The 144,179-nt window shown below is 46.0% G+C and overlaps 1 protein-coding gene across 1 annotated transcript; it reads left to right on the top strand.

Moving 5' to 3' along the window:
* Positions 1 to 26,069: 26,069 nt before the first annotated feature.
* Positions 26,070 to 122,852, top strand: LOC147724050 (histamine H3 receptor-like). The gene is made up of 4 exons (XM_086917980.1): positions 26,070 to 26,352; positions 104,135 to 104,301; positions 111,257 to 111,833; positions 122,794 to 122,852. Exons 1-4 carry the CDS (start codon positions 26,070 to 26,072, stop codon positions 122,850 to 122,852), a joined length of 1,086 nt encoding a protein of 361 aa, XP_086774106.1.
* Positions 122,853 to 144,179: the final 21,327 nt, after the last annotated feature.

The following is a 144,179-nucleotide window of genomic DNA, read 5'->3' as shown; positions in this document are numbered from 1 at the left end:
AAACTCAACTTGAAGGCCATCCTGACCAGGGGTTTCACACATAGCTGACTCTCTTATGGGTGCTCTAAGCTACTGTTCTGTAAGGGGCAGTTGCACATCCTCTTGGGCAAATTGATCCACACTTGGCTACACCAGGTCCTCTAAGAAGGCCCTTATGCTACCAGTTCGGTCAGTGGCAGGCAGGTTACATAATGCCTTATAGTATGATGTGAAAGTAGATTAAATGTCTGACTGACTTGTGAAGATGCAGGTTGGGGATTGGTGTATCAAAGTGACTGGTGCCACTGGGCTTGTACTACGGAGCAGTCAGGCCAATAGTCGGTCAGACTTGTCTCCCTCATCATGCATCTTAGCCTAATAAGCCCAGAATTCAAAGCATCCGGTTGGGCCACTAGTTAGGTAATGTCATTCCCTGGTATCCGCAAGTGTATGGCAACCTGCAGGGGTTTCACAAGATTCCACCACCCATGCACCGAGTGACTGCTCTAGGGTTGCTATTTCTCTGTGCAAATCATCCCGCACTCCTTCCACGGAAATATTACAGTGCCCCTGAAGCACTAATTTGAGCGCCTCTCATTAGATGGGCCTGGACATTGCTGTGCTCCAATTCAATGCCATGTACTGCATCAGCACTTCTCGGGTTGTTTCACAAAGCACATTCAGTGGTGGCTGGTGACATTTGAAAGTGGTGAGGCGTAAAAGTCCGGGTTGAGTGCCCAGTGGTGAGACAAGGGGATTTGGGGACTTCTCCTCCTCAAAATGTTTTGAAAAAAAGTGTGGGTTAAGGGTGTGAATTCAAGGGCATATTTGAGAAAGCAAGAAGGTTAGAAAAACCATTATTGAAGTGTAGTTATGACATCAATAAAGACATTTCATATGATAATAAAGTTTGAGGGTTTTGGGTTCTATTGGACATCTGAGTCTCCGTATAGAGGCCAGAGAAATGTTGTGCATAGTTAAGTACCATCTGTCTCTTACTGGAATCTGTTTTGTGTGCAGACACACTACACTAAGCCCTGTACTGAGATCGTCTCTAGAAGCAACCTACATTGAAACTTTACATGCCTGGGAATTCAACACACACTGATACCCGGATGCTCATTTTATAACAATTCAGTTGTCAGCTCCTTTTTAATGTTGACTCTTTCAGATCAGAGCCTTTGATCCTGGAAAGTGGATTTCTCTGGAGGACATGACATGTAAAACACAGCTCTGTGGTGCACACATCATGACACACTGAGCCCTGCTTATTGCAGCTCACAGTACGATAAAATGCTGGTCAGTGATTTTGGGCAGTTACAGAGAAAGCATTTGACTCTAAGAGTCTGTCTCTATGCCATACACAAGTTTTTCACTGGAAACAGACATTATTAAGCAGTTTCACTAATCACTTGAGTAAATTACTAAAACACTTGTATTCCAGCAACCGAACGTTAATGTGAGAACCGGATGCACAACATCAGTGTCAGACTGGTGAACACACAATAAATAAGCACCAGGGGCCTCATTTATGAGCCCTTGCGTCAGTTTTGCGCTGCGGATGCGTCACTTTTTGTGACGCATCGGCAGCGTAAAACATGCGCCTTGTTGCGCCATATTTAAAAAGTGGCGCATCTAGGTAGATGCGTCACTTTTTAAACCCCTGCGCCACATTATACCTGCGTCAGGTATAATGTATGCAGAGGGGGCGTTCCCCCGCAAAAAGCCTCGTAAAAGTGACGCAGTGAAATCTATGAGATTTCACTGCGTCACTTTTAGGATGCGGTTGCGTCAAAATCTTGCGCCTGCCTCACATCAGGCGTAAGACTGACGCAAGCCCTTTCACATGGGGCTTTCCCCATGTGAAAGGACGCATTGCTGGAGTTGCGTCACTTTTGTGACACACTCCAGCAATGCGTCACTTTTGCGCTTACAGATGCGTCAGAAATACTGACGTATCTGTAAGTCCTTGCGACATGATGCGTCATACAATAAATATGACGCATCATTGGTGTCGCAAGGAGTGCGCAGTGAAAAGTGACGCATCGCTGTTTTCACGCAGCGATGCGTCACTTTTCATAAATGAGGCCCCAGGGGCCCCCAGGGGCCTCATTTATGAAAAGTGACGCATCGCTGCGTGAAAACAGCGATGCGTCACTTTTCACTGCGCACTCCTTGCGACACCAATGATGCGTCATATTTATTGTATGACGCATCATGTCGCAAGGACTTACAGATACGTCAGTATTTCTGACGCATCTGTAAGCGCAAAAGTGACGCATTGCTGGAGTGTGTCACAAAAGTGACGCAACTCCAGCAATGCGTCCTTTCACATGGGGAAAGCCCCATGTGAAAGGGCTTGCGTCAGTCTTACGCCTGATGTGAGGCAGGCGCAAGATTTTGACGCAACCGCATCCTAAAAGTGACGCAGTGAAATCTCATAGATTTCACTGCGTCACTTTTACGAGGCTTTTTGCGGGGGAACGCCCCCTCTGCATACATTATACCTGACGCAGGTATAATGTGGCGCAGGGGTTTAAAAAGTGACGCATCTACCTAGATGCGCCACTTTTTAAATATGGCGCAACAAGGCGCATGTTTTACGCTGCCGATGCGTCACAAAAAGTGACGCATCCGCAGCGCAAAACTGACGCAAGGGCTCATAAATGAGGCCCCAGGACTGCAGCAGATGAGCAACAAAAAAGCGGCTTGGACACAGAGATAGCTGATAAACCAGCCCACATGATTGGGTGCAAGTTTGAACTTGTTAGGAGGACAGAGTAGACACCGTGAAGCTATCATGTTGCAAGGCTAGGGCTGATATTGTGAGGCAGTTTTACTTTCACGCATTCCGGCAACAAAACGTTAGCTGGGCAAACCAGCTAAACGTGCAACATCCTGGTTACCTGGTCGGAATGATGAACAGAAAAATTGAATAGCTATAAAACCAGCCCACATGAGTGATGACAATGACGTGCAAATTGGGGCAAATTTGAACTTGTAAACAGTAGAGACACGCAGTGTTGATGTAGCTAAGGATTTACAATGGTATACTGTATGCATTTGTCTTTTGTAGTTGGTGTTTACAGTAATATCAGGGAACAAGTGCACAACAGAACAGTATACACCAACCAGCAGCAGCAGCACACAAAACAGGCCTGGCCAACATAAGGTAGTGTAGCGCGGCAGCTTCGGTAATCGTGTACTTGTAGAAAATGTTATCACCATTATTAGGCAGTTTCACTACTATTACACATTCCGGAAACCAAATGAATGTTAATGTGAGAAAAACAGATGCACGCAGCCTGCCCCCTGGCTCTTCCTCAGCAACAGGCAAACATTGACTTCATTTTAATCCCTTCAAAGCTGCCGGTGATAATAAAGCTGCAAGTCACCGCTTTACCCCACTTGATTTACGTGGCATTACATAATTAAATGTTGTTTTCCTTACCAGGCTGTATTAGACATTACAAACTAAATCGTTTTTGTAAAGTAAATGAAACATTTTTTGGCTCATTTTGTTTATGTAGAGAGAGACCGCACAAAGTAAACAGCGAATCTTCACCCTGCCATCTGACACCTTACACGTTTACTCCTTCGCAAAAGTAATGAAGCCCGCATTTGCAATAATGGAAGATGCATGCCTGACCTTGTTCGAATCAAATTTCTTTAGCGCCTTGGAGAAAAACAAAATGGGAAGTCTGAGAGGATGTGGCGGCCTAATGGCCAAAGCTGCCGACTTTGGAGCTGGGTTCCGGTCTCGGCGTCAGCTTAGCATATTCCTGTAATTAATTATTTAATCTCCTCGTACCCGACAATTGAATGAATGTGTCCTGGTGTAGGTAACTGGTGCTCATGTAAAGCACTTTTCATCAATGGGAGTTTGAAAGGATCCTATCTCTTTCTCCCCCCCCCAATTGATTACCTGCTCATGTAAAGCACGTCAATACCTTCGGTCGGTCATCCATAAAGCTTTTATGGATGACCGACCGAAGGTATTGACGTGCTTTACATGAGCACTGCTCATGTAAAGCACTTCAATACTTTTGATCATTCATCATCCATAAAAGGTTGGAGTCACACGCATGCACGCAATCACGACTTACATCGCAATACTGGGGGGGGGGATTCGCGCATAGGCCGGGGATTGAATAAAAATAAAGAAAGAAAACTTACCTGACCGCCGGTCAACGACGCATCTTCTGGGCACTTGGCACCTTCCCTGGAGTGGCAACCCCGCCCTCCTCAGCCAATCCTGCCGCTGGAGCAGCGTCAGGATTAACTCAGGGCACAGTTACTCGCCGCCCACATGCCCTTTAGGAGACTGCTCTGGCTCTCCTAATGGGCATGCGCAAGGCAGAGAAGGCACCAGTGCGCATGAGTGGGCACGGCTGAAAAATTTGCAAACCTTCCCCACTCATGCGCACTTGTGCTGCTACCTGCCCCTGACAATGCATGTCAGTCAGCATGATGCAGGACCGCCCACCCCATTCAGACTCTGAAGGGGTGGGCGGTCCAACGTTATGCTGACTGACATGCATTGTCAGTTCTCCCTCAGCGTCTTTGAACTTAAGTAAACTGAGAATTTACTTAAGTTGTGAGACGCCAAGGGAAATGGGGGCACGGGAGGGGGGGGCAACGCCCCAACGCCCCTAATAGACGCACCGCCACTGAGCACATTGTTCTCTAACAGGGCTGGTTGAAACTGCCATGTGGGGATGGGCAGACAAGGGGCTCCCAAGTCCAAGTGTAATTGCATGGGGTCATGGTTGGAAAAGGTCTAACCAGAATATTTTCCGTTCACTACCCTCACATGAATGGCTGGGTGGCAGAGAATATGGTCTAGTCTCACATGTAAGTCATGGGGCGGGGAGTAGCAGGAGTAGTCCTTTATATCCGGGTATAATGCACACCAGCTGTCTAGAAGCGACCAATGTGGAAGCAACTGCATGAGTCCCGCCACAGTCGCTACTACAGGGGAGGTAGGTAGTGGGGTAATGTGAGCGATCGAGGATGTGGTCAAGTATGCTGTTAAAGTCTTCAATAATGAACCACTGGATATGTTCCCACTTTTTGAGGATAACCTTAAGGTGGGCACGGAAAGCTTGATGGGCTACATAAATGCTGCCAAACAGGAAAATACGGCAATCAAGCTGGCCCTCCACAAATACGTACCTTCCATCAGGGTCTATTTCTGTTGCAAGGCTATTGAAAGGAACAGCAGGATATAGCCAGGCTAATGCTCCACCAGCAAACCCAGAATATGTAGTGCAGTAATATTTCACCCCCATAGGTTTTGTAACAGGAAATCATCACCACCTGCCACATATATTTCCTGGAGAAATGCACTATGAGTTTTGCGCCACTGTAATTATTTTTTGAACTATATGTTGCTGACGCGCTGTCCCCCTTCCCCTTAAGTTCCAAGCAAGTACTTGTAATGAAGTCATGGTGCATTAGAGGTGTGGGTATATGCACAACCCAGTGCCTATACAGTATGCGGGGTATGACCGTAAAAAAAAAAAAGCACGATTAACATAATTCCTAACTCCACTCCCAGGGTGACACGCAAAAATGGTGATTACCCAAACAGTGAACAAACAGACCCATAGTAAGGGAACTCTATTAGCGGGCCTCATAAAGGTCTTCAGCTAAAAAAAGAAATTGTCCATTGAGGGGGGAGGGGGCAACCGGAAACATGAGCTTATACCCAGTCCCCCATTATGGAAGAGTAGGGGGTAGAGAACACTAGGCAGACTTACTCCTCTAGGCCTGCCCAACCCATTTTTTGCAACATAAAAAGAAGCTTGGACTGTTTGCCATTGCCAGTGTAAAGCTGAGTGACCCGCAGGGAGGAGTTAGTAGTGGAGGGAAAGAAGGCTTCATCCACTCATACATGTATGATTCATTACCATAAAAAGAGCTACTTCAGTAAATATGCAGTTTGTGGGATGATATTCGGTAGAACCGCTGAAGAGTTATTTCTCAACGAGACGATGGAGCAAAAGTCTGACTGCGAATCATCAGTAAACTGCAGTGGAGGGGGGCAGTGGAGGGGGGAGCGATGCTCTGAGGCTAAATGCAACACAGACGTCAATGTATGTTGCTGATGGTCTGGCACCTGTGCCAGGGACGTGTGCGGCACCTCACCAGCTTGGCCTTGTGGCCTTTCCCACTCATAGTCTCCTCTATGTGCTAGGTTGCTGTATCTGAGTGACCGGAGTGGATGATTCGTAGCAGCGTTGTTCCACCCAGTCCCAGGCATCTGCAGGTTCCGTGAAAAAGTAACAGGTCTGATTGGCTAGTATTTTAACCTTTGCTGGGTACAACAGAGAGTAGGTGAGGCCTGCCTGTCTCAGGTGCTTCTTGACACCCAAGAATGATGCCCTCTGACGCTGCACCATCAATGTGAAATCTGGGAAGAGAATACATGCATTATCATGTTGTAGGAGATCTGTGGTGCGGGCAGCCCTCAGGGTGGTTTCCTAGTCCCTAAACTTCAAGAGGCAGATCACCACAGGTCAGGGCGACGATCCCGAAGGTGGCCTTCATGCCAGAACCATGTGCACTCGCCCCACTTGGTAATGGGTAGAAAGGGTCACTGGGGCTATTACCCGGACAAGCAATTGTTTTATGAAGGAGCCTGGATCATTACCATCTGCCCCCTCAAAGAATCCAGCAACCCAGAGGTTGTTGCATCCGAGCATCCCTCTGAATCTTCTGCTCTGTTTTTCATCTTCCTCACCCTGGTCACCAAACAACAGACTTGGCTTTAAAGCTCCTTGACCACAGGTCACAGCTCGTTAACTGTGCACTCTGTCTGGGTGACTCGTCCTGACAACTCCGTATGGTCCTCACAAAGCAGGTTTACCTCAATTGCCACAGCGTCAACTCTGGTGCGCATGTCTTGTCACGTTTCAACTATGGCTGCCAGTATTTTATCCAATTTATCAATTGGAGGGCCATCACCTCCGTGTACACTCTGATCTGGGGATCGTGTCCCATGACGACCCAGTCATTTGACCAGCCCTCTGACCCCCACACCTTCTCATATTCTGCTCTCACAAATTAGGCATACCACTAGGTGTATGCAGACCAGACAAGAGTGGGTGATAAAGAGAGGGCAAGCAAAACCACTTCTCATGGAAGGGCCAATAGAGACCACTAAGACATCTCCTGAGGCAGTTGAAAGATAAAGGTTAATGGTGGAATCGCCGCTCCAATGTAAAATGCACCTGCAATGTGAAGACCAGGGGTTAACTTGTGCAAGTCAGGATGTGGATCACCTCTGGACCTGATATTGAGTCAAGGTAATGCAGGTATTTTGAGATGTCATATGCTAGTGTTCTCCAAGAGAAGGGACCCGCCTCACCTCTCAAAGATAGGAGGGTTGGTGGAGAGAAGTGTCATCACTCAATGAGCCACTCCATAGGCTCCATACAGGCAAGAGCTGATGCTGCCGACAGTGTTGGGACCTAGCATTGATGTTGAGCATCCATGGGGGGGAGCACCACTGCCCGACCTGCCTCACATCCCCGTGCAGGCCAAGGTTTCCTGTCTAGGAGAGGGGCACAAGCGGTACGGCCCCCCAGCAGTCCACAAAGGAAGACTACGAGCTTCAGAAAACACCCCGCCCACCAGGGTAGCATAGGCCACTGCCATTCAAAGCCTCATGTCTGTCATCTTTTCACTGTAGAAAACACTGTTGCTGATCAGGCCCAGGACTAGGAGGCGAGGCCAACACCCAGAAAGTAATCAAACCCCGCTCAAGAGGGACGGGGTTGCCCCTTGCACCCGCCGGGGTGTGGGGAAAAGAAAGCACGATCCCAGGCTTCAACCACACTTCAATTAATGCCCAAAGTGCATGCCTGTCAGCACTAACTGCCGCCAATGAGGTTATAGGCCTCCAAACCAACTTGGGGATCAAGCGCCAGTAGCCTGCTTCTCCGTGCAAGATCCAGGGAGGCAAAGCACGTTGAGCACGCAAAGTGGGGACAGGGTGCCGGCCTCACCAGTGGCTCAGTCGTCAGGCACCCTGGGTCTCTGCAGTCCCCCCTCAGCAAGGAGGGTAGTCCAAGCGTTGTTACTGGAGCGGGGGGCCAACCAGCCCCACATAGAGAACTCTCCACAGCACCCGCGATGCAGACAAGCTCTGTCTGGGTCCATAAGCCCACCAGGCGAGGCCCCATGCCTTGCTCTCCACATGAACACCTTTGTCTTAGAAGAATTCAGCAGGTCGATCCCGAAGTTCTCAGGCTCCACGCACCCCACTGGCTGTACAATGGGTTGGCCTGATGTCAGGATGCGGATGGATGTCAGGCACAGAACAACAGCAGTTTGTGTCCGCCAACTTGCTGTGGTCAGCCGCATCCCATTTGATTGTTATCAGCATTGGATACATCATGTCAATAAATATTTTCTAAAATATTCATACCTAATGTACATATATAGAGGGGCAGCTGGCTGCATCCTTTTGTCTATTAAATTGCCATCCACATTTTGCTTCTGCCCATCACAGCATACAGCAAAGGGCAGTGGATCAATCCACTTTACCCATTGGCACTCTTCAATTTGAGTGTCTGCTCAAATCTTTTGCACATTGCTCACATCCCTCTAAAAATAGTTCCTTTCCCTTAAATTGCAAAGCTGGTCCAAAATATGTTTTTGTTGTTGCTTTTTTGGATATAATAACTTTTAATTCAGGATACTTTGTTGACTGCACCTCAGGTGCTAATTAAATGGTGAATTATTTTCCAACTCTTTTTTATAGTTGCTGATATAGAGCGCTTACGTGAAACAATAATACAGCTAATAATAATAATAAAGCATAGCACAACTGAAAAGCTTTAAGATAAAACACATAAGTAGTAAAACAGCCACATCCGTAAATGGTTTTTTTCATTTAAAACTTTTATTGAATGCATATGGGTGCCTCTTTTAGGTTGTGGCACATTGTTTTTCTCTTAGTGTTTGTGACATAGGCTTGCAATATTTTTTTTCAAAATAGCCAACTTGTCAAGGCCAGATCAACTAGCTTTGCTGATGCTTGTTAATCTAAGTTACCCTTCTGCTGCAGCCAAACGTCCCCCCACCCCAGCCCCATAACACACTTCAATGCAAGAACCAAAGAGTCAATCCAAGGCTAGAGATATGCAAATACCACATACATAGACACATAACAACATTCGAACCCAAAGACTGGTCTCGCCTCACAAGGGAACCGCCATGTTGACCCTGGTGTCGGCCAATGGCCGTACCCCGTACCAAGGAGGTAGAGCGTGTGCCGGCCATTGGGGCTAAAAGTGACTTCCATTTAAAGCATGAATTTAAACAGCTGACGCTGAGGACCTGTGTTAGACCTGGCATCATTGGCTTGAGTCTCCCTTCCATTTTGACGGATTGCCTCCTCTGTTTTTTTTTTGCTTTTTTAATAAAGTTTTTTATTTTATGCAAGGAAAAAAACAGCAAATACAAATCAAATATTTCGAATCCATTCCTTAATGGGTGCCCATATCTTTACTCCCATAGCCCTCCTCTTTGTCCCTTTAGTTTTATAAATAGCCATTTCAAGATTGTATATTGACAATAGTCTTTCACGCCAACTGAAAAAAGAAGGGGGCTCGGAATTAATCCAATCTCTTGTGATACAGGCTCGTACCACAGCCATACAAATAAAAAGAAAACATGTTGTAGCTTTTGGTATTGGTTGATCAGCCGTTACTGAGCTACAACTAATCAATGCCATCTTAGCGGTTAAAGTAATTTCACGTCCTAAAATTACGGCCAGAAAATGTTCAATATGCAAAAATAACTCAAAAAGTTTAGGGCATTGAAAAAACATATGCGCCGCATCAGCGGCGAATTGGCCACACCTATTAAATTTTGTCCCTATTGTCATACTCCATTTGGATACCTTCCTAGGGGTATAATATAGATCATGTATGGACATAAAATATTGTGACTTCATCATCACCGTTATAAGCACTCGGTTGGCTAACATGATAGATTCAAGAATATTGATTTCAGGTATTCCGAGCTTATTCCCCCACTTTGATTGACATTTTCCCAAATCATCTGGGAATTCCTGAATCAAACAAGAGTAGAATAGGCCAATAGGTGTCTTTTTTGCCATAAGTTCAATAAGGGGGATTTTGTTCATTTGATGTTCTATTGATGGTCGAACACTCTGTAGAAAACTGCGAATTTGCAGGTATTTATAAAAATCATTTTTTGATAAAGCAAAATTAATATGTAAATCATTAAACAAAACTACGTCACCCTCTTTAAACAAATCCCCTAAACAACAAATTCCTTTGGCCCCCCACCTAATAGCAACTTGATCCAGAAAAATATAGGGTAGTAAATCAGGCGCAGTAAAAGGCGTATATACATTTAATTTTGATATGCCCATGTGTCGCCTTACTACTTTCCAGACTACAAAAGCAGCTTTTAAAATCTTAAATTTAGCCTTTTTGAAGTAGCTAGGTTCAATTACCTTCACAAGACATTCTTTCATCTCTTCTCTCAAAACTAGCTCATAGATTGAGGGAGTATTACAAAAAGGGATTCGGGCTTTATCACCAATTATAAGTGGGCTAATGGGTTGTAAGGACGCGGCAATATAACAGAATAGAAAATACGGAATGTTCCACTCACCATACTCTTTAGGGAGAATCATCTTTTTATAGGCTCTACGTTGCCGTTTGTAGCCCCACAATCTGGAGGTTACCCTCTCTAATTTTTTTAAACAAGCAAGAGGGAATTCAACGGGTATTGTACAAAACATATATGAAAATTTGGGTAAGATCAGCATCTTTAATACGTTTGCTCTGCCATATAACGACAAATGAAGATGATCTAATTTTTCTAATGTCGCATTGACTTTTGCCACTGCCGGATTTATATTTAGCTCTGGAATATTAGCGACTGGGAGCGAGATCTTGATTCCCAAATATGTAACTTCTGGCACAGTTGATATATTAATGGGCGGAGTACCTCCAACATACAAAATCTGCGTTTTGGATAAATTCAACTTGTATCCTGAAAAGGACCTCAACTGTGCTGCTAAATCGTTAATAGCTGGAAGAGCTGTTTCGATATCTGTTGTGACTACCACAATATCATCTGCGTAAGCTAAGGCTCGATAATCTATATGGGCTAAGTGAATTGGTTTTACGTTCTCAGCAAAATTTAAATGATTTACAAAAGGATCGATGTAGATAGAGAAGAGTAAAGGTGAGCCCGGGCATCTTTGCCGCGTGTCACGAGTAATTGAAAACGAAGTGGATATTTGACCAATCAGGCGAATAGAGTCATACGGGGAGCGGTACATAGTTTTTAAAGCTGTTAAAATACCAGGACCAAATCCCTTCTTAGTTACGATATCCCACATATATGCCCAGGCAACCCTGTTGAATGCTTTCTCAGCATCCAACAGGGTAAGACCGATAGAAGAGCCTGTTGCCTGAGCCCAGTCCAAGAATGTAATCACGCAACGAATGTGATCGGCTGTGTCGCGTGCGGGAATAAACCCATGTTGAAATTTCGAGACAAGTGGTGTAATAATTCAAGAAATGCGTGAGGCTAGGATCTTGGAGTAAACTTTGCTATCCACTTTGACCAATGAGATGGGGTGAAATGAAGACGGTAGTAATGGGGATTTGTCTCTTTTGAGAAAAACAGTGATTACTGAACCTTGCCAGAAAGATGGAGCCTTACCTCTTTGGGCCTCCTTAAAAAGTGTGGTAATTTCTTTTTTAAGAATATTTCTGAAAATCCAAAAGAACTCGAGGGGTATAGTATCGGGGCCAACAGCCTTGCCAGAAGCTAATGGCATTAAGGATAATTCTATTTCTTACCAAGTAATAGTGGTCTCCAATTGTTCAGACTCTTCTGATGATAGAGTAATATTGGGTAAGGAATCCATAAAATCTGCTACCCTTCCTTCAATATCTCTAGTATTCTGTTCCGTGTATAGATGGGAATAAAATTCATGAAAAAACCCCAATATGTTCGATGGATTATCATATAACTGCCCTGAGTTATCCATGATTTTATCGATATTTGCGGATACCACCTTCTGTCGAAGTCTTTTTGCTAAGAGCCTACCTGAGTTTTCCCCCACCTCATACATCTCTGATCTGAAAGTGGCAATTTGTTGAGCCAATTTCGTGCCAAAGCTCTGATAGATCCTGGCTTTCTGTACAGCTAAATTTTTTTAAATTAGCCCAATGCTTGTCCCTATATTGCATGCCATCATCAACTGAATTTCAATATCTCGCAATTTGGCCATTTCCATATAATCTACTTCCTAATTTTGTGCTGTTTATTTAATGAATAACTTAACGTTTCTCCCTGAACACCTGTTTAAAAGCATCCCATACAATCTCATTTGACGCTGAGCCTTGATTAAATTAAAAAAACTCGGGAATCCACTTCCCCATATATTCAATATAGAGAGGATCGAAAAGTAACTTCCGTTCAAAAGACCAAGGCTTTGGGGGTTGTCTAAGGTTAATATCTAAATCGAGAATAATAGGGTTGTGGTCAGAGATTAGTTTAAGCACGATTTCAAACCTGAGATTTTTGGCAGTATTGATGAATCCAGCCGTAACAAAAAAGTAATCTATACGAAAATGTTTCTGGTGCGGAGCAGAATAAAAAGTACTCCCAGGAGCACCTCCTCCCATTAGAAATCCTACTTCTACCAACCCGAATTCATCTATGATCCCTTTAGTGGCCTTAAACACATTTTTCTTCCTACCACCATAAATGTAATTACTTGATATATCATCTTTCCCATCCAAGTATAGGTTAAAATCACCACATAAAAGTAAAGGTGATGGCCACAGTGCTAGTTCGATACTCAGTTGATTCAACATATCCGGATCATCGGAATTGGGGCCATAGATGGAGCATATGGTCAAAAGTGTGGCCTCTAACCGTAATTCGATAATTACCCATCGCCTTAGCGGATCTTCTTTACCCCGTTTACTTGACCCTACCCCATACCTTTTTAATGTAGCAACTCCTCTTATAGTAGTCCCCTGCCGAGTGCAGCCTTCTAATTCAAATCCCAAATCTTTAAGCCAATTTCTATTTTTCTAGGGTATGTGCGTTTCTTGAATACACAAGACATCAATTTTCAAAGTTTTCAATACATGAGCCATTATACCCCTTTTCCTTTTGTCATTGAGCCCGCAAATATTCCATGAACATATTATAAATCTACCCATCTTCAAATCTGAAAGTAGAATAAAAAACATAACAGGGACTGCTAGCCGCAACAATTACTACAATAGAAAAATATTTCAAGTTGGTACAATCTCGATTTTGATTTGCCCACAAGATTCTTTTACTGTTTTTCCTTGCCCCGCACACCAACCCCCTCCCCCCTCCCCCTCTCTCTTCCCCTTCACCTCCCTACCCACCCCCCACCCTTTGTGACCCCACCCAAAAGAGGCTAAGGACCAAGTCCTCAGTGATGGTAAGTGATCGAGTAGTGAGTGAGTCCCGCCATGTCCCATGTCCTGTCTCTCATATTCAATCTACAACCCCTCACCCCACGTTGCAACTACCTCTCTTCATATACATCCCTTTCCGTTACCGTGCCGATATGCACTTACGAGGAAAACTAATAACAGTTTCTACTAAACACGAGAGAACTAAGCCTAATTAATGACTAAATTTGCATTACATCATCTCCTCAAACTCCTGTACCTTAATTTCTGGAAAAAAATATTTCGTTTTCCCTTTATAAATCACTTTCAATTTGACAGGGTTTAATAAAAACCCCTGTCCCCTTTGGTTTGAATAGGTGATATCATTTGCCTTAAGCGCCATCTTTGTTGTACCGTCAGCTGACAGAAGTCCGGGCAAACAAAAAAGTCAAAGCCATTGCCTTTCCTCGGGCGCACCGGCCTGGCCAAGTCGTAGACAATTTCACGGAGTAAATAGTTATGAAGGCATATAAGGATTGCTCTGGGTTTCTCCACCCCACCCCCTGAATTTCATTTCTGCACAAAAGGGAATCTATGAGCCCTTATAATTTCAGTATCGCAATTCCAATCCTTTAAGTCTGAAAAGGCTGTTGAAAATAATTCCACCACATACCGCCGCGTATCCTTCCCCTCACCACCTTCCGGCACGCCTAAAACCCGTAGGTTATTTCTACGCGCAAGATTCTCCAAGTCAGTGAGTTTCCAATCCACATCCTGCCCGTTTTTCTGTAGAGTTGCAATTGAAGATTTTTGCGAAGAAAGTTGATCCTCAACTGACGAGATCCGCTCCTCTGCTTCATGTACTCTAGTGGTTACCTGGGGGGCGGAGCTTGCCGGCAAACAAGATGGCCGGGTAAGCCTAGAGCTCCGCTCGGTGGTATTTCAATATCCTTAATTATCCTGCACCAAACAACGCTTTCATTGCTACACGGTGGCTCCCCGTGCTTGTGAGGGAAGGAGGACACCGGAACTGCGCTTCCGAAGCTGGGGTGCAACGGCGATCGAGCAGGAGACGAGAGCGGCTCGGAGCAGACACGATAGGCCCCAAGCCACGGCCTGCAGTCGCGACCAGAGCCAACAGACGTAGCAGAGCGTGCGGCAGGGAAGCCCTGCCCACCTTGTGGCTGCACCGGATCGGACCTGCAAATGCGACACGACTGTGGAGGCTTCACCGGAGGAAAGCACGGCTGCAGAAGGTATCGGTTTATGGCCCGTACGCACGGCCGTGACCATCCCAACCTGATCCATACGGGCTGATAGAGCGAGAGGCGCAGGCAGCCAGTACGGGACAACGCGTGAGGATCGGGCCATCAGAGGAGCATGCTGGCAGTGAGTGGGGGCCTCTAAACGAACTTTGCGCAGTCCGACGCTGGAGAGTGATCACTGTATACAGGTGGATGAGGCCCATTGCGATGTGTGTTTTTCCTGCGGGGGCAGCGAGGGCCTAGCACACAGTGCAACTTGGCAGCAGGGACATTGCAGCGCTACAGAGGAGTTCACCAGTGCCCACCCCATGACCTGTGAGCACACTCAACAGAAAACAGGAGTTGCTTGGGGGCACTCTTGGACGAGACCACCTGCGACCAGTGGCGGCCCGCTAGCACACGAAAGCATTTTTGGTGAGGGCGCGAGAAGGACAGCACTGCTGCCAGGTGGCTGCACCCTTGCAATGCACTTAAAACAGCACATTGTCCACAGAGTACTACAGAGGCTGCTGCTCCCTGGGAAGTGACGATGAGTGGCAGCACATACGGGAGAACGCGACTTAAGTGGGGTGCGGAGCTCGAACCGTGCGACGCTGGCCAAGGGGACACCTGCGCTTCACACTCAGCTGAGCGCACAATAGAGCATCAGGCAGAATGGGGCGCGAAGATAAAACCCAAACGAAGCTTACCTTTGGGCAGCGACGGGCGAAGCCTCCGGAAGCTGAGAACGCAGTCACAGATGACATGCTGGCGGATGAAGGAGGGGCGGAATCCTCTGACATCAAGAAGATGCTTGTAGCCATGGAAAAGGATTTGCAATCCACCATGTCCTCACTGGGCTCCAAAATAGATGCCCTAACGTATAGGATGGATAGGATGGCGGAGAGAATAGACAAACACGCAGAAAAGTTGGACATGGCTGAAAGAAGGATAACGGAAGTGGAGGAGGCGCAAATGGAGCTGGGCAATGACCACAAGAAGCTGGACAGGCTGATGCAAATCCTAGAGGATAAAACCGAGGACTTAGACGTGTGTTCACGTCACTGCAACCTCAGGATAACTGGCCTTCCCGAGACGACTCAGACTGGGAATATGGAACGATTAGTGGAAAACCTGCTTACCACTCTCCTGGGGAAGGACTCGTTCTCACAGGTCTTCGTGGTGGAAAGGGCTCACCGCACTTTGGGTCAGCGTCTGCGCCCTGGAGCCCCACCGCACCCCATCAAAGCTAAACACCTCAATTACAGGGACAGAGATGCTGCCCTGCACTTGGCCAGGGAAAAAAAGGTACTACAGTACGAGGGCTCCGAAATTTCACTGTATCTGGACTTCACTGCCAGGGTGCAGGAGGCCCGGAAACTCTGGGTCTAGACTATGCCATGCTGTACCCGGCCAAATTAAGAGTAAACAGACAGGGTCATTCCCACTTGTTTACGGACCCTCGCAACTTGCAGAAAGCACTGAGAGGGTGGGCGAAGGAGTGACGCAGAGACGTGGAGGAGCAACACAAGGACCGGGGAGAGAAGCAGTCGGCTTGATGAGCAGGAATGATGAGTCTCTGGAGATTAGACACTTACACTGTACGGGGAGATGTCTCCCCTCCCCTCCCCCCCGGGTTTACTTTGACGAGTCTCTACACAAGAGTTGTCCTCTTCTGGGTATAAGACTACGCTGGGAAGGAGAGTGCATGCTTAGAGGGGATGCTGTTATTATGGAAGATATTTGCCGGGAGTGAGGGGGCTTCTGCTGTATGAGGGGGGGAGCTGGACTCAGAGACGTTGCTCACTGTTCCAATTCTCTTTACACAAGATTGATACAGAACTGCCTGCAGCTCACGTTATGTTGATTGCTGCAACAATTAAACCACGGAGGGAAGCAACCGGGGTGACCCAAATGCAGCGCTGGCTAGCGCTGATTGTTGGCAACCTCGGCCCCCCGCGCGCAATTCTTCCGACGTTCTCTACTGAGTTACCACAGTTCAGAGGGAAAATAAGGGAGGGAGGGGGTGTGCGGGATTCGGCAAGGCCAGGTTGGGGGGCGGTCTGCCGTGGGAGGGGGGAGGGACGATGTTTGAGTTGTATCACACTACAGATGGAGGGAGGGAAGAGTAGAGATTGCTGTCAGGTCAGTCGACAGTTGTGGGGGAGGACAGGCTGCGATTGCACTTTGCACACACAAGTTAGACATACCTCGAGAGTATTCACAGTAACTACAATATACCACCCCGAACACAGTGGCCAGTGCACCTAGAGTAGAGAATCATAGCCAGAGGGGCATAGCTCGCATCCTTACATGGAACGTACGTGGCCTCAACGACTTCCGTAAGCTCAGAAAGGTCCTGACCTACTTGAACAGGCAGAAAGTGGATGTAGCTCTTCTACAGGAGACGCACTTGCCAATCAACAGTAGAATGCTGCGCAGTAAAGGGCTGGAGGGCAATATCGCAGCTGCTGGCTTCAAGACGCATGCCAGAGGGGTGATAACTTGGGTCAATGCAGGGTCAAAAATCACACTGACACTCATGAGTGCTGACCCAGAGGGGCGGTATGTCATTGCACACTGTAAGGGCCCGGGAATGGACTTAGTGTAGGTAAACGTCTATGGACCGAACTACGACTCTCCGGACTTTTATCAAAATTTGGCTCAAATGCTTGGCGCTCTAGATGCTGCACAGGTGCTGTGGGGTGGGGATTTCAACTTGACACTCAACCCAGACTTAGACAGATCAGCCGGTCCCCCGCGAAGGCCTTGGGCTGCAGCTCAGATGCTAAATGATTGGATCACCAGATTAGATCTGGAGGATATATGGAGGCACAGACACCCTACAACGGGGGGATATACACATTACTCTGCTTATTATGACATACACACTAGAATAGATTATTGGCTGGTGACCTCCACTGTAGTTCGTCGTATCAAAGACTGTAAAATACTACCGCGCACCCTATCGGACCACTCACCACTCTTGCTGCTGGTGGAGGCCCCTACGAGAGTGATTCCTCCTTTTACATGGCACTTTTCCCCATACTCGCCCCGGGATCCCCTTTTTAGGGGAGAACTGGCGGAAGCGATAGATATATTCTTCTAAAGTAATGTGGGCTCGGTAGAGGACTTCCAAACGGTATGGGAAACCTTCAAGGTCTGTATACGGGGCATAGCATTGTCCAAACACTCCAGTGTGCTAAAATCCATTAGGCAAAGGCTTGCTGCGCTGTAACGCCAGCTGTTGACCCCTGAGAACCGTCAGTTGAGGGAGCCAGATGTTGCCATCTCGGAAGAGATTAAGGCCACTCTGGCAGAATACCATGACGAGGCGGATAGGGAAGTAAAACATATGTGTAAATACGCCATAACCCAGACTTACGGGGAGAGTGAAAGACCTGGCTCGGTCCTTGCGAAGATAATGAAGGGCAAGAGAGGGAGACCGCAGGTCACAGAACTGAAGTCCTCTAGCGGCCAAACCACCTCGGACGAAACGGAAATCGCAAACCTACTCAGATGTTTCTACGCAGACCTGTACGCCTCAAAAAGCAGAGACCTCTCTGCTGAAACAAAAGAGTATTTGGAGCACATAGAGATCCCCGTGCTCACCAACACGCATAGGGAATTTCTCATGCTCCCAATCACGAAGGATGAAATATTAGAAGCACTCGCCTTTATGTGGTTGGGCAGCGCCCCCGGTATTGATGGCCTTACTGTGGAATTTTACAAAGCCTTCCAAGAGCAACTGATCCCCCATCTCTCCGCATTGTTTGACGAAATTTGCGTGAACGGGTGCAGGCACAGTCCATGAGGGAAGCATTAATAGTCACCATACTGAAACCTTGGGAGGCACACGATGAGTGCAGCTCCTACAGACCACTCTCTCTGTTGAACGTAGATACTAAATTATTTGCTAAGGTCTTAGCTACACGATTGGCGCTCCTTGCCCCCGAACTTGTGGCGCCAGAGCAAGCGGGCTTTATACCCAGCAGAAACTTGACATACAACATTTGCACGATCCTGGGCACAATGCAGAATGTTAAACAGGATGTGAAGGCTATTGCCATGTTCCTGGACATGGAGAAGGCCTTTGATTCGGTAGTAGACTGGCAGTTCCTGACCCAGGTGCTGCAGAGAATGGGATTGGGCGCCCCTTTTCTTCAAATGATTGGTGCCCTATATAACGATCCCACAGCCAGGATACGAGTGGGCGACATAGTATCGGAACCCTTCTCTATAGGCCGCGGCACACGGCAGGGATGCCCACTCTCCCCACTATTATACGCTCGGGTGGTGGAACCCTTGGCCTACGCTTTGAGGGAATACCATGGCAATGAGGGTATACGCTTCCCGACCTACAAGATAGTTGTATCCATGTACGCCAATGACACCCTGGTGTATGTACATGACCCTGAAACAAACCTATCACCAATGCTTAGGGAGATCGTGCACTTTGGAGCACTCTCGGTCTGAGAGTCAGCTTTTCCTCTTACTCCAGTGACTAAGAAATTTGTGATGGAATACCCGCTCCAATGGTCGGAGGACCCAATTAGATACTTGGGGATAGGCCTCCACACTGATCCAGAACTTCTCCTCAGAGAAAACTACAGAGTTGCGATAAACAGATTGGAGGATAATGTGGCCGCATCGAGTAGGCTCCCTCTCTCTCTTATAGGCCACATTGCCATAATGAAGATGGTAGTGCTGCCATGCTTCCTCTTCTTATTTAATGCCATCCCGATTGTATTATCTAAGGCTTTTTTTCCAACGACTAACTCAGCTCATGATCCAACCTGCCTGGGCGGGCAAGCAGCCCAGAGTCAGATGGTCACTGCTCACCCTGCCATACAGTGTGGGAGGTCTGCACAGGCATCTCACTTACATATCTGGATACACGGGGACAAACAGATACCGCACGTTCGCATGGAACATCTGTTTGCACACCCTCTTGCGCTACCAGCCACGGTGTGCCTACCCACAGATCGTAGGACTGGGATACTTGACTCGATTAAGGCTACCAACCATGCTTGGTATCCGTTATTACAGAGGAGGTGTGGGGAGCTGCTCTATTCGCCGGCCATGCCGATAGAATGGATGATGTGGCTCCCTCCGGTGAAGGAGAGAGGTGTGGTCCGGGCGTTGCTGCAACTAGGTCTCCTACAGACAGGAGATATCTTCGTGGACGGAGTAGTTAAAACCTGGGAACAGGTGATGGGCAGCAGGAGCGACGCCTCTACGCTTGCCCGCTTTCAGTTTCATAGAGTCCGTAGCGCTCTCCTGGAGCTGCTGGGACCGGACTTGGCGGAACCGCCTGAGGTGTCGGAATTTACTTATGTAATTAAGACTAACTCGCCCCGCAAACTAATGACTAACATGTACAAACTGGCAGTGTCGCAAGGAGAGCAACAGCTCATGCCGGCTAGAGTGGCATGGCAAAGAGACCTACAGACTACCATTGATGACGAGATGTGGCGCTACTGCTGTACTAGTACAAAACGCATTTCACTACACGGGAGACACAGACTGATACACTTTAAATTTCACCAAAGAGTGTATTACACCCCGGAGAGGCTACACAGATACGGCCTACGACAGTCGGCGGCATGTGAGAGATGCCGGGCGCCTGTTGCTGACTTTCTGCACATGGCATGGAACTGCCCAGGGATACAAAAATGCTGGCATAACATTTTTGCAGAGATGAGAAAGATATTGGACGTGGTGCTGACTCCAGACCCGGCCATGGCGCTCATCGGACTCTCTAGAACACTCCTGGTCTCCGAAGGTTAGCCAATATGGGCATGCTGGTCGCTAGGCGGGTAGTGGCGCACTGCTGGATGAGAGGGCCACTCCCTACTACTACCACCAGATGGGCAAGAGATATACTCTATTGCAGCACACAAACTGAACACTATAGCGAACTACTGCCACCCAAGAGCCGACCTAAAAATGTATGGGGTTTATATTGAGCATACTTAAGTACAGGTGCGCACGACGAGGCCACTGATATTGCGGCTGGACCCACTGACACACAAGACGACCCTGCAGATGGGCCGGGTCCACTGGCAGAGGTAGAGAAGCGATAGGCATGTGTGGGACACACCTCAATGTTAGGCCATGGGACAGAGGGCACATTTGAGGAGAGCAAGTTATGGCGAGCGCACTGTCCTGCTTCCAGGGCATAGCTATTTTCCTGCGTGTGGATTCTAATTGAGGCCAAGGTATTACATGGTCAATCTTCTGATATGTGTGTGTGCATGGGGGAGGGGGGGAAGTTTATGTCGAAATAATTGTTGGGATTCGGGGACCTTGAAGAGTACATTGCTGTTGTATTATAGCTGCTCTGATATTATGCGAGTGAGAAGGAGGGGGACTGAGTATAGATCCATAGTATATCTGACACAGGATAAGCAGGAGACATTCCGCTAGGTTGTTTGATGCGTATTTGTCCTCTTTCAACACGCCGCCGGGCCCTAGGGTTGTCGGCTGAAGGGCTGTGTTACTCTGCAAGTGACGAATGTACAGTGTGCCATACACGGCCGGCCTCTTGGGTTGTGGGCTTGATGCTGTGTCTTAACGGATGTGTACAATAAAGGTCTTTGAAACTCAAAAAAAAAAATCTAGTGGTTACCTCTATGCATGACTTGGCAATACGCCGGACAGTATTTTGTAACTTGCGTACTGCCCCTTGAGTCGGCAACCCTTCAAATTTGGTCTCTTCTCGATGCACCATAATGATTTTATAAATGGTTCTAAAAGTGATCTCAGTTTCTGGTTCAGCTTCTTCACTTGCCTTGTCTTGGTCACTCTGTATACAGGGCGGAGTATCCCATTGAAGTGGATTGACCATACTGGGACCAGCGGTTTCCAACACTTTCGCTGACTCAAATATTCTACGAACTGTCTGTTGACCATTTTGGTTTGTTGCAGAGTCTGAACTTAGGATGTCATCTTCTAGTGAAAGGCTCACATCGTCAGCTTAATCGCCCGAAAAACTCTGCCTATCATTCTCATTCTCGTTCTCTGAAGTAATAGAGACGTCAGACAAAGAATAAAATTGACCTCCAGAACCAGCTGACTCTCCATCCTTCACAGCTACCATTCCTGTATCATTAGGGCTTTCGATACTTTCAGTAAAAGTCTTAGGATAAACTCTGACTTTGCCCACAGCCTGACACAGTTCGGCCATCGCATCTTCCCCCACGCCTCCAGGCGTGGACATAGGTATAGATTTAGATTTAGGTATTGCCCCCATGTCTGTTTTACTGGCTCCAGATGAAGTTGTAGGAGCTGTTTGTTTGTTGGACGATATAGTCTTCTTTTTAAATATGTCAGCTATTGTGCGTTCTTTCGTCACATTATCTAATAGAGAGGTCCTGTGCCCATTTTTCCCAATCTGGCCATTATGCTCAGCATCACCACTTTTGTTGCTAGGTGGCTGGGAGCGCGTTGAACCATTCACAGCATTCGCAGCAGATGGGCTACCGGGTCGACCAGCACCTTCTACCCTTATCCCAGTTAATGCTAATCCACTTAAAGTATCAGGCACGGTGGTAGATGCCATTGATGCTGTTGCTGGAACACCGTTTACAGTAGCTTTTGTCTTTGCCCCTCTTCCCTTAGGAGCCATTGCTGCCCAAAAACAACCAGGGAGCAGGAGGTGTACAGGAGTCTTTATACAGTCCCAGATCAACGTAATCAATGCATTGAAAGAGAAGAGAAGAAAAAAAACAGTCTCGTAAGTAAGCAATTAACCTTGGACTCACTGTGCCTTTCTTGGGCTCCAACCAGCTCCTGCTCCACTCGGTTCACATAGACCCCAGCTGCACCGAAATCCATAAGTTTCTGCTCCACAAGCAGCGCTGAGCCCCAGCTGCCTCTTCCCCCTACTCCGCACAAATTTTGCTCCCCTCCACAGGCTGTCAACTGCAATTCACATACAGCGCTGGGCTCGTGCTGGACTCGCGCTGCCAGTTCTCCCCAGCTTAGAATCACCGCACCTCTCCACCAACGGCTCCTCTCCGAGGACAATGCCAAATTCAACCTGCCACGACCAGCTCCCCTGCTTGGCAAAGCCGCTGAGCTCTACTGACTCCGTGAGCTCATACTCCTTTCAGGTGTGAAGCTGCAAACGCTCCAGCTCGAACAGCCTCTGGATGCGCTGTCTATCCCTGCTGCTCCACACCGCTCCAAGACGCTTAGAAATCAACATTTGACACACCTGCAGCCCCCCGAACGAAGCTCCAAGCACTTCTCTCGTCAGCGCTTCATTTTAGTCAGCAACGGACTACAGGCATTTTGCAGGTACAAACGGCACAAACGAACTTCAGACGGGACCTCACTCACCCGACCTCTTACTCAGCCACATACGCCCTACAGGTTATGGACTTTACGGTGGAACACTGCCCTGGTACAGAACACGCCAACGCTGATGGTCTGTCCAGATTTTTCTGCCTTAGTGAAGGGAACTCCCAAGGGGAAGGGTAGTTCTCCCCACATTTCAGCTGGAGGGACACGTGTTAGAACTGGCATCATTGGCGTGAGTCTCCCTTCCATATTGACGGATTGCCTCCTCTGTTTTGATATGTTTTTGCTGGATTTATGCTTTGGGCACTGGGCCACTGCTAATCAGTGCAACAGTGCAAGTGCTCCCTATGTTAAATTGATGTACTAATTGGTTATTCCATGATTGGGTTATTTGATTTATCTGTCAGCCCCTAGTACAGTGCACCATGTGTGCCCAGGGCTTGTAAATCAAATGCTGCTGGTGGGCTGCAGCACTAGTTGTGCCACCCACAGAAGCAGCTTGTAAAGCATGTCTCAGGCCTGCCATTGCAAGGCCTGTGGGCAGTAGCACTGCCATGTCGACTTGGCCAAGTGCACCCACTTACTAGTCCCTAAACCTCCCCTTTGCTTCATATTAGACACCCCTATGGTAGGCCCAAGAGCAGGGTCCATTGTAAGTATAAGGTAGGACATGGTCTGATGTCTGTAGCATGTGCTAATAGTGAATTACAGCCATTTTTTCGTTTTTCACTATTGAAGGCTACCTGTTCTCATAGTCCAGAATGGGCAGTTAAATTATTACATTCTTATAATCCTAACTGACTCAGGGAACATGGTAGAAATTCGAATTTTAGTATGCCTGAACTCAGAATAATAAGATACATCTTTTAGTAACATTTATTTTAATATTCCGTGTTTGCATTACCACTTTTAGAAAGTAGGTATTTGCCTGCCTAACCATTTGAGCCTACCTCTGCTGGTTTGTGTATTCCTTGTCTGGGCTTGTGAGTGACATGGCTGGGGGATTCCAGGAGACAGGCTGTGGCAGCCCGGTGGTGAATAGAGAGATCTGCATCTAGATGGGAGGGAGGAGTTGCACCTGGGAACTGAATAGTGCTGGGCCTTCCCTCAACAATGCTGGGTCCACCCCCTGTGGCGTGTCTGATGTCTCTGCCCTGCACTGTGAAAGGAGAGGAGGAATCATGTCAACAGAGTCCCCCAGAGCTGTATCTTCCCTCCCCTGTGCTGGCTCCACCTCCTGTTGTGCGGCTGATGTTTCTGCCCTGCACAGTGAAAGGGAGAAGAGAGTCATGTAAACAAAGTGCTCAGGAGCTGGTTTGGACTAGGCAGAGGCCTCTCTGCCTTCAGAGAACAAAGGATTTGGGTGTATAAATATTGGGGCCCTGATCCCAAGAAATTAGATCACTTCTGGACAAGAAACCTTTCTCCCAAGGTGAAGAACGAAGGAAGCTGCAGGAGTTGTACTGCCCCTCTGCCAGTGTGCTGTTTGCTGGGTTGGCCTGCAGTGGTTGCTTCCTTGCCAAGGGAAAGGAGAAGGAACTTTGTAAGGGCTTTCATCTACAGAATATTCTCCAAGGGCTTGAACTGTGCTTGCCTCCTGCTGAATTCTTAGGGACAAAAGACTTCACCTCCAGCTCCCTCCTGAATTTGCTTGCTGGGAATTCTGACTCCAGTCACTTGTGAGCCGCTGGGAGCTGGAAGCGGGACGCATCGAGAAGAAGCGTGTCGCCGCCGCAGCTGAAATCATCGCAACGCCTGAGACGCGAGTATTCGTCGCATCTTCCTGGAAGCGTGTGTTTATTGAAGCTGCCTGCTGTCGCATAACCGGAGAAGAGTGACGCCATCATGAGAGTCGCCATCGCATCACCGGAGAAGAGTGTCGCAGGGCCTGTCGCAGCTCCAGAGTACAGAGTCGTCGCAAGGCTGCAAGGGCGTCATCGTCATCGCATCGTCATCGCATCACCGCATCAAGGGCTCCATCTTCTCGCACCGCAACCGGATCAACGCATCCCATCAAGGCGCTATCTTGCGCACCACAACGGGCCCGCAAGCCAGGAATCTACGCATCACCTCCGCACCGGTAAGGCTCAAGACGAGTCCCCTACTCTTACTTCATCGAGGCAGGATGCAACAGTTCCCCCGGGTCACGTAACTGACGCATCTCCCCATTTGCGAGCCTTTTGTTCACTTTGCGTTACGCATCCAGGTACTTTGTTGAGAACTTTGTCATATTTACCAACAACTTGGACTAAGAGACTTTAATCATCTTTTAAGTTATCTTAAATGTAGTATTGTGGATTTTTGTCGTTTGTGGTCTAGTGTTTAAGTCTATATAAAGAATACTTATTTTTTATAAAACCTGTGTTGTGTCCATCTGTAGTGTTTTCACTGTATTACTGTGTATATTCACAAATGCTTAACACACTGCCTCTGAGATAAGCCTGTCTGTTCGTGCCAAGCTACCAAGGGGGTGAGCAGGGGTTATTAAGGAGTGTAATCCCCTTATCCTGAGTTAGAAGTAAGGGTCCCTATTTGGACAAAGGAGAATACCATTGCCAACTAGAGACCCCCAGATCTAACTACCTGGTATTAAAAAGATTATAAAGCCAGAGGCGTCTGCGAAACAGCCGACATTTGATAGTGCATTCCCCAGATACATCTCCTGAAACCATGCTCGTTAGACACAAATTGCTTGTTAGGCTCCACCTACCTGAAACTCCATAATAAATGCTCCCTGCTGAGGCGTAGCATACCCACTGATCCACATTCACAGATCATGATGTTGCTTCAACCTGCAACCCACTGAGGCGAGCTCTTTACCGGATTTTGATTGATCTCGCACGCTGTACACTACATAAATGGTATTATGCCCGAACAGTCATCTTTAATTTGCCTCTGATTATCATTTTCACTGGAAACGTAGAGACGTGCTGCTAACTACCACTTACTAGGATTTTAATTAAAAACATTTTTCAGAACCTACCTGTTCCGAGATGATAACTCCTTAGTTATCCAATTAGTCTCTGTCTTGAAAGTGCCATTCAAAATTGACATTTTGCTCGAACGTGCAAAAATAATTTCCTCTCAAATGATACTCAGAATGGCTTTGTATTTTAGTCTCATGGCATCATCTGGTATCCCTGAGAATGCGTCTCTGATAGGTCACGATGGCGCGTTTCTCTTCTCTGCTACTGGTGTTGAGCAGCAGATGGCGCCATTTTCCGGGGACATGCAGGTCTTCCTTGCTCTTCTCATGTCTCTGCTTGCGCTGGTCACAGTCATGGGCAACACTCTGGTGATATTGGCTTTCTCAGTGGACAAACGGCTAAGAACCCAGAATAACTTCTTCCTTCTTAATCTGGCTGTCTGTGATTTTCTAGTGGGTGAGTTTTTCAATACAAACTTATTTGTCAAATACTTTTTAAACAGAAATGCTAAAAAAAGAGGGAAGATATTTTTTGACAAGAAGCACACATTTGAATCTGCGATTAAATGTCTAGCGATCTCGAAATGAGCGACAGGTGCAATACTTGGACGGAGCAAGGAAATTCTTTTGAAGTATAGTGGGTTTTTTCCTTTTGAAGAACACCCGAAGTAAAATAGAGGGCAAAAGTACTATGAAAAATAGTGGGTGGGTGGGGTCTAATTAGCATATGCAATTCGCAGTGAGGTCACAGGAAGTGTCCATAATCTTGACTAAAAACTGAAAGGGCCTATATTACAAAGGCAAGACGTTAACATCACAGTGCAAAAATGTGAAAAGATATACATATATATGTTTTTCTTTGTTTTACTTTTTTTATAAGTGACGTAGGTTTTCCACATATTCAATAGAGCTCAGAAATGCCTGAAAAGGCCACTTTTTAAAAAATGCATATGGACCCTCGTATAACATTCTTAAACTGGATTTAGCTTTTAAACAAAAATGTGTTTGGTAAGTTTTGTTAATGCTAAAACTTTCCGGAAATGCATGTTTGTTTTCAGTTGATGTTCCTTATCCAGCTTTAAAGCACAAATGCGCTGCACGTTTGAAGTTCATTAGGTGATAGAAGGGTTAATGATGTGAAGTTCTCTGTTTACAGCTAATCCCTCAATGGACCTCTCGTGACGTAGCGAGTCGGTTTAAAAACACCCTAAAGGTTACACACATACTGTGTTTGTAAAGATTCCTAACTGCGAAGCCTTGCTTTTTTCTATTCCTTTGTCTCCTAAATTCATCTTTTCAGGTGCTCTAATATATCGCTACCCTGGGCCATCTAAAAACTGGGGCTCTACCCAAGCGGAATCACTAGCCCTCCATGTTCTTCGGGTGGCAAATGTTTCAGTGCTTGTGACTTACATTTTCATCTTGATTATCCAGTTAACAAATTAGCATTAGCCTTCATGGATGATCCTAAGACCCTGAACCTTTCGCTTATTAACACCATGCACGCTACGTGTTTTCCCACTGTGCGCTGACTTTTGCAAAAACCCGCGGTTCATGACGAGCTCAGCTCGTCATGAGCGTACGACAGGCGTAACTCATGATGAGCTGAGCTCGTCATGAGCGTCGAAGGGGTTAATTCCCTACCTACTCACTCAGCAGGGCATCTCCTGGACCCTATTTTTTCTAATCTACTAACCTTGTCCACTGCACCTCCTATTCAACTTGGTTGGTCTGATCGCTTGGCTGTTCCCTTTATCATCAAATCTTTCCTGGCCTTTCCTGGACACGGTATAGACGTATTACTGTTTTGTTGATTGTGTCTACATGTTTGCATAGTTATGAAAGTATGTGCATAATCGTTACGCCGAAGTTGAGGAACTGGTCTAAACTTGATATACGGGCGATCAATATGCAGCTTTCTAATACAACCCCCACTATTACATCTCAGCCTGACCCAGATCAGATTTCGGTGCATCACTGGCTCTCGAAGGCTATTGATTCCACTCTTCCTCTCTCTTCCAAACCCCAACTTAGAGTGCACCTCCCTGCCCCGTGGTTTACCGCCTCCCTCAAACTCGATAAAAACACTGTAAAGTCTTGGAGAGACAGTGGAGAAAGCACTACACACCAGAGGCTAAGGTTGACCATCTGACTGCATTGCAAAAATACCATGTTCTATGCAGATCAGCATGTGGTTCTTTCTATGGACAAGATTATGAATTGCCAAAACTGCCAAAAAACTCTATGCAAAGCTGTGAAAGAACTTTCCGCATCGAGCACTTTTCTGCTGTCTCCTTCACTCTTGCTACATCAATGCAACAAACTTGCATTGTTCTTCCACAATAAAGTAGTCTATTAACCTTCAGCTTAACTCTGACCCTTCTCTTCTTCTCTTCAAGACAACTTTACCTTCTCTAACACCCCCTCTTCTGCTCAGGTCAGCACTTTCTCCCAGGCCTCCTCATCTGACGAGTCTCGTCAAATTAAGACCTGGCTCCCACTGGACGTGACCTCTCTTTAATGTTTGTTGTGAGCCATCAAGTACAGCTCTCCACTTGATTCTCTCCCCCCATCCAAGCTCAGACTTTTGGACGAGTCAGCCCTTGGCATGATTCTTACTCTCCTCAATTCCTACCTAAGCTTAGGTCAGGTGCCTCGGAATTGGAAGCACACTCTTGTGCTCCCTTTGTTAAAAAAGACCAACCTTGCCCCACTCTGTTGGTCAAATTACTGTCCTATATCCCTTCTTTCAACCTTTTTCCAAAGTATGGGAAAGACACATCAATTCCCAACTTTCCTTACAAGTGGCATTCCACAAGTTATTTCATCCGTCACAGTCTGGTTTTCGTCCTGGACATAGTACAGAATCAGCTCTGCTTCGTGTTACGGAATATCTTAGGCTTGACTGCGGTGGTACGGCAGCGCTTATCTTACTGGACTTGAGTGCTGCCTTTGACACGGTTTCACACTCCATCCTGGTGGATCGCCTTGAAGCCTCAGGCATTGTAGGAGTGGCCTTGTAGTCGCTGATCTCTTTTCTGAAAGATCCTGCATTCCAAGTCTTCTCACATACTACTAAATTGAACTCAGTAGCTCTAACATCAGGAATACTGCAGGGTTACATTTTAAGCCCTTTGCTTTTTAATCTTTACGTGCGCCCTCTGGCGGACATTGCTGAAAAATCTGGTTTGACCATTTTCTCTTACGCAAATGATACTCAGATCATATTCTGAGGTCCTCATTCTGGGAAACAATCCTGAACTCTGGGTAGCTAGCTATTGGCCTGACTCTTAGGGACCTCTACCTGCTCCGGTCCCAAAGGTTAAGAGCATGTCTTTTACCATTGATAATAATCTCTCTCTTAGAGCCCAAGTGTCTGGAGTCACGGCAACTTGCTTTGCGGTTCACAAGTGGCTAAAAAAAAAATCCTTTGGTTAATTCCATCTGCAGCCCAAAGAACCGTATTGCAGGCATTGGCGATCTCCAGACTTGACTATGGCAATGTATTGTACTTGGGCACAGATAAGGCCTCTGTCCACCGTTTACAGCTTTTTTGGTTCTCTCGACGTGCAACTGTCTTCCCTCTGTTCCATCAACTTCACTGTCTTAAGGTAAACAAACGCATTGAGTTCAAGGCTCTATGTTACATGTTTTCAGCTAAGTATGGCTTGGCTCTCTCATACATACAAAGACTGGTCAAACCTTACCTACCCACCCACCAGCTGAGATCAGTCAGCCTCTTTCTTTTCTCTGTTCCCAGAGTGCGGCTGACCCGTATGAGAGGCGCTCGTTCTCCTATCTTGGACCTAAACTGTGGAATTCCCTTCCGCTGGAACTTAGGATCTGTCAGTCTCTTTTAGCCTTCCATAAACAGCTAAAGACTTCTCTGTATAACCAAGTATAATTCCTCTGGATCGATTATCTGCAACCTCACATGCCCTGCTTAGCACCGGAAAAACCCTGTTGGGTAGCTGTGCGCTTTATAAATCTTTAAATAATCATAATTAAATCATAGAAGCTGCAGTGCTGGAGCACGAGGTGACTCCTTTCAGCCTCCGTTGGCCTTAAGTAAGAGGAACGGAGTCCCCTTTCTAAAAAAAAGTGGAAGGACTTCATCTAACCACGTCCACCCCGAATTGTGTCCAGGTAGTGTGGCGAGGTTTAAGCATAATGCATGCCTCAGGCAGGTAACAGCACTTATATAGATAGCCTTCTATAAATATAGAAAATAAAAATATCCATGCATGCTACTGTTGTTGGGAGAAGTGTTAGATGTGCCCATTGTCTTCAAGATTAATCTGGAGCCAAAGAGGTGCCGATAAAAAAAAACAAGGCACAAGGCCTTCACCATTTTGGCGCCCGGGTTATAGGATGACATCCTTGCATCCATCAGGATCATCCCAGCCCTGCTCCACTTTACGGAAAAACTGAATGCACATTACTTTAAATACTACTGCATCACCATGCACTTACAATCCACTTCGCTCTCGAGCTGAGTGGTCGCTCCCCTGCTTCCCTGGCGACCTGTGGTATCGTTGCTCCGCATTTTCTTGAATATCTGCCTCCTAATTGTTGCCTGCAGTCTGCCCTGCTCGCCGCTTTACTGTTGTAGCATTTTTAAAGCGCTATTGTATCCTGGCGACCTGTGGTATCGTTGCTCCGCATTTTCCTGAATATCTGCCTCCTAATTGTTGCCTGCAGTCTGCCCTGCTCGCCGCTTTACTGTTGTAGCATTTTTAAAGCGCTATTGTATTTGTTTCTGTTATTGCGCGTTTCTCCCCAAGCGCTCCGCTCTGCTGACCCCTCCGCTGCCATTTTGTTTGTTGTGGTTGCCCTCTGGAGCCCGCCCCGCCTCCCAGCTGAGCCGCCCTCCCACTGACTACAAACAGCGCTCCGTGACCTGAACGCGCTGTGACTCGCTTCGCTCTCGAGCTGAGTGGTCGCTCCCCTGCTTCCCTGGCGACCTGTGGTATTGTTGCTCCGCATTTTCTTGAATATCTGCCTCCTAATTGTTGCCTGCAGTCTGCCCTGCTCGCCGCTTTACTGTTGTAGCATTTTTAAAGCGCTATTGTATCCTGGCGACCTGTGGTATCGTTGCTCCGCATTTTCTTGAATATCTGCCTCCTAATTGTTGCCTGCAGTCTGCCCTGCTCGCCGCTTTACTGTTGTAGCATTTTTAAAGCGCTATTGTATTTGTTTCTGTTATTGCGCATTTCTCCCCAAGCGCTCCGCTCTGCTGACCCCTCCGCTGCCATTTTGTTTGTTGTGGTCGCCCTCTGGAGCCCGCGCGCCTCCCAGCTGAGCCGCCCTCCCACTGACTACAAACAGCGCTCCGTGACCTGAACACGCTGTGACTCGCTTCGCTCTCGAGCTGAGTGGTCGCTCCCCTGCTTCCCTGGCGACCTGTGGTATTGTTGCTCCGCATTTTCTTGAATATCTGCCTCCTAATTGTTGCCTGCAGTCTGCCCTGCTCGCCGCTTTACTGTTGTAGCATTTTTAAAGCGCTATTGTATCCTGGCGACCTGTGGTATCGTTGCTCTGCATTTTCTTGAATATCTGCCTCCTAATTGTTGCCTGCAGTCTGCCCTGCTCGCCGCTTTACTGTTGTAGCATTTTTAAAGCGCTATTGTATTTGTTTCTGTTATTGCGCGTTTCTCCCCAAGCGCTCCGCTCTGCTGACCCCTCCGCTGCCATTTTGTTTGTTGTGGTCGCCCTCTGGAGCCCGCCCCGCCTCCCAGCTGAGCCGCCCTCCCACTGACTACAAACAGCGCTCCGTGACCTGAACGCGCTGTGACTCGCTTCGCTCTCGAGCTGAGTGGTCGCTCTCCTGCTTCCCTGGCGACCTGTGGTATCGTTGCTCCGCATTTTCTTGAATATCTGCCTCCTAATTGTTGCCTGTGAGGTTCTGTGACGATTGTAAGTGGTGTTTTCGACTCGCACGAATATGGTCGAGTCTGGTATCTATGAACCGCAAATGACGAGTTTAGTGGGTGTGCGCAGTTTCGCTGTGCTAACCTAAACCGTTCGTCTGTTTCGTGGGTTTATACATCTGTACCCACGGGTTCCATCTTAGATATGGCATCCATTTTGTCTCTTGCCCTCAAGTAGCCAGCGAACGGACGCTGTCCGTTTCGCGACCCTGGGATTCCCAAGACTCTTGCGGAAGACACGTTTCCTTTGAAAGTGTCTTTATGATGAGGGGGATGATGTTGTAAGGCAGATGGCCCCGCTCGAGGCTCATCTTGCCGTGCCGGTCTGTTGTCTCAGCCGTGCATCTCATTAGGCACGTCTCTTTGATGCCTGTAGCTCGTGTTTCCCGATACCACCCCTTTTACACCCTTTCCGATCTCCCCACTGTTTCTGCCTTCCTCTGCACCAGTCCTTGTTCCTTCTTCGATCTGTTTACTGCCGATTGGAATGTACTAATGGTGGGAAGATGGGTTTTTACAGTTGGGAACCACGAATGTTTCTGTACTTATGTTCCGGACCTTGAATGCATCAAAGCGACCCCTCTCGGGGATAATTATGGGAACCAAGTTGTAAACCTTTGTGTACCATGTTAGCCTCTGAGAGAAATGTGTATAAAAAGGAGCGATCCACAGTAGCAAATTGAAGCAGATCCCGAAAACATACCTGTTGTGTACTTCTCGTGAATTCTGTGTTCCCTGCAGTAAATAAACCTCGAATCTTTGACGCCGAAGGAAGTGTCCCGTGTCTCTGTCATTTGTACGCCGGAACAGGTTACCCACGAAGGTTTCAGGTGTTGTCCCCTGGCACCGCTGGGTCTTAAATAACCCAGTCCTTCAGTTGGCGCCCAACGTGGGGCTGCATCAGTGGTACCGGTCCAAGCCCGACGATCGTGAGGAACTTCGTGTGAAATCTCCGAGGGAAGGTGCACCCCGCTTCATCGATCCTGTTGTCGAAACAAGTGGCCCAACGACTTTTCCCGCGAAGATTCCCGCCTCCTGACGGCTGCGACGGACTGCTGCCCTGACTGTAGACCTGTTTTGGCGCCTGGCGTAGACCTTGGTACAGCGAGACGATTGATGGGCCTTCCTGGTGACGCCATTGATCTTTGAGTTAAGTATTTGTGGGTCGCTCCCAGAGTCCTTGGTTGTGGTTGCTTAGTTGTTGCATGGTTCCATTGCATTTGTGGTTCTTAGTACTTGGTTCTTTGTTGTGTTATTTGACGTCTGCAGTCGCCAAAAACCGAGGGTTTTTGCTCTTTGCTGGGACTTGGTAAATCCCGTAACCCTTGAAGTTTGTGAAACTCGGCTAGTGTGCAAGATGCCTGGTCTTAGTACTTTGTTCAGTTGTTTCAGACGTTGTGGTACGGATTCCCGACTGGAGGACTCGTGTCCGATACCTCCGGTTGGAACTCCAACTTATGAGCTCTACAGTAAACATGGGTTAGGTCCTATTACCTTTAATGAATATTGGATTCGTTACACCAAAAAGGATGGTGTCCTTAGTTGGCCACCTCATGGTAGTTTCGAGACCCCGATTTTAGATAACCTCGAGGCAAAATTGTTTAAGAAAAAGTCAAGGCCGGCCATGTTTGATGCCTTTCGGTTGTGGCGTAAAGAAGCCCGACAGAAAGAGATCAGACAGACTAAACGTAATCAGAGAGATGGTGTTGCTACTATTGTAAAGAAAGCAGAGCAGTTTCAGCGTGATAAGGAGGAAAAGGAAAAGGAAGTTTTTGACAGGCTTCAGCGTATGACTATAGATAAATGTTATCCCGCTTTGCCAACGGAGTCGGATAAGAAGGAGGAATTAGTTGAGGATCCCTTAATGTCCTATCTTATGAAGTCACCACCTCCATACGCACAGGGTACCGCAGCTCCTGTGGTTCCCCCTGCCCCTGCTCCTGTACCTGCTCCTCAACCTGTTCTTCCGACTGTTCCTGCTCCCTTGCCTATTGCTGTTCCTACTGCTCCTCCGCTTGTACTTCCACATACTCCTTCTCCCGCTACTGCTCCGGTTCTACTCACTCCTACTGCTTCTTCTGTTTCTACTCCTTCTCTCGTTTCTACTCTATCGTATACTTCTCCAACTACTCGACGTCGTACCCCTTCAATGGCCGCTAACTTTTTCAATTCTCTTGGACCTATTCTTGAGTCCGCTGATTCGGACGGTCCACAAAGACGTAGTCAGCTTCCTGGTAATAGGGAACGTGCCGCGTTGTACAATATGGCGATGTCATGGATGTTGCATCCCTATAGAAATCCTCCACGTTCGGTGTTGGATACGTTCAGTCAATTCAATATACCGACACAGAGGTATGTTTTTGAAGAAATGTGCAAAATTTTGCGCGATCAAATATCGGCAGATGCATCGGAAGATGTACTAACTGCTTTGACTAACTTACAGCTTCAGTTTTCGAGCGGAATGGTGGTGGGTACCAATGTTCGACGTGCCATCGAGCAATTATTAGCTTTTCGTCCCTCTCCGATCCCTCAATCATTGTTCGTTGAGGATGTTGAGAGACAGTTAGATCCGTCTGGTCAGTTTCCTATGCGTGAAGTTCCACCAGTGTGGATGCCAGGTGATGCTGCTCAAGTTCCACCGATCCTGCCACATTTCCAGAGAGTATGGATACATCTCCCATGGAAACGATCAGAAGTTTTACAGGTGAAGCAATCTTTGCCTGACCCTCGCAAAAATCCTGCAGGGTATTACAAGGAGTTGTCGCAGCTCGTAGATGCGACGATAATGAATCTTGCCGATATCGATATGTTGTTTGGCAATGTTGTACCGCAACCGGTATGGGCTAAGATTCGGCACGAAGATCATGCAAACGAACTAGGTGGCGATTGGGCTGCTCTTACTGCGGCCGATACACGACAAGTTGGCGGGGCTAAGCCTGAACAGCTCATTACTGCTCTCCCTCAGAGAATCATTACTTTAATGAAAACGCTTATGCCAGCTATGAGGGTGAACTGGGACAAGTTGTCGGCTTGCAGGCAGAAGAAAGACGAGAGTGTTTCCGATTTCTTTACGAGATTTGAGGAGGCATTCATTGACCATAGTGGTCAGGATATGAGTACTGAGGGTGGTCAGCGGTTGTTTGTGGATAAATTTGTTTCAAACTTATTGCCCGACTTGAGCAATAAATTAAAAAATTCTGAGAGTGCGTGGGCTGTTTCTACGTCTGCTCAAATATTGGCTACGGCACAATATTATGAGAATAGGGAGAAAGAAGAGAATGATCATGCGGATAAAAAGACGAAGGAACTTAAAACTAAGGTGTTGTTGCAGCAAGTGTATCCTCCGCGCTCGAATCAGAATGATTCGCAACAACGTAATCGATCGCAGTCACAATCTAATAGGTCGCAATCGCGAAATGACTACTCTTCGCAAAGATCTTCATTAGGGTACAATCAGTGTGCCTATTGTAGACAGGAGGGTCACTTAAAATTCAATTGTCCTGTTCTAAATGAGCGTAATAGTGGTAACACATCTAGAGGAGGTCGTGGTGGTGCTCAGCAGACATCACGCGGTAGGGGTCGAGGTGCTCCCAACGATCGTTCAGACAATTCATCAAATTCTAACAATTGTTTTGATCAACGTGGATCATCGCAAGGACGATCTGCGCAATACAACGTAGATGATTATTACGTCGATCAGGATGCTGACGACGGTAATTATTAGGACAGCCGTAGACAAGGAGAGGGAGTGGTATCAGTTCTGGTTGATCAGAGAGGGCCTTACGTCGCAGTTGCCACCTCGGGCGTCGTTGAGCCTTTTCTGTTGGACACTGGTGCAGCGAAAAGTTCCATCATGCATTCGAAACTCCCTGGCGCACCTTTGTCTGGCTTAACAAATGTTTCCGTTGGATTCTCTGGCGCCCCTGTTAGCAATCCGGTTTCGTGCCTATTGCCACTCACAATTGGGCCACGTGAGCTTGAAGCTCCGTTGATTTTGACCACTGGTTGTGGTGAAAATCTCTTGGGCCTGGATTTTCTAAAACGTCTGTATGCGACTTTGTATTGTTCTCCTGCGGGAGTGAAGCTTACTTTGGGTGAGAGAGTTGTCTCTCCAATGTATTTGTCTCTCGATAAGCTTCCACCGGAATTGAGTTCTCTTCCTGCATCTTTGTGGGCAACAGGTCCCAATGACGTGGGCCTGCTCGACATTTCCCCTTATGTTGCTCACGTGAAATCTAATGTGGGATTGCCTCGCATTCCCCAGTATCGTATCTCCCTTTATGGTGAACGAGCATTGTTGGCGATCATCTATGATTTGATCGAGAAAGATGTCATTGAGGAGACTCGGGGAAACGTGTGCAACAGCCCTGTACTGCCTATTCTGAAACGTACCGATCCTTCTAAGCCACCTGTTTATCGTTTTGTTATCGATTTGCGGGAGGTAAATAAAATTGTGATTCCTCAGTTCCCTGTTGTGCCTGACATCACGGCGCTACTGACTCTGATTCCAGCTTCTGCATCTTGGTTTTCAGTAATCGATCTGAAGAATGCGTTCTTCAGTATTCCGATTGCTGAAGAAAGCAGAGACCTTTTCGGCTTCTCTCTTGGTGGCCGTAGCTTCCGCTTTAAACGTGCTCCTCAGGGCTACTGTGAGAGTCCATCGATTTACAGTCAAGCCTTGAAGGGTCAACTAGATGCGTTTGTGTTGCCGGCTGGTGCGGCTTTGATCCAATATGTCGACGACTTATTGGTGGCTGCAGATACTCAGGACATTTGCAAAATTGCCACTATATCATTGTTGCAGCATCTCTGTGACTTACATCACAAGGTGTCTCCTTCTAAACTTCAATATTGTTGTCAAGAAGTAACCTATCTAGGTCACTTATTGTCAAAGGAGGGAAGAAGGTTGACCCCAGAGAGAATTGCAGCCATTGCGCGCATATCTGTGCCAACAACCCAAAGAGATGTGCGTGCCTTTCTAGGCATCACGTCATACTGCAGACAGTGGATTCCGAATTTTTCATTGTTAGCGAAACCATTGGTGGCTCTTACATGCAAGGATGTTTCGACTCCTTTACCATGGACGGAAGAATGTCAGAAAAGTTTTTCTGAACTGCGTGACGCATTGTGTTCGGCTCCTGTGTTACGTACTCCTGACTATAGCAAGCCGTTTACACTATACGTTCACGAGAGGGAAGGTTGTGCGTTGAGTGTCTTAACGCAACCTTTCGGTGATAAGCAACGTCCATGTGCATATTTTTCCTCGACCTTGGACCCGGTAGCTAGAGCATTGCCGAGTTGTTTGAGAGCAACAGCGGCTGCCGCGGTCTCCATCCGACAATCAGCAGGATTGGTCATGGATAATATGCTTACGGTGATGGTTCCGCATGCAGTTGACACTCTTTTGAATCGTACGAAAACTCAGCACTTGACGAGTGCGAGGTTGTCAGGGTACGAGCTGACGTTGTTGGCAAGCCATATTCAGATAAAACGATGTAATGTCCTGAACCCGGCGACTTTGTTGCCAATTAGTACAGAGTCAGATGAAGTAGCAGCCCATGACTGTTATTTAAGGACTGAGGAGGAAACACAAGGTCGAGTGGACCTTAAAAACACTCCTTTGGAAGATCCCGATGGAACTTTGTATGTGGATGGTTCGTGTTTTAAATTGCCGAATGGTGATGTGACGACTGCGTATGCTGTTGTAACTTTGAATACTGTCGTGGAAACTGCAAGATTGAATCAGAACTCTGCCCAGGCTGCAGAGCTGATCGCTCTAACTAGAGCGTGTGTGTTGGCGAAAGGGAAACGAGTGAATGTGTTTACCGACAGCCAATATGCTTTTGGCGTCGCTCATAGCTTTGGACGATTGTGGAGAGAGAGAGGTTTTATGACGTCGCATGGTACGAAAATTCAGCATGGACAGCTTGTGAATGATCTTTTGGATGCACTTACTTTACCTAAGCAAGTGGCGATTGTTAAATGTAGTGCGCACCGTAAGGTGACGGATGATGTTGGCCGTGGTAATGCGTTCGCGGATGAGATTGCTAAGGAGACTGCCCGGAACCTTAGCACTAGAATCTATGTGACGAGTTCGGTTAGGTGGCCTACAGAGACTAGCATGTGTGAGGACACTATCGAGAGTGTGAAAGCAATTCAGAATGAGGCCACTGAGACTGAAAAGACGAAGTGGAAAGAGAGTACGGGAAAGTTAGATGCGAATGGTTGCTGGGTCGATTTGTCGGAGCACAAGAGGTGGATGTTGCCAGAGGCGTATGTGCTGGCTGTTGTGACAATGGCACACGGGTTAGCACATAGTAGTGCGAAAGGAATTTGTAAGTTGTTGTCTCCTGTGTGGAAGAATGATGGTATTACGAAGTGTGCTGAGAGATTGGTGAAGAATTGCATGATATGTATGTTATACAATCCTGGAAAGGGGACCCCCACACCTCCTGGCCATTTTGCTCCCCCTTCATATCCCTTTGAAGTAATCCAGCTAGACTTCATCCATATGGAGAGATGCAATAATCTGAAATACGTTTTAGTTGTGGTTTGCGCATTCTCCCGATGGATTGAAGCCTACCCTCTTAAAGACAATACTGCCCTGTCTACTGCGAAAATCCTGCTGAAGGAATACTTTCCTCGGTATGGAATGCCTCGAATTGTATGGTCTGATAACGGAAGTGAGTTTGTAGGGAGTGTGATGAAGAGTGTGTGTAAGGGCCTTGGAATTAATCAAAAATTCCATAGCGCCAATCATCCCCAGTCAGCAGGTTTGGTTGAAGGGTATAATGGCACCCTTAAACTCAAACTGGCTAAGATTCAGGCTACGACTGGTCTTTCGTGGCCTGACGCTTTGCCCCTTGCCTTGTTGTCAACAAGGACGACAGTACACTCCCGAGTAGGGCTCAGTCCCTATGAAATAGTGTTCGGCCGTCCTGCGAATGTTTGGGGGGTTCCTAGACTGGGTGTATTTTCTAATCTTGAGTACCCAATGCTGATTGATTATCTTCATGATCTGACTGCTAAACTGAGGTTAATTCACCAACAGGTTTACGAAGCACTGCCGACGCAGACGGAGGGTCCAGGCCACCAGCTCCAACCCGGGGACTGGGTGGTTACCCGCAACTTTGCCCGAAAAAAGAATTTGGAACCTCGCTTCACTGGACCCTATCAGGTCCTCCTTGCCACGAGGACTGCCGTCCGTTTGGAAGGGCGAAAAAATTGGGTGCATGCCACCCATACCAAGAAGGTTCCTATACCTTTACCGGCAGACTCGTGGGTGAGGAAGGGCATTGCTTCATCTGAAACCGAAGGACCACAGACTTTTGTACCCTTTAGCGACGCACAGCCTGTCGGAGAATCCTCAGTGCAGCAGAAAGACATTGTTGAACATTTGCCATCACAAGACTCAAGATTAGAACAATCAACTGATCGGCAGAACTCTGTTCCTTCATCGGATTCTTTGTTTGACGAACAGACACGTCCTGGGAAAACTCGATACTTTTTGCGATCCAACACCAGAGACAAATAAAAATTTCCGTTCTGTCCCTTGACAACTGCATTATCGCATTTGCCACGATCAGTTCAAAACACCCGTATTATTGTGATTATTTTTGTAAAAATTGAGCTTCGTTCCATCTATGTGCTTTTACTTCCACAGCTAAGAGACTTTCTGTATATACATTGTGAATAAGATACCTTGCATCCAGGTGTACCGTAGGGCCGCGCGTGTACTTCCTTCTGGTTAGTAGGTCTTGGCGCTAGGCCAAAGACCGTCGGTTCCTGGGAACTCCCAGGGATTGACTACTGCTACACAGAACGAAGTGCGTCAAGAAACGTTGCGGACGGTTGTAGGGGATGGCGTTTTCGAAGCTGATGGACTTGGAAGAAGCTCAGGCGCAGAGATTCAAACTGCAACAAATTATTCGTACCAAATGTTTTATGTTTCAAGTGTTCCTACTGTTTCTGACTGTTTCTTTGCTATTGGCGGGTGGGGTGTATTACATGATGTCGTACTTCTTACCTTCTGCCATACCTACTCCTACTTCTGAACCTAAATCTACCTCCACTGCATCCCCTCATTCTTTCCACATCTTACCCGAACACGAGCAGGCTAGACGTGTGGAGTTCAGAAATAATTCCTTTATTCAGCTCCTTCATCAGCATCAGTTAGTGGTTAATACTACAAATTGTTGGGTGTGTGGGTTAATGCCACATACCACGGATAAGGGAATTCCATATCTGGTCCTACCTTATAGTTCCCAGGGTTCAGCTCGAGCATTCCAAACAATGTTTCGGAGTGCACTAGATTTTTACCCCAGTCGAGAGCCACGTTCTCCCTACTCTGGTCCTGGCTCGTATCATAAGCCTTTGTCTATAGCGATAGAAGATTTGGATAAAGATATCTATGAGCCGTCGCTCATCCCAGAGGAAGAGGTACAAGCCTATAGGGTCCTGAGTAAGGTCGAGTATAGTGCGCTCACGAGTGAAAAACAGCTTAGAAGCTCACCTCCGATATGGGTCGTACCCCACATTGGTAATTTCTGTCTAATGGGTCGTGGTCGAAGATCGAAAGCTCGTCTTGGAGAGAGTGCTTGCTCCGAGAATTATATCCTGCCGATGGTCTCGTCCCCTGTGTTTCTGGCTGCCAAGGGTACATACTTTGTCTGCTATGATCGTGCGTATACATGGTTGCCCTCCGACTTTGTGGGCTCATGTTTTATTGCAAATCTGTTGCCTCCGACGTTCACTGTAGATGCAGACTATCACAAGACTAGAGTTGTGAGAGGCTTGATTAGCGAAGAGGACACCGCGGGTCAAGAGGCAGGAGACTTTTTCAAGGGTTTCCTCCCGTTTTGGGGACCTATGGTTAATAGTAGGAACCTGAGACAGTTGACTCGTGTGGTGGAATCGACAGCTAATATCACTGCCAGTGCCCTTGGTAATATCACCACAGAACTTCAGGCGGAAAGGCTTATGACGTTACAAAACCGTATGGTTTTAGACGTGGTCTTAGCAGATCGAGGTGGGGTATGTAAGGTGATCCATTCGAGCTGCTGCATTTTCATTCCAGATAACGCTCCGACTGTCTATCAAGCCATCTCAAGGTTGCATAAGATCTCTGAGTCCATACACGTGGACGTAGGGGATTGGACGCTGCTTGGGTGGTTTTGGGGCCTAATATCGACTTGGGGTTGGAAGATTCTGATGATCATCGGAGTTGTTGTAGTGTTCCTGTTCACGTGTTGCCTTTGTGTGCAGTGTGGTCCTGCCTTATGTGGCCTCTGTGCTACGACGTGTATAAGACAGCCGCCTGTTACCAAAGGAGCTCAGATGGATAGAATTATGTTGCAGCAACATCTAGATGGTCTGATGAATATTGAATATGATTCTGACTAATGCTTGCCTACATGAGGGCAAAAGGAGCGTCTGAGGTTCCGTGACGATTGTAAGTGGTGTTTTCGACTCGCACGAATATGGTCGAGTCTGGTATCTATGAACCGCAAATGACGAGTTTAGTGGGTGTGCACAGTTTCGCTGTGCTAACCTAAACCGTTCGTCTGTTTCGTGGGTTTATACATCTGTACCCACGGGTTCCATCTTAGATATGGCATCCATTTTGTCTCTTGCCCTCAAGTAGCCAGCGAACGGACGCTGTCCGCTTCGCGACCCTGGGATTCCCAAGACTCTTGCGGAAGACACGTTTCCTTTGAAAGTGTCTTTATGATGAGGGGGATGATGTTGTAAGGCAGATGGCCCCGCTCGAGGCTCATCTTGCCGTGCCGGTCTGTTGTCTCAGCCGTGCATCTCATTAGGCACGTCTCTTTGATGCCTGTAGCTCGTGTTTCCCGATACCACCCCTTTTACACCCTTTCCGATCTCCCCACTGTTTCTGCCTTCCTCTGCACCTGTCCTTGTTCCTTCTTCGATCTGTTTACTGCCGATTGGAATGTACTAATGGTGGGAAGATGGGTTTTTACAGTTGGGAACCACGAATGTTTCTGTACTTATGTTCCGGACCTTGAATGCATCAAAGCGACCCCTCTCGGGGATAATTATGGGAACCAAGTTGTAAACCTTTGTGTACCATGTTAGTCTATGAGAGAAATGTGTATAAAAAGGAGCGATCCACAGTAGCAAATTGAAGCAGATCCCGAAAACATACCTGTTGTGTACTTCTCGTGAATTCTGTGTTCCCTGCAGTAAATAAACCTCGAATCTTTGACGCCGAAGGAAGTGTCCCGTGTCTCTGTCATTTGTACGCTGGAACAGGTTACCCACGAAGGTTTCAGGTGTTGTCCCCTGGCACCGCTGGGTCTTAAATAACCCGGTCCTTCACCTGCAGTCTGCCCTGCTCGCCGCTTTACTGTTGTAGCATTTTTAAAGAGCTATTGTATTTGTTTCTGTTATTGCGCGTTTCTCCCCAAGCGCTCCGCTCTGCTGACCCCTCCGCTGCCATTTTGTTTGTTGTGGTCGCCCTCTGGAGCCCGCCCCGCCTCCCAGCTGAGCCGCCCTCCCACTGACTACAAACAGCGCTCCGTGACCTGAACGCGCTGTGACTCGCTTCGCTCTCGAGCTGAGTGGTCGCTCCCCTGCTTCCCTGGCGACCTGTGGTATCGTTGCTCCGCATTTTCTTGAATATCTGCCTCCTAATTGTTGCCTGCAGTCTGCCCTGCTCGCCGCTTTACTGTTGTAGCATTTTTAAAGCGCTATTGTATCCTGGCGACTTGTGGTATCGTTGCTCCGCATTTTCTTGAATATCTGCCTCCTAATTGTTGCCTGCAGTCTGCCCTGCTCGCCGCTTTACTGTTGTAGCATTTTTAAAGCGCTATTGTATTTGTTTCTGTTATTGCGCGTTTCTCCCCAAGCGCTCCGCTCTGCTGACCCCTCCGCTGCCATTTTGTTTGTTGTGGTCGCCCTCTGGAGCCCGCCCCGCCTCCCAGCTGAGCCGCCCTCCCACTGACTACAAACAGCGCTCCGTGACCTGAACGCGCTGTGACTCGCTTCGCTCTCGAGCTGAGTGGTCGCTCCCCTGCTTCCCTGGCGACCTGTGGTATCGTTGCTCCGCATTTTCTTGAATATCTGCCTCCTAATTGTTGCCTGCAGTCTGCCCTGCTCGCCGCTTTACTGTTGTAGCATTTTTAAAGCGCTATTGTATCCTGGCGACCTGTGGTATCGTTGCTCCGCATTTTCTTGAATATCTGCCTCCTAATTGTTGCCTGCAGTCTGCCCTGCTCGCCGCTTTACTGTTGTAGCATTTTTAAAGCGCTATTGTATTTGTTTCTGTTATTGCGCGTTTCTCCCCAAGCGCTCCGCTCTGCTGACCCCTCCGCTGCCATTTTGTTTGTTGTGGTCGCCCTCTGGAGCCCGCCCCGCCTCCCAGCTGAGCCGCCCTCGCCCCTCCCCCTCCACCATCCATATATGACAGTTGTTCCCGCGCGCAGCGTTCACGCGCAGCGATCACGCCCCAGTCGCGCCGAAGGTGCGCCAAAGGTAAGCCCGTCTACGCCCGTCCGCGCCTGGACCGCGCCCAGCGCCATACCCCCTGGCCCTCGCATTGCCCAACCATCCCGCATTACCTACGATGCCACCACCCTCCTAGCCCTTAACCCCGGCCACTCCCCCAACTGCGTCCAAGCCGCTCCTGGACACACCCATGGACCTTTCTCATGCTACTCCTGCAAATTCATCGGCACCGTCAACAACCGCGCTACGATCACACCTCAGATTCCCGACCCCAAACACCTACAATGCATCTTGCTCAACACCCGATCGGTCCACAGGCACGCCATTGACCTATGGAATCTACTAGACACCATCTCTCCGGACGTCGCCTTCCTTACAGAAACTTGGATGAACGCCTCCTCCGCCCCTGACATCACCATTGCCATCCCAGAAGATTATAAGATCATACGCAAAGACCGTACCGGCCACACAGGAGGAGGAATCGCCATCGTCCATAAGAAATCTATCCACATCTCAACCAGCTCAGACGTCAATCTCGCCAACTCTGAACACCTTCACTTCCAGATCCACATCGACCCCAAGACCACACTCAGAGGCACCCTCCTTTACAGACCACCAGGACCCCGTGCACAATTTAGTGAGGACATCACGGACTTCATCACTCCACACGCACTCCCCTCCAAAGATTACATCCTCCTGGGAGACCTCAACTTTCACCTTGAAAAGAACAACGACCGCAACTCCTCCACCCTTCTGGACAACCTCGCCAACCTCGGACTTAGACAACTGGTCACTTCCCCCACCCACATCGCAGGTCACACTCTCGACCCTATCTTCACCTCCAGCAATCATGTCTCCTTCAGCCACACTACGGCTCTCCTCTGGACTGACCACAGCTGCGTTCACTTTACCTACAACAAGCCCAAACCCAACAACCACCCCCAACCAACTCTGCAAAGAAACTGGAACAAAATCACCATCGACCAGATCTCCTCATCGCTTCTTCTAAACCCCCCAGCCCACTCCTCAAACCCCGACCAAGCCGCCTCCAACCTCTCCCTTTGGCTATCCAACAGCGCCGACATCCTAGCACCACTGAAAAAGCGACAAAGCAAACTTGGCAGCAAGAAGGCCTCATGGTTCAACGATGATCTTAAGAAATCCAAGAAACTCTGCCGCTCCCTTGAGAAGGCCTGGAAAAAAGACCCAACCACCAGCACCAAGGACGCCTTCAAAAACGCCACCCGCATACACCACCAACTGATCCGAAAGGCCAAGAAAACCGCCTTCAAGGAACGACTAGATAACAACGCCCACAACAGCAAGGAACTTTTCAATATCGTCAAGGAATTTACCAATCCCTCGGCCAACTCTAACGACATCACCCCCTCTCAAGCACTCTGCGACTCACTAGCCTCATTCTTCCACAACAAAATTGCAGACATCCACAACAGCTTCGACAACCAACCCGGAGACCAACCCTCCCAACCATCTACCGGACCTGCACCCCCCTCGAACACCCTTAATGACTGGAACCCTATCTCCACTGAGGACACCATCCGCCTGATGAATTCCATCCACTCAGGATCCCCCACAGACCCTTGTCCTCACCACATCTTCAACAAAGCAGACTCCATCATAGCACCGCACCTCCGAGACGTCATCAACTGCTCCTTCAAATCCGCCACCTTCCCAGAAAGCTGGAAACACGCAGAACTCAGCGCCCTTCTGAAAAGACCCACAGCGGACCCCACCGAACTCAAAAATTACCGCCCCATCTCGCTCCTTCCATTCCCGGCCAAAGTAATCGAGAAAGCAGTCAACAACCAGCTCGCCGCCTTCCTCGAAGCCAACAAATCCCTCGACTCCTCACAGTCCGGCTTCCGAGCAAAACACAGCACTGAGACCGCCCTCATCGCAGCAACAGACGACATTCGAACTCTACTGGACAATGGAGACACAGTCGCCCTCATCCTCCTCGACCTCTCCGCAGCCTTCGACACAGTCTGCCATAGCACCCTTCTACAACGCCTCAGAAACATCGGAATCCAAGGAAAAGCACTGGAATGGATCACCTCGTTCCTCACCGGAAGAACCCAGAGAGTCCGCCTTCCACCATTCAAGTCAGAGGCCACTGAAGTCATCTGCGGCGTACCACAAGGATCCTCACTCAGCCCCACCCTCTTCAACGTATACATGAGCCCCCTCGCGGCCATCGCACGCCAACACAACCTCAACATCATGTCCTACGCGGATGACACTCAACTGATCCTATCACTCACCAATGACCCTAGCACCGCCAAAACTAACCTACACGAAGGAATGAAAGAAGTAGCCGAATGGATGAAACACAGCCGTCTAATACTGAACTCAGATAAAACAGAAGTCCTTATCTTAGGTACCTCCCCCTCTGCATGGGACGACTCTTGGTGGCCACAAGCCCTTGGAAAAGCACCCATCCCGACAGACCACGCACGGAACCTGGGCGTCATCCTGGATTCCTCACTTTCGATGAACAGACAAGTCAACGCCGTCTCTTCATCTTGCTTCAACATTCTTCGCATGCTCAAAAAAACATTTCGTTGGATCCCCACCGAAACTAGGAAAACGGTCACCCACGCTCTGGTCACGAGCCGACTGGACTATGGAAACACCCTCTACGCCGGTACTACAGCTAAACTCCAGAAAAAACTCCAACAAATCCAAAACGCCTCTGCCAGGCTCATATTAGACATCCCGCGTAAAGAACATATCTCTGATCACCTGAAAAACCTTCACTGGCTTCCCGTCAATAAGAGGATCACTTTCCGGCTCCTAACCCACGCACACAAAGCACTCTACGAAATCGGACCAGAATGCCTCAACACACGACTGTCCTTCTACACCCCCTCCCGCCAGCTACGATCAGCCAACCAGGCCCTTGCCACTGTACCCCGCATCAACAAAACCACCATGGGAGGTAGATCCTTCTCCTACCTGGCAACTAAAACCTGGAATTCACTTCCCACTTACCTTCGCCTTACCCAGAACCACCTAGCATTCAAAAAGCAACTTAAAACGTGGATATTTGACAAGTAATTCCCCACCCCTCCTCAAGCGCCTTGAGACCCTCTAGGTATGTAGCGCGCTATATAAATTCTTTGACTTGACTTGACTTGACTGCTTCGAGAATCCATTTACCTCCTCTATCCCTCTGGAACGTATTGTTGCCTTTGCATAGGTAAAGCAAAGGCAAAAATACGGCTAAGCTTTGGATAAGCTAGCGCTGGTCAAATATCATGTCCATACACAGTTACATGCATGCATATATGTATATTAGTACTGCAAAAAGTGTGTTAATTCCCAATATATATCCTTAAAGAGAATGCTAAATTCAACTGCCATCCAACTCCTTTTTGGCAGGATCCAAGTGTTGGTCTACTCTAAATCCATCCACAGCTAAAACTTTATTAGGGTTAAATTGAAAATATTACATTACAAAGAGAAATGTAGTTTTCTTTAGGTTCATCGTAAAATAAGCTACTGACATCCATACCTCATAAATGAAGAGATCTGGACTGCGGGCTCGGAATTGGGAAGGATTTTCCACCGGGAACTTTTCTCTACACCATTCGAAGTGCCTTTCATAGGGTGACCATGCCCTGTATATAATGATGCTTGGATTTTAAGATTTCTTAAATACATAACCCATAATTGGGTGGATCATAATTTCATGGCTACTAAAATCAGTTATTTTGTGTTCAGATAAATTAACATGAAACTTTCCCTGTTTTATACAAACGGTTGATTGATGGACAGTCATACAAATAGAATTGGAAGAATCTTGTGCTCATTTTACCAAACAATTGACCTGAAGAAGTCCAATCTCCTTGGACAAAATGCGTTGGCTGACTTTACACTGCTAAAAAGAAGAATGAATAAAGGATAAATGCTTTGTGGATTTATGAAAATCGTCATGGCTAATTGCTATTTTTTTGAATAATCATGATTTTGTTGGATATGGTGCACCCTTGGTAGTGATGGTTTGAACTAGTTCCCTTGATTAGGGTTAGAATCCTTTGGGCAGAGGGTGCATACAGGGTAGTGCACACCACGTGATATATATTGCCTAATAGACTTCTCTTTGGAGATATAAGGGTGTGACACTCTGTAGAGATCCACTGTCTGCTTGCTTTTTATGTTCCTCAAAGAAGAGATAGCTCTTCATATCACCTTAACTTAAGGTGTTGGAGCTGTCTCAGGGACATTTCAGCGAGTTGCTCCTCTTATAGGCTGCTTCCACTCCTATAACCAGTTACTCTCTCCTGTTACAATATTAAATTACACTTGGTGTAAAATAAATATTTAGGGGACGATTCACAAAGGGCCTCCACACTCGCGGAGGAAGACCTGCAGTCGATGCGAAGGGGCCCTCACTCGTGGCAGGTGCCCTGCTCTCGTGGCAGGACCTCTGCAATGAGTAACTGCAGTGTGAAGATCCCGACTAGAGTGCAGGGCCCCCAGCTTAGTGCTGGCCCCAACGGCCATGACTGTAGGGCCACGAGTCCAGAGGCTATCTGTAAATCGGGCCCCTATATGCCAGTGATTCTAATATGCCTTATCCACAACTATGGGCACGTCCTGAACAGAGAACACACACATTTCCAGGGTATCCAAACTGGATTATTGTGTTAATTCTCTCTAAAGGAGGCACATTTTCCCCACTTTAAAAGATCCCTTTCGTAAGTGTGAGTGAAATTGTGATCGTGGTCAAGAGTTTACCCTTTAAGAGTAAATAATTATATAGAAACATAATTGTTTTCTCACATTTTCCCATCTAACATTATTTCAATGCATCCTATTAAAATAGACGCATTTTAAAATGTGCCGAGGAGCATATCTTGCCTTCTCTATTGTGATGCAAGCATTAAGTCATATTTATAAAGCAACACACTTGCAAAATATGTTGTTTTTTAAGTGTCAAATGGGGCAAAAGCTGCGCCGAAAGCAGCTGCGTCAAAAAACATTTCATATATGCAATGTAGGTGTTCCGTTTATGGCTGTAGCACACGCTCGTGGGAAAGCACAGAGCAAACTACGTAATTTGCCAGAATTGCTGCGCATCCTCAAACCAGGTGTAAGAAACGATGCAGTGGTTGTGGTATAAAAACCGGAACAACACAAAACAATCTGATAAGCTTAACTACGCCATGGAGGTCGTCATACCGTAACTCGGAGTAGCTAGGAGACCACCACCACTATCAAGAAGGCAGTGAAGGAAGAGGGAGTCTGTTTTCTGGCAGCACATAGCCTTCATTGATTTCAGTGAGCAGTTTTACTGACTCAAGATGGAGTCCATCATGGAATTTCTAGACAAGATTAGGCCAAGTCTCAGGCCACCATCTGCAGTGCCCTATAACATACCACCTCATGCAAAACGTATGGATTTGCTCCACATACTGGCATTGGTTCCTTCCAAACCACAACAGACGGATTAACAGGAATCTCACAGGGAACATTTTCTGCTTTACTCCCCTCTGTTTTGGATGCCATAATTCATAACACACCCTACTACGTTCTCTTCCCTAAAACTCCATAACAACAACTGGCTACAAAGCAAGGATTCTACGCCATAGCTGGATTTCCTCATGTCCTTGGTGCAATTGATTGAACACATGTGCAGCTACTGCCTCCTGTGCAGCTACTGCCTCCTGTCCAACATTCCTCAATCATTGGCATCCAAAATACTGTCAGTGTGCCAACACAACAGAACGTCGCAACAGATGCATTTCGAATTGACACAGCAGCATGTTGTTGTGAATGTAGGGGCAATGTGAGCAGGCCCATAGGATACATACATTTTCCATTTGTGGTGATCTTTACATATCTATAGTCTTGATGCATTTGGTACATGAACCATCATGTAGTACATAGTCTGCAGATGCTAAACACCATCAAATTTGGCTGACCCCAAAATGGCATGAACGCAATAAACTATGTTTCAACAGATGTAGCAGCAGAGTGGAATGACCGCCATTAAGCGTGTCTCTGATTGTTTAATTTGCCCATGTCCATATCTGTGTATGAAACAGGTGCTAAAGACATGCAAAAAGATTCCCCACAAAGATTCCCCACATACTGTTACCAAGTATGTGGGGAATCTTTTTGCAATAAAGTTTGTCACTGGTTTTGTAAAAATGCTCAATTTAATGCAAAGGAGCATAGGGATATCCTTTTTGCCAGTAGGGTGGACTGAGTGGGACCCAGCAAAACACATCAAGTGGGGGACTGTATTGTGGTTAATTGTAGATACCCTCTGTTGGCAAAGAGATTGACAAAACTTCCAATCATGGTGACCGATAGCCGAGAAAATTTATATTGAATCTCTGAGTTTTTTCTATAAACATTTGTGGCCCATAAGTAGTCATAGCCAAAATTTCACGCCCAGTATCCAGAATAACTCTCCCATTCCCACTGCCAATATGTTCCTTTCATTAGCAAGTCTTGATAGAAATGATTGACTACTTGAAATGTCTGCCCCTCTTAACCAAGGTAATAAGGGGGAGCAACCAATGTCACCAAATGTATTAGAAAATAATGATGACTTGGATCAGTTGGTAATTGGATATCCAGCTTTTAAATTTGTTAGTCGGAATGTTGTTGGAGTTGTTTCAAAGATAATGGATCCAGAATAACTACATTTGATTAAATCATTTAAAGTAATATGACTTCAAGAAACTTGGGCTTGAGAACCTATTGTGGATGGGTATGAGTGTTTTTATGTACCTACAAAAGCTATCACCGGGGGGAGAGCGTAAGGATTGGCCATTTTGAATCGTGAATCAAACTCATTTAAAATTACAGTTGATGTTAAGCATATGAGGATTCAGGTGTTATGAGTGGTGGTATCACAAAATGTTTAATTTTTCTTGGTTAACTTTTATAATTCAATGATCAATATGGGATGCCAAATTTGGGCATTATTTAAGATATTGACTAGTGTAGAGACCAGGGCTCGCCATTGGTTGCAGAATTGTAATAGTGTACTCAGTGATGATTTCTATGCCAAGATAGGTCAGCCCTGCCTGAGAATCCATTTGAGTGGGAAGCATACCCTATCCACTCCTTAGAGGTCGATGAAAGAGGTTGGCGGCTGATAAGAGCCCGAGGCCAGTCAGATTTAATAGACAGGATCTTTAGCAGGGCAAGATCTTAGCTATGAATCTTCCTCTATAGCAGGGGACTTCAAACTGTGGGGCGCAACCCCCAGGGGGTCCGTGGAGCGATGCAAAGGGCGGTCGTGCATTCCCAGTCACACTTCTGCCCAGGCCCAAGGGCTTCAGCCCCCCTCTTTCCCCGCCCTGTCTCTCAGCCCGGGCTGCGACAGTGCAACTCAAGCTGCTGGGGGCTGAGCTAGGTAGTGTCTAGAGTCTTATCCCCTGGCACGCACGCCCGTCCGAGTTTTTCACAGGTCTTTAAAGACCATTTGCATATTTACATGCCTTTGTAAACTGGTTAGTTACAGGGGCTTAGTGTTGTTTCCTGGTTCCATTACCCCCTGGGTCCCTACTCTGCATATTCCTTACATTTGTATTTTAGATTTACTGCTGTAGTGTGAGAATGCATTTCATGGAAAGGAATATAAAGTAGAGTTGCCAAAAGAAAAATGCCTGATAATTGATGTTTAAAGAGCCTGCAAAGGCCTCCCTTGATACTTAATAGACTTATAAATAAAAAAGTATGTATTCACTCATTATGTGACTTACTGTCTTTGTTCTCTTTAATTATCAGTCATGGATTATTGAGGCAGCCCTAGAACACAATTAATAGTGCTTTCTATTTATATTTGCTGTTCGAAGTATGCACAGATAAGTGCTTAAAATACAGCTTTAGGTGACTGCTTATTTTTGTACTGACTGGGGCATCAAAATATTCTGCTGGCAACACTAACAATAGGATTGGAAGTTTGTTGCAGGATAAGCACATTATTTATTTCCTCCACCCTCGATCCTCGATTAATGCCATAATAGCACTTTCACGCTCACCCTGCACTCACAGCGATCGTAATGCACTCACACTGATCAACATGCAATCACACCATTCACCCGCTCACCCTGCACTCACAGTGATCGCAATGCACTCACACTGATCACTCTACACTCATAATGCACTTGCGCTGTTCACCCTATACCTCACCCTGCAGTCACACAAGCACACTACTCATCTTGCCCTCATGTGACACTTCACTCACCTGTCCCCACACTGCTCAATATGCAACTCACTCAAACAAGCCCATCAGTAATCATACATTCATTCGTCCAATTCTGAACAAGCATCTGCACCCAAATTCGTACGGCCACATCACTCACCCTGCAATCACTCCTCTCACCCTACTCTCAGACTGTTGTATAGCTCACCGTGCAGTCACATGGGCACTTTTGTCACCCATGCAGTGCAGAGGGTTAATGTGCCTGCTACAAAGAATATGTACCATGCCGATCACAGAAATGAGTGTGAGTAAACTATGAGTAGCGCTATAAAAAAGTGAAATGTTTGTCAGAAAGGTGCTATAGAGAGAGCAGGTGCATTGTTGGTGAGTGGTAGTGAGGGAATTCATGGAGAAGAAGGAATCCGGGTGGGGCATAAAAAAAGACTGTTGCACCCTGTACAACCAGCGTTAGGGCCAGCCCTGGCTGAGAGTGTTAGCCCCTCCCCCAAGTTCTGGTCTCGTGGTTCCCCTGCTTCTGCCTAGTATTAATATTTACATTTGTAGTGCGCTACTGTTACCAAAAGATGTCCTGGGGCTAATAGCCATCTGCTGCCTGAGGCAAATGAGAAACACACAGAAGGAGAAGGAGAACCAGACAAATGGGGTAACCTACAGAGCATAGAGAAACGTTTTTATATCTTCCTAAAGGATAATAGATTCTTGGTGTAAAAATAAAATCTGTATATGTAAAGCGCAAACTACTCACCCTTACGGGTCTTAAGGCACTGGGGCCGTTGTGGAAATTAAGTGAGCTATTGCCCAGAGTCACATGGTGCTGAGCTGAGCTGCTGCCGCAGCCAGGGATCGAACTGTGAACCCTGTGCTCCGAAGTCAGCTGCCCTGGCCGCCGCACCACACCTCTCCCGTGGTGGAGCAAAGCAAAGGATGGTGCAAGTTCGATAACTGTTTGGCCTGCACCAAAACAGTTCCCGCTACACTGCCTAGCCCCCCTGTCCTTTTGTACCCTCTAACTAAGCACTCCTTCACCCTATACTCTGTAGTCTCAGCAAACCCACTGAGAGAGTCCTCTGCGCCAAGGGAGCCACTCACACCTGAGGTATGGTTTGGCACCCCTGACCAAAGCACTCCCACTCCCCTTTTTGGGGAAGGATCCAGTATGTAGGCCTTGGAGTCTCAGAGACCCCTCTGAGAAAGTCCACTGCGTTTAGGGAGCCTCTTACAACAGAGATGGGGAAATGATACCACTTCCCCTGGGATCACAGTTTACTGGACTTTGGACGCAGCTCTGACTCGTCTACCGGTTTGTGTCCCCGTCACCCTCCCCACCCCTCTTTCCATGCTGTGTTTTATCACCCTCTCCTCCTCTTCCCCTTCTCCATCCTCTCTACTTTCCCTGCTCCTACCCCCCTCTCCTGAGTATCTCCCCTTGCCTGCTTTTTCCCTTACGTATATGTCCATTTGTTTGTCTCGACCTTACTTGTCACTATGTTGCCAGGCTCTAATAACTGTGTAAACTTTTGTAACGATGTAACTTGCAATTTATGGTCTGATACTCATGTAAATCGCTCTGATACCTCCAGTTCTAGCCAGCGCTATATAAAACTTTTAAAATAAATAAATAAATAAAAATAAATGAGAGAGCACAGCAAGGAAGTGAGAGAATTTGATTGAAGAGGTCAGGGATGAGGAGAAACGTGAATTGCCAAAAAGAAGTGTGAACACGCAAGAAGTGAGTGTGAGCCAAAGGTTAGGGCTTCTGTTAGAACAAAGGGGAGATGTGAAAGATGAATGGGGGGACTGGAGAGGTGTAAGAAACAAATAGACACAAATTTGAAAGGAGAGACGAGGTGAATAAGAAGTGCTGAGGGGCACGGGAGGTGACGGGGCCAGAGAGGCCATGAGATAAATGCGAGAGACTGTTAGAGATGAGGGCAGTGAAAAGACAGAATGGCAAAATGTGATCAAAGGTGAAGTGAGAGGTTGAATGGGGAGAGTTCAGAAGTTGTAAAAACGGGTGAAAGAAAACGGCCTGCAAAGTGAGAGAGGGATCCGTGGTTGGGGGAGGAGAGAGGGATGGAAGGGAGGGGGTGAGAGGAAAGCTGCATGGGTAAACTGCCTAACTCAAAATCACCAGGATTTCAAGGGACCCCTGCTTCTCCCGGCAAGGGCCAGGTGAGCTTCTAATGTGGCAGCACGTATTCCTGCGAAGTGGAAGGCCCTTCACAAAGGTTGACTAGAAATTGTTCTGATGTTAATTGCTGTATTTTGGTTATAAACAGGTACTGATGGGGTGAAATCTTTCCTCAGTGTTACTAATTTCATAATAATGAAGCAATGCTATCCCAAAAAATTTGCGGCATTACATAACATCATTTACATTTTTTTCCACACAATTTAGTCAAGCCTGTCTCGTAATTTGGTTCTCACCTGCCTCATAGTTCCAGTAGCCCTGCCTACAGGTTTAGAACTTTTTGTCAGGAGGGGATCCTTACACCTCAATATGTTGACAGGGGGGTCTCAGCATCCAAATGTTTGAAGACCTCTGCTCTATAGGGTGGGGGAAGGCAACAATAACGGATTTTGTATACCTCTCAAGGACAATGTCCTAGCAGGAAATGTTTTGTATACCTTTTACAGTGATCACAACCCTATAGAGTCTGAATTATTAATACTCCTAGGAGAAGTAAGAGCAAGAAACCCGAGCTTGACTGGTTTGAGCACTAAAGATAAAGGGCGAAGAATTAGATGGCACAATATGTGGATCCCTGTGTTATTCAAGTCCTTAGTCAGCGCTAACATTGGCCAGCTTATGGATCCACTGTTTATGAACAACCCTCCTCCCCAGGAGGTCTTGGTGGCCTTTGGGTCTCCTAATAATTAATCTAACCAGATCATGAAGAGTCTTTCTGCCCAGGGAAGCAGAAAAAAACGGGTTGGTTTGTTAATGACAAGCAACCTAGAGAGGTTCTTAATGCCAGGCCAAAAATACAAGCAGATGTTAATTGGGCTAAGGCAAACTATAAGCTGGCCATACATCTTAGGAAGCAAATCTTAAAGGAAGAGGCATGGGACAGACTAATGAATGTCTGCACCAAGGGTGACTCTTGGGGATTTTGAGAGATAGTTAAGGGTAAGAACTTGCTGCTAGATGTCTCAGAGGACATAGGTATTAACATTTCCCCAGAACAGTGGTTAAATAATTTTTCTGCTATCTAGCAAGTAGGCCCATCAAAAATGGTGTGGACACAATTGAGTTCCCCCTTGTCATTGGATTTGGGATGGAGGAGGTATGGGAGGCTATTAAGATCAGTCTCGCTAATAAGGCTTCCGGCACCGATGGTTACTTATGGACGTATACCAGGGGTGGTTTCTTTGTATGGATGCAGGTGCTCCACCCCTGTAGTTGTGTCTCCTTAATATATTTTAATTAAATAAATGAATCCTATCTTTTGCCATAAATATTGATTATTCAGCAATTAACATAGCATCCTTATGACTCTCGCTCTGCGCGAGGGTCAGGCAGTCACATCACGGACAGGCACATGCACTTACTGCGCATGTGCCGTGTTGCAGGGTTTTCAGGGCTTATGTGATTTCAGCCCTTGTTTCTGTGACCTGCCGGAGTATAGGGCCGCTTCTCCTCTGGGACGTGCAGCACCTTCGCTGACTGTCTCCATTTGGGCGCTTCAGGCTGCATCTTGTGCTTTCCAAAATAGTGTGTCAAGTCAGCGAGGGTTTACCTTTCCCAACTTATCACAGAGAGTGGTGGAACAACCAGCATCCCTGATCCCACCCCCCTCTGTTATGAGTTGGGAACAGGATGCCAGGAGTAGAGGCAGAATGGTTGCAACATATAGGCATCGTTGGTGAGCACTTTGAAGGCAGAGAGAATGATGTGTGTGAATTTAGACACACACAGAGCCCAGGAATTCTCTAATTCAAGCTCTGCCCTCTTTCCAGTTCTGTCCGACACGTTTGTCTACATATGTTTGGATAACATGAGCACTCTTGGAGAAATGGTTTTAGGCATGTTCGAGATGGATTGGTTCCATTGTGGGCAGGTATTTGGCAGCAACGAGGAAAGGTGAAGTGTTACTGCATTTCTGCTTTGATAGATTTATGTCTACAAAGCAGCACAGCATCAGTACCAAATTCCACAGATACATGTTCTCTGGCATATTGCATTTTTCAAGTGCACCCCGCAGCCTTGCACGTGTGTGCCTTGGAAAGTGTATCGCTTTTTAGTAGTTCCCTTTGGCTTCTCCATGGTTAAGAGTAGTGACATTTGTGTTCTCTCTTTACAGTGTGCCCCCAACCATTAACATTCTAATCCAACACTTGCTTTCATCAGCCAGAAAACGGAAAACTGTAAATACCGGGCAGACATGAAGGACCTTTTCAAATTTGCTGTAGCAGTTGCCTAGCAAACACCTTTAGGCCTGCTGAGTTTGTGTTTTTATATTCAGCTTAATGTCACACATTTTCCATCCCCACAAAAGTTGATTTCAAATAGTTGCAGTTTGGCGTCTTAAGTATTTAATTTATGAGACGTTATTCCTCACATTTGTTGTTTGAATGCAGTAAATACTTAGTTCAAGGTATATATCATGGCCTGCTTTAATGATTGGAAACATTATACAAACTGTGTAAAGTGTGCAATATGGTCTGGTACTGTAGAAATATAACTATAAGATAACCCAATGTATCCAAGTGTGCTGTGCTTGCCAACTAATGCTTTCGGCCGGTTGTCATTGTGCACTTGTATGGATCCAACTGAAATGTGTGCCTGTCTCTTACACTTCTTCATCCATCACACTGCTAAGTGCTGTGTCCCATAACAAGATAGCAGCACCACAACAGCCTCCCCACCTTCACACCTTACAAGATGTAGCGTGCTACGCATATATGCAGGTGCTTCAATGTCCAGATAGCTAGTAAGTGCTACATACATATTTTAATAAAATACAGTCAGTGTGTGGAGGAAATTGAAGTAAGAGTCAGCAACAGCATGAGAGGGAGAGCAATGGAGATAAAGCAGGACAATAAGGTGGAATCAAGGCAAAATTGATACATACAGGAAAGGGAGACAGAAAAACAGAAGGGAAGAGGTAGAGGAAATGTTCTGATGAATACAAGAGTTATAGAAATTGAAATGGAATGGAATTAGGTAGCTTAGTGTCAATACTTTTTCCTTGTGGAACGGGACTGAACGGAGAAACACTTGGTGGAAACGCCAAGGACTAGGTGCATATCACAGCCCTTGTGCACTTGACTTTTACACAGTGCAAAGGATTAAAGATATTTTCCAAATAAATTTGCTGTCTCAAACCTGACACTGCTTTTCCGCTTAAGGCGTGACAACTACCTTCAGAGGCTGATTTATATAGACTTTGAATCTGGTGATCTGGACATACTTTTCCAGGAACCACTCAGGGAACAACTGGATTCTCACAAGGATCTGCCACATGACTTCTTGAAATCCCGATGCTTTCTACATAAAGATTCTTTGAACTTTTACATTTTAAATTTGGTATGCTGTTCCTCACGTAGAATTGCAGGAGAACCTAGGAATTAAAGCTTTGAAGAAGTTACAGTAAGAAACGAAGCACGTGTCGTCTGCCATCATCTCTGAACACTGAGGAAAGATCAGGAACACGATTTCCATCTGTTCAAATATTACTTCTGTTACAATGCTGGACTGATATATTTAATCACTGAAATATGATTTCTGATGACTAAGTGAAGCACTGATATCGGATAATGAAAACTTTTTTTAATGATCGAAGAAATTACTTGTAATGATTTACTAAGATTGATATATGTTTGTGAGAAGTTTTAGGACTATTTTGAGGATTTTTGCTTACTGGCTAAGACTTAAATAAGGACATTAGGAGTACCGAGTCATAGTGTTTTCCTATATTAAGAACACGGAAGCTCTGACGAACTACTGTGTAGTGACATCCTTTGGTAGTGGGATGCTTTGTGACCTTGAGAGGCACCAACACTGGGAATCTGTTACTTGTAAAAATACAGACTTTGGTTTTCTATAGGATTGATGTGCTGCTGTATATTGAAGACTTCATAAAACTAGTCCCACTTCGCTTATGGATTTCCATTTGGTGTGGGGACCATACAGCTTTCAAGAGGGAAGTAATCCAGGATTGATTTAGCTGTGGTTTGGAGCATAAAATACAATGGTTAGCTTATATTAGAGATCGGGGCATTAAACTGGAGCATCCTGAATTGTATTATACCCCCCAGTCCATTGTGTTAAAGCTGATTTGAGAAGGATGAAAGAGAATTTCTCTAACTTAGACATGGAAGCGACGGAAACCAGGACCCTAGAGAAAACTATCATGAGAGCTTGTAAAATAATAAAATCTAATCCTGGTTTTGAGCCTTATCTTACCGTGCGAGAGATCTTTATTTACAAGGTTTTGGTTGGGCTCAATACGGTGCAGATAATGTTTTACCCCTGGTCAATATGATTGTAACTCTATCTTAACTTGCCCATGTGATGACATTGTGTTGCAGACTTTGGATCATTTGGTGTTATTCTGTTGATGTACCACTACCCCATAAGAGCTATTTGCTCTCTATTCTAAAATTTAGGGAGGCTTATCAGTTCAGTCCTGCCTTTCTCCATTTATAGATGCTTGCTGGCCCAGCCATTGCAGCTGCAGTAGTGCCCTTTTTAAAAAGTGCTTCATATTTAACCCCTTCCATGCTGGGCCGATTTTCCTCGTGTGCTAGGCTTTTAAAGAATCAATGCCTTTATGACGGCCCCCAGCCGTCATCAGCACACAAGCACTGTAATGCATGACGGATGGGGGCCGTCATCAGCATGGAAGGGGTTAAATGCACAATTCACATGTAAATATTCAACTAAATGGACTAAGAGTAGAACGTTCCTTTATTCTGGATTTTAGATTCTGTTTTAAGACACTTTTTTATCTAATGTATATTTATTTATGGTCCTTTTTAGGTCTCGCCTACGCAGTGCGCATGCGCTGCATAGGAGAGGACCTCGTGTAATTGATCTGCTTTTCTCCCCAAAAACGTGCATGCATTGCATTGCTTTCTATTGCAACGCGTGCACGTTTGGCGATTTCCTTGCGGGAGCCAGCGGCACCATATGCTCCCGCTAGGGAAACGCTGGCGAGTCAGCAGGGCGCACTGGGCCATCTCTCTGGTGCTGCTTTAATTAATTTCCTGAAGGGCTCATGCATTCCAATGTCGCTTTTCTGTGCCCTACCGCGCTGGTTTTCTTTCATTTGTTCTCGTTCCGATTCCGGGCGACGCAAGCGCAAAATTGGACCTCATTTGGAAGTGCATGCCTTTATCTTGTTTGTTTTGACTTCCTTCTCTGTGAAGGGGGTGTGGCTCTTTGGGACTAGCAATGCCCTCATTCTGAAGCATTTGTGCACTTTTTCTCCTTTCCGTGAGATACTGTTACGATCATAGGGCCCTCAGAATGTCCACCCAGCAATTTGCTTTTTCACTATACAACCCTTGGTGATTATTGATTTGCGAGCAAGGGAAGGTGATTTGCATTGAAGTTAAACACATAGGCAGGCCAAAGCAAACCCCTCTTGGTACAGAGAGACCAACTATCTGACATCACAGCCTCATTAGCATGAAGAGAATGCAAGCACTGCAGCACAAAGGCTATTGCCCCCAGAGCAATATGGCAATTGCCTTCAATCATAGCATCATAATATAATTTAGTTAGTCATACATATAATCCCACCGCAGTGTTACAGGCCAGAGTGTCCTCAGTGAGTGTCCCGACAGACAGTGTGCCCCACAAAAATTGGTCTCTCCCTGCTCTTCCCTAATAGCAGCGCATTTATAAACCTTTCTCTTCATAGCTTTTCTCTAGAGCAGGTAGCATCATACTCACTCGTAATCACTTGTTTGCAACAACAAGATAAAATAATCCTTCAATGTGAATGAAGTACGGATGTTTTCAAAAATGTTAGCTGCTCCTAACTGTTTAACCCTGTTAGCAAGCAGTGGAAAATTCCCCTTCTACTGAAGCAAGACAAAACAGAATTATATTTTTTTACACACAGAATATTATTGTCATCTTTCCTATGTGAGGAAACTTAATTAGCCATGTTTATGTGCATTAAGACCAGCAATGCATATTACTAATATCAAACAAATATCAAAAAGTACTGCTCCTGAAAACCTCCTGTAAATTACTAAAAAATAATCCTTTGAAGACCTCATTTTGTAAGTCTGTGTAGTGTCGCGCTCTAGTATTTCTGTGGCTTCGACAGAAGACATTAGGATCGCGGGTGCAGCACTTCCTTTTACGAGGTTGGGACAATACACAGCGTCGGAGCTTGATTCTTCCTGGCGCTCTCCCTAATGAATAAAGATTCCTAAAAACCAACCCAACGTGTCTACCCTCGTCTTTACCCCCAAACGCCTCACCACAAATTGGCGACGAGGCTGGGGGGGGCAGACGTGCGTTGCAACGTGGACACATTGTGGCAGCCTTCCAATGAGGCGGCGAGGCATGTGGGAGAGCACGGCAGGGGAGCCGCGGGAGGCCGCGTGGCTGAGCAGAGGAGGTGCACCCCACCGGCAGCCGGCACAGCGGTAGCCCAGCCTCACTCCAGTCCAGTGGGAGTGGCAAAACCGTAAGTAAGCGATGCCCCTCCCCCGCAACAGAGACACTCAGGAGCCACGTAAGGAAGATGCATACAGCTGCGCCCACGCCAAGGGCATATTGAAGAGATCAGGTGCAGGGCACAGTTACCCTCCCCCAGCAGCAGTCAGAGAACCACAACAGGGCCAAACTAAAGAGTCTCACGCCAGCCACACAGCAGACCCTGATCCCGGGCAGCAGCAGCTACTCGAGTGTGCTACCACTCATAGGGAGGCACTCCCGGTCTCAAACTTCAGGAGAGTGGAGTGCACCCGAGGCCACCACCCAGTCAGTTTCGTGCACCGGACCCCCCCCCCCTCAGAGGGCGAGGACATTGGCTGCAAGGGGAAAGTGAGAGCAACTCAGAACCAGTGGACTTCACAGAGCAGGACAAGGTCGGAGCTGACCAGCCTGCCGTGCAGGAGCAAGCAGTCTGGAGGCATCATACCCCACCCCACGCAATGGCTGGGAAGGAGGCAGGCCCACATTTAAGGTGGTGGAGTCCAGAAGCACCCACGCCGAGCACCCAAAAGGCAGTGAGGGAAGGCACGCTGAGGTGTTCCCAAGCAAGAGATAAAAAGAAGATCCTGTTACACAACTTGGGTCCAGAAGGCATCAGGGTATACATGAACCTGGTAAAGAAGACCAGGGCTCAGGTTGACGATGATGTGTTTCAAGACGCCATTGAAGACTTGGACAGCCATTATCAGCCAGTGGTGTGCATTGCAATAGACCGCTTCAATTTCTTTCAGCAGAAACAGAACGTTGGGCAATCAGTGGATGACTACGTAGCAGCATTGAAGAGACTAGCGATCACCTGCAAATTTGGAGTCCTTCACAATGACTTTATCAGACATCAAATCATCATGCACACGGTAAATACATCCATACAGGAGAAGCTGTGGGTCAGTGGAGAAGCCCCCCTCAAGGAGATAGTGGCCATGGTTAAAAAATCAGAACTATCAAAACGGTGTACGGAAGCCGCCAAAAAAGAAAGTACCAGCAAAGCCATAGTGAGCAAGGTATCGGACGCCACCCCTCAAGAGCGCAAGCAGCCATTCGCGAGAAGCTCAAGGCAGACTAAAAGGTACGCTCCTAAGACACCGACTAATCGGAGGCCCCAAGGGGAGATCAAGAACTCTTGCTACAGGTGCGGCAGCCAAGCACACGCAGCCAACGACAAACGTTGTCCCGCCTTCAGAACCAAATGCCTGTACTGCTGTATCATGGGACACTTCGAGAAGGTCTGCAGGCGCAAACCCAAGACACCGACAGTCAAATATGTGGCCCAGGACTCGGAGACAGAAGAAGGTGGGGCGAAGACGACGATGAAAGTGTCCCGTGCATAGACGACCAGGTCCTAGGCATAGACTGTTCACGCACAAGGAAGCCATTGTGCGAAATTTCAATAGGGGAAGTCCAAGTAGCGATGGTGGCTGACTCTGGTTCACCATACACCATCATACAATGCAGCATCTGGGACAGAGACTTTGCGCAAATCATCGGCACACACCTCCTGGCCCGGGACATCCGCCCAGTCACTTTCACAGGGGAGACCTTTCCCATGTTAGGGTCATGTCCCCTCCAATTTGAATTCAAAGGCCGCACGGCAGAAGGAGAACTCTATGTAGCAGAAAAAGGACCCTCTGTCTTAGGATGGGTGGACCAGGGAGAACTCGGTATCCAAGTGAACCCGGGAGGCACAAAACAAGTCCTAATGACGTCCCAAGCGCAAACATATGAGGCGGGCAAATGGAGGGCGGAGTTTCCGACGGTATTTGGAGGCACCATCGTCATGTTAATGAAATTCACTCATAAGATCTGCCTCAAGGAAGGAGTAAAACCAGTGAGCCACGAAGTGCGGAATATTCCATTCCATAGCAGGGAAGCGGTACAGAAAGAGCTGCAACGCTTAGAAGATAACGGAATTATTGAACCGATCGAGAGCGCAGAATAGCTGGCGCCCCTGGTTGTAGCCAGGAAACCTAATGGCAAGGTACGCCTCTGCATTGACTTGCGGGAGCTCAACAAAAACATCTTAGTGGATAAATTCCCATTGCCCCGGATCAATGAGATGTTAGTCCTGACGAAGGGCATCAAATGGTTCTCCACTATAGACCTGACCTCCGCCTACCATCAGATCGCAATGCACCCCACTTGCAAGAAACTAACCTGGTTCATTACGCCCTTCAGGTGCTACCAGTTCCAGCGGATGCCATTTGGTCTAGCGTCTGCTACTGTGGTCTTCCAAAAACGAATGCATCAACTGTTCTGTGACACGGACTGGGTGCAGCACTTCTAAGACGACATCTTAGTAATGCTTAAGACCAAAGCAGACCATGACCCCAAGCTCTCCACAGTACTGCGCATTCTAAAGCAGAAGGGCCTCACCCCAGAATGGGACAAGTGCAGGTTTGAAGTGTCATCAGTCACGTATTTAGGACACAAAATAAGTGACAAAGGCATTGCGCCAAAACAGGCTAATGCGAAAGCCATAAAGGACGCACCTAACCCCAGGAATAAGGATGATGTGCAGTCATTCCTCGGAATGGCAGAATTCTACATCAAGTTCGTGCCCCATTTTGCCACCAAAACCCACAACCTGCATCAGCTATTGAAGGAGAAGACTGCCTTCACTTGGTTGGAAGCAACGCAGGCAGAATTCCAGCAAATCAAACAAGACATATGCAAGGCCGTACTAATACACGGATTTGACCAACAGGCACTGTCCATTCTCACCACAGACGTGAGTGACAGAGGGTTGGGAGCGGTCCTTATGCAGCAATCAGCAGAAGTTGAAATGTCAACTGTCAGCTTTGCGTCCCGGTCCTTAGGCCTGAATGAAGAAAAATTCAGTCTGGTGGAGAAGGAGATGTTTGTGGTAAATAAAATTACCAGAACTATTTTTCTATACATTAAATGACAATAAGGATAGCTCAATAAATGAGAGGCAGAGTCTGTGGTATCTGGGTCATACGGGCTTTAATTAAGTGGCTCGAGTCACTGGGCATCGGGTTCCATCACCACTAAGGTTCAGGAAGGGATATTCAACATTTTATTAACATCACACATTATATATAGTAAAACTGTATAATTGAAATGAATACAGTAGGCGTAAAAAGTGAAAAGAGAGAGATAAGAACATATGGGCGTAAAAGAAGGTGTGTACAGGGGCGTACACAGAGGTGTGTGCTGGAAGCGTCACAGAAGTGTCATAGGTGGGTGGATGCATAGAGAAATTCTGCAGGGTCAGCAGAAACCATGGATGCGTGCGCAACTGAGCATGACGTGGTATTGACGTGCAACTGGGGAGAGCTGGGGGCTTGACTTTAGCACTAGTAGAGGAGTCTGGTGTCTAGGATGTCAGAACGACCTGTACCTATAGCATATCTGATATCTTGTGTTTGGAGGATGTGTTGTCTGAAGCAAAAGGTCTCTCGGGCAGAGGCCGTCCAATACTGAATGCTAGTGCGTGCATATGGTTCTTCATGCATGTACGGGGGCCATGGGCCTACTATGGCAACGGGTGCAGTAAATTACTTGCAAGGAGACAGGAAGGCAGGGCCCTTTGCTCTGCAGCCGGGAATATGTTTACCTATTTCACTAGACTGGAATGTGTTTTTGCGGAGGCTGAGCAGATAACTGTAGGCAAAACACCGTCTTGGCAGGCAGGCCAGGCCGAGCCGGGCACCGCTTCGCTGGGCAGGAAGTAAGGTAGAGGTCAGGGATGCATTCCTAAACTGTAGCTTTCAGAGACAGAAGAGGCTTGGAGCCTCAATTCAGGGCCTGGCTCAGCTGAGCCAGAAAAACGTGTGCATCTCGATGTTAAAAACGTATACCATGTAAAGGCATTGGCAACGTAGGCTTTAAAGCTGAATTATCGTTTCATTCATGGAGGGCCTGGTAGATGACATGTTAACGTTGGACGCAAATGCATATGCGTCTTCATTTCGGCCATAGAGGGAAAATGCATGGATGTCATGCACATATATACACGTTGGGGTACACGTAGGGGACATACTTGACCATATAAAATTCGATTTTCCTCATTCCCTCCTTGTCCCCTACGTTCCCTTCAGGATATATCTATTTTCATGAGACCATCTATTTGTTCGTATAACATCATTTGCTCATCTTTCTTCATTCGGGAACGGGAACGTGAACGTGGACGGGGAATACAGGCAGTGGCGCACAAGCCGCAAATCGCTGGCCCACATTGCAGACAGAGACAGCAACTGAATACTTTAAGCAGTATTATTCCTAGAAATGACAATACTCTCCATCCCCAGGCTGATATCACACTCCAGAGCCAACCGGACCAAGTCCAGGTGCCAGGATTCTGGTGTATCTGGTGAGCTATTTTATGAAGCCTTGTTATTGCTTTATACACTGATGGTGCGTTATTAGGAATGAAAATACAACAACTGGATCCGATCACTCTACAAGCCCCGCCCCTATCGGCCAGGATGACGTCAAGGACAAGGCGGTTCTGAAGAACAACAAGTCTCATAGCAGATTGCTCTTCGGTTAAGTTACCTAAAGCAGAAGTAGTTTCGTTCACTACTGCTTCAAGGGTTCTGGTTAACCTGCGTATTATTTTACTGTTCTGGACGGGACCTATGAACCAGAAGTATCCTTTAATGTAATCCTTATACTGGTCCCATGCTGACTCGGAATAATCGATAACAGGAGGAAGGTCTCTCTTCTGTCTTATATGCACAAGATGGGTATCTCGATGATAATTGGATGGGGCTAGAAAAACTGGTAGCAGTAGGAATGCAATATAACATGTTCCATCCCAATCTAAGGACAGACGTACATAAGCTGTCTGACCACAAATAAAATATGAATGGCGGGAAGCTTTGAAAGTAGACTTTCCTTTATCGTTGAATTCGACCACAGTATTACAATCACTGTGTCCTAAATGTACTGAACCATTCTTTCTAACGCATAATTCACCTTTCACTGGTAAAACTGTTATAAACGGCAAGTCCGAATTAGTCTCGGACTGAACGTTCAGAATCATGAGGTTAAGGGAAAAATTTCCTAATCCATACACTTCATTTTCTAGATCGGTCCCTGTCCTTTGGGGAAGACCGTCTTTGTCTGGGAAACAGGCTTTATTCATAACTGTATTCAGGTCTCCCCATATCCAATTGCCCTGGGAAACTTTGGACTTACTGTCTAGCGAGGACATTAAAGTAAACCATGCTCCGCACGAACCATTGTGTGTAAACGGATAGGGAAAGAGGGGCAGAGCTCCCTTCATTTTCTGGTAAGGTGGGAGTCGGCCACACACCCACCAATTTGTGACATTGCTGGTCTGATGAGAATGGTGTAACATACGGATAAAAGTGTTGTTGCGCAGTGCTAGTCGATAGGATAGTTCGTGAGGGGGCAGGTCACTGAATGTGTGCTCTGTGGTGTCATTGAAAGAAGAATGTACATGTGAACCAAGAGGAGGAAAGAAAACACGTAACGTCCAGCTTATACATATGATCGTAATACTCAGAAAAAACATAAAAAGCAATGTAACGATGCATCTGCTATGTAGATTTTTACAGTATTTAATTTTCTTGACTTTCTGTCTATCTCTTTCACTATTTGGGTCTATCTCATACATGTCAGAAACCTGTCTAACCGCTTCACCCGAGGGGGACTTAAACAATTAAACGCTGTCTGACTTACTAGACCTTAACTTAGTTTTATACTCCTGCTGCGGAGTTCTCTCTAACAGAGGGAGTTTAGTGTCAGTATCAGAAGCAGGGCAGTCCTTGGGAAATGTCTCTGGACTCAGTCCATGAAATCGTTTAACGTGGCTGGAATGTAGCCAGCCTTTTCTTCCCTCCACCTTCACTGCAGTCCTTGTGGGCATCAACACCAGCTTCGGCTCCCGCCACCTGGGCTCCGGAGGACTTGAGCGGTCAAAGTTCCTTATAAAAACTAAATCACCCGGAACGATTTCATGCGGTTTCACTTGGGTGTTGTCCGGGAAAGCAGCCGCGACCTGTGAACGACAAGAGAGTAGTGCAGACATCAAGGAAGCCAGGTAATCTGTCAGCATATAACTATCAACATGGGTGATCTTGCGCGGCATAGGCGTACCCCACATATTCGGAGGTCTGCCGAAGACTATCTCATAAGGAGAGAGTCCGGTTCTGGAATGAGCTACCATACGCATGTAAAAGAGGGCAACCGGTAGGGCTACCATCCAATCTACACCTTTTTCTGCACAGACCTTCGCTAACCGTGTTTTCAGAGTCTGATTATGTCTCTCAACGAGACCAGCTGCTTCGGGGTGTCGTACACAGTGAAATTTCCACTGGTACCCTAACAGGAGTGATACCTGTTTCATGAGTTCGGACGAGAATGGCTGTCCATTATCTGAGTACACGACACGGGGCAAGCCGTATCGCGGGAAAAATTCACGAACCAACTGTTTGGCAGTGGTTACAGCAGTGTAATCTGGGACTGGATACGCTTCTGTCCATCTGGATAGGGCGCATACAACTACGAGGACATACTTAAATCCTCGACATCTGTCCATCTGGATATAATCCATCTGGAGGACTTCAAAAGGGTGGTCAGGAGGATGAAATCCACCTTGTTCCACGGGAATGCCTTTACCTGGATTGAACTGACAACAGATCATACAGGTACGTACTTTCTGTTTTGCTGCTGCACGTAAATGTTTGTTGAACCAAAGGTTCTGAATACTGTCTAACATGGCTTTTTCTCCTAAGTGTGCTGGACTATGTGCTGTATTAATGATAACTTGAACCATAGAGTCGGGGAGAAACCATGTGGCTCTTCCCTTTGTCATCCATCCCTGATCTGTCTGGACCCCTCCTTGTTCAGTCCATTTCTTTATTTCGTCTGGAGTAGCATGTGTCTGTATATCGAGTACATCTTGTGTGGGATCCCTGACTGTCATGCAATTCGTCAGTGATGGTACTTCGGTCTTTGTCGTGCTAGCTGGAATGTCTGTATGAGTCTGAGCTGTAATTTTGGCTGTTCGATCTGCCAGGTCGTTACCCTGGGAAATAATGTCAGTGACTTTCGTATGTGCTTTGCACTTCATGATGGCTATGGCTGTAGGCAAGTGTATTGCGTCTAACAGAGCTTGAATGAGGGGACCATGCTGTATCTTGGCTCCATGAGAAGTCAAAAAACCTCTCTCTTGCCAGAGGACACCGAAGTCGTGGACGACTCCGAATGCATACTGTGAATCTGTGTATATATTTACTTTCAGGTTCTTGGCTCGTATGCAGGCTTGGGTCAGAGCGATGAGCTCTGCTGCTTGGGCAGACAGGGTGTCAATACGATGTGTTTCTATGACTTCAGTTTCAGTGGTCACTGCATATGCGGCCACTAACTCTCCTGTACTTGTTCTCATACATGAACCATCCACATAAAGTGTCAGGTCTGGGTCGGGTAATGCAATGTCTGTCAAGTCTTGTCTTGGCTTCGTCATGGTGTTAATGACTTCCACACAGTCATGTGGTGTAGGGTCTGCTGTAATCGAGGGTAACAGAGTAGCAGGGTTTAATATGTTGCAACGTCTGATCTCTATGTGTGGCTGAAACAGTGTCAGTTCATATCCTGTCAGTCGTGCTATGGTCAAGTGCTGAGTCTGTGTCCTGTTTAGGAGAACTTCCACGGAGTGTGGAACCTGTACTGTCAGGGGATGTCCTAACACTATGGAGTCGCTTTGTCTGATAGCTAGAGCTGTTGCTGCAACTGATTTTAGGCACGCAGGCAGAGCCTGAGCTACTGGATCCAATGTACTAGAAAAATAAGCACAAGGCTTGTGTTTTCCTGCTTGAACTTGTGTGAGAACAGATAATGCTGTACCATCGCGTTCAGTGACAAAAAGTGTAAAAGGTTTGCTGTAACATGGTGTCGCTAAAACAGGTGCTTGACATAGGGCTTTCTTCAATTCATCAAAAGCAAGTGTATGTTCCTGAGTCCAAGGGAGGACAGTCGAAGTCGCTGCCTCCTGTGTTGTCAACTGTATGAGTGGCTTTGCTAGGTATGCGTACTGGGGAATCCATTGTCTGCAGTAAGAAGTGAGGCCAATGAAGGCCCGTACCTCCTTCTGTGACTTGGGCTGTGGAAGATGTGCAATCAACTGGATACGGTCAGGTGTCAACTGTCTACCCCTCTTGGACAGCAAGTGTCCAAGGTAAACCACTTGCTGGGCACAGAATTGTAACTTCGAAGGGGACACTTTATGCCCCTTTTCTGCCAGAAAATACAAGACTGTCAGTGATGCACGTTCGCAATCACGTTCTGTTCGTGCTGTGATCAATAGATCATCAACCTATTGGAGCAGGGCAGTGTCAGTAGGCATGTGAATACTGTCTAGTTGTCGTTTCAGTGCTTGACTGTAAATACTAGGGCTTTCTGTGAACCCTTGAGGAGCACGTGCAAATTTGAAGCTTCGGCCATTTAAACAGAATCCGAAGAGATACTGGCTTTCCGGATGAATGGGGACACTAAAGAAAGCGTTCTTGAGATCAATTACAGTGAAGAACGCAGCTTCGGAATCAATGGCAGTCAATAAGGAAGAAATGTCTGGGACCACTGGGTATTGGGGTATGATGCATTTGTTTAATTCTCGAAGGTCGATCACCAGTCTGTAGATCGGTGGTGCATTCGGGTCAGTTCGTTTAAGAATCGGGATGATTGGAGAATTACACACATTGGAGTCAGTTTCGACAACCACTCCTTGAGCAATGAGCTCGTCAATGATTTTCAGTAAGGCCGCTACAGCCTCAGGTGGTAACTTGTATTGTCGAATTCGGGGCAGTACAACTCCTTGTTTGAGAGTGACACGGTATGGTGTAATGTGCATACAACCTACATCAGTTGGACCTTGCGCCCATAAATGCTGTGGTACATTCTGTAATCTTGGATCAAAATCTCTTAACACATAATGTCCTTTAAAATCACGTAAAAACAATCTCATTCCTTCCGGAGAACAACAAATCACTGCTCCTAGCGCTTTCAATGTTTTTATACCAAGCAAGTTTTCTGGACATGATTTTGTAAGTAACAAGTCAGTAGTGCGGGACAATGGACCAACTTCTAGGGAAACTGGCTTTGACACTTCGTTAACAATAGGCTTTCCTGAAAATCCCAGGGAAACATTCTGTGAGCCTGAGAGGGGTGCCCCTGGAACCTCGTCATGACTGATGGTAGTTCTGCTCGCCCCTGTGTCAATCAAAAATTTTCTGTCTTTCCCTAATACCTGACTATGTACATAGGGACCCTCTTGATCTACAGGAACTTCGATAAGGGGCAAGCCAACCTCCCTCTCTAGGCTGTTTCATGAATACTGTTGATAATCTGGGTAATCTGACTGAGCATACTGGTACATTTGCTGTGTAACTTGTTGGGTGGCAGCTATAGGCTGGGGTACGGCTACTGTCTGTTGCGTGTTCTGAGGAGGTTTCGTGTTCTGCGGAACATGTTCCTGTCTTGGAGGACGCGGTCTTTCTTTCGTCTTGCCTGTAGCTATATTGTATTTCAGGACGGCACATTCGTTTATATAGTGACCTGGCTGTTTACAGTAGTTGCAGTTCCCTTTAACAGGAGCTGCAGAATGACCGGTCGGTGCCGTACCCCTCTTCTGACCATCAGCCGGAACAGACTGAGCAACTAGTACTTTCATTTTCGTGTCTTTTATGCGTCTCTGTTCATGTTCATGTTCTTCTCTAATTCGGTTCTGGTGGTACTGTAACATTTGTAACATTTGGGAACGGGTATTAGCTTGCCAGGTACTCTCAACCTTCAGTACTCTATTTTTAACTTGTGTTAAGGAATTCTCGACTAATTTGGTCACAAAAAGATGTGGGTATGATTCACTACTTGTTTTTAGCCCGCTATTAATAATGAAACATTTCTCGAATCTGGAATAAAAATCACTAGTGTCTTCGTCTTGTTTCTGTTTACAGGCTGAGATAGCATCCCAGTCTTCCTTTTTAGTTGTCAATAACCTCGGCAAGACCTGTACTAATAATTCTGGTAATGCTTTAGCTTTTTCCCCAAGACCAGTACCAGGGACTCGTGTATTTTCTTCGTGTTCTAATTCTGTCCAATTAATCTTTTTCTCTCCCACTTCCCATTCTTTTTCTTTGAGTTTTTCGTAAATGCCTGCAGGCAACAGAACTTTTAACATTTTAAGTATATCAGCATACGTATACTCCCCCATGCGGAGCATGTCTTTTAATTCTCGGTGGAACCCTGCTGGATCTTTATCATGACACAGCACTAATTTTTTCATTTCCAATAATTCCATTTTCGTCAAGGGGGTGTAAACGAATACTCGTTCTAGCTCACCACCTGTTGTCCGGACGGGATGAACTTCTCGTAAGGGATTCTGTCTGTCTATGTAAAAGGTTTTCCTTACTGGGGGTGGAACAGGAACGAAATGTGGAGTCAGGAAAGTCCTGTATTTGTGTCGCTGTTCTAGAATGACATTAATTAAATCGGTACCTAGGCCTCTCCATCTATTTAGGAGTAACTCTTCCAATATATTATATAGGGGACCTGGATCAGAATGCTGACTCTCGTACAGTGTAATGAGATGTTGAATCATGTACATACCAACTAGTCGCTGTTCGTCTGGGGAAAGATTCAAAAATGTTTGCGCTACTACGTCATCTTTATATACGGTAGAATTTCCAGCACATTGTACTGCTGACCGGGCTAGTTCCTGTTCATGCATGGTACTAAGCTCACTGTAACCTATTCGTTGTTTCAGTGCTTTATCAGTGGCTTGGAATAGATGCTCAAGAGAACATTGTTCTAGTATGGGGGAAAGAAAACTTTTCTTACATTCTGGGCGTATGGGTCTGTCAAAGGGTCTCGCCCTACCTACGTACGCTATTCCATTTGGGTTCTCAGTTTCTATATCATCGTCTTCCGAGACGTCATCCTCTTTCTCGGTTTCGTTCTCGTTGGCTCGTTCTTTCTCACGTATGTCTAGAATTTCCTTACGGATTTTCCTGTACATTGCCTCCACACAACTTTGTTTATCATGCTTTCCGACTGCTATGTTATCACTCCAGTCTCTCATACGTTTAGTTATTTCTCTGTGTGGTTGATCTTGTTCCCTGATCAAGCAATTTATCAAGAACTGTAAAACCATGCGTTGAGTTTCCACCTTTCTGTGTGCCATGGCCTCGTGAATACTTTCTGGTCCCTCCCCCGTTCTAATGAAGTGATATATCTTGTCTAATTTCTCTTTCGTGCCTGGTAAAGTGATCAAATAATCTGCAACGCGTCTTAATCGTAGTGAATGTAAGACCAATGAGTCCTCACCCGGTACCGGATCATATATACAATCAGTAAGGTTCTTTCTAAGGGTTGCATATGTTGCCTTTGGCGTTTGTTCCAGTGCTAAATCTCGTAATGATATTCGTTTTACTTGAGGAGGGGTGGAGAAACCCCCTCCCGCGGCTCCTATATGTGAGCCGCCGGGGCTTGCAGGGTGCACTGGTGCTGGTAAAGTAGGTGTAGGTAGAGTAGGTTGGTCCTGGGCTACTGGTGGATTAAAAGGACTGCCAGGACCAGTGGCAGGAGAAACAGTGGGGGGAATCGTGTCATTAACAGGGTTGTGAGGATGGACATTTGGAGGAGGATTTGTATTTGCATACTCTAGGAACGTGTCATCTAAGTAAGAAGAAAGGAAAATTTCCGCTGCGGTCTGTTTATGACGAAGTTTAGTCGGGACCAATGGTGGCGGTAGATTACGGGGTACTTCCGGGGTAGCCTTAGGTAGGCCCTCGGCGAGAACGGGATACATGCCTTTAATAAGGGCATTTCTTTGTCTGTCTAACTGTTCTGCTTTAACTCGTTCGCCTTCTTCTAATAACTCTTTTTCTTGGGCTTTTTCTGATGCTTCTCTACTTTTCTCTGCTTTCCTAATTTCTTTCTCTATTCTTCTATGCGCTTCTTTACGCCATAATTCTATGGCATCTTTCTGGGATTGTCTGGCTTTCTTTTTCCAAAGTGCTTCCTCTACTCTCATGATGCAATCAGCATCCCATGTTCCTGAGACAGGCCATCTATATTTCTCTTCCAGATCTTTGGTGTAGTCAACCCATAAGTTTAAGTACAGTATGGCATCTAAGCCATGTTTATGGTACATAAAATGTCCGGGAGTGTCCCTAGGCGGGACGGGAACTGCTTCTTCGAGTATCCCTTTCCTGGTTCCTATCTGACGTAATTTCGAAAACAGCGGCATATTTGAACTTACTTGAACGTGAACACAATGAACACAGTAATGAATTGCAAACAATCATTCATACCACGACATCAAATACATTAAAAACATTTCGGACAGATACTATCTGGTAAATAGGAAAACATAATTCTGAAAATCTCGAGAGACAATACTAGAATACTGAATTACTGGATGTACTGCTAGAACAGTACAGACATACCGGTCCCATAAAGAGACACATCATACCGTATCCACCTAAGTGAACACGTCTGGACCGGGTCTGCGTACCCAGACCCGTCTGGACCGGGCACAAATTAATGAACCCGTCTAGATGCGTTCCCAACAACGGTACTCACCGGGAAGCAAAACTGAAGGCCTCGGAAACTCAAAACTGGACTGGACTGGACTGCTACGGCGTCTGGCTGCTACTACGCATGCGCTTCGGAACAGGTGGGCCTCCGGATACCTCGGACCTTGCTCTCTCGGCTTGGGCTCTGGTCGGGACTCTCCGCATTCCTCACCGCCTCGTCTGGATGCCGGGTCGCAGTCTCCGTCTCCTCCGTGGGCCTGAGGGAGTTAGCAGGAAAACCCGAAGGTGTGCACAGAAAGGGGTCCGTTACGGCTGTAGAAGGGGTCAGGGGCCTGCGTTACATCGCCGGCGCATGGGGAAGGGGAGGGGTCCCTGTTCGGGCGCCAGATTATGTGGTAAATAAAATTACCGGAACTATTTTTCTATACATTAAATGACAATAAGGATAGCTCAATAAATGAGAGGCAGAGTCCGTGGTATCTGGGTCATACGGGCTTTAATTAAGTGGCTCGAGTCACTGGACATCGGGTTCCATCACCACTATGGTTCAGGAAGGGATATTCAACATTTTATTAACATCACACATTATATATAGTAAAACTGTATAATTGAAATGAATACAGTAGGCGTAACAAGTGAAAAGAGAGAGATAAGAACATATGGGCGTAAAAGAAGGTGTGTACAGGGGCGTACACAGAGGTGTGTGCTGGAAGCGTCACAGAAGTGTCATAGGTGGGTGGATGCATAGAGAAATTCTGCAGGGTCAGCAGAAACCATGGATGCGTGCGCAACTGAGCATGACGTGGTATTGATGTGCAACTGGGGAGAGCTGGGGGCTTGACTTTAGCACTAGTAGAGGAGTCTGGTGTCTGGGATGTCAGAACGACCTGTACCTATAGCATATCTGATATCTTGTGTTTGGAGGATGTGTTGTCTGAAGCAAAAGGTCTCTTATGCAGAGGCCGTTCAATACTGAATGCTAGTGCGTGCATATGGTTCTTCATGCATGTACGGGGGCCATGGGCCTACTATGGCAACGGGTGCAGTAAATTACTTGCAAGGAGACAGGAAGGCAGGGCCCTTTGCTCTGCAGCCGGGAATATGTTTACCTATTTCACTAGACTGGAATGTGTTTTTGCGGAGGCTGAGCAGATAACTGTAGGCAAAACACCGTCTTGGCAGGCAGGCCAGGCCGAGCCGGGCACCGCTTCGCTGGGCAGGAAGTAAGGTAGAGGTCAGGGATGCATTCCTAAACTGTAGCTTTCAGAGACAGAAGAGGCTTGGAGCCTCAATTTAGGGCCTGGCTCGGCTGAGCCAGAAAAACGTGTGCATCTCGATGTTAAAAACGTATACCATGTAAACGCATTGGCAACGTAGGCTTTAAAGCTGAATTATCGTTTCATTCATGGAGGGCCTGGTAGATAACATGTTAACGTTGGACGCAAATGCATATGCGTCTTCATTTCGGCCATAGAGGGAAAATGCATGGATGTCATGCACATATATACACGTTGGGGTACACGTAGGGGACATACTTGACCATATAAAATTCGATTTTCCTCATGTTAGCAGCAATTTGGGCAATGGAAAGATTCCACCAATTCCTGTGGGGCTCCAGATTCCTGCTCCGGACGGATCACAAGCCGTTAGTGAAGGTACGCTCGTCGAGTGGACACACTACGGCTACATAGCGAAAATGACCTTGCGGCTGTTGGATTATGTGCAAGACGTCCAATACATTCCAGGCTCCAAGAACAAAGTGGCCGACTTCCACAGCAGGGCAGCAGCGATGGAGAGCGCACCGGCGCCAAAGGAAGCGGACAATTACACTATAGCATTCATGGAGGACCAGGAAGTGGTCATAAGTGCACAAGAATGGAAGGTGGTATATGAGGAAGACACAAGCCTCACCGCTATCAAACAGTTCATAATTAGAGGGTGGCCGGAAAAGAAACACTTGAACGCGGAACAGCGGAAATTCTATGAAGTACGAGAAGAACTATCAGTAGGAGACAACGATTTGTTTGTGCTTAGAGGAGACAAAGTGGTGCACCAGAACGGCTAGTAATTCGGTTGCTTACCATTTTGCATGAAGGACACTTGGGAATAGTGAAAACAATACAAAGAGCCAAAGAGGCATACTGGTGGCCGGCGCTGGGTAGCCAGGTGGAGAGGCACGTCCGAGAATGTAAACAGTGCAGCAATGCAGACAAAACACAGTCAGCGATGCGACCCCCGTTAGGCAAGTTCTAAAACCCTGCCAATCCATGGGAAAAGGTGCCCGTGGACATTTTAGGCCCCATCTTGGACGCAAACAGTGTGCCCAAGTACGCCATTGTGCTGGTGGACTCAAAGTGGCTGGAAGTTGAGATATGCAAGACCGTGGACACTGATGCAGTACTGGCCTTCCTCACATCCACATTCCTAAGAGAAGGGATTCCACGAGCCATAACTTGCGACAATGGACCCCAATTCTCGTCGGAGAAGTGGAACACATTCATGGAAAGGAACGGAATACAGATCAAACACACCCCGATATACCATCCAGCAGGGAACGGCCTGGCCGAAAGATTTAACAGGGTCATCATGGGATCCATCCAAGCGGCCATCAACATAGGGAAGAACTGGGAGAAGAAACTCAAGTGCACCGTTTGGGCCTACAGGATCATTCCCACTAAAACCCATTCACCAAAGACAAGTAGCATGGAAACAATGCACAGTACAAAGCAAGTGGTCTCTGGCGGTAGTGCGCAGTAATCTGGCAAAGGCGCAAAAGATTTCCACGGACCACTAGAACAAGAAGCACAATGTCAACGACGTAATGCTGGAAAAGGGGGAGTGGGTCAGAGTGAAGCTAGCACAATTGAGGAGGAATGGCGACAGCAAGTTCAGCACGCCACTGCAGGTCAAAGAACTGTACACCAGATCAGCCTTATTGAGTGATGGGAAGATATGTCAAGATGCAACAAGGTTATGAAGTGGGCCAAGACAGAAGAGACTCCTCCAGAAGAAAGTAACTACGGAGGCTTGGAGGAAGAGGAGAACAACGGAGACATGTTAACAAACAGCGGGGAACAGAAGGCACCAATACGCAAGAGGCGAACACCACCAGGACACAGGCGAATTCAGGAGACGCTGAGTGGCAGGCAAGACAAGTAGAGCAAAGTGCGAGTGGGGCGGACACTATGGACCCATCACAGGAAGCTATCAACAATGCCTCACACGGTGGCAGGAGAGCTATGTGGGAAGGCACACCGCCGAGACAAACCCGCACAGGTAGTAACCGTGGTACTGCCCAAAAAGTATCGCAAGTTCGACATTAAGAACTAATCAAATCTGGGACTGGACTATCCTAGTCGTACTCAGTAGTTTTGTATTCTTTTGTAGGGTTGTTAAAGGAGGGAGATATGTAGTGTCGCGCTCTAGTGTTTCCGTGGCTTTGACGGAAGACACTAGGAGCACAGGGGGCAGCACTTTCGTTTCCGAGGTTGAGACAATACACAGCGTCGGAGCTTAATTCTTCCCGGCTCTCTCCCTAATGAATAAAGATTCCTAAAACCAACCCAACGTGTCTGCCCTCGTCTTTACCCCAAACGTCTCACCACAGCCTGTCAACATGATAATTGTGCTATATTTGTCTTTCACTGACTGGATGCATTCTATTCAGTGTTCAGAAGTGTTTACTGTGGCATTTACTTTAGCTTTGAACGGACATCAAATTGTTTTATTTTCATGCACACTAGTTTTAATCAATAAAGAGACACGGTGTGAATAATTTCAGCTTCTGTGCTAAACAACAACTCCATCACAACAATACCAAGTGCTAAAGTCTGGTTTTCGATTCCAGTCCTTTGACCATATAATGTTGAAAAATATCTTGGGTGTAATATGATGGTTTGTTCTACACTTTTGACATTTTAAAACGTGTTATATAATAGGTTTGGTGTTCAATCTAGTGGCTTCAGAAGGATGGAGGACTGAATTGGCCTTCCATTGATTTATAATCGTGACCTCCAGATCACAAGAAATGCCTCTGCCAGGAGCAAAAGTAAGACTCACAGAGCCATGTTGCTATGTGAAATGGTAGTTCATGGAACCACGTATGTGAAATGATTACAATGGGCAGGCTATGTCCCTTTAAAGCCATGTGCCCTGTAAACACATTGGGCTTAAATTCCCAGCCTATGGGGGGTCATGTACAAAAGTCAAGCCAGGATTTCATAGCTGGTAAAGACCGTGTGAGGGGAGGGCAGGAGGTGTGAGGAGAGGATATGAGGTGTGTCACTCTGGCTGCTGCTTTCATGGCAGCTCACCTATCCAGTCTCACTCCTGTTGGATGTGTCCGGGTCTAAAAAATTGGGCTTTTGACAAGCTTACAGCCCTCTTCAAATGGACAGCCAAGGGTGTATGACATGGCAGAACGTGCACAATGCCCAGGTGCTCCGCAGCTGCCATTCGAACCTTCAACACTTGCAATCCTCACCAGAGTTAAGCGACCTGCGGTGGTTGTGGCGTCACAACTGTGTTGTGAAATGTATATAGCGCTTACTTTGCCTATGTGAAGTGCTGAATCTCTTGCATGGGTAGCATCCTGTGCTATATAGGGTGCATAATTAGAAAGGTGTTGGCCTTATCCTATGTGGGAAAAATTTCCATTTCACTGATCACAAATGCAGTTTCTGTGTTATGGGATACAGCGCTTAGCGGTGTGGTTGATGATGAGGTATGAGAGAGTAGAATTTAACATTCAAATACAGCAATAAACTACTGAAAGGTGACCAGTCAACCTTTGGGAAGGGCCTTCCACTGTGCAGCAGCCCATGTTGCAGGATTTTTTTGTAAATATTGATCTGTTTGCACAAGAATATTTTTTGATAACATCTGCAATTATGCAGCAGCTAATGCTATGTGGCAAATGCAACACATTCATAATTATGCAAAAAAACTCTGCAGATTTGCATATTCCCACCTCTCCTTTTGTCGCCTAACACCTACTCTCCTTCCTCAATACCCTGTTGTTCTTTATTTCTCCCGTCCTTCTGCCTGTAACCCCTGACATTCAGACTCTATTCCTTGCCCATCTCTCTTCTATCTGTCTTCCAGCTCCCTCCCTTTAGCTCTACAATCTCTCATCCCCTTGCATTTTCTCTCCCTTCTCACGCTCACTTCTATATTTCTTCTCTGCTCTTCTCATCTACATATAGTTCACTTTTTCATCCTCTCTTTTTCCTCACTTACCTCTCTCTACCTTCCTCCTCCACTTTCTAAATCTCTTTACTATGCCCTTTCTTGATCTTTGCACTCTATATGTTGTCTACATTGTCACCTTATACCCATGCCTTTTTCCAGGCAACAGCTGTTAGGCTTTCATTCTCTGCCCTATTTTTAAGCAGAGCTATGCACTTTCAGATATTTGCTCAGTACCAAAACCTTGCAGCATGCATATGACATCACTCCCTCCACTTACGTGTGTGGCAAACCCAGCTGCGAGCCTAGCCCCATGATCATCACAACTCCTTCGGACCAGAGCAGACTTTCCAGGAAACCCGTACGTCGGCGTTGAAAAAACATGCAGCACCTCATTTTTTAAGTCTTTTCTAGACAATGTCTTATTGGTTACTTATAAAGTAAGAAAAATGATTGTAACACTTTTTTATTATAACTTTTCGACAGGCTGCCCAGCATTCACGCTGCTCTGCAACATAGCTTAAAGAAATTGGCAAAACCATTAATTCTAGTCTAGTTAAACACTTATAAGATCCGAAAAGCCTCTTCACTCGGCATAAATCAATGTCCTCGCACCTTTTCAAGCTTTTAAGTTTAATTTAAGAGTTTAATCTTATCTGCAGACCACAAAAATGCTTAGAAAGAATGGCTGTCCGATGTATATATTGACAGTGTCTTCATCGTCAGCTCAATGAAGTCAAATTGCCTGGCATATGGCTTTAACCACATTTTTCCATGTCTTCACAAATTAAACATACAGCAAAAAAGCTGCACAAAACAACCATTTATCCAACAAATCGACATCTGCGTTGTAGTACAGGCCCTGGTTGTAGCCAGGATTGATTGTGGGACTGCCATCTCGGTAAGCAATCATATGTGCTCTTTAATCTCAATTACATCACAATTTACTTGATAGCCTAGTTCATCTCAGGCCCAAGAAGGTCTAACCACATATCTCTAGTTGTAAGGGATCTCAATCTGTTGTTAAGTTCTAGCTGGCTTGCATTACTTTCAAAGCACTAAAGGTGCAACAGCTGGAGCAGTTTTCATACCTCTCAAAATCTCTTGTGCCAGCATACAGTTGAGAAGCTTACACAACCTATATAGTGCTATATTGACTGTTGGCCTGATTCACAGAACTAATCTGAGACAAACTCCTGAACTTACTAAAATGCACTTACTACTTTTGGTTAAACATACTACTTTTGTTATTCACAGACGGCATTTAGTAGTAGTACACTAACTTTACTACTACTAAATGCCTTCTGTGAATACCAAAAGTAGTAAGTTTAACCAAAAGTAGTAAGTGCCTTCTGTGAATACCAAAAGTAGTAAGTTTAGGATTTTGTCTCAGATTAGTTCTGTTCATCGGGCCCTGTGTTTTTAATTGTACTTTTATGATTTTTAAATAATAATCAAATAAAGAATTATTGATTGATTGATTGATTAACTTGAAATTGGTTACAAGACTAGTTATAAAATAGCAGCAGAACCACTGCATGCACCTGAGGCTGCGCACTGGAAGCAGAAGTGAGGTCTCACTAACAGTGGCTAATGAGATGCAGAGCCTTTGCAATCTTTTTTTTAAAAAGGTGTAAAAAAAAGCCCACAATAGCCCACAAGTTCATGGTACTAAAGGAGACTGCTTTCAATGTCAATGAAGGTGAAGGTATTGTGATTTGGCAGAACGTCACCACAGAAAGTGAAAGGAGCCAATGGTATGCTTTCATGGGGTAAACAAAATACGAATGATACTACAGCAGTACAAGTGATGAAATACCCTATTTGTAAATCTGTTATCTATATGCATATTTTTTTTATAAAAATCAAAAGGTCTTGGCTAATGCCACAACTAAAAACGTGTAGCCATGTCCACTGCCATGCAACTAAAACTCATGCATCAACAGCATAACAGACACATTCCATCTCAAACCCTATCTTGCCAGGCAACGTGCAACCTTGGCCCTAAAGCATACATTGCTATGTCAGCCAGCAGAGCACATGGAAGGGGCTTCTGGTTAAAAAGAAATAGTTTTAGTGCAAAGGCAGTTAAATCCAGTGGCTGTTGGTGATACACGAAAATGGTGAGGCACTATACAATCACTTCTTTATACATACATACATATATGTATGTGCAAACTAAACCAGAAGGTATTGCAGACTCTTAATATGAGCATTAGTTACATTGCATTATTTGCATAAAAAACAATGTATTAATTTTTTTTTAACTTACCTCAGTAGCCTGCAGCACGTCCCAAACGTCCTCGATGGTTCCCCAGTTGATGGCTCTGAGCACAAGGTCCCACAGCCAACTCCCTTAACCAATCCAGACACTGCTCTTATGCTGTTAATAGGGTTAAATGCAAAAACCACAGTTGATGGACAGAATGCAGAACAATGTCATACATTCACCCCAGTACAGAGATCTGGGCCTAAATCCATTGTTTTTTTGCACTCCACACCACCCCAGTTCAGACATGGCCATATGCAAATCAGCCTTGATCCTGTGCCTCATGGGAACAGTCCAGCCCGAACTGCCAAGCCATGTCTTTCCTGGACCGGAATCAAGCATCCTAGGACCGGTTTCTGGCTATCAGCCGTCTTCAGCCAGGATAGCTTGACTCCAGTGGTGTGGAGAGCATGGGACTCACGTCTGAGCATACCCATCCCACTCGGGTGCCAAAGGCAAAAACCACAGTTGATGGACAGAATGCAGAACAATGTCATACATTCACCCCAGTACAGAGATCTGGGCCTAAATCCATCGTTTTTTTGCCCTCCACCCCACCCCAGTTCAGACATGGCCATATGCAAATCAGCCTTGACCCTGTGCCTCATGGGAACAGTCCAGCCCGAACTGCCAAGCCATGTCTTTCCTGGACCGGAATCAAGCATCCTAGGACTGGTTTCTGGCTATCAGCCGTCTTCAGCCAGGATAGCTTGACTCCAGTGGTGTGGAGAGCATGGGACTCACGTCTGAGCATACCCATCCCACTCGGGTGCCAAAGGCAAAAACCACAGTTGATGGACAGAATGCAGAACAATGTCATACATTCACCCCAGTACAGAGATCTGGGCCTAAATCCATCGTTTTTTTGCACTCCACACCACCCCAGTTCAGACATGGCCATATGCAAATCAGCCTTGACCCTGTGCCTCATGGGAACAGTCCAGCCCGAACTGCCAAGCCATGTCTTTCCTGGACCGGAATCAAGCATCCTAGGACTGGTTTCTGGCTATCAGCCACCTTCAGCCAGGATAGCTTGACTCCAGTGGTGTTGAGAGCATGGGACTCACGTCTGAGCATACCCATCCCACTCGGGGTGACAAATGCAAAAACCATAGTTGATGAACAGAATGCAGAACAATGTCATACATTCACCCCAGTACAGAGATCTGGGCCTAAATCCATCGTTTTTTTCCACTCCAAACCACTCCAGTTCAGACATGGCCATATGCAAATCAGCCTTGACCCTGTTCCTCATGGGAACAGTCCAGCCCGAACTGCCAAGCCATGTCTTTCCTGGACCGGAATCAAGCATCCTAGGACCGGTTTCTGGCTATCAGCCGTCTTCAGCCAGGATAGATTGACTCCAGTGGTGTGGGGAGCATGGGACTCACGTCTGAGCATACCCATCCCACTCGGGGTGACAAATGCAAAAACCACAGTTGATGAACAGAATGCAGAACAATGTCATACATTCACCCCAGTACAGAGATCTGGGCCTAAATCCATTGTTTTTTTGCGCTCCACACCACCCCAGTTCAGACATGGCCATATGCAAATCAGCCTTGACCCTGTGCCTCATGGGAGCAGTCCAGCCCGAACGGCCAAGGCATGTCTTTCCTGGCCCGGAAACAAGCATCCTAGGACCGGTTTTTGGCTATCAGCCGTCTTAAGCCAGGATAGTTTGACTCCAGTAGTGTGGAGAGCATGGGACTCACGTCTGAGCATACCCATCCCACTCGGGGTGACAAATGCAAAAACCACAGTTGATGGACTGAATGCAGAACAATGTCATACATTCACCCAAGTACAGAGATCTGGGCCTAAATCCATCGTTTTTTTGCACTCCACACCACCCCAGTTCAGACATGGCCATATGCAAATCAGCCTTGACCCTGTGCCTCATGGGAACAGTCCAGCCCAAACTGCCAAGCCAAGTCTTTCCTGGACCGGAATCAAGCATCCTAGGACCGGTTTCTGGCTATCAGCTGTCTTCAGCCAGGATAGCTTGACTTCAGTGGTGTGGAGAGCATGGGACTCACGTCTGAGCATACCCATCCCACAGTTGATGGACAGGTATGGCTGGAGCGGACTGTCCCAGCGCTCCCACAGGCATCTTGGGATGGAGAGATTTGAATTGCACATGTTGGGCTGGCCATTGCAAGATAGCCAGCCAAACCGACAAGCGCATTTCAAACTGTAATGGCAATCCTCACTGCTTCTAATCAGCATCAATGGCCCACTTGCCTCCCTACATGTGTTATAATTTATTATCTATAATGAACCTCTCTTTAATATTATCATTATATTACAGTGTCACTTGTTTTATCCTTTACCATTAATGTGGTATCTCCCATAACCCTTGGACTCTTCTTAGCCTCGCAACATGGAATGTTTCAGGTATCACTGATAGTTCAAATGTTTGGTCAGTTGAGCCTGGGAGATGACAGTGGAGGCTGTATTCTGTTTGCTTATTAAAGGCAACTCTACTTTATAATATATTCATCCTTCTTTTTGACCCTGGCGACGAGGATGGGATAAGCAGCTGTGCAGGGGACAGCAAAAGACACCTTCACCACTGAATACGAATTAAGGTCACTCACAGAGCAGTGAGGGTCCAGTCAGCTGTTGAGTTCTGCCGATACATGGTGCTCACACAAGCGCTCCAAAAGAGGGAGCTGTGGAAGTAAAGGGTGATATACCCTTTATGAAGCGCAGTTGTAGATGAGGTAGTGAGCCTATACGCTCCTCAAATCACTTCCGGACAGAGGTAGGATCAAGTGTATCCTCTGGTATGCAGACAAGTGCTTTAATTGACTTCCTAAACTAATGCATGGAACGCAGCAACAGTGAGCAACTTTTAAACTTCACTTCGCCAAGTTGTCTCTAGCTCAGTGGATGTGAGGCACTCCAGTCTATAGAGATTATTATTCAGGTGCACCACTCATCAAAGCTAATATCAACTCTTTTATGATGTGTGGCTGCTACAGGAAGCGCTCCGTTTAGTTGGGGAAGGCACCAATTTGTCAAATGTCAGTAAAGTGTCGGTTCGGCTCAAAATCTTTATTCAATTCATACAATGAATCATAAAAGTACAAAGTTAAAAAGCATGATACAAAATTTAAAATGAACCACTATAGTTATTCATTTAAAAAAAGTAATTGAAAGTTATTTTTTAAATGACCATTTGTCACTTATCAGGATATAAGAACAATTGATAGTGGGACCCACATTTCGTCCCCTACGATTAGCAAGTAATTTTACACACAATGTTAATTACAAATCATACAGCATATATACACATTCCCATGGCAGAATACAGGTTTATGGCTAAATTATCCGTAGCGTTTCCTGATCTGAAGTGATACTCTTATGAAGTTTAACATGGCACAACAAACTTCAACAGATGATAGCGATAACAGATAGTCGTAACCTTCTTTATAAGTACATGGCTGCCGCCCCTTCAGGATGGGTTTAATAAATCTAATCCTTGGCTCCTGATAAAGAGAACAGAAGAGGACAAGGTGTATGGTACTTTGGTTAACTCTGTTATTGCAAGGACAAGGGGGCAGCCTCTCACACCATCCCCCTTGTTTGGGAAAAGCAAACAAAAAATGAAGGATATCTAGCCTAAACCTTGTAAGATAAAACCGCCATTGCGTATTGGTTGTAAAAGTTAAAAAGAACTGATGCTGAGACTTGACATGAGCAGTTACATCACCCAAGCATGGTGTGTTTAAAAATTTCCAATAACTTGCTTTTATTTGGGCTTTTATGTTTCCCTGAATTTTTTTCGGGTCATTATAAAGATGACCCAGACCTATCTTGTGCAACATATTGCTGACATATGACAACCAAGGGATCTGCTTTGCATTGTCTAGGGTCATACAGTCATGAAGAATTTCTTTGGTGAGCTGGAGCTCGTTGGATAACCATATTTTTCCCCACAATAATAGGGGCGACAGATGAACAATATCAGTCACATTGGTCATACCCATTTCACTGTGGCAAAAACTGTTTGACGAGCCAGATGGGATTGATAAAACCCGCTTTAGGAATTTATTTTCCATCACCTGTATTACAGCGGGGTTTTCAGTCCCCCATACCCCAGCCCCGTAAGTGGCCACAGATAAACATTTTGATATATAGAGGGTTTTGAGGTGCGCAACAGGTTTTTGGCCCAACTTACTGCAAAAACGGAAAAGACCCTCTATGGACCGGCTGGCACTCTGAGCTCGGGCCTTCATTAATGGGGCCCAACTTAGTTTATTATTAAACAGATTTTCAAGGTAATTAAAATTGTCCACCTTTTCAATGGTAAGGTTATTTACTACAAATTTCCTGATTTTCGACCCTTTTGGACCACAGGCCATTATAAAGGATTTTGTAAAATTAACCTTCAGGTCAAGGTCCAGCATGAAGGTATAAAAAGCGTCTAGACACACCTGCATACTATTTCCTGTGAGAGTCATTAAAACAGTATCATCAGTAAAGTGTCGATCACTTTGTTGTGTCTCTGCATTTAGTAGTGACTTTCCAAATTGTGAACAGCTCTCACTCACATTGACAGAGTCAGTCAAGTGTAGAATGTTTGTTTTGGCATGAGGAGCCTCACCAATCTAGTGCACAATTAGTAGCAGTGTGGGAAAATGAACTGCACTCATTGTGCTCCTGCTAGTGCGTATCAAGTTTTCGGCATTTGCCATGCTGCATATAAAGAAAATACCAGATAACTGTTGGGGGCTGCCAACATGAGGGAAACTGCCGGTTTCAGACACAGTGGTTGCCGATATAATAGAAATCACCTGCGAGCATGCATGTGTTTAACGGTTACTTGCTTGTACACAGCCTAACAGGGTTTTGGAAACAAGTATCTTTAAAAATGATAGAATCTTACCTCGGATACTTTCGAACAAGGAAGGCAGCATGTTTAGTGCGGTAGTTGAGGAGAAGTAACCACCTCCTCAATAGGGACCCGCCTCTTCATATTATTTACTATTCCTCTTTGGGTGTTGCCTATTTTTCATTGCTGCAAGAGGTGAACAGAAACAGAAAAGGGATTGAAAAAACAGGAAAAGAGGACTGCCATACCTCAGTAGGCAATTGTTATTGGAGCATATACCTGCACAAAATAATTATTCCTTGTAACATATAGTACATGATATGTTTAGGCATTAAAAGACTGCAGTTTTTTCTAATACATGTGAATGTTAACCATTTTTATTTGCAGTTTTGCAGATTCCTCTAATGCACTTGAATATTAGCTATTTATGTTGCAGGTTTTACCTATTTTATTTGTAGGTATGACTGCTTTCTCAAAAGTACTGTGTAAAGTTTGTTTGTAAATCTAAACTAAATCTGATTGCACACTTTATAAGATGGCAGCAGTAAGTATGAGCCAGCCTCTGTCCTTTTTGAATGACACAGGAGATCCCATTTTTCCTTGGAAAGAAAGGGTGAAATTGTTGAATGTTATCTTTAGCCATTGGAGGAGAAAAATTGTCACCTGAAGAAAACAACATATTCTTCTATATAACTTTGGGGGTGCAAGGCAGGAAATATTTTAACATTTTAAGTGATCCTATCACAGACAATGATGAAAGAAAAAAAGAAAAAATGTGTACCTGTTTACATTCAAGAAGTTGGAAGATACTTTTTGGCAGAAAATTAATGTTGTTCTGGCACAGTATACATTTTCAGTAGAGTGCAGGATCCGTTCTTCACTACCCTAGAGGATATAATTATGTATCCATCCATCCCGCTGACATGGACTGATCATATGCTGGTGAAGGCAGCTATTCCTGTGGCAGACCCTATATTTGTGGCACAGAACAAAACCTCTTTTTCTCGCAAGTGGAGCAAATTAAAACTAGAAGATTTTTACTCTCTACTTGGAAAGACTCCCTTACCTACCTTCTCGGATGTCGACGGAGGGTACGACTCTTTCTGCGCTTGGATTGAAACGGCCCTAGACTCCCTTATCCCCTTGGTTCGCTCTAAGTGCCGCACTAAGGCTCATAGTCCGTGGTATGATGAGACCCTGGCGTGTCTTAAGAGAGAGTGCAGGCAAGCGGAAAGGCAATGGAGGAAAGCCTATGATCCCGTGCGCAAATCCTGCTATCTCACTTTGTCCAAGGCATACCATAGAGCGGTCTGCCGAACGCGTGCTGCATATTATGCGCAGGAGTTCCGGGACAGCCCTAACCCCTCTAAACTTATCTTTAAGGTTCTAAAAGTGCTGACGACTAAGAGGGTTTCTGCTGCAGAAATCTGTACAGACTCTCATTGCGAGAGTCTGGCCTCTTTCTTTGTCCAAAAGGTGCATACAATCTATCGCACCTTCCCAACTGCCGTGCATCAATTGGACCTGGATGTCGGTTTAAAGGACAATACTCCGACCTTGGATTTGCTGGCCCCCCTTGCTGAGGAGGGTTTCGATCTATTGAGCCAAAAAATTAAATCTGGCTCCCCAGCAGATCCTCTCATACCGACTCAGTTCAAAAACATGCAGGCGATATGTCGTCCTCCCTTGCTGGCCCTTATTAACACGTCTTTGACTTCGGGGGTGGTGCCCACCAAGTGGAAGCAAGCGGTAGTTACTCCCATCCTAAAAAAGCCTACCCTAGATCCTGTAAAACCTGAAAACTATCGCCCCATTTCACTGCTACCGTGGCCTGCTAAAATCACCGAAGCCCACGTGAATAGGATCCTGGCCGACCATCTTGCCAAAGCTAACATCTTGGATCCCACGCAAAATGGATTTCGTGCAGGCCACAGCACGGAGACTGCCTTGTTATACATGGTTGAACATCTGCGCTCCATGCTGGACACCGGACGAACAGCGGCACTCCTGTTGTTAGACCTGAGTGCCGCCTTCGATACGGTGTCCCACGAGATCCTATTGCGGAGGCTAGTGGAAGCTGGGGTTAGGGGCACGGCGCTAGGGTGGTTCCGCTCCTTCCTTACCAACAGATCCTTTCAGGTTACGATACCACCTGGCAAATCCACCTCCCACCCGCTCACCTTGGGAGTCCCACAGGGCTCATCTTTGAGCCCCACTCTTTTTAACCTATATGTGAGTCCGCTGGCTGCGGTAGTCAAACGCCTGACAATGGTGTCCTATGCGGATGACACGCAGCTGGCGGTCACACTAAGTGGGGACTCAGCTGTGGACGCCCGCAATTTCTGTGAGGGGCTACGTGCGGTGGCCAATTGGATGAACCTAAACTGTCTCCAATTGAACACAAAGAAGACTGAGGTGATGGTGGTGGGAAAGCAACCTGGATGGTGGAACGACAACTGGTGGCCCCCTGAGTTAGGAACGATACCTTCTCCTGCCATAGAGATAAAAAACCTCGGGGTATGGCTGGACCCTACTTTGAGCTTCATCTGCCAAACTAAGAGGGTGGCTGCCTCCTGTTTTGGCATACTCAGGGGTATCAGGCCGGTGCTCAAATTTTTTGATGCCCCCACTAGACAGCTTGTAGTCCAGGCTTCGATCCTATCCAGGATAGACTATGCCAGTGTCTTACTTGCAGGTGCGAACAAGGCAGAACTCATGCGGCTGCAACGTGTGCAGAACGCGGCCGCAAGAGCGGTTCTGGGATTGCCCCGCCGTTGCTCGACGTCTAGAGCATTGCAATCGCTCCACTGGCTGCCTGTCGCTCGTCGGATCGAGTTTAAGGTGCTTTGCCTAGCTTTTAAAATTTTGAAAGGTATGGCTCCACCGATTTTGACGAATTTACTGACCCCATATGTCCCTTCTCGATCCTTGAGATCGATGGGTCAGAATTTGTCTGTTGTTCCACGCTTTCTGCTGAGCAGGATGGGTGGCCGCTCCTTCCGGGTAGTGGCGGCCAAACTGTGGAACTCTCTTCCCAGTGAAATCCGAGCTATGGAGGATTTACTGCAATTCAGACGTGCCATCAAAACTTTTCTTTTTAACTAATTTTCCTGACTTTGCTGAATGCGCTGTGTGATGTTGTGTTTACCTTTCCTGGCGCCAGGACGCCCCTTTGCTGGGGCAGCTGTGCGCGGTATAAAAGCCAATAACATAACATAACATAACCAGCTACATTGCAGTGCTTAGAGGTCTTTCTAACACTTGTGATTTTGGTTATTGTGTGATTCTCTAATAAGAGAACAGTTAGTAAGGTACACCAACAATATAAAGATACAAGAAAAACTACTTGCTCACAATCCTGAAGAAAGCTTCAGGACTCGCTAAGTGTATTGAGCATACAGCTGAATACAGAAAGGTAATGAAACAGGCCACACAAAGTGAAGAAGTACAAGTAATCTGAGAAAAGTAAGTGAGAATAATGGAGATAAACAAGAAAGAATCTGACATAAAGACCAGAAACAAGCCCAATACACACCCTGAAAATTCGAAGTTAGAATGTGACAGCTGTGGGAATAGTAACCACATGGATAACAGCCCTGATTTTCTGGGCCAGTTATGTGTATTCCAGACATGTAATAAAAAGGGACATTATGTAAGGATATGTAAGAATTTGGACAAATAACAAGTATGTTGTAGCAAATAGTGAAGACTACAGGGGAAAATACATTTTTCAAATTAATCCACAAGTAATAAATGTACACAATATATATCCCACATGCAATGTTACTAAGGATAGTGAAGATGTAAAAGTCTTTGCAGATTCCTGTTCTAATTACACTTCAATAGAGAAGAATGTGCTTGTCAATAAATGTGCAGGTAAAGGAAATAATTTACTGGAAGCTGACGTTAAACCAAGTGGGTATAACAGAGACTCTATTCCAATAATTGACATGACAACTATGTGTACTACATTTAAGGATCATTCCACTATTGGAAATGTTTATGTTTCAGAAAAGGGTTCTAATATAGTAGGGTGGAGACACCAAAAGGAATTGGGGATGAAGTTGGACCCGAATAATCACAAACAAGTATGAAAGATCTTACATATGCCAAGACGTCCAGAGTTTTTGTTTACATCAAGCTGGGACTTTGATGCGACTTCCAGATAGATAAAATTAAAGAACAAGGCTAAGCCAGTAGTATACAAAGTTAGAGCCATTCCACTTCTGATTGAAGAATCGTTGAAGGAGTATCTTAAGAAAAATACTAGCGCAATTGGTCATTGACCAATAGAGAGTTCAGAGTTGCTTGCCCCCATAATGGTAACTAACAAGGCTGAAGGAAGGAGGATACTTCTTTGTGTAGTTTTTAGGGACATCAATACTAACAAATTGGTGGATTGATTTCCACTTCCAGAATAAATAAAATGTTAAGCCTAATTTGAGATGCAAACTGCTTCAGTGTAATTGATCCATAGTCAACAAACCATCAGGTGGAACTTCAGTCCAAATCTAAGTCGTACATGTCTTTTATCATCCCATTTGGAGCATTTAGACACTGCAGGATGCTTTTTGGGCTGGCATCTGCTGCCGCACTGTTTCAGAGAAGCTGGCAGCAGGTTTTGAAGAAATTAAGTAGAGTCTTGTGTTTTCAAGATGATACTACAGTATATGGCGGAACAGAGAAGGAACATAATAAAACATTAAGATAATTTTTTTCAGTGTTAAAGAAGGCTTGATTAACTCTGAAAATGAACAAATGCCAAATTGAGTCAGGATCAGTAGATTACCTTGGGAATACTATTGCAAGAGATAGCATAAAACCCAAGAATGATCTGGTAGAAGCAGTTTGTGAAGCACCACCACCATCGCCCAAAGAGGAACTTGGATCGTTCCTAGGTCTGGGGGAGTATATGTCTAAATTCGTAAAGAATTGCACAGTTAAAGCATCATCTTGAACAGATTTATTGAAGAAAGAATGGCATTTTGAGTGGAATGAACGTACTCAAGCAGCATTCAATGAGATTAAGCAAGTTATCATCACAGCACCCACTTTGGCGAACTTTGATGGGAGACGTTACTTATTTTCTGACGCGATGTTTATAAATCAGCTCAAAGAGCATATAAAAGAATTCATTGATATTAACAGACAATCTAGCTTACCATGGATAGTCTGGGATTCGTGTAAGGCTAGCGTACGGGGATTTACCCAACAATACATTTGGCGACAAAACAAAGAACTTCGAACTATAAATCAGCAAAGGTTAAACGAAATCAGATATATCGAACTCCAGATATCTGATGCTATTTGTAACAATGCTTTAAACTTAGAAGAATTAAACTTCAAATTAATTGAGCTTAAAGCAGCAATTAAAAACCTTCTGAGGGACAAAAGCATTAATAAACTTAAAAAATATCATCTAGAACAGTATGAAAATGGAGATAAAAGTGGAAAATTATTGGCTTACAAAGCTGCGGAAGATCGCTCCATTAATATAGTTAAAGAAATTAAAGGGGACAACAATCAATTATTCTGCGATCCAAACTCAATTCTACAACAGTTTGCTTCTTTCTATCAAACCCTTTATACACCGGAAGTTGCTATCTTAGATGACTGTATTAATAATTATATTAATGTTAACAAAGTTAATAACTTAGATCCAGAACAATCGGCTCAATTAGAGGCCAAGATCATGCCTTTAGAAATTAGGGGCGCAATTAAATCTCTTGCAATGGGTAAAGCTGTAGGGGAAGACCTTATTCCTTTGGAACTGTATAAATACTGCACTGAAGAATTATTACCACTATTTGTTGATGTGATTAGTGCTATTGGTAAAGGGCAACAAGCACCCAGATCGTGGAATTTAACTCAAATTATTTTCTTTTTAAAAAAAGGTAAAGCACCACAAGAGAGGGGATCTTACAGGCCTATCTCACTTATTAACAGCGATGCAAAAATCTTTGCCAAAATACTGGCTACTAGATTAGCTCCGTTTATGTCCCAACTTGTCTCTTCCCAACAACATGGATTCATCCCTAAGCGTGACACCACAGCACATATTAACATGGCTATATCAGCTTTCGATGCAGCACGGATTAAACACACCCCACTCGGTATGATTTTATTAGACGCTGAAAAAGCATTTGACCGGGTGGGGTGGGATTTTCTGTGGGCTGCACTACAGGCATTTGGTATTAAAGGAAAACATCTACGATGGATCCAATCTTTATATGATAATCCTATGGGTAAGATTTCATATATGGGAAAATGTTCTTCTTTGTTTTCCATTAAAAGAGGGACAAGGCAAGGGTGCCCTTTATCACCATTACTTTTTGCTCTTGCAATAGAGCCTTTTTTAATTGCTCTACAACGTCAAACATTAATCTGCCCTTTTTTTAATGGATTAGATAAATTAGATATAACTGTATATGCTGACGATATTGCAGTTTTTTCCCCAGATGTTGTTAAAACTATGAAAGGTATTTTAATAGAAACTGGCATCTATGGCTCAGTTTCTGGTTACAGACTTAATACCACCAAAACTCAAGTCGTCATGAATTACCAACCTACTACTCCTGTCCCTGGAATTAGCAATGTAGCTACCTACTTAGGTGTTAAAATATGCTCAGATATTGACTCCATCATAGGACTAAATTACGAACCTTTATTAAAAGAAACTGCCATGCAACTTAAGAAATGGCATAAACTTCCAATCAATATGATTGGTCGAATAAATTTAATAAAAATGAAAATTCTGCCTTAATTCTTGTATTTGTTTCGAACAATCCCTTTGCGGGTCAATAATTCCTTCTTCACCAGACTAGAAGGTATCATTGGCAGTTTTGTATGGGGATATAAAAAAGCCCGGCGTGCTGTATCACTGCTTAAACTTCCCTTTAGTCAAGGAGGACTGCTTTTTCCGGACTTTAAATTTTACTACTGGTCAGCATTTATGACTCGGATCTGCAGTTTGGCAGTTCTGGATAAATGTTTATACTTTCACAAGTTTCTACTAGGATTAGATGTCAATATGTTTCTGTATAGGATAAATGACCCCAACTATTTTAAAAGGGTTAAATTTAAGACCATAAGGGACACTGTGAGTGTCTGGCGATCTATTATGGCTAAATGCAATACATCTCTTTTTCACAGTCAAACACCTTTATGGGGCAATCCCGGCTTTCCTACTATTTTTCATGACACAGCCTGTCAAATGTTTTTAAACTCTGGTATTAGATTTCTGGGGGATTTATATGATCATCTTGGCTTTATGACATTTGATAAAATGAAACTTTGCTACAACCTACCAGAAATAGCTAGGTTTAAATACTATCAGATTAGAGATTACTTAGTGAAAAAAATAGAACTCACTGCAGTCTCAGAATCTGAGATATGGGACTGTATCTATAGGGATGCTGATAAATCTATCATAAGCCTGGGTTATAAGCTCTTTTCTGATCTCAAGGCCGGTGATGCTACTATTTTAACAGAGAAATGGAATAGGAAACTGGCAATGAGCATTCCTACAGATCTAATTGTCACATCATTTAAAAGCCTAAATACATCAGTTCAATCTTCCAGCCTAAAATTGCAGATGTTTAAAACAATCTGTCAATTATATTATACGCCTGAAAGGATACTTAAATGGGCAACGAACAACAATCATTCAGATAAAACGAAATGCCCTAAATGTGATTTGAGTGGTGCGGATATTGTCCACATGTTTTTTACTTGCCCTCACCTTAAAGAATACTGGGAAGGAATAACTAAGGTTATCACTGAGAGGCTGGAGCAACCTTTCTTATTTTCAAATGCTGATGTTTGTGTAGGCGTCAATGGGGGTGAAAGGTTTAAAGATCTGTTGAATATCCTAATCACTTGTGGAAGGTTAATTGTTGCCAGAGCATGGATTCAAAAGAACTCACCAATAGTTTTAGAATGGTGGAGTTTAGTAAAGGAGATCCACAGTATGGAAGCCGCTATTGCAGATTCAAGGGGATTGCAGGCCAGACGAAAAATTGACAGAATATGGGGGTTATTTATGTCTTAGCAATATTTCTCAAAATATATGTTTACCGATTCTTAACTTTATGTTTCGCACTGTTTAAATAATGTTATATATTTATCTAAATGCAGTTATGGAATACTGTCATATTTTTTTTTCTTTCTTTTTTCTTTTTTGAAAAAATGAATTGTTTATTGCTTATATGATCCTTTGATGCAAATAAAAAACTTTGAAAAAAAAAAAAAAAAGAATCGTTAAAGGAGTATCTTAAGAAAAATACTAGCGCAATTGGTCATTGACCAATAGAGAGTTCAGAGTTGCTTGCCCCCATAATGGTAACTAACAAGGCTGAAGGAAGGAGGATACTTCTTTGTGTAGTTTTTAGGGACATCAATACTAACAAATTGGTGGATTGATTTCCACTTCCAGAATAAATAAAATGTTAAGCCTAATTTGAGATGCAAACTGCTTCAGTGTAATTGATCCATAGTCAACAAACCATCAGGTGGAACTTCAGTCCAAATCTAAGTCGTACATGTCTTTTATCATCCCATTTGGAGCATTTAGACACTGCAGGATGCTTTTTGGGCTGGCATCTGCTGCTGCACTGTTTCAGAGATATTTACAACAAGGGGTTGTGAGGGACAGAGTCTCTGAATTAAGCAGAAAACTCTCACCCAGTCAAGAGATCAGGGCTAGATCCAACACCGTTTTTTAGCTCACTGCACCATCCCAGTTTCAGAACCTGGCTGTATGCAAATTAGTCTGTTCCTGTCCCAGTGCATGATGGGAACAGGGCAAACCAAACTACAAAAGCCAATTCTTACACTGGGAAGGAAACAAGCTCCCGGGGACCGGTTTCTGGCATTACAGCCGTCTTCGGCCCGGTTTGCTTGAATCCTGATGGTGCAATGAGCAAGGGACTCACATCTGAGTATACCCTTCCACGCTTAGGGTGGACAAAAATATTTACAACAAGGGGTGGTGAGGGACAGAGTCTCTGAATTAAGCAGAAAACTCTCACCCAGTCAAGAGATCAGGGCTAGATCCAACACCGTTTTTTAGCTCACTGCACCATCCCAGTTTCAGAACCTGGCTGTATGCAAATTAGTCTGTTCCTGTCCCAGTGCATGATGGGAACAGGGCAAACCAAACTACAAAAGCCAATTCTTACACTGGGAAGGAAACAAGCTCCCGGGGACCGGTTTCTGGCATTACAGCCGTCTTCGGCCCGGTTTGCTTGAATCCTGATGGTGCAATGAGCAAGGGACTCACATCTGAGTATACCCTTCCACGCTTAGGGTGGACAAAAATATTTACAACAAGGGGTGGTGAGGGACAGAGTCTCTGAATTAAGCAGAAAACTCTCACCCAGTCAAGAGATCAGGGCTAGATCCAACACCGTTTTTTAGCTCACTGCACCATCCCAGTTTCAGAACCTGGCTGTATGCAAATTAGTCTGTTCCTGTCCCAGTGCATGATGGGAACAGGGCAAACCAAACTACAAAAGCCAATTCTTACACTGGGAAGGAAACAAGCTCCCGGGGACCGGTTTCTGGCATTACAGCCGTCTTCGGCCCGGTTTGCTTGAATCCTGATGGTGCAATGAGCAAGGGACTCACATCTGAGTATACCCTTCCACGCTTAGGGTGGACAAAAATATTTACAACAAGGGGTGGTGAGGGACAGAGTCTCTGAATTAAGCAGAAAACTCTCACCCAGTCAAGAGATCAGGGCTAGATCCAACACCGTTTTTTAGCTCACTGCACCATCCCAGTTTCAGAACCTGGCTGTATGCAAATTAGTCTGTTCCTGTCCCAGTGCATGATGGGAACAGGGCAAACCAAACTACAAAAGCCAATTCTTACACTGGGAAGGAAACAAGCTCCCGGGGACCGGTTTCTGGCATTACAGCCGTCTTCGGCCCGGTTTGCTTGAATCCTGATGGTGCAATGAGCAAGGGACTCACATCTGAGTATACCCTTCCACGCTTAGGGTGGACAAAAATATTTACAACAAGGGGTGGTGAGGGACAGAGTCTCTGAATTAAGCAGAAAACTCTCACCCAGTCAAGAGATCAGGGCTAGATCCAACACCGTTTTTTAGCTCACTGCACCATCCCAGTTTCAGAACCTGGCTGTATGCAAATTAGTCTGTTCCTGTCCCAGTGCATGATGGGAACAGGGCAAACCAAACTACAAAAGCCAATTCTTACACTGGGAAGGAAACAAGCTCCCGGGGACCGGTTTCTGGCATTACAGCCGTCTTCGGCCCGGTTTGCTTGAATCCTGATGGTGCAATGAGCAAGGGACTCACATCTGAGTATACCCTTCCACGCTTAGGGTGGACAAAAATATTTACAACAAGGGGTGGTGAGGGACAGAGTCTCTGAATTAAGCAGAAAACTCTCACCCAGTCAAGAGATCAGGGCTAGATCCAACACCGTTTTTTAGCTCACTGCACCATCCCAGTTTCAGAACCTGGCTGTATGCAAATTAGTCTGTTCCTGTCCCAGTGCATGATGGGAACAGGGCAAACCAAACTACAAAAGCCAATTCTTACACTGGGAAGGAAACAAGCTCCCGGGGACCGGTTTCTGGCATTACAGCCGTCTTCGGCCCGGTTTGCTTGAATCCTGATGGTGCAATGAGCAAGGGACTCACATCTGAGTATACCCTTCCACGCTTAGGGTGGACAAAAATATTTACAACAAGGGGTGGTGAGGGACAGAGTCTCTGAATTAAGCAGAAAACTCTCACCCAGTCAAGAGATCAGGGCTAGATCCAACACCGTTTTTTAGCTCACTGCACCATCCCAGTTTCAGAACCTGGCTGTATGCAAATTAGTCTGTTCCTGTCCCAGTGCATGATGGGAACAGGGCAAACCAAACTACAAAAGCCAATTCTTACACTGGGAAGGAAACAAGCTCCCGGGGACCGGTTTCTGGCATTACAGCCGTCTTCGGCCCGGTTTGCTTGAATCCTGATGGTGCAATGAGCAAGGGACTCACATCTGAGTATACCCTTCCACGCTTAGGGTGGACAAAAATATTTACAACAAGGGGTGGTGAGGGACAGAGTCTCTGAATTAAGCAGAAAACTCTCACCCAGTCAAGAGATCAGGGCTAGATCCAACACCGTTTTTTAGCTCACTGCACCATCCCAGTTTCAGAACCTGGCTGTATGCAAATTAGTCTGTTCCTGTCCCAGTGCATGATGGGAACAGGGCAAACCAAACTACAAAAGCCAATTCTTACACTGGGAAGGAAACAAGCTCCCGGGGACCGGTTTCTGGCATTACAGCCGTCTTCGGCCCGGTTTGCTTGAATCCTGATGGTGCAATGAGCAAGGGACTCACATCTGAGTATACCCTTCCACGCTTAGGGTGGACAAAAATATTTACAACAAGGGGTGGTGAGGGACAGAGTCTCTGAATTAAGCAGAAAACTCTCACCCAGTCAAGAGATCAGGGCTAGATCCAACACCGTTTTTTAGCTCACTGCACCATCCCAGTTTCAGAACCTGGCTGTATGCAAATTAGTCTGTTCCTGTCCCAGTGCATGATGGGAACAGGGCAAACCAAACTACAAAAGCCAATTCTTACACTGGGAAGGAAACAAGCTCCCGGGGACCGGTTTCTGGCATTACAGCCGTCTTCGGCCCGGTTTGCTTGAATCCTGATGGTGCAATGAGCAAGGGACTCACATCTGAGTATACCCTTCCACGCTTAGGGTGGACAAAAATATTTACAACAAGGGGTGGTGAGGGACAGAGTCTCTGAATTAAGCAGAAAACTCTCACCCAGTCAAGAGATCAGGGCTAGATCCAACACCGTTTTTTAGCTCACTGCACCATCCCAGTTTCAGAACCTGGCTGTATGCAAATTAGTCTGTTCCTGTCCCAGTGCATGATGGGAACAGGGCAAACCAAACTACAAAAGCCAATTCTTACACTGGGAAGGAAACAAGCTCCCGGGGACCGGTTTCTGGCATTACAGCCGTCTTCGGCCCGGTTTGCTTGAATCCTGATGGTGCAATGAGCAAGGGACTCACATCTGAGTATACCCTTCCACGCTTAGGGTGGACAAAAATATTTACAACAAGGGGTGGTGAGGGACAGAGTCTCTGAATTAAGCAGAAAACTCTCACCCAGTCAAGAGATCAGGGCTAGATCCAACACCGTTTTTTAGCTCACTGCACCATCCCAGTTTCAGAACCTGGCTGTATGCAAATTAGTCTGTTCCTGTCCCAGTGCATGATGGGAACAGGGCAAACCAAACTACAAAAGCCAATTCTTACACTGGGAAGGAAACAAGCTCCCGGGGACCGGTTTCTGGCATTACAGCCGTCTTCGGCCCGGTTTGCTTGAATCCTGATGGTGCAATGAGCAAGGGACTCACATCTGAGTATACCCTTCCACGCTTAGGGTGGACAAAAATATTTACAACAAGGGGTGGTGAGGGACAGAGTCTCTGAATTAAGCAGAAAACTCTCACCCAGTCAAGAGATCAGGGCTAGATCCAACACCGTTTTTTAGCTCACTGCACCATCCCAGTTTCAGAACCTGGCTGTATGCAAATTAGTCTGTTCCTGTCCCAGTGCATGATGGGAACAGGGCAAACCAAACTACAAAAGCCAATTCTTACACTGGGAAGGAAACAAGCTCCCGGGGACCGGTTTCTGGCATTACAGCCGTCTTCGGCCCGGTTTGCTTGAATCCTGATGGTGCAATGAGCAAGGGACTCACATCTGAGTATACCCTTCCACGCTTAGGGTGGAATGCCAGAAACCGGTCCCCGGTAGCTTGTCTCCTTTCTGGTAAAGAATTGGCTTGGTAGTTTAGTCTGCCCTGTTCCCATGATGCACTGGGCCAGGGACAGACTGATTTGCATATAGCCAGGTTCTGAGCTGGGATGGGGCAGTGAGATAAATAACGGTGATGGATCAAGCCCTGATCTTTGGACTGGGTAAGAGTGGTCTGCTCAATTCAGACACTCTGTTCATCACCACCCCCTTTTGTAAATCGATTTTGGCCACTATAGGTGTGGCAGGGTATACTCAGACATGAGTCCCTTTCTCACTGCTCCATCAGGATTCAAGCAAGCCGGGCCGAAGAGGCTGAAATGCCAGAAACCGGTCCCCGGTAGCTTGTCTCCTTTCTGGTAAAGAATTGGCTTGGTAGTTTAGTCTGCCCTGTTCCCATGATGCACTGGGCCAGGGACAGACTGATTTGCATATAGCCAGGTTCTGAGCTGGGATGGGGCAGTGAGATAAATAACGGTGATGGATCAAGCCCTGATCTTTGGACTGGGTAAGAGTGGTCTGCTCAATTCAGACACTCTGTTCATCACCACCCCCTTTTGTAAATCGATTTTGGCCACTATAGGTGTGGCAGGGTATACTCAGACATGAGTCCCTTTCTCACTGCTCCATCAGGATTCAAGCAAGCCGGGCCGAAGAGGCTGAAATGCCAGAAACCGGTCCCCGGTAGCTTGTCTCCTTTCTGGTAAAGAATTGGCTTGGTAGTTTAGTCTGCCCTGTTCCCATGATGCACTGGGCCAGGGACAGACTGATTTGCATATAGCCAGGTTCTGAGCTGGGATGGGGCAGTGAGATAAATAACGGTGATGGATCAAGCCCTGATCTTTGGACTGGGTAAGAGTGGTCTGCTCAATTCAGACACTCTGTTCATCACCACCCCCTTTTGTAAATCGATTTTGGCCACTATAGGTGTGGCAGGGTATACTCAGACATGAGTCCCTTTCTCACTGCTCCATCAGGATTCAAGCAAGCCGGGCCGAAGAGGCTGAAATGCCAGAAACCGGTCCCCGGTAGCTTGTCTCCTTTCTGGTAAAGAATTGGCTTGGTAGTTTAGTCTGCCCTGTTCCCATGATGCACTGGGCCAGGGACAGACTGATTTGCATATAGCCAGGTTCTGAGCTGGGATGGGGCAGTGAGATAAATAACGGTGATGGATCAAGCCCTGATCTTTGGACTGGGTAAGAGTGGTCTGCTCAATTCAGACACTCTGTTCATCACCACCCCCTTTTGTAAATCGATTTTGGCCACTATAGGTGTGGCAGGGTATACTCAGACATGAGTCCCTTTCTCACTGCTCCATCAGGATTCAAGCAAGCCGGGCCGAAGAGGCTGAAATGCCAGAAACCGGTCCCCGGTAGCTTGTCTCCTTTCTGGTAAAGAATTGGCTTGGTAGTTTAGTCTGCCCTGTTCCCATGATGCACTGGGCCAGGGACAGACTGATTTGCATATAGCCAGGTTCTGAGCTGGGATGGGGCAGTGAGATAAATAACGGTGATGGATCAAGCCCTGATCTTTGGACTGGGTAAGAGTGGTCTGCTCAATTCAGACACTCTGTTCATCACCACCCCCTTTTGTAAATCGATTTTGGCCACTATAGGTGTGGCAGGGTATACTCAGACATGAGTCCCTTTCTCACTGCTCCATCAGGATTCAAGCAAGCCGGGCCGAAGAGGCTGAAATGCCAGAAACCGGTCCCCGGTAGCTTGTCTCCTTTCTGGTAAAGAATTGGCTTGGTAGTTTAGTCTGCCCTGTTCCCATGATGCACTGGGCCAGGGACAGACTGATTTGCATATAGCCAGGTTCTGAGCTGGGATGGGGCAGTGAGATAAATAACGGTGATGGATCAAGCCCTGATCTTTGGACTGGGTAAGAGTGGTCTGCTCAATTCAGACACTCTGTTCATCACCACCCCCTTTTGTAAATCGATTTTGGCCACTATAGGTGTGGCAGGGTATACTCAGACATGAGTCCCTTTCTCACTGCTCCATCAGGATTCAAGCAAGCCGGGCCGAAGAGGCTGAAATGCCAGAAACCGGTCCCCGGTAGCTTGTCTCCTTTCTGGTAAAGAATTGGCTTGGTAGTTTAGTCTGCCCTGTTCCCATGATGCACTGGGCCAGGGACAGACTGATTTGCATATAGCCAGGTTCTGAGCTGGGATGGGGCAGTGAGATAAATAACGGTGATGGATCAAGCCCTGATCTTTGGACTGGGTAAGAGTGGTCTGCTCAATTCAGACACTCTGTTCATCACCACCCCCTTTTGTAAATCGATTTTGGCCACTATAGGTGTGGCAGGGTATACTCAGACATGAGTCCCTTTCTCACTGCTCCATCAGGATTCAAGCAAGCCGGGCCGAAGAGGCTGAAATGCCAGAAACCGGTCCCCGGTAGCTTGTCTCCTTTCTGGTAAAGAATTGGCTTGGTAGTTTAGTCTGCCCTGTTCCCATGATGCACTGGGCCAGGGACAGACTGATTTGCATATAGCCAGGTTCTGAGCTGGGATGGGGCAGTGAGATAAATAACGGTGATGGATCAAGCCCTGATCTTTGGACTGGGTAAGAGTGGTCTGCTCAATTCAGACACTCTGTTCATCACCACCCCCTTTTGTAAATCGATTTTGGCCACTATAGGTGTGGCAGGGTATACTCAGACATGAGTCCCTTTCTCACTGCTCCATCAGGATTCAAGCAAGCCGGGCCGAAGAGGCTGAAATGCCAGAAACCGGTCCCCGGTAGCTTGTCTCCTTTCTGGTAAAGAATTGGCTTGGTAGTTTAGTCTGCCCTGTTCCCATGATGCACTGGGCCAGGGACAGACTGATTTGCATATAGCCAGGTTCTGAGCTGGGATGGGGCAGTGAGATAAATAACGGTGATGGATCAAGCCCTGATCTTTGGACTGGGTAAGAGTGGTCTGCTCAATTCAGACACTCTGTTCATCACCACCCCCTTTTGTAAATCGATTTTGGCCACTATAGGTGTGGCAGGGTATACTCAGACATGAGTCCCTTTCTCACTGCTCCATCAGGATTCAAGCAAGCCGGGCCGAAGAGGCTGAAATGCCAGAAACCGGTCCCCGGTAGCTTGTCTCCTTTCTGGTAAAGAATTGGCTTGGTAGTTTAGTCTGCCCTGTTCCCATGATGCACTGGGCCAGGGACAGACTGATTTGCATATAGCCAGGTTCTGAGCTGGGATGGGGCAGTGAGATAAATAACGGTGATGGATCAAGCCCTGATCTTTGGACTGGGTAAGAGTGGTCTGCTCAATTCAGACACTCTGTTCATCACCACCCCCTTTTGTAAATCGCACTGTTTCAGAGAAGCTGGCAGCAGGTTTTGAAGAAATTAAGTAGAGTCTTGTGTTTTCAAGATGATACTACAGTATATGGCGGAACAGAGAAGGAACATAATAAAACATTAAGATAATTTTTTTCAGTGTTAAAGAAGGCTTGATTAACTCTGAAAATGAACAAATGCCAAATTGAGTCAGGATCAGTAGATTACCTTGGGCATACTATTGCAAGAGATAGCATAAAACCCAAGAATGATCTGGTAGAAGCAGTTTGTGAAGCACCACCACCATCGCCCAAAGAGGAACTTGGATCGTTCCTAGGTCTGGTGGAGTATATGTCTAAATTCGTAAAGAATTGCACAGTTAAAGCATCATCTTGAACAGATTTATTGAAGAAAGAATGGCATTTTGAGTGGAATGAACGTACTCAAGCAGCATTCAATGAGATTAAGCAAGTTATCATCACAGCACCCACTTTGGCGAACTTTGATGGGAGACGTAGAACTATTCGGACTACTGATGCACGCATCAAATGTATAGGAGCCACTATAACACAGATAGTAGACATTAAAGAGAGCATTTTCACTTTTGGATCCCGTGCTATAAAGGTTCAAAGTCAAACTATCCTACACTAGAGAGGGAAGTTAGCTTGCTATTAACAATACTACATTTTAAGATTTTGTTTTAATGAGGTTTACCTTTTACTTTACGCATGGATCATAAACCACTTGCATTTATTTTCACATTTAGAGGAATTGAACACACAGCACCACACATTTCAAAGTTGGTGCTAGGCCTTGAGGGATTTATTTTTAAAATGGAATATGTCCTGGGGAATCTACGAAGACTGTGTCTAGGATGCCCCTTAATACAAACGAATATCCACATAGCAGCCCTAAAGAACCTGTGCTCTCGGTCAATATACAGAGGATGACAAAACAAGAATGGCAGAATGGAACAAGTGCAGATGACACTTAATGCATGGTTAAAGAGAAAATAGTCCAGGGATGGACTAATAGACATTCAGATTTCCCAAATGAACTTTAGTGTTACTGGGAAATAACACAAGAATCACCCATTGAAGAACATCTAGTGAGAGGAGGAGATAAGTTAATTCCCCTAAGAGATCTACTGGCTAGAATAGCTGAATTAGCTCATGCAGCCCTTCCGGGTAGAAACTTCACTAAAAACAAAGCAAGAGCTAACTATTGGTTCCTGGGAATGGATTCTGTATTAGAAAATAAAGTGAAAGATTGCATAAGTTGTGCTTAGAGGGACAAAACTAAAACCATTAGAAAGGCTCCCATATATCACCCAGTAACTGCTCCCTGCAAACCTTGGGATAAGTTAGCATTTGACATCATAGGACCTTTCAGGCAAATTGCATGAAAGGGTAGGTTTATATTAGGGTTAGTAAATTATCACTCCCACTGGATTGCAACCAGAGTTGTGAACTCCATTACCACAAAAACACAAATTGAATTTCTAAAAGATACATTCTTTACAGGGGGTACAATGACAACCTATAATGGGGTACAATTTACCTTGGAAGAAATAAGGGGATTATTTTAATCTAACTTAATCATTAAACACTACAAAACAGCCTTATATTTTCCTAGGATAAATGGTCTAGTTGAACCTGTAAATAGAATGATTAAAGAATGTATACAATTGTCTAGTGTTACCAGAGAACCGTTAGGAAAACCCCTTTAAACCATGTTATGGTCATACCACACTGCACCCAATGCAGTTACAGCTATTTCTCCATTTGTGTCACATAAAGGAAGGCTGCCAGGAACCAAATTGTCCTCTAATTGGTTGGGTGCTGGCTGGCCAGTGTGGGTGAAAAGGGAAGAAACAAGTAAACACATTATCAGCATCAGGAAGGTTATAGAATTCAATATGACAATAAACATGGTGTTGTAAGAAAGAATTGGGAAGTAGGAGAAGTGACGGTCAAACTTCTAAATCTTCACAGGAGTACGGTCAGTTGTTATTCCAATCCTAAGAAATTAATCAAGTACACCAAAATGTGGTTGTTTTGGATGATGGTGGGACTTGGAGCATTGACAGAGTGTCCAGGTGCCATACTGTGCCAGGGATGCAATCAAATCAAAGTGTGTCTCCTGAAGTCCCTAGGAGTTCGGGGGGAAATAGATTTCCAGACAGAGTTAAAAAGGTACTGCAATGGCACAAGGTATATTGCATTTCTCAAGTAAAAGAATGTATGTGTAAGACAGTGGTATTAACCCAAACTATGCAACATATGCATGTTTATATAATATTAAATATAGTACAGTATGCCCCACCTCCTTTTAAAACTTTGTACCTTTAGAAAGTGGTATATTGTATTTTGAATGTACAGCATAATGTTTCATGTTAGTGTGAGGTTTTTTTTTTGCATAGGAAGGAGATGTTTTATAATGTATTATATATAATGACCCTCTCTTTAATATTATATTACAGTGTCACCTGTTTTATCCTTTACCATTAATGTAGTATCTCCCATAACTATCTCCTGTAACCCATGTACCCTAATTATCCTCTCAACATGGAATGGCCCATGTATCACTGACAGTTGGAATATTTGGTCAATTGAGCCTGTGAGGTGACACTGGAAGTTGTATGTTGTTTGCTTAATAAAGACAACTGTACTTTATGATATATTTGTCCTTCTTTTTAACACTTCGGCTGTCATAGTAAAAAATAAAATGGTAATAAAATGTTTTCATCATCATTTATTTTTCAAGCTTTCTGCGCAGCAGTGGTGGGAGACGCTCCGCCGTCCTTACGAAGAAACCACCGCTGGTTAAATCCACATAAATTTTGATTACAGTGTTGCATTGTGTCACTTTTCAATAGAAAGCCCCAAACCAAAGTATTTTAAAGTCCTGCGTGCTCTTATACTTTTTCATTTTTTTAAAAGGACATTTAGCTGGCATGTACCACCTGGCTCAGAGTGCTATACTAATTAAAGTGAAGGTGATGATGAGGACCTAAATCTGTTTGAACACCCTTCTGCAGGTGCTGTATGCATTCCTTTGTACATGCCTTATTCGTTGACTGGAAGGTGGATGTTAGGAAGGCTTGCATGCAAGTTTTGGTTGGTTACGGACTACGTCATGTGTGTTGCTTCAGTATACAATATAGTCCTTATCAGCTACGACCGTTTACTTTCAGTAACTATGACGGTAAGTTACATTTTTAGAATCCCTTCTTTTGTTAATGTCTCCTGATAATAAAAAGTTAATTATTTATCTACTTTGTTAATGTAACCGCAAATTAAACCATGCATTGACTAAACCAGTAAATTTGACTTTTTTTAAAGTGAAATTGGTTCTTGATTGGGGAGTGTGTGGGTGTGTAGGTGGGCGATTTGAAGGATGAGTGAAAAGTTGGATTGATAGTTGAGACCATCCATAGATGAATGAATGAGAGAATGGCTGCATGCATGACTTATTAATATGTGAGTACAAGAATAACTGGATGAGTGACTGAATGGAGAAAGAAATAGATTAGTCTCTGGAAAGATGAATACATGTTTGTATTGTAGGAAAGTTGAACTTTACATTAAATCTACAGTCTGAGGTTTCATACTAATACAGTGATAACAGAATAACAGTGCCACACATTACCACCCTTATGCCACTACATGCATTACACTATGTATGGATATTATCATAGCAAGTTAGCCGAAATATATGTGATTGTATTGTCATTACATTTGAGCAATAGTGCACCAGGGGTGGATATCACTGTGCCAGGAGCACTTAAAATATGTCAAGAAATGTCACAATTATGCCAGTCAAAGTATTATGCAGGAGTCAGCACCATCATGATAGATTCTCCACAGTGCCAAAGACTAAATCCTTGATGAATATTCTGATTTTCCTCATTTGTTGGTAACCCTTTCTTCCTTCACTTATTAATTCTGAATTAATTCCCAAATTTGCTTCATCACTCAGTAATCATCTGTATATAAGGAGATTTGCACCACCCCTCCATAATAATCAGGGGATGCTGATATTTTTACCATCATTCAGAAATCTTTAACACCTGTCTAAAATTTGCACCACCCCTCGTAAATCCTTAGCAACTCCACCATATCCTTGTAATCCATAATGTAAACTCAGATTTATCTCATGATACAGGAATCGTTAGTGTATGTTCACATTAGCCAAACCATTCTGTAAGTCTCGCTGCCCCTTTGAATTTGCACATTCACTTATTAACCTTGAATGAATGTTTGGATTTGCACCATCGCGCACTACTCCTCATTACATTCACACCTTTGCAATTTCACTCAATAAAGTCAAGTGGCTTCTAATTTTGGTACAATCACCCAGAAATCTATTTTATTGGAAATTGTGGATTCCTATTCTGCTGTTATGAGTAACCAGTTGAGTAGAAGGCAAATTACTAACCTCATAGGTTTGGAGGATTAAGTCGGCCATACTAGAATCCAGGCTCGTGAACTGCAGATCAATTCAGCAAAGTTATCTCAGTGAGCCATCTTGACTGTTCACTGGAGTGCTCCTTGAGTACATCTTCTCTAAGAACTATGTTTTTAAAGTTTATTGTCGCAAAATAGCTGACCAAACAGAGTGTAGTATGGTACACACATTGCAAGCAACAATGAGAATGTTATATCAATGTAACTTGCCCAAAAAAGCATGGGGGAGCTGTAGTACCAGGAAAAGGCAGACAATGGTAACATAGGTTGAGTTATTCAGATCATATTTGTCATTAAATGTTTTATTTCTGTGCTCCTTTATTGGCAGATATTTACGCCTTGACAGTTCACGTGTGTCACTTTGCAGTTAAGATCTTGGTGAAAGAAGGTCGAGCTGTTTACAGGCCTTGCAAAATGGGCTATGCAGTGATTGTATTGTCATCTCAACACTTTGAATGTATTTTCCAGACTGGGGTGTAAAAATTCTGTTTAGCACCAAAAGCTGAAGGACTGGGTATCATTCACCAACAGCTGAAAGATAGGGTATCATTCAACAAAAGCTGAAGGACTGGGTATCATTCACCAACAGCTGAAAGATAGGGTATCATTCAACAAAAGCTGAAGGACTGGGTATCATTTATCAAAAGCTAAAGGACACAGCATCATTCACCAAAAGCTGAAGGACAGGGTGTCATTTACCAAAATCTGAAGGATAGGGTATTGTTCACCAAAAGCTGACGGATACAGTATTGTTCCCCAAAAGCTGAAAGATCGGGTATTGTTCGCCAAAAGCTGAAGGAGAGGGTATCATTCACCAAAACCTGAAGGATATGGTATTGTTCACCAAAAGTTGAAGGATAGGGTATCATTCACCAAAAGCTGAAAGATAGGGTATTGTTCACCAAAAGCTGAAACATAGGGTATCGTTCACCAAAATCTGAAGGATAGGGTATCATTCACCAAAAGCTGAAGGGTCTGGTATTGTTCACCAAAAGCTGAAGGATAGGGATTCACCAAAAGCTGAAAGATAGGTTATCGTTCACCAAATTCTGAAGAGCAGGGCATCATTCACCAAAAGCTGAACGACAGGATATCATATACCAAAAGCTGAAGGATAGGGTATTGTTCACCAAAAGCTGAAGGATACACTATTGTTCCCCAAAAACTGAAAGATCGGGTATCGTTCGCCAAAAGCTGAAGGAATGGGTATCATTCACCAAAGCTGAAGGATATGGTATTGTTCACCAAAAGCTGAAAGATAGGGTATCGTTCACCAAAATCTGAAAGATAGGGTATCATTCACCAAAAGCTGAAGGATCTGGTATTGTTCACCAAAAGCTGAAGGATAGGGATTCACCAAAAGCTGAAAGATAGGGTATCGTTCACCAAATTCTGAAGGACAGGGCATCATTCACCAAAAGCTGAACGACAGGATATCGTATACCAAAAGCTGAAGGATAGGGTATTGTTCATCAAAAGCTGAAGTATACAGTATTGTTCCCCAAAAGCTGAAAGATCGGGTATCGTTCGCCAAAAGCTGAAGGATATGGTATCGTTCACCAATAATTGAAGGATAGGGTATCATTCTCCAAAAGCTGAAAGTTAGGGTATCATTCACCAAAACCTGAAAGATAGGGTATCGTTCACCAAATCTGAAGGATACGGTATCAATCACCAAAAGCTGAAGTATAGGGCATCACTACGCCCTGCACTTCTTATGTATCCTTTGATGAGACCTGAAGAACCACTGCAAAATAAGGTGCTGCAAAAAACTAAAATGAGTGCTTTAAGCCTTTCATTTTTGGTGCCATAACATTTTCTAATCCATGCTCTAATATACTAGGGGTCTGCATTACCCATTGTTACCCATAAATTAATATTGCACAGAGACGTATGTAAGGAAAAGGTTTCCCATAGCTCTAAACCACTGATTCAACTAAAATGGATGAGTCAAGGACCTTTTTTTACTTTTAATACTAATAATGTATGGGTGAAAGTGATGCTTCCATATCAATCAGTCCTTATCAGAAGCTTTTAGGGGCCCAGGTCAAAAAGTTTGTGTTGGACCCTACACTGCATGAGTGCCTGCTTGTAAGTTAATACAAATCCTTAAGGGAAAGAGAAAACACTGCTGCTTTAGCATCTATTGGCACCTTGTGATATAGGGTGGTGTTTTCTCATCATCAATATTAAAAAAGGAGTCTTTCTTCAATATCTATAACTACATTTTGCAACACAGGCGTGGGTCCCTGAAAACACATAGGGTCTGGGGAATAAAGCCTCCCTCCTCCGTCCATCCTTCTGGGAGCCCTGATATCAATCTACATATCCATGACCTTTTGAGTATAGATCGTGTCCCAACAACATTCTTGCACAAATTAGATTGTTACACAGGGAGGTGTTACACTGCCGCAAATTAGGGTACCACGCTCAATCGGCAGTGAAAAGGTGGAAATAAAGTTGCCTGTGAATTGGCCATCATCTAGCAATTCGGACTAGGCAACAAATAATGTCAAACCTAAATTGGGAGAATAATGACCAAGTCTTAGGCCGAGTCACAGACCCAGATAAGATTAGAGAAGCGTTTAAGCAATACTATCAAATTTTAAACATGGAAGGCAGTGGAATGAAACAGAACTCTATTGGGGAGTATCTTGACTCTGCTCCATATGTGCAGTTTGCCTGCGAGGACCAGGAGAAACTGGATAATCCCCCAAAATGGACAGAGATTCTACTGTCTATAAATGATCTAGTAAGGGGAAAAGCTGCCAGGAAAGATTGTATTTCTTCGGAATTTTATAATACATTCGCCCCTCGGCTTAAGAAGATTATGAGCAAATTGTTTGTACAAATCTTCAATGGAAGGAGGCCTCCGAGCTCACAGTCCTCTGGGAAAATAGGGTTTTTAAAAAAAAAATCGCCTCGTGATCTGGGCATCTATTGTCCAATAACTCTGATAAATGACGACTCAAAAATGTACTCGAAAGTCTTGGCCATTCGGCTTGCCCCTATAATTCATAAAATCATTTTGGGGGGCAACACGGGTTTATTCCTGGTAGATCTACTACTCATCATATCTGGAGAGTTATATCACTGTTTGATGCTACTAATTTAACCAAGGACCATATAGCTCTTATTCTGGTGGATGCAGAGAAAGCCTTCGAAAGGGTCTCCTGGCAATATCTCTGAATGACAATGTCAAGAATCGGGCTTGGTCTAGGCTTTATTCAAAATGTTATACGTTGACCCAATAGCCAAGGTCTGGGTGAATGGCGTATTATCTGAAACATTTTTAATTTCTCCAGGGACCAGGCAAGGTTGTCCTGCTCCCCTCAGCTATTTGTGATTTTTTATTGACCCCTTTATTCATAGATTTTAGTGTAATGATCAAATTCCAGCAATGTGGACTTAAAACTGGGCGACAAAAATTCTTGCCTATGTTGACAACATTGCTCTTGTAACACCTGATCCAATCTCAGCTACTAAGGCAGTAGAAGAGGAAGCCAGAAGTTTTGGGTGTATTTACGGCTACGCGCAATGAGGATAAGACCCAGATTATTGTCAATGAAGGAATTAAGATGCTAGATAGTCGGGTAGTAGAGAAGGCAACATATCTGGGTTTTTGCTTGTCCGCACGATTGGACAATGTGGTCATGGATAATATTTAACCCCTTTTAGGTAAAACCAAGCAAGATCTTGCGAGGTTAAATAATCTACAACTATCTATAGGTGGCAGATGTAACCTAATTAAGATGCTTTTTTCCCAAAGAGTGTAAACATTTTTTGGGCTATTTCCCTAGAATTTTCACCACAATGATTTAAAACAATGTGAAATTTATTCTCCCGGTTTATCTGGTCATACTCAAGACCAAGACAAGCCTTTATAATCACTTTCCTTACCCAGGGAGCGAGGTTGGTGGGCTCTACCTGACCTGTAATTATTTTATTGGGCTACCACACTGATATGCAGTTGAGTGTTGATGATAGTGTGAAAATTGGGTTCGTGCCCTCGCCATTTGAGCTTATGATGAGGAAAGAGACTTGGGATGTCTTTGGCGGCAACTGAATGACAGTTATTATAAAAAAAGTATGCTTTAAGACTCTCCACTGTGTATTCAAGTTAGGAGTGCCACACGTAGAATCTTAGGGATCGGTAGATATCTGTTTATACACCCCCTGTTTAATCATTTTAACCTACCGGAGTTTTTTCAAGACTCTTTTATGAAGAGATGGGTGCATGTTGGGGTTGATCTAGTGGGTTGTATTTTTTCATCTTCAGGGCTCTGCTCTTTTAATGAGATGAAAAATTAATTTAATCTTGGATGGAAGGACTTTTTTAAGTTTCTTCAAGTGAGAGGTTTTCTTCTGCGAAAAGGGAGTGGGCCGGCTGGGTTCAATAGAATAGATGTTTTTGAAATTTTTTGAAAGGAAGAGCAATTTCAATCGGGTAAACCTATGGCTGCTTTAACTCTGTCATGCCCGATGATATATATATAAATATTCTCAAAAATAGCAATAGAAGGTAGGGATCCGATAATACATTCTTTCATGCGTTTGAGCTGGCACAATCCATTTAAATGGCATCACGATTACAGGAACAGTTTTATAAGACCTGTTTTTTCTTATATTTTACACCTGATAAGATTGCTAAATGAGGGGTGGACAAAGGTACATTCTGCCCGCTCTATGCCTTAAACAAAGCCGATATTATACATATTTATGCTGCTTGTGTTCAGCTAGAGAGTTTGAAAAAAGAAATATCTAGATTTCTGTCAGAGGTGTTAAAAGTAGAGGTAACTATACCACCAGATGTAATTTTATTAGGAGTATCCGAGACAAATTAGTTGGAATATGGGCATCAATTGGTTTTTATCACTATGGCAATTTTGAGGCTTTATATTGCCTCATTCTGGCTACACCCGAGCCCACCCAGATTCCCACAATGGCTGGCCAAGTTTTTTGTGGCTTACAACTTGGACAAAAGCTATTTATGTGTGGAAAGGGAGTTGTACACAACGAAAAGGCTTGAGAATCTGGGCTCCTATATCTGAGTGGGTGAGATACCATGACAGGCTATCAGTTATATGTGATGTATTTTGCACATGACACTTTAGAAGGTGGGAGACTGGCCAACCCCTGGTTGTTACAGACATGTAAATGACCTGAGATGTATATTTATATGGTTGTGAATTTGTGCTATTGTATCTGATTTTTTAAATGTATTTATGAAATGTCACCAGCTGTGGGGGAGGGGGTCATAGGAGGGAGCATGGAGTGAAAATGAAATAAATGTACTAAAGATAATTTTTTTTAAAAATTGAAAATAAAAATAGGCACACATTTATGCATATAAGGTACACATGTGCCATTTCTGTGCAAACGTGTGGCATAGGGTCAAACCTAAAAGTTCAGGGTACAGCTGATCCCAGCTCTATAAATGATTTATCTTTTACGAAGCTGCACACACTGAACATTACTACTTTGCTTCAATTTCGGAAAAGTTTACCGTTTTCTGCCGATCTGATAAACTAAAAGCAAGGGCTTCTTCTCCACCTAAAAGATTACCGATGTTTAATTAACCAAAATATTATTATCCTTTCATACCTAGTTCAATCCGATTGATGGCCACATAAAGTATTTCAAATAAACCGCGTGTCATGTACTCATCTCGTACGTTATGTTTCTCTTCCTAGGTTATGTATCAAGTAAATCAAAGAAACAACACCCAGGCTTTCCTTAAAATGGCCATGGTGTGGATCTTTTCATTCCTCCTTTATGGTCCAGCCATCATATTTTGGGAATATGGAGCAGGCACAAGTGTGGTACCGGCCAATCAGTGCTTTTCTGAATTTTACAATACTTGGTACTTCCTCCTTGGAGCATCATCTGTAGAGTTCTTGTTGCCTCTCATCAGCATCTTGTATTTCAATCTCAGCATTTGCTGGAACATTCATAGGCGCAGCAGAAAAAGGAGAGGTCAAGAACAGCAAAGGACAATAATAATGCCAGATAAAAAGATCTCAACGAGCCCATGCATGAAATCTGGAAACACACGGAGTCTCTCTCCCGAGATGAGGGTGACCAAGGCTACATCAACTCTCGATGAAACAAACATTCATTCCTCAAGTCCACGGAAAAAAATGAGTTGTTTTTGCATCCGCTTGTCTTTCTCAGTTCCAGAAACCACAGAGAACTTGAAACTCAACTGTTCCCCAAACACAAAGCTGTCAAGAGACAAGAAAGTTGCCAGGTCTCTTGCAATCCTTGTTGGTGTGTTCGTAATCTGCTGGGCACCCTACACACTGCTTATGGGCATCTGTGCAGCCTCTTATAGTTTTTGTATTAATTCCTACTGGTATGAAATCACCTTCTGGCTTCTATGGATCAATTCTTCTATAAATCCTCTTCTCTATCCTTTATGTCACAGGAGTTTTAGGGATGCATTTATGAAGGTCCTCTGCATCAGAAATATCAGCTGATCTTGGAAAAACAATACTGTGGGCTTCAAACTTCTCAGGTTCAGGTTACAAAAGGCCATTTGAGACATTAAGACCACAAAACAACCTATGCGAAACATATGAAATACATCTAACTCTTCTACAGTAATCTTCACATTATTTGAAATATCTGCTAACAACATCTAAAAAATGTGCTGAGGTAAGAAAGGGCCACATCTAAAAAGAGCACATTATCTAAACGGTCTATTGCTGACTTCCTCAATAAAGTGCTGTCCTTTGAAAAAACTGTACTCAAATATTTTTTGAGGAATATCTATCAATATAAACCAATCTATTAAAACATGTATTAAAGTGTGTTTAGTATTCATTAGACATTAACGTTCTCGGTCATTCATTTGTGTTCTTTGATCAAGATCAGGAATGGAAAAAATTGAATTGCAGCATAATCTAAATTATAAAAAGCTTACACGCGTAGATTTGGATCTTGAAGTGCATATATGTATGGAACTTCTTCTTTACTCCACGTAGTTAACTCAATTGAGGATTTGTTTTTATTAAATAATCAGTAATATCATTTAAAGACATGATAATTGCCTATTTTTTAGAACTATTTTAGTAAGATGAGGTTGCATGAGTTAATATTGCCAGACTTTCTATGTTTATTTTTGTACAAGGCGATCCAGCCTTTCACTAACTACCCTGTGCCTCTTTCCAACAAAGATACAATGCTTTATTCGTATGTCCTTCAGATGACTATGTATTAAAGAAATGAAACATTCATATAACTGGCTGCTCGTCCCCTCTCCCCCAAAATAAAAGTTTACATCGAATTCCTTGGGCCATTGCTCCTTTGAGTGTGCTTTCTAATAATTATATATATATATATATATATATATATATATATATATATATATATATATATATATCAATGCTCGAAGGTGTCCACCTTTGAGTAGCACGCGAACAGCAGCTTGGTTTATGTATAGGTGAGGACGGGGATCCACTCGTAGACGCCGCTCTGTAAGGGATCTGCTCGACGCGTTTCGAAGCTCCATCTGCTTCTCTTCAGGGGCTTTAACGGAAGCGGTGTGCGCAACCACCGACCCACTTCCCCATTTAATGTATAACACACCCACCAATGGGAGACTCAAATGAGACTGTGCATTCTGGGAAGTGTGGTCCGGGAAGCACACAATCAAGTCCTGTATGGACTCCACAAGTGGGCCCGTCCTCGATTCCAAGTAGGACTGCTGCTTCACATTAGTGACCCCCAGGGTACCGGGGTGGTGCATACTCCGCGGCTGGACGGCCGCGTATAAATCAATGCTCGAAGGTGTCCACCTTTGAGTAGCACGCGAACAGCAGCTTGGTTTATGTATAGGTGAGGACGGGGATCCACTCGTAGACGCCGCTCCGTACGGGATCTGCCCGACGCGTTTCGAAGCTCCATCTCCTTCTCTTCAGGGGCTTTAACGGAAGCGGTTTCCCGTCCTCACCTACGTATAAATTAAGCTGCTGCTTGTGTGCTACTCAATGGTGGACAACCTTGGAGCAAGAATATACATGCGGCCGTCCAGCCGCAGAGCAGGCACCACCCCGCTAGCCTTGGGGGTCACGGCAGTGAAGCAGCAGCCGTACATGGAATCGAGGACGGGCACTCTTGCGGGGTCCATACAGGACTTGATTTGTGCTTTCCACACCATACTTCCCATAACGCACAGTCTCATCCGAGCCTCCCAATGGTGGGTGTGGCATATGGAAAATGGAGAAGTTGGTTGGCGGTCATGCACGCCGCTTACGTTAAAGCCCCTGAAGAGAAGCATATGGAGCTTCGAAACCCGTCGGGCAGATCCATTACGGAGCGGCATCTGCAAGCGGATTCCCATCCTCACCTACGCATAAATTAAGCTGCTGCTCGTGTGCTACTCAATGGTGGACAACCTTGGAGCGAGAATATATATATATATATATATATATATATATATATATATATATATATATATATATATATATATATATATATATATATATATATACATATATTCACTTAAAAAAACATAGGTTTCAGGCCTTATATAGTTACGAATTAGCATTTTAAAAAACCATTGAAATTGCTCCTATAAAGTTAGTTGTACTAACTATATTTTGCGCACCCGCAATCCACTGCTGATGATGTCACATATTACATCATTCATGACATGGTCAGTGACATCACTGATGACATCACTGATGACATCTCAAATGACATCACTGATGACATCACTGATGACATCATCCAGTGACTGTGTGTTTCTGTAAAGTTTAAATATGTTTTACATATTGAAGAATGAGTGGATGTATAAGTGTCTGGATGAAGGATTTAGTAGGTGCGTGACTGACTGTATGAGTGAGTGATTAAATGTGTCTTACTAAATGCATGGGTTAGTGACTAAACTGTCTGAATGTGTGCATCAGTATGTCTGTTGTTGTGTAAGCTGCTGCATGTGTTGAGCAGTAGCTATATGAGTGGCTATATGGGTTATTGATTGATTACCCTATAATTTGAATGGGAGACTGAGTGTGTGTGTGGGTGGCTGGGAGATGTGTGACTCTGTGCATAGATGTGTGAGCAGTTGATTCACTAGGTGTATGAGTTCAAGAGTGGATGTGGAAACAGCTATATGGGCGGTTGACTGTGTGCATGGGTGTGTTGGTGAGTGAATGGATATCTCATTGCTACATGTCCAAGTAAGTAAAACACAGTGCATGTGAGAGTTGGCATATATAAATGACTATACATGAGAGCCAGTGAATGTGCGAGTGGCTGTATGGACCATTGTGTACTTGTATCAGTGATTGTATAAGAGAGTAAGTATGTGTTAGTATATGTTTGAATAAGTAAGGTGTTGTGTGTATAACTGTATAGTTGAGGAAATGGAAGTGTGATTGATTCTTTGCATGACTGACTAGGTGTGTGAGTAACTCCATGGATGAGTGGCAGTGTGTGAGTGTCTGTATAGGTGTATGAGTGCATATGATAGTGTTGTATTGATGAGTGACTGTATGTATGAGTGATTCTATAGGTGAATGAGTGAATGTCTCCCTCTGCCTCCGTTAAAACTCTGGGCATTAAAGTCATCCAAGACCTCTCTTTGCACCCCCAAATAAGCTCGACAGTCTCCTTTTGCTACCTGTCCCTGAGAACCATCCGCAAAGTCTTGCGTTACTTCTCGGTTGAAGCCCTCAAAGTCATTGTCCTGGCAATGATTTTATCCCGCCTAGATTACGGCAATGCCCTTTATGTGGGCATCCTTGCTTACGAGCGCCGTCGCTTGCAGCTTATCCAGAGCCAAGCTGCTCGCCTTATCTACAGATTCCCTAAATCGAGTCACACCACCCCTCTGCTTAAAACTCTTCACTGGCTCCCCATTAGGGAATGCTCGCTCTTCAAAATGGGCTGTCTGATCTTTATATCTCTGGCCGGCACTGCTCCAGCATTCATTAGAACTAAGATCAATGCTTATGTTCCAGCTAGAAATCTTCGCTCCTCCTGCCAGTTCCTTCTCCACGTCCCTCGCGTCCGCAAGAAGAAATCGGGTGGTTCCAGGTTCTCGACACTTGCCCCCCTCTTTTGGAATGCACTCCCTCTGGCAATTAGGTCCATTCCCTCCTATCTGGACTTTCGGTCAGCTCTGAAAACCCATCTTTTCTCCTCTGCCTATTCCTCTTAATCCCACCCCCCCCCCCCCTCCTTCCTCAGTTCAGTTCCTTTCGGCAGCGCCAAGAAACCGTTTGGTAGTAGTGCGCTCTACAAAACCCTTCAACTTCAACTTCATATGTGTGTAGACCTAGGAATCAGTGAGTGCGTATGTAGTAACTGGTATTGGTGTGTCAATGGTTTCAAGAATGGTAGTCTGTATTTAACACTGGGTGTATCAAAGGTTATATTAGAGTGTGAGGAGGTGCATCGTATTATCACATGAATGATATCATCAGTGATGTGATCAGTGATGTCAAATGAGATGTCATCAGTAATTTCATCAGTGATGTCATTTGAGATGTCATCAGTGATGTCATCAGTAATATCACTGACCATGTCATGAATGATGTAATATGTGACATCATCAGCAGTGGATTGTGGGTGAGCGAAATATAGTTAGTACAACTAACTATATAGGAGCAATTTCAATGGTTTTTTAAATGCTAATTCCTAACTATATAAGGCCTGAAACCTATGGTTTTTTAAGTGAATTTGCAAGGTTTTTAAAATGCTAATTCCTAACTATATAAGGCCTGAAACCTATGTTTTTTTAAGTGAATTTGCAAGGTTTTTTAAATGCTAATTCCTAACTATATAAGGCCTGAAACCTATGGTTTTTTAAGTGAATTTGCAAGGTTTTTTTACATTCTAATTCCTAACTATATAAGGCTTGAAACCTATGGGTTTTTCAGTGAATTTGCAAGGTTTTTTATATGCTAATTCCTAACTATATCAGGCGTGAAACCTATACTTTTTTTCAATAAATTTCAAAGGTTTTGTAAATGCTAATTCTATAAGCGGATAACGTTTATATATGTTATTATCAATCAATCAATCAATCAATCAACCGAATTTGTATAGCGCGCTACTCACCCGCTAGGGTCTCAAGGCGCTGAGGGGGGGGGGGGGACGCTACTGCTCGAACAGCCAGGTCTTGAGTTGTTTCCTGAAGGAGAGATGGTCCAGGGTAAGCCGTAGGTGAGTTGGGAGGGAGTTCCATATCTTGGCTGCCAGGTAGGAGAAGGATATTCCTCCGACGGTGGATTTGTGGATTCGTGGGACGGAGGCGAGGGCGAGGCTGGCAGAACGGAGCTGGCGGGTTGGTGTGTAGAATGTGAGTCGGCTGTTGAGGTACTTCGGGCCCGTGTTGTGGAGAGCCTTGTGTGCGTGGGTGAGGAGTCTGAACGTGATCCTCTTGCTGACGGGGAGCTAGTGCAGGTCTTTCAGGTGGGCAGAGATGTGGCTGTGACGAGGGATGTCCAGGATGAGTCATGCTGAGGCGTTCTGAATGCGCTGGAGTCTCTTCTGTAGTTTGGCTGTGGTTCCAGCGTAGAGGGTGTTCCCGTAGTCCAGACAGCTGGTGACGAGGGCCTGGGTGACCGTCTTCCTGGTTTCGGTGGGGATCCACCAGAAGATCTTTCGGAGCATGTGCATGGTGTTGAAGCAGGATGAGGAGACGGCGTTGACTTGCTTGGTCATCGTGAGGGAGGAGTCCAGTATGAAGCCTAGGTTGCGTGCGTGGTCCGTTGGCTTGGGTGCGGTGCCCAGGGCAGGGGGCCACCAGGAGTCATCCCAGGCGGATGGAGATGGTCCGAGGATGAGGACTTCCGTCTTGACTGAGTTCAGTTTCAGCCGGCTGATCTTTATCCATTCCGCGACGTCTTTCATTCCTTCCTGGAGGTTGGCTTTGGCGGAGGCGGGGTCGTTGGTCAGGGAGAGGATCAGCTGTGTGTCGTCGGCGTAGGAGATGATGTTGAGGTTGTTTTGGCGTGCGATGGCTGCGAGAGGGCTCATGTAGACGTTGTAGAGGGTGGGGCTGAGTGAGGAACCTTGCGGAACGCCGTAGATGACTTCGGTGGCCGAGGAGCGGAACGGGGGGAGTCGGACTCTCTGTGTTCTTCCGTCGAGGAACGAGATGATCCACTCCAGTGCCTCTCCTTGGATTCCGGTGTTGCTGAGGCGCTGTATCAGGGTGCGGTGGCATACGGTGTCGAAGGCTGCTGAGAGGTCCAGGAGGATGAGGGCAGCAGTTTCTCCGTTATTCTTCTGGGACCACCTGAGCAGCCATCTTGTTTCTCAGGAGAAGTGAGGCACAAGAGAGCACAAACCAAGAGTGGAAAAAGCGAAAAGGGGGCAGGGTTGAGACCCCCTGACCCCCTAGCCCTCCTCAGGGGGTCCCAGAAGGACTACCAAGTGCAAAAAATGTTTTATTTTTTTTTAAATCGCGGGGTACGCACACCGTACGCGTACCGTATGCGCACGGTGCGCGTACCCCGCGTTTTTCTTTTTTTTGCCCTTGGGGGTCCTTTTGGGACCCCCTGAGTAGGGCTAGAGGGTTGGGGGGTCTCTACCCTTCCCCCTTTTCGTGTTTTCCACTCTTGTTTTGGGCTCTCTTGTGCCTCAGTTCTCCTGAAAAACAAGATGGTGGCCAACACTTCCTGGTTTGGACAGTTTGGAATGTTGACAGTCGACTGCCAGCCAATCAGAAACTCGCTCACGCACGTAAGGGTACGCACACGTACGCGTACCGTATGCGTACGGTGCGTGTACGGTGAGCGCATATAGATATATAATTTGCTGAAATTCAATTTTCTCAACAACTACTGGAGGGATTTTCACCAAATATAGAAAAGGCACTACTGCATACCTGTCCCTACCATTTTGCTAAGTTTGGTGTAATTCCGTTCAGCCGTTCGGGCTGTAGCCGTGTCTAAAGGTCCCATAGAAAATGCCATTTGAAAAATTTCAAATTCAATTCTCTCAATAACTACTGGAGGGATTTTCACCAAACATAGCAAAGGCACATCTGCATACCAGGCCCTACCATTTTGCCAAGTTTGGTGTAATTCCATTCAGCCGTTCAGGCTGTAGCCATGTCTAAAGGTCCCTATGGAATTTAACATGGGGAAAACACGTTTTGCCACCCCCCTTTTGGCCCCCGCTTGACGAATCCCCCCAAAACTTTCAGGGAAGGAGCGGAGCGGAACTGGCCAAAATTATGGAAAATTACACACAGATTCCTCAATCGGCGCCAAAGTTATTCCCAATGGAATGTTAAGCGCATATAGATATATAATTTGCTCAAATTCAATTTTCTCAACAACTACTGGATGGATTTTCACCAAAAATTTAAATGGCACTACTGCATACAAGTCCCTAACATTTTGCCAAGTTTGGTGTAATTCCGGTCAGCCGTTCGGGCTGTAGCCATTTCTAAAGGTCCCATCGAAAATGCCATTTGAAAAATTTCAAATGTAATTTTCTCAAGAACTACTGGAGGAATTTTCACCAAACATAGCAAAGGCGCATCTGCATACCAGGCCCTGCCATTTTGCCAAGTTTGGTGTAATTCCATTTAGCCGTTCGGGCTGTAGCCGTGTCTAAAGGTCCCTATGGAAATTAACATGGGGAAAACACGTTTTGGGACCCCTCTTTTTTCTCGGCCCCCGCTTAACGAATCCCCCCAAAACTTTCAGGGAAGGAGCGGAGCGGAGCAAAGCAATTTTAAGGAAAATTACACGCAGATTCCTCAATCGGCGCCAAAGTTATTCCCAATAGAATGTTGGGGATTTCCTATGATAACTAGGTCCTAACTATATATACCTACTGACGACCGCCAGTAGGTAAAATATATATGTATATATATATATATATATATATATATATATATATATATATATATTTACTGAAAAAAACATAGGTTTCAGGGACGTTATAGTTAGTTGGAGATTTCACTTGTATAAAACCATAGAAATGTGGCCGTTATAGTTAGTAGACCTAACTACAACTCGCGCCCCCGCAATGCACTGCTGATTGAATTTGAATTTAAAACATTTGTAGAGCGCAGCGTTCACCGTACGGTTTCTTGGCGCTATAGTGGTAGGTCCAGCAACTGAGGACAGAGTGAACCTGGCGCAGAGCAAGAAGGGACAGGTTACAAGGGGAAGGCCTGTTGAAACAAGAGCGTTTTTAGGTCTTAGCGGAAGGAGGAATATTGTGTGGCAGAACGTAGGTGGTCAGGGAGGGAGTTCCAGAAGGTGGGAGCCAAGGTTGAGTAATTGGCTCCACCCCACTTTTTACGTTTAAAACGTGGGATTTGCAGGAGGGATTTAGAAGAAGAACGAAGCTCTCTGATCGGGACATAATCGTTGATCAGAGAGGAAATGAAGGCGGGGGCAGTGCCCTGGCGGGCCTGAAAAACCATACAGCCGGTTTTAAAAAGGGAGCGTTCCTTGACAGGAAGCCAGTGGAGTTCCTTGAGGAGGGGTGTGGAGTGGTGAAAGCGGGGGAGACCATACACCAACCGGGCCGCTTGGTTCTGGACCATCTGGAGCTTCCGCAGGCTGTATGCAGGGATGCCGTTGTATAGGGCATTGGCATAGTCCAGCCGCGAAATCACCAGCGCGGACATGATCAGCTTAAGTGCCTGGGGGGAAAAGAAACGGGAGACAGTGCGGATGGTTCGAAGAGTGAGGAAACAGGAAGAGACCACAGAGCTGATTTGTGAGTGTAAAGTAAGTTGGTTGTTCATTTTGACACCCGATGACGTCACAAATTACATTACTCATGACATGCTCAGTGACAACACTGATGACATCATTGATGACATCTCAAATGACATCACTGATGACCTCATCCATTGAATGAGTGTTTCTATAAAGTATAAAAATATGTTTTTATATATATATATATATATATATATATATATATATCCTCCAGAAAATGCTCCAGCTGCTTGAAAGAGCACTCCGCACTCAGGTAAGTGAAAACACTTTATTGCCACGATGAACATTGCATTTGACTCGTAATTCTGTCCGTCAGCCTACGCGTTTTAAAGCTGTCCGCTTCTTCCTCTTGGGCTTGTAATGCAGCACAGAAACGGCAGTTTTAGGTCATATCCCATAATTCATAGCGCTTGGTAGCAGTTAATGAAGGCTAACGTAGCATGTAAGTATCTTGGGACTCTTAGTTCTTCTCTGCCATAACTCTGACCCACAGTGGGTTCTGCAATGCACCAATGTTTAAAAGGGGGTTCAAATGGTTCTGTACGATTCCCGCGAATTAAGGCACTTCATTACGCCCCGAACAAATTGAAATCTTCATGTAGTGATTGGCCCCTGTTGCGCCGATAGAGGCAGGACATTGCCTGCTTACACAGTCTCCACAATTCTGGCGTTCGCCTTATGTGGGTGGTGCTCCTTCCATGGCCAGAAGCAGCCATGCACCAACATCCTCCAAAAAACGCTCCTGCTGCTTGAAAGAGCACTCCGCACTCAGGTAAGTGAAAACACTTTATTGCCACGATGAACATTGCATTTGACTCGTAATTCTGTCCACCAGCCTACGCGTTTCAAAGCTGTCCGCTTCTTCCTCTTGGGCTTGTAATGCAGCACAGAAACTGCAGTTTTAGGTCATATCCCATAATTCATAGCGCTTGGTAGCAGTTAATGAAGGCTAAAGTAGCATGTAAATATCTTCGGACTCGTAGTTCTTCTCTGCCATAACTCTTACCCACAGTGGGTTCTGCAATGCACCAATGTTTAAAAGGGGTTCAGAGGTTCTGTACGATTCCCGCGAATTAAGGCACTTCATTGCGCCCCGAACAAAATGAAATCTTCATGTAGTGATTGGCCCCTGTTGCGCCGATAGAGGCAGGACATTGCCTGCTTACACAGTCTCCACAATTCTGGCGTTCGCCTTATGTGGGTGGAGCTCCTTCCATGGCCAGAAGCAGCCGTGCACCAACATCCTCCAAAAATGCTCCTGCTGCTTGAAAGAGCACTCCGCACTCAGGTAAGTGAAAACACTTTATTCCCACGATGAACATTGCATTTGACTCGTAATTCTGCCCCTCAGCCTACGCGTTTCAAAGCTGTCCGCTTCTTCCTCTTGGGCTTGTAATGCAGCGCAGAAACTGCAGTTTTAGGTCATATCCCATAATTCATAGCGCTTGGTAGCAGTTAATGAAGGCTAAAGTAGCATGTAAGTATCTTGGGACTCGTAGTTCTTCTCTGCCATAACTCTTACCCACAGTGGGTTCTGCAATGCACCAATGTTTAAAAGGGGTTCAGAGGTTATGTACGATACCCCCGAATTAAGGCACTTCATTGCGCCCCGAACAAAATGAAATCTTCATGTAGGGATTGGCCCCTGTTGCGCCAATAGAGGCAGGACTCCTTTTCCCAGACTACATTCGTGAGGTGCAACAATGACGCTGCTCTTACACGGAGGACAAGCAAAAGTTCAGGGCCATGGGACTTTGGTCCCACTTGCTGTTTCCAGCTAAACTCTGCATCTGCATCATTCATGCTAATAAATGAAATTTTGTTTACACACCAGTCTGCCTGGCAATGGCTTGTTGAGGACCATCCCCTTTGCAGCCTTACTACATCTTTTTCATGTCTGCCAGCCTCTGCTGACCTGCAGGACCTGCTTCGGCTGCCTAAGCCATGCAGGCATCGCACTCAATCTCAAAGGAGAAGGAGAACCGTCCGATCCAAGTTACCATCCTAATCCCCCCAAACGCGACCGCTGTTGACGTCTTTACTTGCTTCAAATCCTACCTCTGGGGGTAAGGAAAGGGGGCCGGACTTAGAAAAACCTATATTCCCAACATCACCTACACCAGCTGCTCCTCACACTGACTCGGATCTTTCTCGCAGTCCCATGATTTGACTGGAACTGAGTCTCTGACAGGCGCACAATTTCTAATCCTTCGAACTGTCTTATCTGTTCTCTGAGAGTATTCTTTGATCATCTGTCCAACTGTTCATTAGTCTTCCTTTCAGATGCTTCCACAAACCTAAATGGCAGCTTACAACATATCCTTTACTAAGATGGGGTTATTTCCTTTGATGTTTCTATACTGTTGTGTATATTGTTTTTCTTAACAACTCTCAGGGTGACAGGTACTCTGGGGTAGAAGTTTGGGAAGGGGTGGGAGTTGGGGGGTGAGGATTTACTTATATGTTGCTGTGGTTTCAGGTTTTTAGTATGCATTGCATGTATGTTTACTTTTCGTGTTCCTTTTTAGGTTTTGACACACACCTTTACGATGGTTACCACAGCGATTTTCCAGTCACTGCATCTTGATGTGCCCTATTGGCAGACTCCCTACTTGACAGGCGCTTTCCTTACACTGCCCACTATGAGTGCTTATACCCATAGCAATGACTTTCAGAATACTGTCTTGGAATGTTAATGGTCTACACAACCGCGTGAAATGTGCTGTGGTTCTCACTTTCACCCACCGCCACCTCCCTGAGGTACCCTTACTCCAAGAAACTCATCTTATGGGAAATCGCTGCTCCTTCCTAGCACACAAGGGGTATGATAGAGTCTTTCATGCGGAGTACTCTTGTGGGTCCCGAGGGGTTGCTATCCTGCTGCGGCGTTGCTTCCCCATTTCCCATCAGCTCTAGACGCACCAGGCGCATCATCTTACTAACTGGGCTGCCACCCTTGGCCTCTGTGTTGCTTGGATAATATGGCACCCAAGACTGCGGCGATTCAAGCATTCCTCAGCAGCCTATCACACTCACTCCCAAATAGATATGGCCTTTTTACCCACTTTTTGGCAGGAATCGTGGCAAAATAACTAAAGAAACTTATAAGTTGTTGGTTCGAGTTTGGGAAGCAAAATTAGAGGTTCCATGTTTGACCGGCGCAGGAAAGAGTGCATGGATTTATCCTGGACTGCACTAGTCAGGAGGCCATCACCCGTAATTTTTTGGTCAGCACTCCAGTCTTCCCTCTTGAAGCGTGAGAGCAGAAGAGCAGTGTGAAGTGCGCGCGCATCCTCTTCAACAGCACACTTGACTGAAGATTCTTCCGGAAACTAGTGGCCTTTCTGGGATTCAGCCTTTTTTTCAGGAAATTAGAGTAGCGAATAGGGATAGTTACTGTTGTGCATGTCCAATGGTAGTTAGCGTTCGTGCCAAGTTCTGTGTCCTCGCTCAGTGCCTGAAAAGAAAGAAAAGAAAGACAAGGAGAGTTAATTCATTAGTACCCTATGGGAAAAAATTAAAAAAATTATTAAAAAACTATTACAAAATGAATATCCAATCCTGTATAAATGAATGTTTCAAAAGAAATGTATTAAGAAGTATTTCCTAATGAGTGTAAATAGTTACTGAATCTTTGGTGAAAGACTTTCCAGAAAGTAAAAAGCAAAACAGACTAATAAATAAGAAAAAAGACATAAGAAAAGTAGATAAATTCAAAAAGAAATAGTTAAAAGAGGAGCAAATGCCACTTTTAAAAGGGGTATGTTATCTATAAGTAAAAGGCATTAAAACACATGAGAAGTGTTTTGTTGTGAAGTGAGAAGTAATGTGTTTATTTGTCTTGCAGTGTTCTAAATAAAACCACTAAGACGTAGAAGTAGAAGTGGAAACTAGACACACCATTTCAAGGAAAAGACAAGGCAGTCTCTTCTCTTGTCCTAATCCCCTTTCCCCCCAGAGACTTCTTCACCTTCCCTTTTTATTTCTGGGAGAGTGGAAAGGATCCTAGAGGGGCATTGGGTTGGAGTATCATTCTGCTTCAGTGAAGGTAGGGCACTTCAAAGAGTGACTCTTGACACTTTGGGGTCCATTAGGATAGCGGGCGGTGGCACTACCGAAACGATGGCGGGCGGAAAAACAGCTTTTTCCGCCCGCTAGCAGTGGAAATCACGTCCGCCACATTAGGATATGTAAACACAGGTCATTTCCCGTCCGCCGCGGAGCGCCTCGCTCCGCCATCAAGGTGCGCCCGCCACCGCGGCGGCTGCAGCCAATCGAGACCCTCCGCCGCGGTCGATGACGTCCGCCCCGCTCGACAAATTAGGATGGGCCAAACAAGCTGACGCACCGCACCGGAGACACCGCACAGCTCTAGCAGGCGGAAAGTCTACAGCGGAGCACGCACGCCGAGATCCGACATGAACCCCATGGACCCAGCCCTCCACATGCATCCGGTCATGTACCTGCTGCAACACTATCGCCAGATGGGCCGCCGCGGACGCCGCCGCAGGTACGTCACTACACATATACACCACACAACACACATGCCGACACAGGTCCCAAGCACAACACTGGCATCCTGCTGGGGGGCACAACACATCCACATGGGCACCCACACATCACCCACCTCAGAACAAGGCACCCCACGGCATCCGGAACACACAACGTCACGGTCACGGACACGTCACCGCCGCGGTCAACACATGCGCACAATGCAGAAGGCAGGGCAACACCAAGGCATGGACACATTCCAAACATCACAGCGACACACCACCCCGACCAACACTGCACACCACCCGAAGTAGTCACAGGCCAGGTGCCAATCCCGTGCACCCCCTTGCACATCAACAAGCACTGTAACAACAAGCACAATACACACACACTGCGACACACAACCAGGGACAAAGGCACAGCAGGATTGCCTGACAACGGACACACAACACCAGTGCACTCCCCACAGCCCACACAATTGTATACAAACATCCACACAGGGCAAGACAAAACATACAACAGGCATACAACTCCTGCCTGACACATGTGTGTCTCACACCATACAGGGGCACACATACATACGATACAAACTAACACCCTTCACACTGCACACCTCTGCCACACACATGCCATGTAAGCCATGCCACCAGGACCAAGGGCCAACACAAGACGACCATACACATACACGCCAGGGCACACAGAATGGGAAACACACACCTCATCACATCATAAACATCTACTACACCACAGCACAGCTGCACACTCTGTGCTGCCAGTGTCCCCCAAGGTGACCTGTGAACAGTGTATGCAGCAATAGCAATTCACCCACACGAAAACTGCATGGCCTGCCAAATAACCATCACAGAGTACAACATCAGCAGGGCCACAATGGACTGAAGAACCTGTCCACCTGTCTAAAAATCATATGGCCACATACAACCTTGCAATGGTGATGTACAAAATAGACCATGGAACTCAGTCAAACAAGAAAATGACTTTAATCAGTAAGGAGACAGAGAAAACACACCATAATGTACTGTATTTATTCACATATTGCACAGATGTAGCTACACAACATAAGTAGACAACAGCAACTCTCAAAATCATGTGCAAATGCCATAGACTATGCACTGGTGAATCACAATCGGGAAGTGCAAAGTCCTTGGCAGGGCAGGGTACAGCACATCAGAGCAACAGGCCCAGAGTCCTTGGCAGGGGAGAGCACATCAGAGCAACAGGCCCAGTGTCCTTGGCAGGGCAGGGTACAGCACATCAGAGCAACAGGCCCAGAGTCCTTGGCAGGGCAGGGTACAGCACATCAGAGCAACAGGCCCAGAGTCCCTGGCAGGGGAGAGCACATCAGAGCAACAGGCCCAGTGTCCTTGGCAGGGCAGGGTACAGCACATCAGAGCAACAGGCCCAGAGTCCCTGGCAGGGGAGAGCACATCAGAGCAACAGGCCCAGTGTCCTTGGCAGGGCAGGGGACAGCACATCAGAGCAACAGGCCCAGGAACACACCCACATCGCTAACAATGGTGTACTGTAGCACACCTATGTGTGGCACAGGCGTCTGAGGGTGTTGACAACTCACTCCTGGCTGTCATGTGGAGTGGAACCTGGCTGTGTGTCAGGGACTGCAGGTCGACTTGACTGGTGTGACAGAGGGACATGTGGTGTGGCTATAACAGAGGGCCTGCAAGGTGGAGGGCTGTGCGGACCAGGTGGCACCGTGGCACGTGGAGGTGGAGTCATGCACGCCCTTGACACAGTGTGGGTGGGAGAGGTTGGAGGGGTGCCCTTCCACTTCTTTGGAATATGAATTTGCTTCCCTGTCATGGGGTTGATGGGAAGTGGCGTTGACACCACCTGCACACCCCCCAACTGTTCCACTTCAGGGGCAGACACTGCCACTCCCTCTGGAGAAGTGCTTGATCCTGCAGTACGCTTGTGCTGGCTACGCCTCCGGACCACTTTAGCCTCTCTGGAAGGTGTACCCCCCACAGTGACCACCTTCCCACTTACCCCAGGGATGGCCACTACACTGCCCTCCTGTCCCCTCTTGCCAGGGATGGCCACTACACTGCCCTCCTGTCCCTTCTTGCCAGGGATGGCCACTACACTGCCCTTCTTTGCCACAATGACTGGGCTGGTCACAACAGGGCTTCCCTCCACCTGCCTCGATGTACTTTGTTCTGGGGTTGATGTGGTAGGTGGGTGTGTCCCTGTGTTCACCCCAGGTGTAGTCATGACATCCCACACATCCTCTGTGGGCATAGCAGAGTCAATATCTGGTGATGGCTCAGCAGCATGTGAGCCTGATGTCTGACACAATGTTCTTCTGGCCTTGCTCTTCTGTGACTTCACCTTGTCTGTGCATATTGGGGGGTCCCTGCCCTTCTTTGGGGATGGAGTCTGTGGACGGGATTGTTTGCTTTGGGTCTGAGCTGTGCTCCTAGTGTTGTAACGTTTACTTGATGTATGTCCCAAGTGCTCACTGTCATCTGATGTGGCCACTGACTGGGTGGACGTCACAGGCACCTGAGCTGCAAAGGGGGCATGTTGGAGGGCTGACGTCACTGTACCTGACAATGACAGGAGTGTACGATGTAGGCCACCCACGTCAGAGTGTATGCCCTCCATGAATGCCAGAACCTGCCCTATTTTGTAATCGTGGGCACTGAAGGCATTCAGCAGGGCGGTCTGGCCCACGCAAAGTTGCCGCAGGAGCTCTACGCACTCTGCACTGAGGGCAGCAGGGGGGACAGGTGCAGGTGCTGCGGTGCCATGTGTGAATGTCACACGTCCCCTCTTAGTGACACGGATACGGCCAGCCCCAGAGGAAGTGGATGGGAGGGTGGGCAGTGGCCGTTGGTAGTCAGATGCAGCAGCAGAGTCCCCATCCCCTGTGGCTGCTAACAGGGACTCATCCCCCCTGCCATCAGATGAAGTGGTACTCTGTGTCTCAGCCACAGATTCCTCATGCATACTCCTGTCACCCTCAGTAGCACTGGTGTGGTCAGTGTCACTTTGCTCCGTCTCACCCTGCTCTGTTGCCGCTGTCGTGCTGGTCTCCCCACCACTTTCAGGATCATGTTCCGCCGTGGTGTCTTCCGAATCTGCATTAGTGACAGAAACATGGTTGTATAAGTGTCATAGTCTGGTCACACGATATCAGAGCAATGCAGCACATGAGAGGCCTAGAGCTACATGGTAACCACCACACCCTCAAATCATTGTGCTGCTACACACCAGTTACACCACAACTGAGCCTGTCATGCGGACAAACAGGCAGGAGTGGACCAATGTCGATGACACACAGCACTACACCCTGCCCATGGATGGTGTTCCCCTAGCCCACATGGACCTGCCCCACGGACATGATGTAGCCACAACTAACATCACCACTTCCAGAGCCTAAAGGGATCCAGAGGGGAATACACACACCTGTTTTGTCTACACATGCCACATTGTCAAATAGGCCATTACAATCACCATGTGCCAATGTGGGTTCACATTGTTGTCAGATGTGTGGGCCACTACCATGCAGGTGCATGCAAAGTAGACTGACATGGTGTAACACTCATTAAGTGGACACAGCTGTACAGCATAATAGGGACTACACCCACCATCACAAAGAAGAGTGACCATGTGGACAACAAAATATATGTCAAGGACTGAAAACTGCAGCCAGGAGCTGCAGAGTAAGGCCATGGTGGGCCAATGCCTCATACAGACACACATCACAGTTGCCACTCACATCACATATCACAGCATGGCAGCACACGCACATCACATGTGTCACCGCAGACACAGGCACTCTACACATGCATCCACTCCCAGACAAACTCTCCCTCCCCGGATACTCACCATCGCTGTCTTGCTGCTGAAGCCCCTTCAGACGTGCATCCAGGTCTGGATAGGTCACTGCCAGTATGCGTGCCATCAGCGGAGTCATGGTGCGGCGTGCCACACGCCCTGTGCGTGGTACCATCCCCAACTTCATCTCTGCCACTTGCTTAGCCAGCCGGCTGATGTCGTCCCACCTCTTGTGACAGTGTGTGTGTCGTCTGTTTGATACCCCCAGGGCTCGCACCTTTGCTGCTATGGCCCTCCAGACAGCCTTACGTTGGTGTACTTTGAGCTGCAGGTATGAGAGTAAAGAAGGACTAATGAACATTTACACATTGTCATATGTCAGCATCTATCAGTACAGCAGCCAGACACTGAATCTGGGTATTGATACGGGGTTGTACCCAAAAATGTCGCTGGGACCTGGGTGATCAGTGTAGTAAAAGGAAGGGGTCCCAGTACTGGAGAGTCAATTTGAAAGGCAAACCAATAAACAAAAAATTAATCAAGAGACAAATAAAGTACACATTGTTTTAATCACAATGTGAATATTGACAAATATCTGAATTTCATCACATAAAAACAATTTGCGTAGTGCCCCAAATTGGTAAAAGGAGGAAGGGGGGGGGGGGGGTGATCCTGTGAGGAGGTAGTGAGGGAAAAGAGGAATCCTGTAGTGACAAATAAATCAATCAATATACGGCTGAGATAAAGACCTTAAAAGCTGAAATAGCGGCAGACGCCAACTTTGCTAGCGCCAAAGAAACCCTGACCAACCTTGAAGCCACCCTTAAAGATTTTGATTTGACAACGCAGAATCGGAAACTCGAGAAATTGGCACGAGACATCAGACTTTATGATAAGAAGAAGACCTATCCTTATCTACAGGAAGACTATTTTCGCCAAGACCAACAAGGCAGATTCACCAATCGAGGAAGAGGTGGATACAGAGGTAGAAGGAACTATCAAACATTCTCAGATTCTTCCTTTAGCTCAGAGGGTGAACAGGAACAACCTGGCCCTAGTTTTCAGCAATACTACCCTGATCCCACACAGTTTCAGCAGCATCAATACAACCCTTTTTTAGGGCATCGCCAATGGTCATGGCGTCCACCGCGCGGCAGAAGCAACAACTGGCAGCGCGGCCAACAACGTGGATCGCAGCAGGGCACCAACACTTGGAATGGAGGTCGTGGCCAACCGCAGAAACAGGTTCAATTTCAGACAGAACCTCAACATGGAGAACGCGTGACCCGCAACAAAACCTACAGATGGTGAACAGTTGCGAGACTTACCCCAAACTCAGACTCCTTGGAGGAGCACCACCGGTGGCAACCAGCCCGGTGGTCAACATATCTACACAGTCTCTTAACGATGACGAGATCAAGTTACTAGGTAAAGGACTATCTTTTGTTCCAACCAATAACCCTGACGCATTCATGATTCGCACTGAACTTTTTCAATTTTTTCGTAAAATTAGGTTAAGATACTTCTTCCGCAATTCTGAACCCTCGATACCGTCATCCATCACTGGGCTTAGACCACCATCCACGTTTGTTCCATTCAACAGCACTATGTCGCACAGGATTCTTGCCTACGAATCCATTGTCATCAGGGATGTGTTACAACTATTGGGCACTAAACCGTTTATCAAATACAACACCAGTAGGAATGAAAAGATGGCATTACAATCACTGGCCAACAATGAACTACTTGTCATTAAACCTGCCGACAAAGGCGGAGCAATCGTGGTGCAGGATGTCACCGCCTATGAGTCCGAAATTTTCAGACAATTGAATGATGAGACTAGCTATCAGCAACTGAGGTCAGATCCCTCAAGAACTATTGCAAATGAGATCCTGGAGTTAACCCAAGCCGGTCTTGAACAAGGTTTTTTATCGGAACTGGAATTCGATTTTCTGAATAAGAAGTGTCCACGCCTTGCGACCATATATACTCTTCCAAAGATTCACAAGTCCATGGTGGCCCCCCCGGGTCGCCCCATTGTCTCGGGGTGTGGCTCCATGCTTGAGCCACTTGGGAAATATATCGATTTCTTTCTCAAACCACTGGCGGAGAACACCCCTGCCTATCTCCGTGACACTATGCACACCATCACCATTATTGAGAATTCTACTTTTGATCCCTCAAAACAACGACTTGCCACCTGTGATGTTGTATCTCTTTACACATCGATTCCACAGCATGAGGCATTGACGGTCATCACACGCTGCCTTAACCAACGCCCGGCACCGGCTCAGGTACCAACCGAGTTTATTGTAGGGTTACTACGCATAGCTATGACAAAGAATTTCTTCATATTCAGGGACAAATTCTATATTCAAACTTCCGGAGTGGCAATGGGGGCACCTTTCGCCCCGGATGTAGCCATTCTGTATATGGCAGCTTTTGAACAGGATACCATCCTCAATCCGGTTAACCCATTCAGAGACCGTCTTGGTCTCTGGATGCGTTATATAGATGATATTTTACTAATTTGGAACGGGGATTTGGAAGAACTATCGCTCTTTTTTGGTTGGCTCAATAATCAATCGGAACATCTCAAATTTACGATTGAATCGGATAACCATAAAATCAATTTCCTTGATCTCACCATCTACGAATGTTCAGGTCACCTACTTACCACACTGTACCGTAAACCAACCGAGAAGAATTCATTATTGCACTACACCAGTCACCATCCCAGAGCCTTGCGGGATAATTTACCATTTGGGCAATTCCTGCGCATTCGCAGGAATTGTTCCAATAAAGATCATTTCTTCAACGAATCGGAGGAACTCAAACAACGACTACTGAGTAGGGGTTATCCAACCCAACTCCTCAAAAAAGCAAGGAAAAGAGCTTGGTTTTACCCTCGAGAGGAGTTACTTATTCCCAAAATGGATAAAGACGATCAACAAGGAAGGATTGTGTGTGTTACCACCTTTAACACCCAGAGTAACAAGATTAAACGCATTGTCAACCGCCACTGGAATTTGATATCTGATGACATCAGGCAATCCGACCCGCCCTTACATGCCTTTAGAAAGGCACGCAGTGTAAAGGATCAAGTGGTTCGTTCCTTCTTAAAAACCAGAGATGACCCAACGGTTACGACCTTGTGGAACTTACCGGCTATCGTGGGCCATTTCAGATGCGGCCACTGCAAGGCATGCGACAGTGTCATCCAAACCAAGGAATTTATTTATCAAGATCATAAAATTCCACTGAGGACACATACCAACTGTAACTCATCAAACATTATATATGCCATCCTATGCCCATGCTCTATGATATATGTTGGGCAAACACAGCAGAAAGCAAAGGCTAGGATCCTTCAGCACATGAGTAGGATCAGGTGCCAAACACCAGGGGCACCTCTGGTCGAACATTTCTCTACAGCCGGTCATACACCGGAGAATTTGAAATGGGTTATCCTTGAGAAAGCCACCTTGGGGCCCCGGGGTGGTAATATCGCGAATATTCTGAATATTCGGGAATTAAAATGGATGCTAAAATTTGACTCCATTGAGAATGGGCTTAACGAACAAGACAGCTCTTTCTCCCAATTGGCTACCCTATCCACTACCTGATCTTCATGTAAACTAATCTAACCAAATAAGACATGTACTCCTATTCTGTGGTTTTTTAATACATGTGTTTGAAATTATTCATGGTGGATTTATATGACCTGAATTGTGGCCTTTACCCTCGTGCGAGAGGTACGCCACGTCTCGAATTACTATATTCATCATGGCTCCATATACGCATATGACATCGCGGTGATTCATACATATGTTTGACATCATTTTGGTTGGATTTATATGTCATGCCCTGTGGCTTTACCCTCGTGTGAGAGGTACGCCACGCTTTGGCTTACAGTCATAATCAAGGAATGTTATTATATATATCTATTTACTATACCATTTACTCGAGAACTGGGTGTACTGTTGTTGCTTAGGTTCTTATTCATGAATGACTTAGCCGTTAAACTATCTATGACCACACCAGCCACTCAAGAATTGGCTGGACTGATGTTTTTACTCCCGAATGATCCAGCCTTTAAACAATCTTGTATATGGCATAAGAAATCTTTTTTAGGTTGTTACTAATGATTTGTATGTGTTATGACCTGATTGTTGCCTAGGAAACCGATCCAGAGTTAAGATGTGCTTAATGGTTAGACAATGCATTCAATATTACCCCCGATTTCATTACGTATATTATTTAATTTTTGAAACCATTAACTTTCCGGAATTAAATTCATTTATTAGTTTCGCCGGTGTAAACATCGAACTTTGGCCCCTTTTGTGCAGTCTTTTCTTTATGGCAACACGGGTGTTCCGCACCACGTGATCCCGTCACCATGGGGATACTTCCCAAGCCGGAACCGAGAATCGCCATTGCGAACTCGGCTCCCAGCGGAACGCGATTCATCGTTGTTTTGGTAAGCGCCCGCCTCCTACGGTTGGATTTTTGAAGTGATTACCTTCTATGCGGGCACTCTCTAACTGTGGTTCCTGCTTTCCTCCCCCAGTATCGTCCATAAAATCAATTTCCCGACTGACCCGGACCTCACACGGTCACAAGCTGACTGCCCGTGTCGGGTAAGTGTAGTCGCTTATTTATTTCTGTTTGATTGGTATAGAGCCGATTACTCCTCCACTCAAACCCTGACCCTCCTCTATTTTTAGTAATACTCACGAGGCACCCGTGTGAGTTGACCAGACCCCCTAATGCTTGGGCTCAACAATACGCATTTTTGGTGAGTGTCAACTTTCAATTTGATTACTGTGTTTGATGCAGCACAGGTCCCCTCCTCCGTGCTAAACCCTGTCGTTCTTTATGTTTTTCCCAGCATTGTTGTAAATTGTTGGTACTTTTGACCACATCACTCCATTGAACCGGGGTCCGTTTGATACACTCCGTGGTAAGTTGGCCATTTATAACCTTTAATTGACCACGTATTTGCAGATAACTCCATCTATCTAAATCACCCGTAATTACTGTTTATTTAACAGTTACCCCAGCTTTGACGACTCCGTTGGACCCACTAACCGGTCCACCACATATCACGTCGTGGTGAGTTTTCTTTTAACTGACTACCACGCTATGTCTTTACCAGTGAAATGTCAGTTTGCCGCCTATTTTGGTCCGGCTCTACTCCTCCCTTTTTAAACCGCTAGATTTATTCAATGTGTTAAGAGCAATTCACTGTCTTCTAGTCAAGACGTGTTGTGCACCTTTGAACATCGGTTATTTAAATGAATCAACCTTATTTGTGTTATATTGGATCTTTTTTGCCTTATTAGTTGGGCATTAGAGTGAGTATGCTCCCTGCCAACTTATGTCAGTTATGATGTGCTTTTCCCTTTGGAATAATATAGGGATTCATTCCCCAATACTAATTTTTATATTTATGTAAATAGGTGTGTCCCCCCACCCCTGTCCTGATGAAGACCCCACAGCAAGGATAGTAAATCTACCTGCACAATAGAGGGTCGAAACGTCGACGACTACCTTTAGAATCCAACTCCACGCCCTAAACGCCTTCATTAATTGAAATTTGTGGAGTATGATGTATTGTAGGAATGACGAATTGAACCATGTGGTCTAAAATTTCTACACACATTGTGTAGCATGTACAGATAATATTGATTGATTTATTTGTCACTACAGGATTCCTCTTTTCCCTCACTACCTCCTCACAGGATCACCCCCCCCCTTCCTCCTTTTACCAATTTGGGGCACTACGCAAATTGTTTTTATGTGATGAAATTCAGATATTTGTCAATATTCACATTGTCATTAAAACAATGTGTACTTTATTTGTCTCTTGATTAATTTTTTGTTTATTGGTTTGCCTTTCAAATTGACTCTCCAGTACTGGGACTCCTTCCTTTTAAGACACTGAATCTGGATGCACAGTGACCCCCCTCCCTCCAGAACTGGGGGTACCCTCACAAGGCCACTCTGCATGGCATAAACATTAGTGAATGCATGCACACATTGAGCTTCGTAGTCTCCATGATTATCACACTGAAGAATGATGATTCAACACAAATGCATCGACAGCACTGTGTAAATCATAAATTGTACAGGGCATTGATGTGGCATATCCACTAATCAGTGTGCAGCAACTGTAGCATGTAAGTTGGCTGATGGACAAACTTTGGAAGGGCAGCCACTGAACCTACTCTGTGGGGCACACTGACTATGACTACAGGGGCACCCTGAAATTACATCACAAGCGGACACTGTCCAACCAGCTACAAGGCAAACAACTGTTGGTCATGTCTGCCCCAAAAAGTAGCACATCCCACTCACACATACAAGTATTGGCCTAGGACAGAGTCATAATGCAAAACACACACTCCCACCACCTGCAAACATCTTGTCTGTCAGTGTTTGTCAGCACCACACATCCAAAATAACATACAGCTGCATCATGAATACACGTCTGACACCACCCTGCCCTACTGCTCCCTACATGGTGACTTACCACGACATTGGGGCCACCAAACAGCCGTGGGTACTGTGCCAGCACCTCGTTCACAAGGACATCCAGCTCCTCACTCGTGAATGGACTGGCACGGATCTTATCTGTTCTTGACATCCCTGTGGATATGGCAGACCTGTGGCGGAAGTGAGTTGTGAGGTGTCCCAGGCAGCAGGCTCTGTGAGCAGCAGGAGAGGGTCCCAGGCAGCAGCAGGAGAGGGTCCCAGGCAGCAGCAGGAGAGGGTCCCAGGCAGCAGCAGGAGAGGGTCCCAGGCAGCAGCAGGAGAGGGTCTCAGGCAGCAGGCTCTGTGAGCAGTGGGAATGTGTGGCTCACTCCCACAGATGTATAGGCCCATGGGGTCGTTAGGAAGCTGATAAGGTGCTACAATTGGTTGTCTGGGTCAGCCTTATTCATAAGCATCCAATGACCGGCTCCGCGGCGGCGGCGCGCCGCTTCCGCATTATTCAAATCTGCATCATGCCACATTGAACACCCATGCCATTGGCTGTATGCAATGCACCATGGCGGTGACGCACCGCGGGTGTCCGGGGTGCGCTACCGCGATGGTGCATCATTCAAAAGCATCCAATGACCGGCTCCGCGGCGGCGGCGCGCCGCTTCCGCATTATTCAAATCTGCATCATGCCACATTGAACACCCATGCCATTGGCTGTATGCAATGCACCATGGCGGTGACGCACCGCGGGTGTCCGGGGTGCGCTACCGCGATGGTGCATCATTCAAAAGCATCCAATGACCGGCTCCGCGGCGGCGGCGCGCCGCTTCCGCATTATTCAAATCTGCATCATGCCACATTGAACACCCATGCCATTGGCTGTATGCAATGCACCATGGCGGTGGCGCTCCGCCGGGGACCGGCGGTAGGTACCGCGTCTGATGCGGCGGAGCCTAGCCAGCGGCATGGACACCAGTCCATGTGCCAATGGCTACCTTGGCTGGGTAGATGGTGGTGCTGGGGTCACACCGCCAGGGACTGGCGCTAGGTTCTGGCATTTTCGTACACATTGCTGTGTATGTCAATCATGGACAATGTATAAGTGCCATGCAGCTACATGGTGTAGGGCACATCATTGTACACACGATGCCACAGAGCCATTGCATCCACAGGAGGACGCACGTTCAGTCTGAGCCACTTTAGCATGTGTTTGTGCCATTTTAGTAAGGCTTTTGATGGGTGCTGATAATTGACAGACGTCAGGTGCTCTACATAGATGTAGTGAGGTTTAATGTGTTGTTGGTCAGTGCAGACCTTGACCAGGCTGGTGGCACTGCATTGTATCGTACCTGACTTGTGCATTCAGAACTGATCATGCACACAACCAGAAGTGTCCCTGCTATTGTGATCATTGTGTTGATGAATGCTTCCACAATGTACATGATGCATTGAGGTCTGGCAGGTACGGCAGATGGGTATGACAGACATGTTAAGTCACATTAGATTTGTGGCTCTTGTAGCTCCATGTCTGCGCATGTCACTCGTTTAATCATTGTATCCACATTATTGTCACTTGGGTATTGTCACTGGAGAGGCCTGCCCTCTGTGTGTAGCTATTGGGCAGCCATGTAACCAGATGTGCCATGCAGCTTTCTGGCCATTGTTTTTTACCCATTACATCATTGATGTTTTGTGCTATGGCCATCTCATGATGCTTGTCATTGACCTATTGTTTTTAATCCTAAACTAGGAGGAGGCCAGATCTCCTACGTCAGGTGATTGTGCTTGAGGACATGGAGAATGAGGCAATCATCAGGAAATTCCGGTTGGACAGACCGACATTGAAGATCTTGTGTGATCTATTGGAGCCCCACCTGCAGCCTCGCCGTCACTATCCTACGGCATTCACACCCGCCCACAAGGTAATGGCAGCACTACACTTCTTTGTGACTGGTTCCTTCCAGGAGACCGTGGCTAACGCTGGGGGAATGTCGCAGCCCATGTTCAGCATGGTGCTGAGGGATGTACTCGAGGCCATGATGATCTATCGGAATCGCTACATCCATTTCCCCCAGGGACGTGAATTGGCTGCCGTTAAGGGGGACTTCTATCCACTTGGGCACATCCCACATGTAGTCGGTGCGATAGATTGCACCCATGTGGCTCTGGTGGCACCGCAGGCGACGGAGCACATTTTTTGAAACCGGAAACACTACCACTCCATGAATGTGCAGGTGGTGTGCCTTGCAGACATGACAATTTCACATGTGTGTGCTAAGTATCCCGGTTCGGCACATGACTCTTTCATCATGAGGAACAGCATGGTGCCACGGATGATGGAGAATCTGCATCCCGAACGTGCCTGGATTGTGGGTGAGTTACACAACTGCTATCGCGTGCTGTGTGTCACTGCCTTTACTGTGGCCGTACAACATTGCAATGTGTATTTTTTTTTCCACAGGGGACTCGGCTTATCCCAGTAGGCCATGGCTGTTGAGCCCACTCCGTAATCCCCAGACACCTGCAGAGATCCGCTACAATGAGGCCCATGGCAGGACACGACGGGTAATTGAACGTACTTTTGGGCTGCTGAAGGCAAGGTTCCGGTGCCTTGACAGGACTGGAGGCGCACTTGCATACTCGCCTGGGAAGGTGTGCAAGATCGTTGTGGCATGCTGTATGCTACACAACCTGGCCATCCACAAGGGGGTCCCCCTGCTCCTGGATGACGGTGAGGAACCAAGGCCACAACCTGCTCAGGGACCTGAATCCAGTGATGAGGAGAGTGGAGAGGAGGAAGGAGTTGACCAACGGCAGCAGCTAATCCAACGCATACTCGCCTGGGAAGGTGTGCAAGATCGTTGTGGCATGCTGTATGCTACACAACCTGGCCATCCACAAGGGGGTCCCCCTGCTCCTGGATGACGGTGAGGAACCAAGGCCACAACCTGCTCAGGGACCTGAATCCAGTGATGAGGAGAGTGGAGAGGAGGAAGGAGTTGACCAACGGCAGCAGCTAATCCAACGCTACTTCACTTGAAGGTGTGTGACGAGTTACAACGTCTACATAGTCTAGTGTCTTAGCTTATGTTATGAATGGTTATGCGCAGATGTTCCCAATAGCCACATGTTCTGTCACCTATGTATGGGATTGTTGGAATGGACGTTACGTCCGGAGATGTATTATGGACGGCATTACAGCATTTCAGATAGACACTGTGTAGGGTACCTGTGATAATTAGGATATTTGTGGATCAGTGATCTGTGTGTGTTGCCACGATGAGACCAGTGACTGTAGTTCTGTTGTGTCTCCCTAGGTTCTCCAGCGTGTTCCTGCCCTGCATACTGTACATCATGTTTACATATCATGGACATAATCATCATTGTAAATTATGCACTAAAGAATTCACTACACAAAATCTGGATTGTAAGGTATTTTATTTACGGGGTGGACATGTGAATTGTGCGTGAATATTTACAGGAAGGTGGGGAATGAGCAGTGAGTTGACAGTCATGGTCGCTGAGATGCAAGAGTAGACACCACATGAATGTGGTGACCCAGTCCAACAGACAGGTGCCATTGCCAAGGCAATGTGGGGAAAGATAGTCCAAAAGAGTCAATGCAGTTGGGGAGAGGGTTGTCTTCAAGGCTGGCTCCGTGACTGGCGTGTGGCAGGTGCTTGGCTTCCAGAGACTCCCAGGCTCTTCTTTGGACGCCCCCTAGATCTTTTTGGCGGTGGGGGGCCTGCTGAATGGCCAGCGGCGTCAGAGGACTCGCCCCTCTCTGTTGGCGCAGGGGAGGATGGTGGACTGTCATCCTGCTGCACAACAGGAGGGGGTGGCAGTGATGGTTGGGACACAGGCCTGTCCCTCTGCAACGCCACTTGCTGGCCCATGAGGTCCACCATCTGTCCCATGTGGTTATTGATGGACCTCATCAGCAGGATGAGCTCCCTGAAAAATTCGTCCGACCGGCCACTTTGTCCCTGGACCTCTTGATAGGCATCCACTACTCTGGTGAAGTGGTCCAGGGATGGTGTCCACTCCGCCCGAGGTCTGGTGTTGGCCCTGGCCCTCCCACCTGCTCTGCTGCCACGAACCTCTTCTCTCGCCACTGGTGCGCCACGCACTGGCTCCCTGCCCTCCACAGTTGTTGGTGTGGGCTGGTCATCCCTAGGGACAGGGAGGGTGCTGCAGGTGGTACTGGTGGTCGTGGTGGTGTTGGTGGCAGTGGCTGCGGTGGTGGTTGCGGTGGAGGCAGAGGCTGTGACAGCAGGGGTCTGCTGCGTTGTCGTTGCAGCAGAGGTGGTGGTGGGGAGGATGGGGGCCTGGGACCTCTGGGTGTGTGGAACACCGGATGTGCCGGCCTGGAGCTCATCGTCCATACTGTCCTGGGAGTCTGCATCTGTGAGTCCATGTGCCGGAGGTGGAGACTGGCTCTGCGGGTCATTGGTGTTGTCCCCAGCAGTGAGTTCTTCATCACCTGTGGAGTAGATGGGGAGTGGTCAGTGTTTGTGTCATCTGTGTATCATCAGCTGTCTGTACACTAGTGCATTGTGCTGTCATCAGTTGTACAAATCATGGCAACATCGTGTTACATTACATAGTGGATAGTTAGATCATGGTGTCCTAAAGGTTGATTGTCTATGCATTTTGTACAATAGTAAATAGATTAATACACACACACTTCATGAAGATAAACGGTAGTTACATACCTGTAAGGTGAGCGTGCAGGGTATAATGGCTGACACTTGCTCCTGGGTGGGGGTAGCCTCCATGCTGCTGGGCTGTGGGACAGGGGGCATGCTGGGAGTAGTGGTACAGGCCTCACCCCCACAAACACCCTCCAAGTGCAGATGGCTACCTACCTGTAAGTTTGTTTGTTACACAGTGCAATGGCTGACACTTTCTCCTGGGTGGGGCAGGCCTCCATGCTGCTGGGCTGTGGGACAAGGGGGCATGCTGGGAGTAGTGAGACAGGCCTCCCTCCCTCCCTCGCACCCACAAACACCCTCCAAGTGCAGATGGCTACCAACCTGTAAGTTTGTTTGTTAAACAGTGCAATGGCTGACACTTTCTCCTGGGTGGGGCAGGCCTCCATGCTGCTGGGCTGTGGGACAAGGGGGCATGCTGGGAGTAGTGAGACAGGCCTCCCTCCCTCCCTCGCACCCACAAACACCCTCCAAGTGCAGATGGCTACCAACCTGTAAGTTTGTTTGTTAAACAGTGCAATGGCTGACACTTTCTCCTGGGTGGGGCAGGCCTCCATGCTGCTGGGCTGTGGGACAAGGGGGCATGCTGGGAGTAGTGAGACAGGCCTCCCTCCCTCCCTCGCACCCACAAACACCCTCCAAGTGCAGATGGCTACCAACCTGTAAGTTTGTTTGTTAAACAGTGCAATGGCTGACACTTTCTCCTGGGTGGGGCAGGCCTCCATGCTGCTGGGCTGTGGGACAGGGGGCATGCTGGGAGTAGTGGTACAGGCCTCACCCCCACAAACACCCTCCAAGTGCAGATGGCTACCTACCTGTAAGTTTGTTTGTTAAACTGTGCAATGGCTGACACTTTCTCCTGGGTGGGGCAGGCCTCCATGATGCTGGGCTGTGGGACAGGGGCTATGGTGGGAGTTGTTGTACTGACATTCCGGCCCCATACAGGCCTCCTCAGCAGAATGGCTGGCTACATCTTGTTTAGGGATGGACAGTGTATTGGTGGTTGGGTATTGCAAGGAGGTAAAAGTCAATGTGGTTGTCTGTACTTACCAGCCTCCGCTCCCCCGGCTACTCCTGTGTAACTCTCAGGTAGCAGGATAGCAAGCACCTTCTCCTCCCATGGTGTGAATGTCTTCAGTGGGACGGGAGGGCCACTGCCAGTCAAGTTTGCCAGAGTCCAGTTCTTGCTCCTCTTCTCCTTGACAACCCTCTTGAGATCATGCCACCGCTTCATGATCTCCTTCTTGGATCTTGGGGTGGCCCCAACTGCATTCACCCTTTGGACAATCCTTTCCCACATTTGTGTCCTGGTGGCTAATGGTGTCTGTTGGACTAGGTTCCCAAATAGTTGTGGTTCTACTCTCACAATCTCGTTGACCATGACTGTCAACTCACTCTCTGTGAATTTGGGCATTTTTTGTGAGGTCATGGTGTGGGGGTGTTGAGGTGTTTGTGGGTGCAGGGGTGTGTGGGTGCAAGGGTGTGGTGACGAGGTGTGTTCTGTGCTGGGGGTTTGATTGTGATGGTGTGATGGTGGTGTTGATGGTGGTGGTGGGTGTTGTGTGCGATTTTGCCTCTCTCAGATGTGGTGTGTGGCCTTCTGTTCTGGGAAGATGCAAAGGATTGTGGTGAGTGGAGGGTGTGGATTTGTACTCAGCTGTGTGGGTGTGTCCAATTGGATAGTGGTTGTCAGGTGTGTAGTGGGTGTGGTTATGTAGTATTGTGTATTTCTTTGCCATTTCTGTATCTGTGTGTGTGTGTTGTATGTATTTGTGGCTGGGCTACTTTGTTTATGCAGTATTTTGCATCGCTGCGGTGCTTTGACATCGACCGCGATGGATTTCGTGTTCGTCCGCTGCGGTGACTTTGCTGGTGCTTATCCGTCATTTCTCCCATGCAATCCTGCCTTCGACCGCGGCGGTCGGTGCCTGCCGGTCCGCCCGCGCCACCCTCGGGGATATCGTAATTTCCTGTGCGGTGTCTCCGCTTTCCCTGTGGGCGGTGTTGTATTTCCAGCTGCTTTTCCGACCGCCGCGGTCGGAGTTTTGTCATCACCTCACACGTCGGGCGGTTTCATTTTCACCGCTACCGCCGCGGTCGGTCTCTAGTGGCGGTCGATCCTAATTTGTCTGCCGGTTGCACCGCCTCCATGGCGGGCGGTTGTTTCCCGCATCCATGGCGGGCGGGGTGGTTTTCCGCCCGCTATCCTAATGGGGCCCTTTGACTGTCAAGCGTGTTCGGAAATCCAGCTATTACCCAGTGGGATCTTGGACCATTCTCCAGGCACTATGTCAGGGACTTCAAGCATACTTCTGCAGCAATGAAAGGTCAGTTGCGAAAGTTGGCAAATTGTGGGCTGTTAGCAAGGCGATGTAGCAAGTGTCCTGTGCACACAAAAAGAGGTACGTAGTTCCCAGATGAGAACCAGAATGAGTAGGTTCTTTAAGAGGAGTAATGTACTTCAACAGAGTAGTTTTTAGAAGAAAAGGTTTTAATTGTTCTGCATAGAAAATCAGTACACACAAGAGCACAAAAGCCGACATGTGTTTCGTCACACCGTGTTCGGGTGGTGACTCATCAGGGCTGTACTATGGCTGTCTCTTGTAGAAGAGCGCCAGCGTAGGCGAATGTAGTAGTTTAAGGAAAAACCAGCAGGAGGGGATCCTTGCTGCGGGTGAGGGTTTGGGTAAAAATGAATCAACGGTGCTGGTCTAGGACGGGTACGTCCTGTACGTAGACCTGGACTCTATGTTGGCACGGGTTGTGCGGGAACAAGCGGTCTGCATCCGGGTAGTGGCACTTCAGAGAGTGACTCTTGACACTTTTGACTGTCAAGCGTGTTCGGAAATCCCGCTATTACCCAGTGGGATCTTGGACCACTCTCCAGGCACTATGTCAGGAACTTCAAGCATACTTCTGCAGCAATGAAAGGTCAGTTGCGAAAGTTGGCAAATTGTGGGCTGTTAGCAAGGCGACAATGCAGAGCATTGCTACAGGACATATTAGGGCTCGGGATTGTGCTTGTGCCTTTCTCATTACCCAATTAAAAGTTTGTGCCCTCCGCTTGGAAAGACGCCTCGTGCCTGATCCCGCAGGAGAATATCTCTTGACAACTGGGCCTCCTTCATAAAGAAATCCGCCATCACTCCCCTCAAAGCCACCAAACATCTATGGAGGGCCACAACAGCCAAGATTTATGGGTGGGTGGACAACAACAGGAAGCTGTTATACTGGCTGGCCTCCTGTCAACAGGTGAATAGAAGTGTACCTGAAAATATCAATGACAGTTGTCATACCCGTCATAGTCTTCCAGAGATTGCACATGCGTTTGCCTGCTACTAGGAACATTTGTATATGGACCCCCTGGGGAGAAACTTTGAGTTTTCTAGTTACTACCTTGATGCAATCCCTCTCACTCGCCTGTCCCCTGCTTGACGAACGCTTCACAACTGAGGAGGTTTGAGACGCATTGTCCGGCTTGGCAACAGGGAAGACCCCTGGGCTAGATGGCTTCCCTGCAGAATATTATACCACATTTCATGAGACACTAACTGGACACAGCCACTATAGTAGTGATCTCCAAAACATAGCCCCCCTCCACCTCCTTTTTGGACTATTGTCCCTTACCCCTCCTCAACGGTGAGGTTACAATCTTTGCCACTAAGCTGGATGCCATTTCCAAGCACGTCCTCGCTATGTTGATTACCCGAATCAAAACAGCTTTATGCCAACCCATAGTACAAGGCACTGTCTTTGACGGCTTTATGTGGTCCTGGATCACCGCCATCATTTGTCACACAATCCTGCCTTACTCTTTATTGATTTTGAAAAGGCCTTTGATATGGGGGACTGGTGTTGCCTTCAGCTAGCGCTGACATGGGCCGGCATAAAACCTCAATTTTGTAGCATGGTTCGCGCTCTTTACTCTAATCCTACTGCCCGAGTCCAGACCAGTGGGGTCATTTCCACCACGTTTCCCATAGGGCGTTGGACCCCACATGGTTGCTCCTATTCCCACTCCTTTTTGCGCTCGCAGTTGAGTCACTAGCTCAACTATTCCATATAGACCCTTAGTTTCGGGATAGCAACAGACTGCTGACCAGTAAGACCGCATAGCTTTGTATGCGACTGATGTCCTTTTATATCTTGCGGACCTCGCTACGAGTGGTCCTCTCTGTCTCCATCTACTGCGATGTCTTGGGGCGCATTAGGTCTTAAGATGAACCCCTCTAAATTTGTATTGGTCCCCCTGACCTCCTCTAGAGACTAATTTTCCTAGCAGATGAACATACCTCTATGTCGGCTAGGTTTTCAATATTTAGACATTTGGGCCTCTCTACATCCGGAACTTACCTGGACCCTGAACCTCCCATCCTTAGTACGATGGGCCAAATCCGATATTGTTA

Source organism: Lissotriton vulgaris, chromosome 4_1 (assembly GCF_964263255.1).
Source record: "Lissotriton vulgaris chromosome 4_1, aLisVul1.2, whole genome shotgun sequence".
Classification (NCBI taxonomy): domain Eukaryota; kingdom Metazoa; phylum Chordata; class Amphibia; order Caudata; family Salamandridae; genus Lissotriton; species Lissotriton vulgaris.
Note: the sequence above shows the minus strand (reverse complement) of the source record. Positions and strands in the feature narration are given on the sequence as shown.

Excerpts from the sequence above, each read along its gene's own strand:
- LOC147724050 (XM_086917980.1), top strand. The coding sequence starts at position 26,070 with ATGGCTTTGTATTTTAGTCTCATGGCATCATCTGGTATCCCTGAGAAT. Across the intron at positions 104,302-111,256 it reads TACTTTCAGTAACTATGACG|GTTATGTATCAAGTAAATCA; the intron begins GTAAGTTACATT and ends TTCTCTTCCTAG. Across the intron at positions 111,834-122,793 it reads GTCTCTTGCAATCCTTGTTG|GTTTTGACACACACCTTTAC; the intron begins GTGTGTTCGTAA and ends GTTCCTTTTTAG.